Source organism: Myxine glutinosa, chromosome 4, assembly GCF_964187855.1.
Source record: "Myxine glutinosa chromosome 4, kmMyxGlut1.1, whole genome shotgun sequence".
Classification (NCBI taxonomy): domain Eukaryota; kingdom Metazoa; phylum Chordata; class Myxini; order Myxiniformes; family Myxinidae; genus Myxine; species Myxine glutinosa.
In genome coordinates, this window is record NC_136264.1 from 145450954 (window position 1) to 145595132 (window position 144179).

The following is a 144179-nucleotide window of genomic DNA, read 5'->3' on the forward strand; positions in this document are numbered from 1 at the left end:
CGAATGCTGGGAAACACCGTGAGCTGGAGAGAGCTGAGATCAAGATGTCTAACCTCTCACCATCCCCTCTGCCCTAACCTCTCACCATCTCCTCTGCCCTAACCTCTCACCATCCCCTCTGCCCTAACCTCTCACCATCCCCTCTGCCCTAACCTCTCACCATCCCCTCTGCCCTAACCTCTCACCATCACCTCTGCCCTAACCTCTCACCATCCCCTCTGCCCTAACCTCTCACCATCCCCTCTGCCCTAACCTCTCACCATCCCCTCTGCCCTAACTTCTCACCATCCCCTCTGCCCTAACCTCTCACCATCTCCTCTGCCCTAACCTGTCACCATCCCCTCTGCCCTAACCTCTCACCATCCCCTCTGCCCTAACCTCTCACCATCCCCTTTGCCCTAACCTGTCACCATCCCCTCTGCCCTAACCTCTCACCATCCCCTCTGCCCTAACCTCTCACCATTCTCTCTGCCCTAACCTCTCACCATCCCCTCTGCCCTATCCTCTCACCATCCCCTCTGCCCTAACCTCTCACCATCCCCTCTGCCCTATCCTCTCACCATCCCCTCTGCCCTAACCTCTCACCATCCCCTCTGCCCTATCCTCTCACCACCCCTCCCCCCTGCCCCTGCTACCTCTAACTCCCCCAATCCTTCACCATCCCCTCCACCCTAACCTCTCACAATCCCCTCTGCCCTAACCTCTCACCATCCCCTCTGCCCTAACCTGTCACCATCCCCTCTGCTCTAACCTCTCACCATCCCCTCTGCTCTAACCTCTCACCATCCCCCACTTATACCTCTAACTCCCCCAATACTTCACCATCCCCCCTCCACCCTATCCTCTCACCATCCTCGCTGCCCTAACCTCTCACCATCCCCTCTGCCCTAACCTCTCACCATCCCCTCTGCTCTAACCTCTCACCATCCCCTCTGCCCTAACCTCTCACTATCCCCCACTTCTACCTCTAACTCCCCCAATACTTCACCATCCCCCCTCCACCCTATCCTCTCACCATCCTCGCTGCCCTAACCTCTCACCATCCCCTCTGCTCTAACCTCTCACCATCCCCCACTTCTACCTCTAACTCCCCCAATACTTCACCATCCCCTCTGCTCTAACCTCTCACCATCCCCTCTGCCCTAACCTCTCACCATCCCCCACTTCTACCTCTAACTCCCCCAATACTTCACCATCCCCCCTCCACCCTATCCTCTCACCATCCTCGCTGCCCTAACCTCTCACCATCCTCGCTGCCCTAACCTCTCACCATCCTCGCTGCCCTAACCTCTCACCATCCCCTCTGCTCTAACCTCTCACCATCCTCGCTGCCCTAACCTCTCACCATCCTCGCTGCCCTATCCTCTCACCATCCTCGCTGCCCTAACCTCTCACCATCCCCTCTGCTCTAACCTCTCACCATCCTCGCTGCCCTAACCTCTCACCATCCCCTCTGCTCTCACCTCTCACCATCCTCGCTGCCCTAACCTCTCACCATCCCCTCTCCCATCTGTGTTTCTTTTATCTTATATTTTCTAAGTTTATGGAGGCATTTTTTTCACAGATTATCATATGAATAATATAATAGGCCTTTGCTTGCTCTTTCTTTGTCAGTGATCTGTGCGATATTCTTTCTTGAATATAATGGTCCACTCGTGTTCAAAAATATTGGCACCCTTGCACTTTTTTTCAAATAACACAGTTTTCTCGAAAAAATATGTTGAAATTGACGAAACTATTTGGTCTCCGCTATTATTTATTTAACTGTTAATATTACAGAACCTTTGTTTTTGATTCAGAACTTAATCTGTCGCTTTAAATCAGAAAATAGAAATTTTAGCACAGCCGTTGGACAAAATAACTGCAGTCAAGCGCTTCCTACACCTCTCTACTGGCAGTTTGTCCCACTATTCTTGTGCAAACTGCTCCAGTTCTCCCAGATTTGAAGGGTATCTTCTCCCAACTGTTGTTTTCAGATTTCCCCACAGGTGTTCAATGGGATTTAGACCTGGAGTCATTGCTGGCCACTTCAGAACAGTCCAGCGTTTTGTCTTGAACCATTCCTGGGTGCTGTTTGAAGTATTTTTGGGGGCATAGTCCTGCTGCAAGACCCATGACCTTCATTGGAGACCCAGCTTTCTGACAATGGGATGAACATTTTGCTCCAAAATGCCTTGGTAATCTCCTGATTTCATGATGCCATGCACACATTCAAGGCACCCAGTGCCAGAGGCAGCACAGCAACCCCAAAACATCACTGAACCTCCTCCATGTTTGACTGCAGGGAAGGTGTTGTTTTCTTTGAAAGCTTCATTTTGTTTTCTGTTAACACAGAGATGATGTGCTTTACCAGAAAGCTCTCATTTGATCTCATCTGTCCACATGACATTCTCCCAGAATGATTTAGGCTTGTTCAGGTTCGTTTTGGCAAACTCCAGTCGGGCTTTCTTCTGTCTATCTCTCAGCAGCAGTGGGGTCTTCATGGGTCTCCTTTCATTGAGTTGGTGATGAATGGTGCGAGTTGACACTGTCGTACCTTGTGTCTGAAGGTCAGTTTGAATCTGTTTGGCAGTTGATATAGGTGCTTTCTCCAACATTGAAACAATCCTTCGCTGCAATCTTCGATCAGGTTTTCTCTTGCGGTCACGTCCAGGGAGGTTGGCTACTCTATTCCTGATAACATTGTGTATGGTGGACAGTGACACAGGAACATCAAGGTCTCTGGAGATGGACTTGTAGCCTTGAGATTGTCCATGCTTGGCTACAATCTTGTGTCTGACCTGCTCAGACAATTTTCTGGTTTTTGTTCTTTTCTGGTTTTCGAGAAGCACCGAGTCTAACAACACCCCCCTCCCCCCCTTCCCCCAACGTGGTAAAGGCTCAATAAAGCTCCGAATGTTCCCTTCACGGTGCACATGAAAAACGCGACCGCCCGTCACGACGCCAGCACCAGACAGAGGGGGAGAGTGAGAGGGATTACGTCGGTGGTTGTGGCATAGGCTAAGCCCAATCGGCAAATGTGCTGGGTTCCGTCAGCTTGTCGGTGTTGTGGCTAATGGAGCCCATTGCACGGCCGGCTGAATGAATGTAAAAAAAAAAAAAAACACGGGAAAAATCACAAGGGTCAATTCCACACTGGGGAATTAATCTTAAGCCCTGTCTAGTTAACACAAGAACCACGCCCCTTATGGCGACATGCAAACACTCTTAACCTGACAGGTTCCCTACTTATGAGATCGAGGTTCTTCTTCTTCGCATCCATGCTCCATTCTAAAACCTATACGATCCTAATTCCATTATGGCAATTCGTCACCTACCCCCACGAACGTAACGGTATTCAACCCCCTGCGTCAATACTTTGTAGAAGCTCCACTGGCAGCGATTACAGGTTTGTGTCTTCTTGGGTATTTCTCTATCAGCTCTGCACATCAGTTCTGCACATCTCTGTTCTTAGTCTTTGTTCTCATTCGTTTATTCGTTCTTATTCGTTCGTTCGTTCTTCGACCATGTGTTTCTCCCCCAGTTCCCCAGATTGTTTTCACTGTTATTAACCTTAAGATGTTAACACTTTCCCCTCAAGTTCTGTATTCCGTCGTATATTATAACACCTTTTTCTTCTTCTTCTTTAACAGGCTGCTTTCGACTTGCTCACCAAATCTATTCATCCCAAAAAAAAAAATCCATCTCTAAAAGTGCCTCTTTCATACATTCCCAAAACTCTCCAGAACTCCACCCATCCTTCAGCGTCCTCAAACGTATTTTTGACTCGAAAGTCGCAAGAAACTCATTTTGCAAGAAATGTTAATTTCCCATTAATCGTACATTTTTCAAAATCCAATCTCACCCCTCCCCTCAAAATCTTCCCCATCACCCATCCCTTTCAAATCTTCCCCCTTACCCCTCCCCTCCAAATCTTCCCCATCACCCATCCCTTTCATATCTCCCCCCTTGCCCCTTCCCTCCTAAACTCCCCCCACACCCCTCCCCTCTGAGACCCTCCCTCACTCCTCCCCTCCTAGACTCCCCTCTCACCCCTCCTCCTCAAAGCGCCCTCCCCACTTCCTCCCCCTTCCAACTCTCACCTTCATCTCCCTCAACCTTCTGCCTCACTCTTCCCCCTCCTCAAATAACACCTCACTGCGCCTCACCCAATCACCATCAAACCTTTTGTCCGCCCCATTCTTCCCTTTCTCCAAGCTGTTCTGAAATCTCTGACACACCTTCAACAGCTCTCCCTACATCTTCCTCCTCTTCCACATCATACCCTACCGCTCCACCCCCCCCCCCCCCCATTCTGTATCCGATGCTCCCCCTTCCTCTTCTTTAACAGTATGGACCTCAAACATCCGGGGCCTTCGCTCAAACTTGACTGATCTCTCCATACAGGTTGCTTCTGACAAACCAGACGTGATCTGCTCAACAGAAACTTTCCTCCTTCATGATGTCTCTGATTCCTTGGTATCTCTCCCAGGTTACTCCCTCCTCCGGTATGATAGACCTGAGCCTCGTCCTGGAGGGGGGGTTGCTATCTTTATAAAAAAAACTCTCTTCCTCACTCGCCCTGCACTGCCCTCTCTCCACCTCACCCCCAGGAATACCTTTGGCTACGGCTTCCCCTTCGCTCCCACCTTTTGTTCATATGGGTGTTGTACCGTGCACCAAACAGTGATGACTCCATCTACATCTCGCTGTCTGAGAATATGGACCAACTTCTATCTACCCATCCCAACTCTCTCTTCCTCATATGTGGTGATTTCAATTGTCACCATGCCAGTTGGCTGGGTGTGGGTACCTCTCTCACCAGCCATGGCTCTTCAGCAAAAGACTTCTGTGACTCACTGGGACTGACACAATCTGTCAATTTCCCGACCCGGATCTCAATCAACGGAGCATCTTCTCTTCTGGACTTGGTTATGACTAACTTCCCTGAAAATGTCTGCTGCTCTTCTTCTGCTCCAATCGGCTCATCTGATCATGTGCTTGTTAAAGTGGACATCTCTCTGACCATTCTCAGAGAGCCTCCTCAGCGTCGACGAGTCTGGCATTTCACTCAGGCCAACTGGCATGGTCTTCAAGCAGCCATCAATCATCTGGACTGGTCTCCCATCTCTACCGCCTCTGACATCAACTCATCCTGGGAATTCTTCCAAAGTAAACTGCTCTCTCTCATGCACAGATTTATCCCATCTCGTCTTCAGTTGTCATACCCTTCCGCCCGTCCATGGTACACGAATCTTGTGGTGAGGCTATTGCCCAGAAACAACTTGCTTTCGTCTCCTGGAAAGCAAATCCAACGGAAGGAAATCTCATTTCCTTTCACAAAGCCCGAAACAAGTGTGTGTCCACCCTCAGGAGAGCCAGGAAACAATATCTCTCCGTTCTCAGGACAGAACTCTCTTCTCTGTCTCCCTCTTCCAAATCCTGGTGGCGTCTGGTCAAATCTGTTTCTGGTGTTTGTTCCCCCTCCATCCCCTCCCTCACCTCAAACGGCCACACGGCTGACTCCGCACGTGAAAAAGCTGAATGCCTCAACTCTGTGTTTGCCTCTAAATCTTGTGTCCCAAACCCATCCCTCTCTGTACCCACCGTACCCAGTCATACCCAGCTGCTCCTGGACTCTGTGTCCTTTCCTCCTGACAAGGTGGAAAAGTTTCTGTCAACCCTCGACTCTGATTCTGCAACTGGACCTGACGGCATCAGCCCACGGGTCCTAAAATCTTGTTCTTCCGCTCTTTCACTCCCTCTCTCTGTGCTCTTCTCACTCTCTTTTGCTCAAGGTCATCTGTCATCTGCTTGGAAATCTGCCAACATCACCGCTTTGCACAAAAAAGGTGCAAAAACAGATCCCAGCAACTACAGACCAATCAGCCTTCTCTCAATTATCAGTAAAGTCATGGAATCCATCATTGCTTCAGATATGAAATCTTTCCTCTTCTCCAATGGCTTGATCTCTGACCATCAATTTGGTTTCAGACCTGGTCACTCTACTCTGGACAAGCTGCTACTGCTTTTTCAGCAATGGATGGAGGTCCTCAATGCCAAACAGGAAATAGAGCTGTCTCCCTTGACATATCACGTGCCTTCGATACGGTCTGGCACCCTGCTCTGCTCACCAAACTCTCCTCTGTTGGTATCCATGGAAATCTCCACGCATGGGTGGCGGACTTCCTCTCTAGTCGTAGTCAACGTGTGGCCCTGAATGGGTTTCTCTCATCTCCTCTTCCTGTTCAGGCTGGAGTTCCCCAAGGCAGTGTTCTGGGCCTTGTGCTTTTTCTGGTCTTCATCAATGATCTCTCCGACTCTCTTGAAAATCCTCTCTATCTCTTTGCTGATGACTCTACTCTCTGTCGCTCCATTCTTCATCCCTCAGATCGGCAGTCTGCAGCGTCCTCACTCTCTGCAGACCTGGACAAAATCACAGACTGGGTAAACAAGTGGAACATGTCTTTCAATCCTGACAAATCTCACACTCTTACGATGTCTCTCCGAAAAGACCGACTGGACAACCCTCCCATCTACTTTCTGAATAATTCACTCCAAGAAGGTCTGTCACTCAAACTTTTGGGTCTCACGATCTGCCATGATGTTTCCTGGGAAAACCACATTTCAAATCTGGCCTCCAAAGCCAGTCGCCGACTGGGCATCCTCCGTCGTGCGAAGTCCTTCCTTGGCACACCTGAGCTCCTCACCACGTACATGGCTTTCATCCGCAGCTCAATGGAATACTGCTCTCCCCTCTGGGCTGGTGCTCCTGCCTCACACCTAGCTCGTCTTTACGCTGTTGAAAGCAAAGCATTCAGAATCATTGGAATCTCCCGCGATGAAGCTAACTCCAAGGGCCTCTCACTCACTCACCGCAGGCAGGTTGGTGGTCTTTCCGTCTTCTACCGACTCCTCTCTGGCCTTGCCACCCCAGCTCTCTCTGGGCTCTGTCCCGCAAATATTCCTACAGGTCGCACAAGATCTGCCTGCAACCCTCTTATGGTTAAACTGCTCTCTGCTCAAGACTCTCTTCAAGACTCTCTCAAGACTCTCTGACGAGAAATCAAGACTCTCTGCTCACCTTCACTCCTTCATTCCTCTTTTCTCCCGCCTCTGGAACAAACTCCCTCACTCTCTTCAATCCAACTCCACTCTCCAGGTCTTTAAAACAGCTGTTCACCACCATCTCTTATCTTCCCCCATCCAAAACCTTGATCTTTTCTATCCCTGATAATTTCACCCCAATTCCACTTTTTGAAATACCAACTTCTGTCCTGGAAGTCCTTGGTGTCCTTGTGTTTTATACTCCTCCTACCCCCCCCTCCCCCCTTCCCACGCCTCCTCCCCCCAAGCCCTCTCCCTCCCACACATCTCCCTGCTCTTAAATGTTGTGTGCTCTCAAGTGTTTGCGTGCTTCCCATTCTCTTGTCTTCCGCTCCCTCTTTTTATATATTTTGTTTGTCTGGATGATTTGTTTGTGAAGTAAATCTCAGCTCTTTCACGAGCCTCGATTCAGTATACAAAAAAACAAAAAAACAAACAAAAAAAACATCCACCAAACAAACACATGCGCCAAACTAAGACATCCGCCAAACAAACACATGCGCCAATATAAGACATCCGCCAAACAAACACATGCGCGAAACTAAGACATCCGCCAAACGAAGACATCCGCCAAACTAACACATCCGCCAAACACATGCGCAAAACTAACACATCTGCCAAACTAACAAATCCGCAAAACAAACACATGCGCCAAACTAAGACATCCGCCAAACAAACACATCCGCCAAACAAACACATGCACCAATCTAAGACATCCGCCAAACGAACACATCCGCCAAGCAAACAAATGCGCCAAACTAATACATCCGCCAAACAAACACATCCGCCAAACAAACACAAGCGCCAAACTAACACATCCCCTAAAGTAATACATCTGCCAAACAAACACATGCGCCAAACTAAGACATCAGCCAAACTAACACATCCGCCAAACAAACACATGCGCCAAACTAAGACATGCGCCAAACTATCTCAGCGCCAAACTAAGACATCCGTCAAACTAAGACATCCGCCAAACTAACACATCCGCCAAACAAACACATGCGCCAAACTACGACATCCGCCAAACTAACACATCCTCCAAACAAACACAAGCGCCAAACTAAGACATACGCAAAACAAACACATCCGCCAAACAAACACTTGCGCCAAACTAAGGCATCCACCAAACTAACACATCCACAAAACAAACACATGCGCCAAACTACGACATCCACCAAACTAACACATCTGCCAAACAAACACATGCGCCAAACTAAGACATCCGCCAAACTATCACATCGGCCAAACAAACACGTGGTCAAACTAAGACATCTGCCAAACTAACACATCTGCCAAACAAACACTTGCGCCAAACTAAGACATCCGCCAAACTAACACATCCGCCAAACAAACAAATGCGCCAAACTAAGACATCCGCCAAACTAACACATCCGATAAACAAACACATGCGCCAAACTAACACATCCACCAAACAAACACATCCGCCAAACAAACACAAGCGCCAAACTAACACATCCGCTAAACTAACACATCCGCCAAACAAACACATGCGCCAAACTAACACATCAGCTAAACTAACACATCCGCCAAACAAACACATGCACCAAACTAAGACGTCCACCAAACAAACACATGCGCCAAACAAACACATCCACCAAACAAACACATCCGCCAAACAAACACAAGCGCCAAACTAACACATCCGCTAAACTAACACATCCGCCAAACAAACACATGCGCCAAACTAAGACATCCGCCAAACTAACAAATCCGCCAATCAAACACAGGTGCCAAACTAAGACATCCACCAAACTAACACATCCGCCAAACAAACACATGCACCAATCTAAGACATCCGCCAAACAAACACATGCGCGAAACTAAGACATCCGCCAAACGAAGACATCCGCCAAACTAACACATCCGCCAAACACATGCGCCAAACTAAGACATCCGCCAAACTAACACATGCGCCAAACTAAGACATCCGCCAAACTAACACATCCGCCAAACAAACACATGCGCCAAAGTAAGACATCCGCCAGACTAACACATCCGCCAAACAAACACATGCACCAAACTAAGACATCCACCAAACTAACACATCCGCAAAACAAACACATGCGCAAAACTAACACATCTGCCAAACTAACAAATCCGCAAAACAAACACATGCGCCAAACTAAGACATCCGCCAAACAAACACATCCGCCAAACAAACACATGCGCCAAACTAAGACATCCGCCAAACAAACACATGCACCAATCTAAGACATCTGCCAAACGAACACATCCGCCAAACAAACAAATGCGCCAAACTAAGACATCCGCCAAACTAACACATCCGCCAAACAAACACATCCGCCAAACTAACACATCCGCCAAACAAACACATCTGCCAAACAAACACAAGCGCCAAACTAACACATCCCCTAAAGTAACACATCTGCCAAACAAACACATGTGCCAAACTAACACATCAGCTAAACTAAAACATCCGCCAAACAAACACATGCGCCAAACTAAGACATCAGCCAAACTAACACATCCGCCAAACAAACACATGCGCCAAACTAAGACATGCGCCAAACTATCTTAGCGCCCAACTAAGACATCCGCCAAACTAAGACATCTGCCAAACTAACACATCCGCCAAACAAACACATGCGCCAAACTACGACATCCGCCAAACTAACACATCCTCCAAACAAACACAAGCGCCAAACTAAGACATCCGCCAAACTAACACATCGGCCAAACAAACACGTGGTCAAACTAAGACATCTGCCAAACTAACACATCTGCCAAACAAACACATGCGCCAAACTAAGACATCCGCCAAACTAACACATCCGCCAAACAAACACATGCGCCAAACTACGACATCCGCCAAACAAACACATCCGCCAAACAAACACATGAGTAGGTGATAAATGTTGCTTCTGGGACACCTCCGTTTAACATGGGAAATCCCTATCTAATGTCATTTACCCCTTGTCTTTTTCAAAAATCATAAACACCTCTATTTCTCCCTCTATGAACCTATAATCCTTCTCACCTTATGAACCTATGATCCTTCTCGCCTTATGAACCTATGATTTTCTTCCTTTATGAACCTATAATCCTTCTAGCCTTATGAACCTATGATCATTCTCACTTCCATGTAATTTTTACCCTATTCCCCCCACTAGCCCCTTAATGTAGTTCCTTAGACCACTCTACTAATGAGCCTATAAATATATTATCTCTTTCTAACTTTTTTAAGAGTTCCATTCTCCTATAGAACTCATCCCCATCAAGTATATTTATAAAGTATACAGGTTCCTTAACCTTTTGTTGTGAAAGTATAAAGTGGTATGTTTCACGGAGGGTTCTTGTTTGACCTCCACCTCTCCCACATACCATTTTAAAATTATAATATTTATTATCCGATTGATAACCATTAATGTTCTCACTCCACTCTAATATATTTTTCTTCCCGCCCTCCATTACCCCACTTAACAAATGAATACGTTTATCCGTCTTGAGAACCTTCTGACCAGTGATTCGCTCAACCTCTTGAATCTGATATTTTTCACATTCGTTATGTTTTCCATTTATATACCAAGGTTGATTACACCTCCACTCTTTAGTCTGGTTGATACTTGGTTCTATCATTTATATAATAGTAAAAAAGGTGGCGGTAGCCCGTTAAAATCCCTAACCCCCCCCCCTTTTTAACTTATCACTTATATATATATCTTATCACTTATATATATCTTATCACTTATATATCTTATCACTTATATATCTTATCACTTATATCTTATCACTTATATATCTTATCACTTATATATCTTATCACTTATATACTTATATAACCATAAGGGAGACTATCAATTCCATTTTCTAAAATAAACCTCTTATCATCAAAAGCCCCCAATGCTTTCTTATTCACCTCTTCTGAATATAATTGATGTTTATAACTTCTTATTCCATTAATCTTTCTAAACTCTTCTTTCTTTGTTGTTAAACAGTTATAATAATCCTTAAAGTTTATTGTTTCTTTAATGACATTTTTCTTTACACCTTTTAACTTCTTATCAGTCTTTTCAACGTTATTCACAATGTATTTATAAGCATAAGCCTTCGACCTCAATCCCACAAATTCACTCATAACATTTCCCCCCAATTCATCCTTGAACTTTCCAATCACCTTTTTATTTTTAGAAGAGAACAACTCACTCTCTGGACTGTAATTACTTGTATCATAGATATTAATGTCCTTTTTCATGTCTGAATAAACATCATCAGTATTAATTTTCAAAATAAAACTATCAGTATCCATATACAACAATGACACATTATCCTTATACTTTGATTTTAGATTAATATAAAAGTAATCATACATTAATGACTTTGACAAGTCAAGAATTGATGTTCCAATGTAAATAGGTTTGTCCATTTCAATACTCTCTTTAACCAAATGGATCGCACAAAAGTTCTCAGTAAAGACCTCAGCTCTAGTAAAACTCGGTCTATTAATTAATTTTGATGCTTGTTCCCAAGATGTTGCTAGTTTGATATTTTGTCTTTTCCTCACATTCTCCATGGTCTTACCAAAGACCGCATTATTCATCAATTTATAAAAGTCTTTCTCAAAATCTGTTTTTGACTCTGTTCTTCTTTGTGTATTAAAATCAATGTACCCCTTTAACCAATGACTTTGATTGAACTTTAGAACCCTGTGGATCTTCTCTACTCTTAGACCTTTTGATAAATATTGTCGCAAATTTCTTTGGTGTAGTACATAATTTTTCTTGTTATATAATGTAGTAAGTAATTTTTCTGTTGATTCACCTATATCAAACGATCGTTGATAATCACTCAACCATTCTTTCTTTGGACTTTCTTTCTCACAAGCAAATGGAAGATCTTTATGTTTGATATGAAGTTCTTCAGGATATTTTAAATCGACCTCAAAATAATAACCAACCTTTGAATCATCCAATTCTTTTTGTGTAGAGATACATACATCTTGTAAAACCTTTGTGTAGTCTTTTTCCTTTACCCATCTTAGTTTCCCATAAGGAAGAGCTTGAGACATTGCCCAGCCATACAAGTTGTTTGCGTCATAGTACATCAAGTAAGAACTCTCTTTCGTTGAATCATAATTTGGAAGATATTTGTTATTTGCTTTTGCGTATCTGCTCGAGCATACTTGTGAAATTCCACCTCTTTTTGCCTTTTCAATCATCAAAAGCATATCGACATCGGTTATCAAATCCAAATCTTGTTTTGTCATTTTCAACATCGCGCTCCAAGCCAATCCAGGTGCTGTGTAGTAGTGAGCAGGATCCAATCCATATCCAGTGCGACAAACAGATCTAAAGGCTTCAAATACATCAGCCAATAAAAGCACATCAGTTTTGAGATACAAATCGTGATACTCACCAAGATTCTTGATGTTATATTTTTCCCAAACATTTTGTGCGTGTACATAATCTTTATCAGATATATGACTGTTGTTTAATTTGTTATCGAAATTTTCTTTTAAAGGAAGTTGTGTTTCATTGAATCTCTCAAATGAGTCCATATAGTCATAGGGGTAAATTCCCTTTTGTGTTAGAAAATCTTTATCTGAAAAATACTCTGAAAGACATGGAAACTCTTTTAGATTTTGAACCAAGTTAGCCAATGGACTTGCCATGAATTTAAATGTATCAAGAAATCTGATATGAGTAATAGGAGATGTGTGAATTGTTTTTGTGAATGAAATGTATTTCTGATCTGTGTTAGGAATTGCTGAAATGTGTCCAGATGTCTTTGAAAGTTCATTAATAAATAGATGCGTATCATAATGAGCGTTGTTATGAAGAAAGACAGGAATGAAAGAGGGGAGTTGATAATTAATATTACAACTTTGATGAGCTGGACCTCTATATTTACCAGTGAGATGACAATGATCTCTAACCTTTAGACCTTCACCAATTTTTTCCTCACAAATATGACAAACATTGTTTTTTCTAAATTCCCTTTTCTGTTCACTCGTCAAGGACATTGGTTTATTAGTTTCTCTCATTATCTTGGTTAATCGGACACAGTCTTTTTCTAGTCGTTTCACAAACTCCTCTGGGGTATTTGAGCCTCTATACTCCTCTAACTTGTTATATTTATCACCAACGGATGATTTGATATAATAACAAAAACCGCAAGGAGTATGTTTTTGATATTTATTTGTGTATGAATCTTTTGGATCTGGAGAAGCAGTATCTATTTTTTCTAGAATACTTTCAAAATCAGCATATATAACAAATGGATGTTTGATCTTTTTATTTTCATCTTTGAATGTGATATTTGAGCCTTCTATAGGCATATTGATTACCGTTGATTTATGTTCACCACAATAATTTGAATGTTTATCTAATCTTTCTTGTGTATGGAAGAAGTTAAGACAACGCAAACAAATATATATTTTATTTGTTCTTTTACATACTTGTGGTTTTATTAATTTAGCAATATCTTTAATGTATGTATAATGTGAATTTTCCTCTGAATTAAAATATAGAAGATTAATATGAGTTTGTTTACAATTGTCAGAAAGCTTTAAAACCTGAATGCTGTTTGTTTCTGTTAGACCATAAACATTAACTGATAAATTATTTATCTTTTCAAATTTAGGAATATCATTTAAAGCCATCGGAAACTTTAGATCTTTCGTATTTAATGTATTCTCATATTTTTTATAATGAGATACTCTTTCATCATGAAAATGTGGAGGATGTAAGTGTGCTAGAATAGACCAGAGAAAACATTTATTGTCTTTATTTTTGATATTGATAACTGCTTTTCTATTTTTGATAACACTGGGTAAATCAATGTAGGAAGAAGCTTTTAGAGGATCTGATTTAAGAATATGAATGTCTATGTAAATAATTTTTCCTATATTGAAGCCACTTCCTACGATTGAATTATCCACATCTTGCTCTTGTTTTATAAGTTCATCATAGACTCCTGATGTTTTAAAATCTTGATATGAAGATATAAAGTGTGGCTCAGTTCTCATGTATGGTGTATCTATAACTCCTTCGTCCTTTGTCATTTCTAATTTTACTCCCATATAAAATTTAAGTGGTTTCATTTCTTTTAGTGTTTTTTCAATCAACGTTTGAACAGCAGGTTTAACTATTTCTACAGCATCAACTATAGACTCTGGTTCAGGAGGTTTGAAGTTAAAGACTCTTATTTTAATATGTCCTTTGAATGCGCCATCAGAGTTTTTAGTTGTGATAAAATTTGATAAATGTAGAATTGTTTTAAGATGTATTTCGAAGCCTTTCTTGAGGATATTTTTATGACATGCAGAACAGTGTTTTGTTTCCTTCTGAATAGGAGATAGTAGGTGTAGTAGATTAAATGTGTGTTTGTTAGTTTTAAGGTGTCTTTTGTATTGTTTATATTCTTGTTCACAAACGTCGCAATACGTTGCTTTGATCATATTTATTTATATAGTAAAATTATACTTAAAACAAAGTGCCTTTTTTAGAGGCTTTTTTAAAGATGAAACTGTGCTTAAAGTAAAACACCTTTGAGCTTTTCAACTCGTTTTATGTATATAACTTTACTTAAAGTAAAACATCTTTGAGCTTTTCAACTCGTTTTATGTATATAACTTTACTTAAAGTAAAACCACCTTTGAGCTTTTCAACTCGTTTTATGTATATAACTTTACTTAAAGTAAAACACCTTTGAGCTTTTCAACTCGTTTTATGTATATAACTTTACTTAAAGTAAAGCGTCTTTGTATTAGCCAGAAAGTTTAGATACTCTAGTTCATCAATTTCAATTTCACTATCTGAGTCATCAATAAAGCTACTCTCATAACTATCATTTGAACACAAACTATTAGTATCATAACTATCTTCAGATCCTAGACTCTCAGTATAATAACTCTCAGAGTATTGACTGTTAATATCACTCATTTACATACCATTAAACTTCCATCAATATCTATATATTTTCTTTCATTAGAACTAATAACCACAATATTTTTTACATTAAATGTTATTTTCAAATAATCTCTAATAATCAGAGTACGGAATGATAGTTCACCACTAATATTCATATTATTAATTTCACCCACATCTTTGGGTCTATTAAAGAATATACAAATGTTTCCTCTAGAATCGTTGATGGTCTTATCATTCATTTTCAAAGCTTCTTTATCAATGACCTTTTCAAGCTTTGAGTAAATTGTTAGTAGTAGTGGAGAAACCTTTGTCAAATTTACTTTAATAGAGTTATTAATTAACATAGCTTGTCCCGTAAATTTAATAAAAGGACACATGTTATTCTCCATTATGGGTTTAATCCAAAAATTTCCATATTTATCTTTGTTCAATTTAACATCTTTGACATATTTTTCTATATCTTCCACCGAAGTAGAGATTGATTGAAATTTGTCTTTTGTGATTTGAAACATTGTATTTATTAGCTAATAAATTTGCGTTTAGTTTAAGTAAAGTTATATACATAAAACGAGTTGAAAAGCTCAAAGGTGTTTTACTTTAAGCACAGTTTCATCTTTAAAAAAGCCTCTAAAAAAGGCACTTTGTTTTAAGTATAATTTTACTTTATAAATATGATAAATTCTGAAGGATATTTAGAATTTCCAGACTCTCCATATGATAAATTAGAGAATTGTCCGGCTTGTGGTAGAGTGGGGCTTAATACAGAATCAGAAGCATATAAACAATGTATTTTCTGTGATTATCTTCTAATTAATGATAATAAAAAATATAGAAAAATATATAACTCTTTTAAATTAGAACCAAAAATGAATTACTTTACAAGATTAATAAGAGAGATGAATGTTAAGTATTATGGTGATAATACACCATTTCTTACAAGGGAAGAGACTATTTGTATAGAGGAAATGTATAAGGGTTTAATGATATTTATTATTCAAAATAATTTTAATGGAAATGTTAATACAAGATACTATATAAACAAAATAATGGATTATTTTGAAATTAAACCTGAACTCAGGATAAAATATAGAGTTTCTCAAAAAACTCAAAAAAAGTTGGATGACTTGTTTTCCAAATATATAAATGAATGATTTTTTACCCGTTTGGGAAAATAAGATAAAATTTAATAACCATAAAAATCTTCCAAAATCATTGAGATGTCTAATAGTCGGTTGAAGCGGATGTGGAAAAACCTGTTTACTTTTAAAGATGCTCCTTAGTCCTAATTTTTTAGATTATGATAATTTAATAATTTTTACAAAGTCAAGTTTTCAACCTGAGTATCAACTACTCTCACAGGGTTTTAATGCGGGTCTTAAAAAGGAAGACATTATCGGTTTATTTAAACTTCAAAACAAACTAAATGATTATAATATTGATGATATAATACAATTATTTTGTGATACACAGAAATCAAAATCAAAACTAAAACCCATAACTTGTATTCTCAGTGATAATATGGATGATATACCTTCACCTCAAGATTTAGATAAATCAAAAAAGAACCTCGTTATCTTTGATGATTGTGTTAATGAGAGAAACCAAACAGTAATGGATAGCTACTATACAAGAGGGAGACATTCTTCTTGTAATTGTATTTATCTTAGTCAGTCATATTTTCAACTCCCTCGGCGCTCAATAAGAAACAATGCTAATACTTTTATTTTATTTAAGTTAAATTCAATAGATACAAATAATTTTTGGAGAGATAAATAATTGTTCTACATTACGTAGTAAGAAGGAATTTGAAAATAATATGAAACACACGATCGGAAAATATAAATATATTGTTGTGAAACAAGATGAGATACTAAATGATATTTTTCAATAAATAAATATAGAAAATGAATACCGAAGAAAGAGTAAGAAAGTTTAAAGAACATCAAGAGTTGGTTTCAAAAGTTGTAAAGCAACAGGAAGACATAAAGAAGAAAAGGAGACAGAAACTAACTGGTGAAGAAGCCTTTGAAAGAAAACAAGAGAAATTTTTTAAACCACTTTTAAAAACTCAACAAACGATTTCACCTACAGTTCCCACGGTAGAATTTACTCCAAAAAAATTTCAAATGCTCAAAGATTTTAGTGAAATGACAGAGCAAGAACTTGGAGAATTAGAATATGATGATGAAGGATTATTTCGGCATCTTGAGAAGGTAAATAAACTTTCCAATTATATTGTAGAAGCTCTTCAAAACAATGAATATTTGAAGGGTTCAAAAACCAGAGCAGGTCTCATTCCAACAGAAGAACCAGCACAGTTCCATCTTGTGAAAGAAAAGTTATTGATATTTAATGATAAATTGGTGTTCTTAAGTTCTGACCAACCAAATGTTGAATTAACCCCAAGATTAATGTTTCTTCTAACAAAAGATGGACATTCTAATTCACCTTATTTTGATGAACCGCTTGATATGGAAAGAGAGGAAGATAGAGAGTATATTGAGTTGCTAAACGCACTTGATTATGGAGTTTCTGTTGCTGGTAAAAGTAAGAAGAATGAGAAGGAGAAACATATTATTGATGCTTTAAGTAAGCTTGGTTCGGGTGTTAGTTTTCTTCCAAATGACCCATCACAATTAGTTAATAGGTTATTATTGTTGTTAGGTAGTAAGAAGGCTGGAAACAACAATTGTTTTAATGAAGCATCCGCCATTTTAGATCAGTTGATGAATATGAAAATAATTAATAAATGTCAATACAAAGATATTTTATTAGATATTAAATAAGATGAGAAGCACAATTCTTAGTTTTAATTTCACAACGAGTGATTACACAGCTTCATTCCCTTACCCACTACAACTTGACCCCAAAAAAGAATATGAGGCTTCTTTGTTGTCAATGGAGACTTACAATACCCTTTTTAATATCACAGAGAAAAACAACAAGTTTAGTTATAATCCAGGAAGTGGATATAAAACTATAACCGTTTCACCCGGTGCTTACGAGATTTCTCAAATATCTTCAGAAGTCTCTCGCCTTATGAAAGAAAAAGGTGATGAACCAAAAAATATTGTAATAGATATTCAAAAACACACTTCAAAATCAACTATTAAACTTAAAAATAATTATAAAGTTGATTTCACGATTGAAAATTCGTTCAGAGAGCTATTGGGGTTCTCTTCTAAAAAGATTGAAACTAACGGGACGTCTTACAGTGATAATGTCATTCAAATATCCTCCGGTATAAATTCAGTATTAATTCATTGTGATTTGATTGATGGTGCTTATAACGATGGAATAAGAACAAATACAATATTTTCATTCAGCGCATACTCAACCCCGATTGGTTATAAATTTAATATGGAACCAAAAAACCTTGTCTATTTACCTGTGTCAGGAAAAACCATATACAGAGTAAATTTTAGGATAACCGACCAAGATAATCGTATGATATCCTTTAATGATGAAATTATATCCATCAGAATTCACCTACGTGAAGTTTTTCAATAAATAAATAATGGTTATTGTGAGAAAACACGAGTTGGGAAAATATAAAATAATTACAGGGGATGGGATGTTCCTTTCACCATACTATAAGGGTGAAGGTATGTTTCTTGGGAGAGGATACTATAAACCAAAGAGACAACGGGGTGTGGGACATCAGTTTAGAAATAAAGGAGATGGGATAATTGATACTCTAATGGGTATTGGTTCAACCATCCTTAAACATAAAGACCTAATTGGTTCAACTGCTTCAGCCGTGGGCTCAGTTGCGGGTGCTATAAAGAGTATAAAAGATGCTCAAAAGGAGTCTCATAAATTACAAGCAATCAAAGAAATTAAAAAAGGTAAAACTCAACTATCTTCACAAGAACGACAAAAAATCATTAAAATACTTGGGTCAGGGTTTCAACGATTTTAATGCTATATAAATACAAGTATGGAAGCGATTGATAGTATCTATGATTTGGATGATACGATTATCATTTCAAACTCTACTAAAAAGGAAGACTATTTTAAGGTAAATGCTATAACAGGAACAGACTGGAATTCAAACGGAACAAAAAGTTTTGAAATAAATAATCAACAAACTTACTTGAATATAGCTGATAGTTTCTTGCTGGGTAAATTTAAATTCACTAAGGCTGCGAATAATACTAATGCTACACTCGTAAATGATTTCTTCTGGAAAATGTTTGATAGTGTCCGCCTGTATATTGGAACACAAGAGGTTGAAGCGGTTGATTATGTCTCTGCTATATCTGAAATGATGAAATTTACACTATATTCGTTTAGTGATAGAATGGGTAAGGGAGCTGTTGAAGGTTTTATTCCTGATATGTCAACGGGAACAAATGCTGACCCTGGTTATAGTCAAAGGAAGTCAATGTATAATGATGATACAAAAGCAGAGAATAGTTTTACGGTAGCAGTACCTCTGAAAGGTATATTTGGATTTTGTGATTATGATAAAGTTTTGTATGGGCTTAAAATTAGATTCCAACTACAAAGGAATGATAATGTAAATAGGTTGCTTTTTGGGGATGAAAATGCTTTTGGAGAAAATAATAAATTTGTTATTAATGATTTGTGTTGGTATATCAGTGAATATACTCCTAATCTTAAAACGGAAGAGATGTTAAATAGAAGACTTAACTCAAAGAAACCGCTAAATGTATCATACCTTAAAAGAAGATGTCAACACGTTAAACTGGAACACACTACCTACACTTGGAATTTGGGTGTTCTTGAAGGAAAGCCACGATACCTCTGGCTCATTTTAAAAAAACCAGATGGAGAGGAGGGTACTAATAAGAATAATGCGCTGAGTGATAATGCTAAGGTGAAACAACTTCGGGTTTCTCTTGATGGAACATTTTATCCGCGAGATAGATTGGAAATTGATTGGGAAAAAAATGATTATGCGGAAGCCTACAAGTCCTACCAAAAGGTGTGTGAAAGTAATGGTAATAATGAACCTATTTTGGATATGGTTGCGTTTCAAAAACTTTATACAATCTACGCAATTGACCTGAGTTCTCAAAAGGAAACTATAAAGTCTAATAGAGTGGATACTTCTCTATACATTGAAAGAGGAGAGAATGAAGAAGTTGATGCTTATTGTTTGCTTTTGGAGGAAACAGAATTACAGATTAATACAGATAATGGTGTTATGATTAATATCACATAGGTTTTTTCTCATAAATAAATGGTAGGGGTATATGTTAATCAAATCAATCTTGATAAATTAACATCTTGTATTCAAAATCAAAAGCCTTGTATTATTAATGTTAATACATTTCAAAGAAAAGGAGCAGTAAGAATTGATGTTTTACTCACAAGAGAGCAGGTGAAAACACTAAATGATGCTGGATCACTTAAAATTAAAATGACAAAACCTATGTTAAAGAAATATTCAATAGACGAGTCAAGAGGAGGATTTCTCCCATTTCTAATTCCTTTATTTGCTGGTTTAAGTGCGGCGGGAGCATTGACTGGTGGTATTTCAGCAGCGATAAAAACTGCTAACGAAAGGAAGGCACAACTAAAAGCTCAAAAAGAATTGGAAAGACATAACAAGGAGTTGGAGAAACAAATTAGTGGAAGTGGTGTAATTGTAGATTTTGCTCAAAAACTTGAAAGTCTACCTGATAAAGCTAGATTGTTAGTTGGAGATATGCTTTCCTCTATCGCTCAAGCGGGTGTTAAACTAACTAAACGGGGTAATGGATTGTATCTTTCTCATAAATAAATGGATAAATGGTTTAAACAATTTGGAAAGAATACAACGTCAAATATAGAACTAGCTAAGTATTGTAAAACACTAAAAATTGATAATGTGGTTATTTGTATGAGAGATGAATTAATACATATAAATAAGAATACAAAGAATATTATTATGAATTTAGACACACAGAATGGTTCTCATTGGGTTTGTATTCATAATAGTCAGGATAAATATTATTTTGATAGTTATGGTATGCCACCACCTGTTGAAGTAATACAATTCTTACAGAATGGTGTTTATCAAACATTTCAAGTTCAAGAAATTAATTCTAAATGTTGTGGTCAATTATGTTTATATGTATTATTTCAACTCAACAATAATGAAAATTTTTATGATATCATTTTTAATCTAATATAAATGACTTATGTTGGAAAAGATGGTTCTATCTTTGGAAAATCCTCTCAGGATATTGATTTATCAAATTATTATACAAAGGCACAGGCTGAACGACAAAAATATAGTGTAAGTAAAAATATTAATATGAAGAATACTTATAAATTAATCAATTATCCAAACCCTACAGATGCGAATGACTTAATTAGATTAAGTGATTTATCACAATATATATTTTTAAAGAAAACAGCACGTTTTGTTAAACAAGTAAAATTTACAACCACAACACCTGGTTATACTGACCATACACCTTTCCTCATTGAATTTAACTACCTGCTTACAATTGAATTTTATAAAGAAGGACATTTAGTTAATATGCGAATTAATAAATGGGGGTATGATATGCCTGATTTAGGGTATAATTGGTCTTTTTCAATAAACATAGAAGACCTACATGATTTAAATCAGTCTCGTAAAGAAGAATATTATCCACTTGGTGAAGATAAGGATTTATGTGGAAGTACAATTAGTAAACAACAAATACGTGATTTTAAGAAAAGAAAAATATATGATAGTATAGCGATGGTTCGCATGACAAAGAAGGAAGGTAATGAGATAAGGATAGAAAGCCGAGGAATACAAACCGATTTGGTAGTGGGAAGATGGGGTGGTATTACCTGTCATAATATTAATCTCACATATATTTCTGATACATAAATGGCAGGAAGAAGACTACAAGAGAATTATAATTTTTGTATTCAAGGATACCTACAAGAAAAGGGTGCTCGGTATTACATACCTTATGATTTGGAGCATATACATGGGAATTTTGTCATTAAAAACTGGCCTTATACTGATATTGTTAAACCCACAAATAGAGACTTGTTTAAAATATTAAATAAAAATGAACTTCTCAAAGTTATGAAATATAAAACTCTTTTAGAAATCGTCAACAAATCTTATTGGTATCCTATTATGAGAAAAATAATTATAGATACAAGAATATCTCAAAATCCAGATGAGTATATGTATAATATTCTTTGGGGTTCAAACTCAAGGGTAGCAAGGGATGAGGAAGGAGTTGAAGAAGAGAAGGAGGAAAGAGAGAAAAAGGAGAAGGAGGAAAGGGAGAAAAAGGAGACGGAGGAAAGGGAGAAAAAGGAGAAGGAGGAGAGGGAGAAAAAGGAGAAGGATGAAAGGGAGAAAAAGGAGGAGGAGAAGGAGAAGGAGGAGAGGGAGGAAAGAGAGAGGGTGGAAAAATATAAAAATATGACCATTCCTGAGATTAATGAAAGATTGAAGGTATTACGGCAAATAAATAAATCTCAACGCACTGAAGAGGAAAATAAAGAATTAATGACTCTTACGAACATATTGGTTTTTAAATTTGCTATAATGAATTCAGAGCGCAGATATACAACATATAGTTGATGATGTTGGTGTTATTGACTTTAGTTAGTTTTATTTGTAAATAAATGGAGGAGAGAGTGAAGCCATTTCTAAGGATTCTTTATGTTTTAAAAATCAAGATAGAAATGTATATGTTGAAAACCAAAAAGGTTTTGGCACTATGTAGGACTTTTTCTCATAAATAAATATGAGTTATTGTCTCAAATGTAAAAAGAAAACTAAATCTAAAAATATCTCTTATGTTAAAGCTAAAAATAATAGAGTTTATCAAAAAGGAATATGTCAAGTGTGTGGCTCTAAAAAGTGTCAATTCATCTCTCCTAAAAGTGGAGGAGACATACAAAAGTTTTTGTCAGGTAGCAAATTTACAACAACTGGAATTCCAGGGGAATTACACCTTCCAGGGTATTCTTTCTGTGGCCCAGGAACAAACTTGGATAAAAGATTAGATGAGGCTGACAATCCTAAACCTTGGTCTAAACCTACAAATAGGGTTGATGAAGTGTGTATGAAGCATGATATTGCTTATGGGAAAACCACTACGTTGACTGAAAAACATAAAGCCGACAGAGAAATGTTGTATAATTTGTCTTTGATACAAAATCCAACGTTGAGAGAGAAAGTTGATAGGTTTATTGTGAGAAATTTGATAAATGCTAAATTGAAACTTGGCCTTGGTTATTCACCCTCAAAAAACTATTAGGCTCTCATGATGTCATCAAGACTGAGGAGCTTTTGGCTGATGAATTACATAAACCTATAATCACAAAGTTTAAAAGAAGGAAAGTTTATTCTAAATACACCGACCACATATGGTCCGCTGATTTAATTGAACTAAAAAATGATAAGGGATACAAGTATGCTTTAACCGTTATTGATTTGAGGAGTAGATTTGCTTGGGTTGTTCCTTTGAAAAACAAGAGAGGTTATACTCTGATGTTAGCCTTCCAACAGATATTTAATAAAAGTAAAAGAAAACCAAAGAAACTGTGGACCGATGAGGGAACAGAGTTCTATAACAAAATATTTATGAAATTTCTTAAGGGGGAGGGTATTAAATTATACAGCACCTTTAATGAAGGAAAAGCAGTTGTTATTGAGCGTTTTAATCGTACTTTGAAAGAGAGGCTTTATAAAAAATTCACACAACTCGGTTCTCAAAAATGGGTGTATTTAATTCAGGGTATTGTAGATAATTACAATAATACCGTTCATTCATCAACAAAATCAAAACCATCAGAATCATTTACAAAATTAGAATATGAAAAGGAGATTAATTTGAGAAAACCGAAGTTCAAAGTTGGTGATATTGTAAGAATATACAGATGGAAAAGCCATTTTGAGAAAGGTTATACAAAAAAATGGACTAATGAATTATTTAAAATCGTTGATGTAATGGATACAGTCCCTTGGACCTACAAATTATATGATTTAAATGGAGAAGAAATCTTAGGGTCATTTTATTCACAGGAATTACAAAAAACAAAGCTGATAACCCTTGAAAATAATAAATAAATAAAAAAATGTAATGGGGATACGTTTTTAAATCTGTGAACCCCAAACACAGAATCCCACAACTTTTTAGTTGGGGCTTAACTTTTGTGTGTATAACGGGGATACGTTTTTAAATCTGTGAACCCCAAACACAGAATCCCACAACTTTTTAGTTGGGGCTTAACTTTTGTGTGTATCATGGGGATACGTTTTTAAATCTGTGAACCCCAAACACAGAATCCCACAACTTTTTAGTTGGGGCTTAACTTTTGTGTGTGTGTGAGTGGGTCATAATAATGTACAAACCCTAACCCAACCCCCACATTAAAACACCATATTTGTTAGTCAAAACAACTGAATCCATTACATCAACCATTAAAAAAAGTTCTTAACTCCATCTCTTTGTATGACCTTCCAATTCTATTTATCTTTTCCCAACTTTTTAAAAACAATTCAATGATAATATAAGATAAATGAGTCTGTGAGGTTTGACATTCATTCAAAAATTCACCTCACATCCAGAACGCTAACCCAACCCAATCCCTAACCCATCCCCATCCCTTACCCAACCCATCCCTAACCCTCACATTCAAAATCCCAACCCTAACCCAACCCATCCCTAACCCATTAACCCAACCCCATCCCTAACCCTCACATTCAAAATCCCAACCCTAACCCTAGCATAATCTTTTTTTCCTTTTCTTTTTTTAATACGTATTTCAATATTTTTTTAAAATGTTTTTTAATACGTATTTCAATATATATATTTTTCCTCTTCCTCCAATTCTGTCTTTCAAGGCTTTCAAGTTGGAAAAAGTAGAAATGGGAAGAAAGTATTTTCCAGCATCTTCTTCCCCGAACTTTCTTGATATTGCTGAAATACATGTAAAAAAGAAATATATTACTTATCTAATATTGAATGAAATAACATATACTTTAATTGATTATTAATCAACTGAACTTACCTTAAATCAAACGTCATTAAAGAAAGAACATTGTTCATTGCTTTAGAATCCAAAGAGCCTCCAAGGTAAAACTCTTTCGTTGGATTATCAAGGTAAAACTCGTTCTCTTGGTCATGGTCTTTAAACAAATCGATCATTTCACCCCAGGTTGTGGCAAAAGTGGTATTTTCATTTTGAATCTCAGATACAATTTCCTGTGAGAGAAAATAACAACGTATTAATTAATTATTTTTTACATTTAATACACAATTATTATATGTATATTAAAATAAAATATTACCTTCATTGATGAGAAATTTGAATCGAGTTTATCAAGGTGAAGGTTTAGCTCCACACAGCTAGAGTCTCCAAAACGAAACCAGTTTTCAAAGTCTCCAAGGTAAAACTCTTTTCCTAATTTTATGAAATTTAGTGAGTCTCCAAGGTAGGCTCCACAGTTAGAACCATCTAGGCAGACCTCATAATTTGTTTTTCCCAAATTTAGTGAGTCTCCAAGGTAGGCTCCACAGTTAGAACCATCTAGGCAGACCTCATAATTTGTTTTTCCCAAATTTAGTGAGTCTCCACGGTATAACTCTTTGGCTGGGTCATCAAGGTAGAACTCGTTCTGTGGGTCTTGGTTGTTCAAAAGGTCTTCAAACAAATCAATCATCATTTCACCCCAGGTTGTGGCAAAAGTGGTATTTTCATTTTGTATCTCAGATACAATTTCCTGTGAGAGAAAATAACAACGTATTAATTTAATACAATATTATTATTTATATAAATCAAGCTCTATGAATATTAAAAGAAACTTTGCTGACTCTTGCACGAGTCTTATCTAAAAAAAAAAAAAAAAAAAAAAAAAAAAAAAAAATACAAAAAAAAAAATACCAAAAAAAAAAAAAAAAAAAAAATACAAAAAAAAAAATACAAAAACAAAATACAAAAAAAAAAAAAAAAAAAAATACAAAAAAAAAAAAAATATATACAAAAAAAAATATATACAAAAAAAAAAAAAAAAATTCCAAAAAAAAAAAAAAAAAAATACAAAAAAATATATATATATACAAAAAAAAAAAAATACAAAAAAAAAAATACAAAAAAAAAAAAAAAAAAATACAAAAAAATATATACAAAAAAAAAAATATATATATACAAAAAAAAAATATATATACAAAAAAAATAAATAAATAAATAAATAAATAAATAAACTTACCTCCATTGATAAGAGGTTCGAGTCCAGTTCATCAATCTGAAGGTTGAGCTCCACACAGGTAGTAGGACTCCAAGGAATGTCAAAGTTATCCAACTCCTTTTCAGCATAGTAGTCCATTCTCAAGTGAAGCAGAAAGTGTGTTTGAAAAGGCCTGTGTGGTTAGTGCCTTTTATAAGAAAGACTGGGTGTGTCATTTCCTGTGGAAATTCCCTTGGGCAAGTGTGGGCAAGTCTGGGCAAGTCTGGGCATGTCTTAACTGGAAATGATGTAATGTCTCAACAGAAAATGATGTAATGTTTCAACAGAAAATGATGTAATGTTTCAACAGAAAATGATGTAATGTTTCAACAGAAAATGATGTAATGTTTCAACAGAAAATGATGTAATGTTTCAACAGAAAATGATGTAATGTCTTAACTAAAAATAATGTAATGCTGGAGAGTTTATAAAGTGGGTGGGCTTTAGTAAAACGTGGGCGGGGCCTACCAAAACGGGGCGGGGATTAACAAAAAGTGGGCGGAGCTTAACAAAAAGTGGGCGGAGCTTAGCAAAAAGTGGCGCGGAGCTTAACAAAAAGTGTGTGGCACAGGACCCGAACATAATCAATCATCAATGAACAACAATGATCATTGATAGTAAGAGAAAAAGGCCCATAAGACCAAGGGGGTCAGGAATAGAGGTGTTAAGGGGAAATGAAGAAAAGTGATGGTGAGAGGGAAAATTACATGGAAGTGAGAATGATCATAGGTTCATAAGGCTAGAAGGATTATAGGTTCATAAAGGAAGAAAATCATAGGTTCATAAGGCGAGAAGGATCATAGGTTCATAAGGTGAGAAGGATTATAGGTTCATAGAGGGAGAAATAGAGGTGTTTATGATTTTTGAAAAAGACAAGGGGTAAATGACATTAGATAGGGATTTCCCATGTTAAACGGAGGTGTCCCAGAAGCAACATTTATCACCTACTCACATGTGCCAAACTAAGGCATCCGCCAAACTAACACATCCGCAAAACAAACACATGCGCCAAACTAAGACATCCACCAAACTAACACATCTGCCAAACAAACACATGCGCCAAACTAAGACATCCGCCAAACTAACACATCGGCCAAACAAACACGTGGTCAAACTAAGACATCTGCCAAACTAACACATCCGCCAAACAAACACTTGTGCCAAACTAAGACATCCGCCAAACTAACACATCCGCCAAACAAACAAATGCGCCAAACTAAGACATCCGCCAAACTAACACATCCGATAAACAAACACATGCGCCAAACTAACACATGCGCCAAACTAACACATCCGCCAAACAAACACATCCGCCAAACAAACACAAGCGCCAAACTAACACATCCGCTAAACTAAGACATCCGCCAAACAAACACATGCGCCAAACTAAGACGTCCACCAAACAAACACATGCGCCAAACTAAGACATCCGCCAAACTAACACATCCGCCAAACAAACACATGCGCCAAACAAAGACATCCGTCAAACTAATACATCCGCCAAACAAACACATGCGCCAAACTAAGACATCCGCCAAACTAACACATCCGCCAAACAAACACATGCGCCAAACTAAGACATCCGCCAAACTAACAAATCCGCCAATCAAACACAGGCGCCAAACTAAGACATCCACCAAACTAACACATCCGCCAAACAAACACATGCCCAAAACTAAGACATCCACCAAACTAACACATCGGCCAAACAAACACATGCGCCAAACTAAGACATCCGCCAAACTAACACATCCGCCAAACCAACACATGCGCCAAATAAGACATCCGCCAAACTAACACATCCGCCAAACAAACACATGCGCCAAACTAACACATCCGCTAAACTAACACATCCGCCAAACAAACACATGCGCCAAACTAAGATATCCGCCAAACAAACACCTGCGCTAAACTAAGACATCCGCCAAACTAACACATCCGCCAAACAAACACATGCGCCAAACTAAGACATCCGCCAAACTAACACATCCGCCAAACAAACACATGCGCCAAACTAAGCCATCCGTCAAACTAATACATCCGCCAAACAAACACATGCTCCAAACTAAGACATCCGCCAAACTAACACATCCGCCAAACAAACACATGCGCCAATCTAAGACATCCGCCAAACTAACACATCCGCCAAACAAACACATGCGCCAAACTAAGACATCCGCCAAACTAACACATCCGCCAAAGAAACACATGCGCCAAACTAAGATATCCACCAAACTAACACATCCGTGAAACAAACACATGCGCCAAACTAAGACATCCGCCAAACTAAGACATCCGCCAAACTAAGACATCCGCCAAACTAAGACATCCGCCAAACTAACACATCCGCCAAACAAACACATGCGCCAAAGTAAGACATCCGCCAAACTAACACATCCGCCAAACCAACACATGCGCCAAACTAAGACATCCGCCAAACTAACACATCCGCGAAACAAACACATGTGCCAAACTAAGACATCCGCCAAATTAAGACATCCGCCAAACTAACACATCCGCCAAACAAACACATGCGCCAAACTAAGACATCCGCCAAACTAACACATCCGCCAAACAAACACATGCGCCAAACGTAGACATCCGCCAAACCAACACATCCGCTAAACCAACACATCCGCTAAATGAACACATCCGCCAAGGCAACACATCCACCAAATCAACAAATGTGGCAAACCAACACATCCTCCAAAACAACACATCCGCCCATTCAACAACTCCGCCAAACCAACACATCCGCCAAACCAACACAACCACCAAACCATCACATCCTCCAAACTAACACATCCACCAAACCAACACATGCGCCAAACTAAGACATCCGCCAAACTAACACATCCGTGAAACAAACACATGTGCCAAACTAAGACATCCGCCAAATTAAGACATCCGCCAAACTAACACATCCGCCAAACAAACACATGCGCCAAACTAAGACATCCGCCAAACTAACATATCCGCCAAACAAACACATGCGCCAAACTAAGACATCCGCCAAACCAACACATCCGCTAAACCAACACATCCGCTAAATGAACACATCCGCCAAGGCAACACATCCACCAAATCAACAAATGTGGCAAACCAACACATCCGCCAAAACAACACATTCGCCCAATCAACAACTCCGCCAAACCAACACATCCGCCAAACCAACACAATCACCAAACCATCACATCCTCCAAACTAACACATCTACCAAACCAACACATGCGTAAAACCAACACATCCGCCAAACCAACACATCCGCCAAATCAACACATCCGCCAAACAAACACATGCACCAAACTAAGACATCCGCCAAACTAACACATCTGCAAAACAAACACATGCGCAAAACTAAGACATCCACCAAACTAACACATCGGCCAAACAAACACATGCGCCAAACTAAGACATCCGCCAAACTAACACATCCGCCAAACAAACAAATGCGCCAAACTAAGACATCCGCCAAACTAACACATCCGCCAAACAAACACATCCGCCAAACAAACACATGCGCCAAACTAAGACATCCACCAAACTAACACATCCGCCAAACAAACACATGCGCCAAACTAAGACATGCACCAAACCAATACATCCTCCAAAGGAATACATCCGCCAAATCAATACATCCACCCAATCAACAACTCCGCCAAACCAACACATGCGCCAAACTAAGACATCCGCCAAACGAACACATCCGCCAAACAAACACATGCGCCAAACTAAGACATCCGTCAAACTAATACATCCGCCAAACAAACACATGCTCCAAACTAAGACATCCGCCAAACTAACACATCCGCCAAACAAACACATGCGCCAATCTAAGACATCCGCCAAACTAACACATCCGCCAAACGAACACATGCGCCAAACTAAGACATCCGCCAAACTAACACATCCGTGAAACAAACACATGCGCCAAACTAAGACATCCGCCAAACTAAGACATCCGCCAAACTAAGACATCCGCCAAACTAACACATCTGCCAAACAAACAAATGCGCCAAACTAAGACATCCGCCAAACTAAGACATCCACCAAACTAACACATCCGCGAAACAAACACATGCGCCAAACTAAGACATCCGCCATATTAAGACATCCGCCAAACTAACACATCCACCAAACCATCACATCCTCCAAACCGAAATATCCACCAAATCAACACATCCGCCCAACCAACACATCCGCCACACCAACGCTTTCGCCAAACCAACATAACCGCCAAACCAGCACATCCGCCAAACTAAAACAACCGCCAAACCAACACAACCACCAATCCTATGCTTTCGCCAAACCAACACAACCGCGAAACCAACACATCCGCTAAACTAACACATCCGCCAAACCAATGCTTTTGCCAAACCAACACAACCGCCAAACCAACACATCCGCCAAACCAACACATCCGCCAAACCAACACATCCACCAAATCAACAAATGCGCCAATACAACACATCCGCTAAACCAACACATCCACCATTTCAACAAATGCGCCAAACCAACACATTCGTCAAACCAATACAACTGCAAAAACCAACACATATGCCAAACCAACACTTGCGCCAAACCAATACAACTGCAAAAACCAACACATATGCCAAACCAACACGTGCGCCAAACCAATGCATCTGCCAAACAGTATTTGATTAACTGCAGTATTTGATACAACGTGCACTATTCTGCAGTGTTTGAAATCACGTGCATTATTCTTCAGGATTTGATATCACGTGCATTAGTCTGCAGTATTTGATATCACGTGCACTATTCTGCAGTATTTGATATCACGTGCACTATTCTGCAGTATTTGATATAACGTGCACGATGATGCAGTATTTGATATAACGTGCACTATTCTGAAGTATTTGATAAAAAGTGCACTGTTCTGCAGTATTTGATATAACGTTTGATTCTGTAGTATAACGTGCAGTATTTGATCGCTTCTGACATCAAATCATTCCTCTTCTCCAATGGCTTGATCTCGGATTATCAATTTGGATTCAGACCAGGTCATTCTACTCTGGGCATGCTGCTTCTACTGTCTCACAATGGATGGAGATCCTCAATGCCAAACATGAAATCAGAGCTGTCTCCCTCAACATATCACGTGCCTTCGATACGTTCTGGCACCCCGCTCTGCTCACCAAACTCTCCTCTTCTGATACCCATGGAAATCTCCACGAATGGCTTGTGGACTTCCTCTCTGATCGTAGTCAACGTGTGGCCCTGAATTGATTTCTCTCATCTCCCCCTTCCTGTTCAGGCTGGAGTTCCCCAAGGCAATGTTCTGGGCCCTGTGCTTTTTCTAGTCTTCATCAATGATCTCTCCGACTCTCTGGAAAATCCCCTCTATCTCTTTGCTGATGACTCCACTCTCCAGGTCTTTAAAACAGCTGTTCACCAGCATCTCTTATCTTCCCTCATCCAAAACCTTGATCTTCTCTAATTCACTCGAGATCCACTTTTTTGAAATACTGACTTCTTTCCTGGAAGTCGTAGCAGTGTCTATGTGTTTTTTTTACCTCTCCCACCCCCCACCCCGTTCCCATGCCTCCTCCCCCCCACCCCAAGCCGTCTCCCTCCCACAGATCTCCCGATGTCCCTGCTCTTCATCTTGTCTCCCGCTCCCTTTATCATGTTTTATGTTTTATGTGTCAGTTTGTCTTTTTGTGATCAATGTGATCAATGTCAGCGCTTACACGAGCCTCGATCTTGAATACAAAAAAAATAAAAAAAATTAACGTGCATCATTCTGCAGTAAATTGATGTTGCTAAATGTCCAAGTAATTATTGACGGTAAAAATAAATGGTGATAAAATATGATATTCAACGTGTGGCTTTGTGACGTCACCAGTGACGTCATTGTCCTGTGACATCACAAAGTAGTTTCTTGTCCTGTTCTCGAAGCACAGGTTACTTGTCGCTCTGCACTTTCCGTGCTGATTGTTTTGTGATAGATTATCTGTCGTCTGTCTTTGTGATATACATTGATAGCAATGGCGTTGTCATTTGAATGGGAGGATCTTCAGGTTCGTATACCTGGTTTGTTTACCTGATAATTCGAGATTTTTGTTTCATCTTTGGCACAACTTCGCGTTTTATTAATTATTTCTTTAAACAATTTCTCATTTCTATATTTTGTTGTTGTAATCGTATTTTGTAATCGGCATTGTGATTGACTCGGCGTGTTTATGCATTTTCTTTATGGTCCCATTCCTGAAACGAAGATGAGCGAGTTGTTGGGTGAAGGAGCCTTTGGACAAGTTTTCCTTGCAAAGGAAGTCTCTTCTGGAATTAAGGTAAGGCTGAGCGTGGTGTTGGAGAGGTTTGGATGTTGCACAGTGAAATACTTTGATTTATTTGTCAAAAGGTGGAGAGGAAAGAGGAATGGGCAGTTTCACTCGTCTTCTATCTGCTTGCGCTCTTCATGATCTCAACCAAAGTGAACATTTTCAATTGAGATTAACACCGTTAAAACGTAACGTCGACCAACTGTATCCATGACAACGAAATATCGACAGAAGCTAATGTGACGAAACTCACCCCCACGAACTCTACCGTATTATTGCCACGACCTATGTTGAGTAAATGGTTTGTGACGGTGGCCTCACCTTTGCTTTTGTTTGAAACTGTAACCAAATATACATGCTTTCACGCTTCCATGTGGATTTCTTTGAAAAGATTATTTTTGTTTCTTTCAGGTTGCTGTGAAGATTCCCAAAGAGAAATGTCATTGGAACAAGGTGAGTTTGTGTGAATGAGCATGATGAACAGACCTAATTGTACATGTCTCGTCTTGGTTTGATTACTGAACCCGACGATATCGGTGATTCTCAGGCAGGGTGTTTCATTAGAAAGTTCGCCATCTTTAGGATGGACTTTAAACTGGTGTCTCAATGTCTGGTGAGTCAGTTCGTGAAAGACTTCAACCAAAATGGTTCCCTGGTTGACCCCACAAATGAGAATAGTAATCTAGATTTTAACAGAGCTATGGCGTATGTGTGTATGTATGTATCAATTACTACTCCGAGAGGAATTGCCCGAGGAAGCTGATACGTTCAGGGATCAACGACGTTGTGCCTGTGGAAGTTTCTTTGATTCCATCGGGTTGGGAAGAATATTTTTCGCCCATCATCATACTAAAATACGCCATTTCGTGTCTGTCTGTCTGTCTGATGAATTTTTGACGCCAATACATTCCGTCGTTACTTATCCAATCTCAACCAAACTTGACAGGATGACCAAGGGTTACATAATGAAGGTTGTAGCGCATTCATTTGCCCCCCTCCGCAAGGGGGGTTTTCCCCGCCATTGCCGCCAATGGGTTTGCATGTTGAGGTGTATATCAATGTTAAATTAGCTTTATCGTGGTGTTTTTCCAAACAAGAAGATAATTTTATCGTGGCGTTTTACCAAAGACGCTTTTAATAACAACATTAATGATAATTGCATATTGTTATGGTTATTACAAAAACAATATTAATATAATAATGTCCCACTTCCCCAAAGCGTTTTTCCTGCAGTGATAACGTATGCCGGTATAAATAGCTTCGAGTTATAATGGCGTTTGGGAGCAACAGCTTCTGCAGGAAGGAAAAATATTATAAACCACAAACACGTATGCTTAGCTTTTTAAACAGTCGCTAATGCTCTTTATAAACACTAAATGAAGAAATTTGGAGGAATCCCGACATCCGTGAAGTAAGGTTTACTTACAGAACTGAGCGAAGATCTACTGTACTCTATATAACCCACAAATATTGGATTAATAACATGGCCCTTTCTGCCAGTGGCATTTTTCGTACCGAACTTTTGAAACTCGCTCCTGCTGTTTCATACGAAACTGAAAGGTAGAAGGCGGGTTGTGCTCCTTTACCAAGCAGCTAGCTTGCGCTTGCCAAGCCAGCCGTTCTTTAACGGTTTTGAATGGAGTGCTTGCTCAAATGCTTAAACCATTGGCGATCTCTCCACAAGAAATTTGGTAAATGAACACACACCCAATGTTCTTGAGACCCACCCATAGATCGACTGTAATCTATATACCCCAGAGAGGAATGACCCTTCCTGACACTCCCGGCGTCTGCGGGTGCGGGTGCCGGTGCACGAGTGTCGGAAATTTCTTTCTTTGGGAGGAGGGAGACCGAGACGGGAGTGGGGTTGAAATTTGAATTACCCGAAGTATATAAGCGTGATGTATTTATTATACATGCACATAAGTAATACATATTATGTTTTTGCTTCGTGTACGTAACCTTGGTTGTTTTTTTCTATTTATTGGGAGCGATAAAGACAGCGGTGTGTTGCCTATACTATACACCGCCCAAATAAGGGGATGTGTCAGAAGAACGTGCAGCATGCTTGGGACAAGATCACTTGTCGGACAGGCACTCTGCTATGGTAGTAATAATCATAAAGTTAATAACATAACCCCTCCCCCACCCCCTAGCCGCTTCGGTAGGGATGGGGTTATCATATTTGAACTTTCAAAAAACGAGGACACGCTGGAGTGCGACACTCTGGAAACCGTTTATTTTGAGTTTTGAGGGGTTGAAAAGAGTTTCCTTTACATATTGAGCAATCGTATCCGAAGTCTCAATAAGATTAAGTGTCGCCCAGACCTCGATTTATTTTGACTGCCATCCACCGTTCTGTCAGTCAAAATACTGAATTATTACTGGAAATATTGTGCTTGTCCGAGTCTTTCCATCGATCATCGATGTTTCGATACGTGAACGCACCCGTTTGTTTGCGAACGGGTACGTTTTTCATGGAAGTCCTTCACGAACTTGCTGTCCATGTCTGACGTGCGACTGAAGGTGCCACAGGAATGTGGAATTTATTGGTTTCATGCTTTAGCGTTCGCCGTATCTGCATTGCCTGTTTGCTTCCGGCCTCCCACCCGTGCGTCGTATCCACACACACGGCACACACATGTAACATCCGTACACGTGATTGTGTGGATGTGTGGAATGTGGGACATTTGGTGAATTATAGTAAGATACTGTTTAGATTTTGATGATTTGCGTGTGATATGATTTAACGGATGTTTATATAAATCGTTTAAAATAAAAAAGCCTTCAATTTCTGATATTTTACCTTTTCATTTGGGCCTCCCAATTGAAGCCCCGCCCATAGGGCGGGTCCCGTTGCTGGTATAACAAATGCATGAAATATCCTCACTATGAAAGTCGGGAAGATGGTTGCTCTGTTGTTGACACATTTCTGTGCTGTTTGATTTCAGTTTTTGAAAGAAGCTCATTTGCTCAGTTCCCTAAGCCATCCGAATATCGGTAAGTGTGCATTTCATGGATTACAATACAAATAATCCATTTGGATTTGCCTTTTTTGACATTCGCATGTGACACACCATTCACAGTGCTGAAATCCCACATTCAAATCCCATATCGCCCATCAACCTCTACATTTCCTTGTAATATTCCTATAAAATCATTCCTCTGACAGGACCCAACTGTAAACTGTCAGATTAGTGCTTCGCAGGTTGAACGTTACATTACAAAGTGTGTCGTCCCTTGGATTGATGTTCAGCTGAGTGTCCCATCTGCAAGCATTAGTTGGTGGACATTATAGATCCCCTGATATATGTTGTGAAGTGAGCTTTCACCGGCACCCTGAACAAATTGCAAATGCCTGCGATAACCACCTTCTGTATCCGGTTTATAAAAGACTAAAGCAAATGCCATCTCAAAGGAACAAATTCCTCCTTTTACCAAGTCTTACCAGGTACGGTACCTACTACACCTACCAACTACCTAACCCACTGATGCCATCGTGATGGGTAAAATAGTGGCAAGAGGCTTTGGCTTCGCCGGCTCATTGCGGCTTTGCAGTCGGGTACTAGTAGTAGTAGTAGTAGTAGTAGTAGTAGTAGTCGTAGTAGTATGACATGATGTGGAGCCAAAGCCTAGCCTATGACATGACACTGAAGAGCCGAGCTCTTGCTTGAGACGGACGAAGTGACGGGCAAGACACAAACTCGTCCGAGAAGATGTTTATTGTAAAACCCAACTCAGGAACTCCGTCAAAGCCCATTTATCGGGCTGCATATATATCACAACCAGAAAGCACAACCGAAACCGAAAGCCACGCCTCTTAGGCGAGGCGTGTTTCGGTGGTCACGTGACCGACAGGTGCAAAGGATGGTAACCGCACGCACGGCACGCTTTGGTGGTCACGTGACCAGCCACCCCGGCGCCGAGGTTGTCCGCCGGTGACGTCACCGGCTGGAGCAAGGAGATTCTGCTGCTGGTCTCGCTTGGGGGACCCATGGGTCGCTACAACACAACATATATCAGGGGAGCTATAATGTCCACCAACTAATGCTTGCAGATGGGACAAAAGTTTACTCACCTGTATCAGTGTACAACGTAATGAACATGAGCATGAGGACTTCTGTAGATAATTAATTATATACCATTCATTGATTTGTTATCCATCATGTCATACTACGACGACTACTACTACTACTACTACGACTACTACTACTACTACTATTACTACTAGTACCCGACTGCAAAGCCGCAATGAGCCGGCGAAGCCAAAGCCTCTTGCCACTATTTTACCCATCACGATGGCATCAGTGGGTTAGGTAGTTGGTAGGTGTAGTAGGTACCGTACCTGGTAAGACTTGGCAAAAGAGAAGAGCAGACAGTCCTCCCCAATACCTACATACAATAAATGTCACAAGAAGCTTAAGGAAGTAACTATACGATGTGCTAGCTTAGGGCCTATTTTAAGAAATTTTAACTGGGCTTAATATACGTTTTCACAGCATGTGTGTAGTCTTCTAACTTCAGTCGCTGTCAGGACTGGTTCTCTCCGGGCACTGCGGCTTCCTCCACCAGAAGAAGTTAGCTTGCAGTAAGATCAGTGCCGACAGATCAGACGATAGCGCCGTTTCAATGGCAATGTGTGGCTGTCGTTAATCAAACCGTGTCGCTGGCGCTGATTGGCTGACCTAAGCTGATCGCTGATTGGTCAGCTCACAAAATTTCGCAAATTCAGACCTAAAATGACACCATTTGCATTCTGGATGAGATTAAAATTTATAAAATTTCCTTCTTGATTAATTCGGTGAATTCCGTCTCGACTTCGGATATTTCCGGCCGTGAAAAACTATCCCCTACTGCCGCGATATTTCTAAAAAATAATTCTTCGTCAATTTTAGAATATTTGACGCCGTTTTCAGCCTCCAAAACGCGTAATACGCTTCTTTGAAGTATTTTTTCAAATGCTCGAATCTCATTGGTTCCGGTGTTTGGTGACGATTTTCGTTGAAGACAACCAGGCCCGTGCGGGCCGAGGTTGGTCTTAAAGTATTTTAATTACAAATTAGAGGTGCATAAGATTGTGAATCAAACAAAGACGGGTGAAACAAACTCCTATGGAACTTTTTTTCAAATTTGTTATGCATACTTCCGCATCCGCAAGATGGCGGCCTCCATTGAGCAATTTGGTGTGTCAAATCTTCGAAATTCTCAAGCCAAGAGATCCAGCATAATCTGTTTTTTCAGCATAATACGTACGCGTTCATTGACAACACCGGCTTCGCCGGCTACTACTACTATTACTACAACTACTATTACTACTACTATTACTACAACTACTACTACTATTATTACTACTACTACTATTATGACTACTACTATTACTACTACTATTACTAATACTACTACTACTATTACTACTACTCTTATTACTACTACTACTACTCCTACAATTACTATTACTACTACTATTACTACTACAGCGCTTTTACAGTTGCTATTATTCTCACCATCCTGTGGGGTCAGCTCGGGAAAGTTTGTTGCCCAAGTCTGAAAAGACAGCTGCCCAGACTACGTAGTTGATCAACGGAGGTGGCAGGAATTTCCATTCCGTTCATGGTGGTGATGATTACTGACACACTCATGTTGTGGGAGTCCTCCAGCTTGATGCTGTGGGGTCTTTAACGTCCACCAACGCCGGCTACTACTACTATTACTACAACTACTATTACTACTACTATTACTACAACTACTACTACTATTATTACTACTACTACTATTATGACTACTACTATTACTACTACTATTACTACTACTACTACTACTATTACTACTACTCTTATTACTACTACTACTACTCCTACAATTACTATTACTACTACTATTACTACTACAGCGCTTTTACAGTTGCTATTATTCTCACCATCCTGTGGGGTCAGCTCGGGAAAGTTTGTTGCCCAAGTCTGAAAAGACAGCTGCCCAGACTACGTAGTTGATCAACGGAGGTGGCAGGAATTTCCATTCCGTTCATGGTGGTGATGATTACTGACACACTCATGTTGTGGGAGTCCTCCAGCTTGATGCTGTGGGGTCTTTAACGTCCACCAACGGCCAATGATGGCAGATGGGTCCTCTGGCCTGATGTGCTTCCGATGGATAGAACACCATGCATGTCCAAATACCAAGTTGCAGTTTATAGCTGGGCCAAGATTTGAACCCGAGCGACACATCTCAACGGCAACTGCGCATCCCTCTAATCCATCCTGCCAGCCCTCATCTTGAGATCTTCCCTTTTGGTTCATTGAACGTGCAAGCAGACGCGTGGTTTTTCTGTTCTCTGCTTGGTTTTTTAATCCATTTTGAAGTTTGTCGTTTTCTGTCATCACCATACTCTCCAGAATATTCGAGTTCATTTAAGGGCCTATTTTTGTATGCTTACTCGAGGCTTGTATAAGACCTAACACATATAACGTATAATAAAGGGAGCGGGAGACAAGAGGGGTAGGGAAGGAAGCACAACAACAATTGGGAAAAGGGACATCAGGAGATCTGTGGAAGAGAGATGGCAGGAGTGGGGTACACAGGATAAACAAGTTGGAACCTGCAGGGGATTTCAGGAAAGAAAACAGGGAATTTGAAGGAGGTGGATTTGAGATAGATTAAGGGGGGGGGGGGGGGGCGGGGGTAGAAAATATCAAGGTTTTGGATAGGGGAAGATATGAGATGGTGGTGAACAGCTGTTTTGAAGACCTGGAGGGAGGAGAGGGATTGAAGAGAGCGTGAGAGTTTGTTCGAGAGGCAGGAAAAAAGAGGAATGAAAGGGTGAAGGTGAGCAGTGATTCTTGATTTTGCAGTTTCACCAGATGTTACTAGCAGACCTTGTGTATCCTGCAGGGATATTTGGGGGACAGAGCACAGACAGCAGGGGGAAAAAGGCTTGAGAGGAGTCGGTGGAAGACAGAAACCACCTTGTAATTTTATCCAGGTCTGCAGAGAGTGAAAAGGCTGCAGACTGCCGATCTGAGGGATGAGGTATGGAGCAGCAGAGGGTGGAGTCATCAGCAAAGATGTAGAGAGGATTTTCCAGAGAGTCGGAGAGATCTTGGATGAAGATAAGAAAAAGCACAGGGCCCAGAACACTGCCTTGAGGAACTCCACCCTGGACAGGAAGAGATGAGAGAATTTCATTTAGTGTCCTTTTCATGCCTACTCTAAAATGAAAAGATTCAAGATTCTAAAAATTCAAGAGAAAAATTCTAAAAAGCCTGGTGTTGGCTCAGTGGTTAGGGTGCCGGCTTGGGATCCTACGATCCTGGGTTCGAATCCCGGTCGATCGCTGAATTAACGCCAGGGGGGTTGACTCAGCCTGTCATCCTTCCGAGGTCGGCAAATTGAGTACCAGCTTGCTGGGATGAATGATCACGGTGTGTACCCCGATTTAGAATAGGTACACCGTATCCCTGCGCATCGTAAGAGGCGACCAAGGGTTGGCGTCAGGAAGGGCATCCGGCCATAAAAACATTGCCTCAAACAGGGAACCATGATTGTCATGGGGCCCGCAAGGCCAACCCCCGCTCTAGCGGGGAAGATGGCCTTAAAACGATCATTCATTCATTCTAAAATGAACGCATCAGTTTATGATTGTGTTAGGAAATATGAAAACTTTAATTGAGAAACAACATTTCTGAAACACAGTTAAAGGCAAAACGGGGAAAGAGAACTTCGGAATGAGCTTTCTAATGTTTATCTTATTTCCACTCTGCTATTCCCACGTAGTTAAAGTGTTGGGTGTGAAGCAGTATGAAGATCACTGTTTCATGGTCACTGAGTTTGTATTAGCAGGTGAGTTTCCCTTTTTCATTGTTCTTTGTTGACATTGTTCTGCTGTTGTTTGAACCCATGTAATACTGCATGTGTAATCTTAAATCATTTTGACTTTCTTTGTTTCGTGGCTTCATTTGTACACCAATCTGCTCAATGCACAATAAATATAATATTGAATCCACCACACATCAGCTGATATAACTTAATGGAAAACATTATTAAGATGATATGGAAAACATTATTACCATTAATACAAGGCGGTTATGTTTTCACCCCTGCCCGATTGTCTATTTGTTTGTGAGCAGGATATTTCAAACAGTTGTAGATGGATTCGGACGAAATTTGGTTGACAGGTTTGGGTGTCTGACAAAGACGAATTGATTCAATTTTGGTGAAGATCCGGACCACAACTTTATCCCGGAGATCTTTTGAAAGCTCCTTGGTACTCATAGTTGAGTCTTTGCTGTGAAATGCACGACCCAGCAAAAAAACTACCAACAGGAAGAGCTGATTTTATTCTAAAATAATCAGAATCACTACAATTGAACACAGGTGGAGGCCATTTAACTTGGTGTATGATTTTGAACGTGATTGGTTTCACCTGAGCTAATTTACAATTGCTGTTATGAGGGGGGTGAACATTTATTCAAACAAGATATTCTCGTTTTGTATTTTAAATTAATTTTCTGAAATTTGCCGAATTTGTTTTTTATTTGGAAGTTGTGGGGTACGATGTAGGATTTCTAAATAAAGGTGGAAAAAGTCTGATTTAATGCATTTGCATTCCAGGCGACAAGGCAACAAAAGGTGAAAAATTTGAAAGGGGTGTAGATTTTCTACAGGCACTATATATTGCACAATATTTCAATAAGTTATGGACGGATTATAACAAAACAAGGTGGAAGGATTGGGTAGATGACAAGAAAAAGGTGATTAGATTTTGGTTCAGGTCTGGATCCAGATCCGGCCTATCAGTGGGTTACAAAACGTAAACTGTTTAGCCTGGTGAAGATATGCTTTGTATGAGTTTGTACAACTGCTGTGAGGTTTGGATTATTATCTTTTCTTACATCAGGCTACTTTTAATGTATGTGCTGATTAAATCCTGGGCTTTAGAACCTTTCACATGAAGCAACAGAAAAAAATGTGAATTTTCTTTTCAGTGAATTGTGTTATGTCCGGATAAATTAACATGCTCCGGATGTCGGGTAGGAACCATCATCATGTAGTAAGTTTTGTTTAGCCGGTTGTCACGTAAGAGTGAATAATTGTGGCCATACGAGGATGGCCCTTGTGTTAACTCGTTGTAGGGATTATGTTAATTCCCCTGTTCATCAAACCTCAGTGATCTATCCTTTATCCTTTTTGGCACCGCACCATAGACACCAGTTAGAATGGACATTAAACCACACTAAATAACAATAAAAACCACCAGGAAGCCAGGACATTGAGCACTGCCGCGAATTACACCATTGGGAAGCACACATCGAGGTCGAGCAGGCCGAAGACACGCCCCGAGGAGCCGTGATTGGCCAGGGCAGAGTAAGAAGGCACTCGCTGATTGGTAGAGAGAAGGGCGAGCAAGAAGCGATGCGCTGATTGGTGGAGAGCTGGACAATAGTGGTGGCCTGTGGTCATTGGAAGAGAAGCACCGATGATGTCATGACCCAACGTTAAAATAACTCTCGGACCGACATTTTCTCTCTTGCCTTTTACCCTTCACAGGGGAGGGGAGGGCGGAAGGGGTTGGAGGGGGGAAAAGCGGTTGGAGGTGGGGAAGGGGGAGGGATAGGGGGCAGGGGGAGGGAGGGGGGGAAGGGGCAGGGAGGTGGGGAAAGGGGAGGGAAGGGGGGGAGGGGGGAAGGAGGGAAGGGGGGGAGAGGGGAGGGAGGGGAAAGGAGGCAAGAGAGGAAGGGGGTTCATGTATATGCTGGTGGGTGAATGTGGCGTTCATCACATTTCTGCGTTTGAGTTAAGTGTTGCGGATCAGGAAGAAGAAGAAGCCGCACTACCAAATTCGCACACTTCCGGAATAGTTTGATTTATTTGTATTCAGATGTCTGGTGATTGTTTTGTATTTATTTATGCGAATGTGTACTTGTATATAACTGTCATTAATTTAAAAAGGCTTAGGTACTGTCGAGCGATTATTATTATTATTATTATTATTATTATTATTTTTTTATATATATTTTTAAATTTTTTGGCCGTAAACACCCCCAGGCACTCACTGATGAACCTCTGAAAGTTTGATGAAGATCCGTTCAGCCATCTCTGAATAAAACGCAGACACACAAAAACTGAACACACACACACACACACACACACACAGACGACTCGCGTTTATATATATATATATAGATTTGTCCGTTATGTCTGGTGTGAAGGATCCCATAGGAATTTAGTTTGACCATCGCGTTTCTCTTGTTATCGGTATTTTCTTTCAAAAAAATCCTTTTGTTAATTTCCTTGTACATTTTAAACCCGTTTTGTTTGAGTTTATTTTTCGCAGGTTCGGGAACTGTCGGCGAACAACAGGTCCGGCGGACAACCCTTCATCTTCCCCTCCCCTTTATTCCCCCGCATATATAAAGTCCACATTTGATCGTCGCCCCAGAGTTAAAGCTTGCCCCGCTAATCTGTTTCCTGGTAAAGATTTTAATCGCCAGGAACGCGACAATACGTAGGTTACAGCCTGCATGTTGTAAACAATTGTCTGTGACCACTGTCTTGTGTTGTGCACCATTTTATTTTTGTGTGGCATGAGGTTCAACCTTCTGTAGCCAATAACATTAATGCAGGTGGCCCCCAGGGTTCTGTGTTGCGGCCTAATCGGTGACATGAGGCCGCCTGAGATGAACTCCCAAAACACTGAGTGGAGGCATCCTGCACGCATCACTGCTTGGCTTTCCATAAAGTCCAACATCATGAAAATCGGAGGAAACTTATTCCAAGCTATGATCAAAAAGATTTGTTTTGTTAATTAGGTCACAATCTTAAAAAGTAGGTTGTGGACACTAATGAAATATCAGGTGCACAACTTCAATGCAGGTGCACTATTATGATGCAAGGACATTTTGGAAGGCCAAGTGGTCTTTGAGAATCCGCATTGGCAAAATTGCACGATGACGAAAAACATGTTTGTTTTTTTCAGACCGCCATTTGACGTTGACCTTTACTTCGGAGGGGTATGATGTAAATAAAGTGTAAATGCGTCTTGCTATAGGACATCTAGAGAGGGAAATTTCATTCTGATTGGACAAGCCTCTGTCGAGTTATGGTGAAAATGTTAAAATGACTATAATTAGGTCACGACCTTAAAATTAGGGCAAGGTCAAAAACAATTATCGAAAACCCACACACTTTGTATTGCCATCATCAATGCAAAATTTCATTCCACAAGTCCCAGCTCTGAGCTACAGTTCCGGAATTGGCAGAAAAAGGGAGAAAAACCTAAATGGTGGTTTGGTACTACTCAGGATGAAAGAAACTCTGGGGTACCATTACAATTAGAAGCACTAACTGTGGAAAGAAACCCTACAACAGGTATAGGCCTCCCCCTATCCTATGGGGGTGGGGGTGTTTAATAAATACCAAAATGGGAATGGGGCACAGTAAGTGAACAAAAGAGCAGCTGGAATAGAAATTACAAAACACTTTTGCGAACATTGTTCATGAAATACGTGATGAATTCCAGTTAGTAATCAATCCAGGTCATTTTTGTCACATTATTGTCTCCCTCAAGCAAGTTATACAGGAAGTGACCTCAACGCTGGCCAAATGTTGTGGGTAAAACTGAATTTTTGTCTCTGAAGGTTCATGTCTGGCTGTGCCGATGGACAAAATGCACAACGGCTTTTATCAACTAAAAAATGTTAGATTCGCGTTTATCTACCACCGTGGGACATGAGGGGCAACTGCCATTTTGAGCATTAGTCATTCCTTCGTCAGAGGCTCTTAGACACGTCATATTTGCACATACATTTCCACTTTTAAAGGGCTCGTCTTCCCTGTTGTGATGTGATGATGATGGCTTCCTTCCATGATTCTATTATTGTTTACAGATACACTCAGCAGCATGCTCAGGGCTCAAGTAAAATTTTCAGAAGAGCTCCTCAAGCCCATCATTCGTCAGGTGAGCATAATCACATGATGATTTACTTACTTTCCAAATAATTACCTCCGCCACCAAAGGTGGATGGAGGTTATGGTTTCACCCCTGTCTGTCTGTCCGTTTGTGAACAAAATATCTCAAAACGTTGTGGACGGATTCAGACGAAATTTGGCAGAGTGTATGCGACAAGGACGAAATGATTAGATTTTGGGGAAGATCCGGATTCAGATCCGGCTATAAGAATTTTTTAAGTGATTCTTCACCATTGGGAGATCGGGCCAAAAACGATACATAGCAGGATATCTCAAACGGTTGTGGACGGATTCGGACGAAATATGGTGGACCGGTTGGGTGTCTGACAAGGACGATTCGATTTTGGTGGAGATCTGAATATGGATTCGTATATGAGAATTATTTAATTTTTAAGCGATTCTTCACCATTGAGAGATAGGGCCAAAAACGATACATCGCGGGATATCTCAAAAGTTATAGATGGATTTGGACGAAAGTTGGTGAACAGGTTGTGTGTGTGACAATTAAGAAACAATTCAATTTGGGTGAAGATCCGGATCCGGATCCCGTTAGTATAATTTGTTAAGTGATTCCTCACCATTGGGAGATAGGGCCAGAAACGATACCAAGCAGGATATTTCAAAAAGTTGTGGACGGATTTGGACGAAACTTGGTAGACCGGTTGGGTGTCTGACAAGGACAAATATATATTTAATTTTGGTGAAGATCTGATGATAAATTCGGACATGAATATTATTTAATTTTAAAATGATTCTTCACCATTGGGAGATATGGCCAAAAACTATACATAGCAGGATATCTCAAAAAGTTGTGGACGGATTTGGACGAAACTTGAAAGACCGGTTGGGTGTCTGACAAGGACAAATATATTCAATTTTGGTGAAGATCTGAAAATAAATTCGGACATGAATATTATTTAATTTTAAAATGATTCTTCACCATTGGGAGATATGGCCAAAAACTATACATAGCAGGATATCTCAAAAAGTTGTGGACGGATTGGATGAAACTTGGTGCAGGTTGTGTGCGTGACATGGACGATTCGATTCGATTTTGGTAAAGATCCGGATCCGGATTCAGCTAGTAGAATTTTTAAAGTGATTCTTCACCATTGAGTGATATGGCCAACCATGTGGAGGTTTGCTCTCTACTGAGTGCCGTTATAGATTGCTTTGAAATTGGGTCTAGCAGATTGACCAACATGATTTTGAAAACTATCAAACGCTTGATTTATAAATCCATCCCATAACCTTTTGTATTTGCTTTTCTTCCAGGCTGCATCCGCGTTTGATTACATGCACAACATGAATGTTGCACATGGAGATATAAAGGTAAAAAAAAAACTGTGCTAATTACCATGGAAACCTAGAAGGATGTATTTAGTAACAAAGAAAGAGTTTCTTTTTTGTCACAAGGAACTGTATTTCAAACAATTTGAAGAATCTCATTTGCCACCACAACAGCATTTATGAAATAAATAAAATGTTTGTATAGATGTTTATGTTATGTGTGTGTTTGGATTTTGAAATTGGATTTGAAATTGGATGAAATTGGAAATATTGAAATTGGATTGAATTATAAGTTATAATTATAATTGTAAGTTAAGATTACAATTATAAGTAATCGTCATAAATTGTGGCAAGACTCGATTTTGCTTATGTATCGTGGAAGAATCGAATTATTCCTTAAAATCCGTTGGACTTGGGTTTATGAATCTGAAGGTGGGATGAGACCATTTTAAAGATAAGAGGTGATCACTGACGGGTAACATACTGGGTAACATTGAAGCTGAATATCATCAACACCACCCCATGATCCGATAAATGCTGACAAGTACTTTTGGGAGTGAAACAGTACATCACTTCGAATCCAAGGCCGACATTGATGGCCTCGACCTAGATGTACGCACACACCTTTCTAAGCTGTCCAGCCGAAGTTCGAATCCCGACCCAGCTCTAAACTGTCATTGTGGTGTTTCACAGGCAGGGTGATTCATAGGCAGTTATCATTGGGGAGAGGAACAAACTATGTGTACAATTTTTTTAAATCCCATATATGACTCAATTATTGCTGTTATGCTCTGTGTGAAACCACTAGTCCAGCAATTGATATGTTGCAAATCAAACCCAGACAAGAACACTCACAGTGAAGTACGCGCTACCTCTGCACCATCCTGTCAGACCATTTGTATTCATATACATCACTTGAAATTTGATGCGAGTGCAAAAAATAACTTAAATCTCATAGGATGTACATGTTATAATAAAAAATAGTTGGGATCAAATACTGCAGGTGTGAAACACAATTTCAGACTAACAATGGCTTCGTTGAATGTGTCCGTCCTGTTGAGTTATCTCATGTTTTAACTTTCAGCCTGTGTCCATCCCTTGACTAATACATTTTTCTGCATCTATTTTGTAGCTTGCAAACCTCCTCTATAGTGAAGCAGCGGTGCTGAAGGTCGTCGATTTTGGAACGGCCACTACATTTGAACGTTGAAAGTTGATACGATATCGAGGTGGAACAATATCCTATATGTCTCCTGAAATGGTCCAGCGAAAGAATTATTATGGTCCAGCAGCTGACGTGTGGGCCCTGGGTGTAACGTTGCACACCTTGTTAAATAGAGAGTACCCTTTCAAAAAAGATGAACTTAAGGTGAGCAATAAAATCGATGCCTTCATAATGATCATTATATATCCTTATTTTTGTGTAAGTGTGCTTCGTTTTTTGTTTTTTTGTATACTGAATCGAGGCTCGTGAAAGAGCTAACATTTATTTCACAAACAAATCAACCAGACAAACAAGATATATAAAAAGAGGGAGCGGAAGACAAGATGGGGAGAGAAGGGGAAGCACACAAACATAATGTTACAGACGTGGCTTGGATGTTATTTACCGAGCGGTTTTATGGTATGACCACGTCTGCACAAGTTACCCGATTGTGCCCGAACGTTGACTAATCGCGCTATGCTAGACCAATGAAGGAAAAAGAAGACACACGGCTGGAATTAATACGACACGACACCAGGGATACGGTTCTCAAAGGTTGTTATTACAATAATGCGGAAGGTTTAGATTACAGGGACAAGAGGGAAACATAGGAAGGTGGGCACTTAAACACAATCTTATATTATTCCCAACAGACGACAGATAAACGGGACAAGGCTCACTCACACGGGGTTTGATGCAAAGGACAGGCGGGTAGCGATCGCTCCAGGTGCACCTGGGCTCAGGGCAGGATCACGTACGGTCCAGTTTAAGAGATGCGGTGGAGGTATTGCAGCGCTCGAGGGGTGGCGACTTCTCTCTCCAGGCTGGGGGCGCATCTGACGTCACATCCGGCGCGGGGCCGCGTATATCCGGCGGGGAGTGACACGCCCTCGGCTCGTTAGCTCCGCCTCGTGGAATCGGCACGTTGCTTCTCATTGGGTGCGTGGGGGGGTTACTGGCTCCGCCCCTGACGAGGAGCTGACAGCCAGCCCCTTCGGGGTAACGCCGTGGAGCGTATGGTCATGGCGGGTAACCGAGCCGGTGTGAGGACGCACACTCCCCGCCCCTCTGTTGTTGTAGTCGTAGTTGTAGTTGTAATTGTTGTTGTAATTGTTGTTGTTGTTGTTGTTTGGGGAAGAAGATGGGAGGAGGTATGGGAAAGGTCCTAAACTCACTACTGATGCCATATAATCACATTCTGGTGCAACGAAGAGTCATAATTAATGGAAACGAGGCCTTAACTGACATAGATTAAGAATAACTAGGAAGATGTCCGAAAGTTGGCTACGTGTGGTGCGGTGGACCTGGGCACGACATTTAATGGGGGAATAAGGGGAAGGTCGGCTCTACTGATTGTTATTTACATGCAATGGGACTAGGGAATGGGGGATTGGGGAAAGTTGGGGAGTATTGGAGAAAATAGGGGAATATTTACAAGCGGATATGGAGGCCAAATTCCATATTCGCAACATTGCACCCTTCTCTACCCTCGGGGCGTCCCGACCCGATAAATTTTTACCTACTTTAGTGTGGCACGCAATGTAGTTCCCTCTACTATTAACTCTACCCTGAGTGCGACAGTTTTACAGATATTCACAAATGAGTAAATATGTCCCCCTGCGACGTTGCACCCTTCTCCTCACAGAAACACACCCACAGGATAACCGAATCCGGAAAGAATTCTCAAACTAAACATACAGCCGGTAGGGAGCATTATTTACACGACTACGCTGCTATTTACACTACGATCCAGGACCTGTTTTTGGAGGAACACATGCAGATGTTATGCATAGAGAGAGCGCGCTTGCCAACATCGATACACCAACCCACGAGTGCTCTGTGGCCGACGGCCTTTAATAACGTGCAGAGCACCCTGTCCCAGCATCAAAAGCACCACCCCACCGCCAATCGGTGCAGGTCACCATTGTTCATTGGAATAAAAATAAACTCGACAACCCCTAACCCTGCAGGTGTCTCTTGCTCTTCTTGTGGTGCACTTGGTGGTAACTAAAAGTGGTTCACCTGTATGGCATAGGTGCCACGTTGACCCATAGGTCCATCCCCGGGTGGTGCTTGGCCGCAAACGAACTGCGGTCCATTGTGGGTGGCCACAAACATTGCGGTCCATATGGTGTATCGATCCCGGCAGCAAACAGCGAAAGTGCAGGCCCACAACTGCGCAGCCAGCACCTCTCTCTCCTCTCTCTCTACCCCAAAGCCAGATCCTCGGAGGTGGGAGACAAAAGAAGAAACAAGTGAGTAAGGTGGTAAGGGCGCAAAAATGCACGCAATGTAAGGTGATGCACACTGGGGGCACATGGGAACCAGGTGAGACAGGTACGTTCCTATCGTACGCCCCCCCCCACCAGGTAACCTACATGGCCCCTCCCTTACCCCTTACTGCATCCACAAAACACAACACTACCCATAAACATCTACTTTACAAATCGACAAACATCCCTACTGTCTTCCCCGTTCCTCCCATAAACCAAATTCGTCTTCTCTCCCTCCTAACCAATCAAATTTGCCATTTTCAACTCTCATCAAAATTTGCCATCTCCAACTGCACATCAAAATTTGCCATCACCAATTCATCATCAGTCCCTCCTAAGGAGGGAGAGATGGAATCACCCCAATGTCTCATCCACGTCGTGATGCGTCTCACAAATCCACAGCAATCTCATTTCCTGCACACAGAACAAAGAAAACACAGGTGTGGAGTCATCATCATCACCACAGGTAAGTGGCTGCGTATGGTGCGACAGGTTCATCAATCCTAACTATTTCCTAAATGACTTTAACAACTTTACACTACCCGGGGTCTTTCTCCGGCCAAACCATTGGCCCTCTTACACTATTGGTTCTAAAAACCAATTCCCATTGGCCAAACTGTGGTGCTCTTCAATTTGGGGTCTCACTCCCCCGATTCATCTCCCGGTGCCCTCGTACAATTTCTGGGCTGCGACGTGTACCTCTCCCAGTGGGTCTACCCACCTGCACACCTCCACCACTGCAGTTGCCTCCGAGCTTACCTGCTCCTTACCCTAACCTAACTACCAGGGGAAGGCCCTCTGGCTCTCTCCCCACTCCGTGCCCCCTCTGGCACTGGGCTGCCCGATCCACACCCGGGATCCTCAGGCACCCACTCACAACTACCGGCTCCCAGAGCCCACCTGCGGCCTCACCTGGCCGACATCCTCACAGTGGTGGAGTGCCCAACCAACTACACACACTAACAGGCTACACGCCCAGCCATTTCCACAACACTAATGCACCCATTCACAACACCATTCTGCAACCGCACCACAAATGCCAATATCCAACCACAATTTACCTGCACCCTCTACCTAACACTTACACTACCCGCCCCGGGTGCTCGTGAAAGGGGTCCACTCTTCCCCCATCCACACCTTCGCACCACGCACACCACTCCATACCACTTACTCCAACTCTCTCCACACACCTGTACCTGCACACCTGTGCTCTCACACCTGGTGCCACCGGCACCCTTCTCTCCCCAAGCGCATTCGCGCTGATCCACACACTCACTACTCATACACTGCTCCACACACCTGTCCAGTTGCACACCTGTGCAATCACACCTGTTCAATTCTCACACACACGGCATCATCTCAGCTAACTACTCCCTTCTGAAACTTGCGCTTCCCAGTCGTCCCTTTAACTATTGCGCTCCCTCGTCATTATAATCCACACTAATCTACCTGCGTCCCCACTACAGGTATCAGTCACTAACTAAACTTAACGTCACCTAATGTCATCTTCTCTAGATCCCTACACACAATATCCTAACCCGCCCGGGCTAGTTTTCACTGCCATACACCCCATAAACCTAGTGCTCCTTTGCCCCCCATGGGAAGGATGGTGGATTTGCCATCCCACCACATCGGGGGTCTCTCACTACCAATTTTGCACATCAAATTTCAACAAATCAAAAATTTGCCAATCACTGCCCATCATCTGCCAATCACTACTGCCAATCCTTTGCCAATCATCAAATTTTGTTTTTCTCTAATTTTGGGTCCAAAACACTAACCTCATCACCCGTCTACTCACTAATACCTCTCGGTGCGCCAATTCCCGTCCAAAGCCCGGCTTCGTAAAGCCAAGCAATGGATGCTGGTTGTTCTGTGCCAGTGGCTGGCTGCATCCTGCCTTCGGTGCAGGGAAGGAGGTTTACCCGGCCCGAGATCCCACGCACCATCTCGGCACGGAGCCATCCAATGCCCCGATCTCGACCTGCCGGCACGTCTCACCAAAAAGTGGTCGCCATGACGACCCTTTCTATCGGGCTGCCAGCTCCGCCTAGTGGAGCCTGGACGCGGCCGTTCAAAGCGAGGCCCGGCACGCACCGAGGGCCTGCTTCGGCTAAAAGTCGCTCTAACCTCTAACCCGTGTAACGTCGATGCTTCACCTGGACGCTTACACCCCGCAGCCCGTTCCTTGCTCACACATCCAGCCGTGCCCATGCTCCTCGTACCTTTCCTTACACACCCAGGTACACCCATTCCACTCACAGCCTTGGTCACACACCTGACCACCGAACACTTTGGCACACATTCGTTGCTCGCACACCTCACCAATACACCGCTTCGCGCCCCCTCCGCGGTCACCTCCTCTGTGACAATCACAGGTGTGCCCTCATTCGCACACCCAATCACGTGCCTCACCACCAACTCCAGCGTGCATTCCCACTCACGCTCTACCATTCCAGGTGTGCATCCTTCCATCCCAGGTGTACATCCTCGCTCACCTGTCACAACTAACTCACGCTCCATGTCACTCTCACTACTCTCACCTCCATTCTTGACAGCGCACTCACCCTTACTCTTGACAGCGCACTCTTTCCTCGTGCACCTGTCCGTCACACACCTTTCTCGCGCACACTCTCCCGTTACACCCTCTGTAACACTCACCACAGGTGGACACTCTTCCTTACTTCTGACAGCGCACTCTTTCCCCATGCACCTGTCCGTCACACACCTTTCTCGCGCACACTCTCCCGTTACACCCTCTGTAACACTCACCACAGGTGGACACTCTTCCTTACTTCTGACAGCGCACTCTTTCCTCATGCACCTGTCCGTCACACACCTTTCTCGCGCACACTCTTGCGCACACTCTCCCGTCACACCCTCTGTAACACTCACCACCCCGCGCTTCCATGTGCTCCCTCGCACACACGCTACGACCGACTCACTCTCGCCAGCACACTCACTCCTTGGCACGCACTTTTTCCTCACACACCCCAGAGTCGGACTTTCTTGCACACCTCCATTTTCGCACACCAGACCTGTCGCACACTTCACCAACGGCCTCTCACGAACACCCGGGTCTATCTCGACCCCCAAGCCTCTTAAATCACCTGGCGCATCATACGCACGACCATATTGGTCGCCACTTACACCGGGTCCTCTTCCTCTTCGCTTCTCCTCCATCACCTGCGAATCCCTCATCCGGTTAACGAGCACATCACGATCCAAACACAGACTTTGGACCAATTCTTTTATCTCCTCTTTTATCTCTTTGTTATCCTCTCTCCGTCGCTTCTTAATTTCGCTCACCCCTTCTTCCACTTCTTCTAATTTTTGCTTCATCCCCTTCATCTCTTCGTGCGCCCCTTTAAGTTCTTCCTCTAACTCCACTTTATTTTTTTCTATGTGCTCCCGCACCTCCCGCTCTTTAACCTCCATTACCTCTACCACCTTGTCCATTTTCCTCGTCAGGTCCTCATGTACCGTCTGACACTCTTTTTTAATTACCCCTACGTCCTTTTTCATCTCCTTCTGTGTCGATTTTAAACCCTCTATTACCGCTGTGTTCTTCTTTACCTGGTCCCCCAACTCCTTTTGTCCCACTGTCAGTTGTTCTACTCCCAGCGTCAACTCCTCTATACCACCTTGCAATTTTACAGTCCCCTTTCTCACCTCTTTCTCCATGCGCTCCTTACAGTGCCTCACCTCCTCGCGCACTCCTCCGACCTCCTCACTCACTCCTCTTCTGATCTCCTCTCCCATCACTTGCATCTCCTGCCCAGATGCCACCCTCATCTGCTCCATTTCCTCCCTGTGAGCATCCAGTTTGGTTTCTACCCCCATTCTGACCCCCTCTATCTGCTGCCCCATTTGGTTAACTTCCCTTTCCGCTTGGTCCCTCATGTCCCTCAATTTGCCTTCCATACTGTTTTCTAACCCCTCTAACCCTTTTTTCATCCCTTCCATTTGATTCTCTTGAGCGGCCATTCTGTTTTCTACCCCCGTTAACCCATTCTTTACTTCTTTTATCCCGTTGTCTAACTCCTCAAAATTATTGTCTAACTTCCCAATTTTCTTGTCTAACTCCTCAAAATTATTGTCTAACTTCTCACTGGTACCCCTCGCTTCGTCCCTCATTACCCCCATTTGGTTTTCCAATCGCTCACTATTCTTTTCCATAAGGGCCGTCATTTGTATAAAAAAAAGTTCCAATCTTCCCAGCGGCGCTACTTCGGTCGCGGGCACGGTGACCAGCGAGGCGCCATTTTGCGCGCCCGCTTCTTCGTGCGTGACGGCGCTATTTTGCGAACCTGCCGCCCTCACTGCTTCGCTCTCCTCCTGTCCCTCATTTTGGTCCTGGATCGACCCTACCTCACTCTCCTTTACCGGACCCCAGCTGTCTTGATCCGCCATAGCGCGACTTTCAAAATTCGGTTTTTATTTTTTATTTTCGTAAAACAAATTGAAATTTCGCCGTTATAATTTCGCGCGGGAAACGCGCTCCGAATCGATTCGGTCGAGCGCCGTACGCGCTCCGGCTCGATTTTCCCTCCCAAAATTTGGGCCTAACTAATTTAGTCCCGGGTTCGAATTCCACTCCTCGCCACCAATTGTTACAGACGTGGCTTGGATGTTATTTACCGAGCGGTTTTATGGTATGACCACGTCTGCACAAGTTACCCGATTGTGCCCGAACGTTGACTAATCGCGCTATGCTAGACCAATGAAGGAAAAAGAAGACACACGGCTGGAATTAATACGACACGACACCAGGGATACGGTTCTCAAAGGTTGTTATTACAATAATGCGGAAGGTTTAGATTACAGGGACAAGAGGGAAACATAGGAAGGTGGGCACTTAAACACAATCTTATATTATTCCCAACAGACGACAGATAAACGGGACAAGGCTCACTCACACGGGGTTTGATGCAAAGGACAGGCGGGTAGCGATCGCTCCAGGTGCACCTGGGCTCAGGGCAGGATCACGTACGGTCCAGTTTAAGAGATGCGGTGGAGGTATTGCAGCGCTCGAGGGGTGGCGACTTCTCTCTCCAGGCTGGGGGCGCATCTGACGTCACATCCGGCGCGGGGCCGCGTATATCCGGCGGGGAGTGACACGCCCTCGGCTCGTTAGCTCCGCCTCGTGGAATCGGCACGTTGCTTCTCATTGGGTGCGTGGGGGGGTTACTGGCTCCGCCCCTGACGAGGAGCTGACAGCCAGCCCCTTCGGGGTAACGCCGTGGAGCGTATGGTCATGGCGGGTAACCGAGCCGGTGTGAGGACGCACACTCCCCGCCCCTCTGTTGTTGTAGTCGTAGTTGTAGTTGTAATTGTTGTTGTAATTGTTGTTGTTGTTGTTGTTTGGGGAAGAAGATGGGAGGAGGTATGGGAAAGGTCCTAAACTCACTACTGATGCCATATAATCACATTCTGGTGCAACGAAGAGTCATAATTAATGGAAACGAGGCCTTAACTGACATAGATTAAGAATAACTAGGAAGATGTCCGAAAGTTGGCTACGTGTGGTGCGGTGGACCTGGGCACGACATTTAATGGGGGAATAAGGGGAAGGTCGGCTCTACTGATTGTTATTTACATGCAATGGGACTAGGGAATGGGGGATTGGGGAAAGTTGGGGAGTATTGGAGAAAATAGGGGAATATTTACAAGCGGATATGGAGGCCAAATTCCATATTCGCAACAATAACATTTGAGAGCAGGGAGATGTGTGGGAGGGAGAGGGCTTGGAGGGAGGAAGCGTGGGAAAGGGGGGGGGGGGGGAGGTGGGAGAAGTATAAAACACAAGGACCCCAAGGACTTCCAGGACAGAAGTTGGTATTTCAAAAAAGTGGATTTGGGGTGAAATTAGCGGGGGTAGAAAAGATCAAGGTTTTGGATGAATATGAATGAATGAATGATCGTTTTAAGGCCATTTTCCCCGCTAGAGCGGGGGTTAGCCTTGCGGGCCCCATGACAATCATGGTTCCCTGTTTGAGGCAATGTTTTTATGGCCGGATGCCCTTCCTGGGGGAAGATAAGAGATGGTGGTGAACAGCTGTTTTAAAGACCTGGAGGGTGGAGTGGGATTGAAGAGAGTGAGGGAGTTTGTTCCAGAGGTGGGAGAAAAGAGGAATGAAGGAGTGAAGGTGAGCAGAGAGTCTTGATTTTGGCAGTTTAACCAGAAGAGGGTTGCAGGCAGATCTTGTGCGACCTGTAGGAATATTTGGGGGACAGAGCCCCGAGAGAGCTGGGGGGGCAAGGCCAGAGAGGAGTCGGTAGAAGACGGAAAGACCACCAAACTGCCTGCGGTGAGTGAGTGAAAGGCCCTTGGAGTTAGCTTCATCGCGGGAGATTCCAATGATTCTGAACGCTTTGGTTTCAACAGCGTGAAGACGAGCTAGGTGTGAGGCAGGAGCACCAGCCCAGAGGGGAGAGCAGTATTCCATTGAGCTGCGGATGAAAGCCTTGTATGTGGTGAGGAGCTCAGGTGTGCCAAGGAAAGACTTTGCACGACGGAGGATGCCCAGTCAGCGACTGGCTTTGGAGGCCAGATTTGAAATGTGGTTTTCCCAGGAAAGATCATGGCAGATAGTGAGACCCAAAAGCTTGAGTGACAGAACTTCTTGGAGAGGATTATTCAGAAAGTGGATGGGAGGGTTGTCCAGTCAGTCTTTTCGGAGAGACATCGTAAGAGTGTGAGATTTGTCAGAATTGAAGGACATGTTCCACTTGTTTGCCCTGTCTGTGATTTTATCCAGGTCTGCAGAGAGTGAGGAGGCTGCAGACTGCCGATCTGAGGGATGAGGAATGGAGCGACAGAGAGTAGAGTCATCAGCAAAGAGATAGAGAGGATTTTCGAGAGAGTCAGAGAGATCATTGATGAAGACCAGAAAAAGCACAGGGCCCAGAACACTGCCTTGGGGAACTCCAGCCTGAACAGGAAGAGGAGATGAGAGAAACCCATTCAGGGCCACACGTTGACTACAACTAGAGAGGAAGTCAGCCAGCCATGCGTGGAGATTTCCATGGATACCAAAGGAGGAGAGTTTGGTAAGCAGAGCAGGATGCCAGACCGTATCGAAGGCACGTGATATGTCAAGGGAGACAGCTCTAATTTCCTGTTTGGCATTGAGGACCTCCATCCATTGTTGAGAAAGCAGAAGCAGCATGTCCAGAGTAGAGTGACCAGGTCTGAAACCAAATTGATGATCAGAGATCAAGCCATTGGAGAAGAGGAAAGATTTCATATCTGAAGCAATGATGGATTCCATGACTTTGCTGATCATTGGGAGAAGGCTGATTGGTCTGTAGTTGCTAGGATTTGTTTTTGCACCTTTTTGTGCAAAGTGGTGAGGTTGGCTGATTTCCAAGCAGATGGAAGATGACCTTGAGCAAAAGAGAGGGTGAAGAGAACAGAGAGAGGGAGTGAAAGAGCGGAAGAACAGGATTTTAGGACCCGTGTTAACAATTCGTTATTATCTTAACAATAATGTCACTGACAAAATCATAAACTAGATGGTATTCATAGAATACTTACCCTGCGCAGTCAACATATTGCGAGCCAACTCTGTTTTTGAACATTTTTTGCTTTGATCCAATATGGCTTCCAGACCACGTGAGCGATGACATCATAAATTTATATTCTCTAATATAATTGCTGCATCGGTCATGCTCAATACATTTCAAACTGATCAGACTAAGCGTTGTCCCTGTCGAATTATGACATCATCGTTAACAACACCTATTCCCCACATGGAGTCCTTTACAATGAGCCATGTTGCACACCGCACCTTTCCTCTGCCATCTCCAGGCGCTGCATTACGTCATTGCCGGGCACCGAAGGGGGCTCGGCAATGACGCACGCTGAAAGGGAGTACTCAGTTTTCACTCTGGTTGTTTGTTTTCTTGCTTTCTTGTTGTACACTGCACCTTTCCGATGCCATCTCCAGGCGCTGCATAACGTCATTGCCGGGCACCGAAGGGGGCTCGGCAATGACGCACGCTGAAAGGGAGTACTCGGTTTTTAGTTTGTTTGCCCAGTTTGCCCAATTTTCAGCCCAGTTTGTTTTCTTTCTTTCTTTCTTTCTTGTTTGCCCGGGCTATATCTCAGCCATCCTTTGAGCTAGGAAGCTGAAATTTCGGCACAATAGTGAGCAAGTCCTTTGTCAAAAACGGTATTTTTTGTTTTTTGATTAATCAATTACTTGAGGAGTTATTTAATTATTAGCGATTAATTAAGTACTTATTTAAGTAATTAAATTTCCTTTCTCTTCTGACCATTATCTCAGGCACCTTTTGAGTTAAGAAGCTGATATTTGGACATGCCAATGACCAGGTGATTTGGCTGCAAAGGCTATTTTTGATTTATTGATTAATCAATTAAATGATTAATTATTGAATTATTCGATTAATGACTAAAAAATTTCCTCAAGTTTTGTTTGTCAACTTCATACAGTGGCAATGTTTTGCTGCTTTGGTCCAGCAAAAATAAATTTATGTTAAATTTACTTTTCAAATACAGTGCCTTCAGAAAGTATTCACACACCTTGACTGTTTTCACATTTTGTTGTGTTACAGTCTGAATTTAAAATGGATCAAATTTTAAGTTTTTGTGACTGATCTACACATGATACCATAATGTTGAAGTGGAATTTTTGTTTGAGAAATTTTTACAAAATAATTAAAATTGCAAAGCTGAAATGTCTTAAGTCAATAAGTATTCAACCCCTTTGCTATGACGCTCCAAACTGAGCTCAGGTGCATCCAATTTCCTTTGATCATCCTTGAGATGTCTCTACAACTTGATTGGAGTCCACCTGTGGCCAATTCCATTGCTTGGACCTGATTTAGAAAGAAACACACTTTTCTATTCCAGGTCCCACTGCAGACAGTGCATGTCAGAGCAGAAACTCCACCATTACGTCCAGGGAACTGTCCGTAGAACTCTGAGATATAATTGTGAGGAGGCATAGATCTGGGGAAGAGTATAAAACAATTTCTAGTGTTGAAAGTTCCTAAGAGCACAGTGAGCTCCATCATTAGGAAATGGAAAGAATATGGAACTACAAAGACTTTTCCTGGAGCTGGCTGTCTGACCAAACTGAGCAACTGGGCAAGAAGGACGTTGGTCAGGAAGGTGACCAAGAACCCAATGACCACTCTGACAGAACTACAGAGTTCATTGGCTGAGATGGGACAACCTGCCGGAAGCACAACAGTCTCTGCAGCACTTCAAAAATCTAGGCTTTATGGGAGAGTGGCCAGACGGAAGCCACTCCTATGAAAAAGGCACATGACAGCATGCATGGAGTTTGTGAAAAGGCACGAGAAAGACTGAGAGCATGAGGCAAAGATCCAGTGGTCTGATGAGGTGAAAATTGGACTCTTTGGCCTGAATGCAAAGCGCTATATCTGGCGGAAACCGAGCACGGCTCATCACCCATCTAACACCATCCCGACCGCAAAGCATGGTGGTGGCAACATCATGCTATGGGGATGCTTTTCAGCGGGAGGGGCAAGGAGACTCGTCAGGATAGAAGGAACAATGAATGGTGCCAAATACAGGAAAATCCTTAAGGAGAACGTACTTCAGAGTGCAAAAGACCTTAGACTGCAAAAGAGATTTACGTTCCAACAACACAATGACCCCAAGCATACAGCCAAGGCTACAATGGAACATGAAAGTTCTTGAGTGGCCCAGCCAAAGGCCAGAATTGAATCCCATTGAGAATCTGTGGAAAGACTTGAAGATTGCTGTTCACCAACACTCCCCATCCAACTTAACCGAGCTTGAGCAAATGTGCAAGGAAGAATGGGAGAAACTCCTCAAATCCAGATGTGCAAAGCTGATACAGACATGCCCAAGAAGATTCAAAGCCGTAATCGCTGCCAAAGGCGCTTCTATGAAGTATTGACTCAGGGGGGTAAATTATATATTTCTGTATTTCATTTTTAATTACTTTGTATGAATTTCTAAAAAAAAAAATTCCACTTTGACATCATGGGGTATTATGTGTCGATCAGCGACAAAAAAAAAAATTTCGTCCATTTTAAATTCAAGGTTTAACACAACATAATGTGAAAAAAAAATCAAGGGGTGTGAATGCTACCCTGGCACCAAGTCCTATGTCTGAGTCGCAAGTCAATTTCGACTCCAGTCTCAAGTGCGACTCAAGTCTGAGTTATCGACTCAAATTGCCAACTGTGCTTGTTCCCGACGACTCCAGATAAAAGAGGTTGTACTGTATTAAAATTGTTTTCTTAAATCAGTTTGTGTGGAGAGACGTTATTTTCCCAATATTGGCGTAACTTGAACAAAGGAGGAAAAATTCAGGAAAACCCATGCAGTAAATAGTATTTTTTAACTCATCTGATAATTGGGTGCTGTCGGTAAATTTAATCTTGTATAATATATATTGATCAAAACTTGTGTCCAGCTCGGTTGTATATAAAAACCGAGCTAAAAGTAGTTTGCAGCTGGTTTAATAGAAGCCAACATGCTGCAGGAAGTTTTTAGAGGGGAGGGGGGGGGGTCATAAACAACAACTGAAGGTGCTTTCCCTTCAAATAAACCTTTTAAAATATATTGGGAATAGATCAACTATTGAAAAATACTCATGCCAGGCGGCAATGAGTCTGGCATCTCAAGGCTGTCTTTCTTTGATGTCAGGCAGCGTGGGGGAGGCTTACAGAGGGAGAACTGCATGTTTACAGCTAATATCTGGGAAATTCAGCCATTGAGGAATGTTGTTGTCTCAGTAGCCAACTGGGGTCTCCTTATTGGCTGGATCACAGGGGCCCAACTTTGTGATGTCAATGTTGATATCTCCTCAAGGCCTCCCCCCCCCCCCCCCTTGCACCTCCTTCTCCTCCCCCCAGCCTCCTGCCTCGGCAATTTCAAACTCTCACAAGCTGAACGCTATATAAATGGTTTTTGTACAAGGACTCGTGGAGAAATATATGCTGATGACTCGTGGTCCTATATTTGTTCATTGTTTCTGAGTATCCGTGTATTTCTGCTGTAATTAAAGTCATACCATGCTTTCTCCCTCTTCTGAAAGAAATAAATGCTTCATATTAAACCACGACAACTGGAGGACAATTAATGTATTCTTCCACAGGGCATAGACCACATGGTTGTGGCCGTATAGTCCAAGTTACAATTTTGATGGCTTATTGTTGAGATAATTTCACGCAACTTTAGAAATGGTGACTGATTTTTTTTCTTTTCTGAATAGTTTTCTTCCCCTCCCACCCCTGTTTATGCCCTCCCCAGGAACTCCAGAACACTGGACATCTGAACTACAAGCCCCCACCAAGAATTGAACAATCCTGCACTTCTCTTTTGAAATGCATGTTTAGTGACGACCCATCCTTGCGGTTCTCAATGGAGGTGGGTGGCTGTTTCTCAACAAAGTTATTGATGATTTGGTTTGTATTAAAACACTTCTTCAAATTCACCAAATCCTGGTGTGGTGTACTTTGATGGTTTTGCACAGGGACTAACATGGGGGTGTTTAACTCGTTTAATTTCAGCTGGTACATGTACAGAATTTTGTTTTCCAGGATATTCTTCACCATCCGTGGACGACTGGGCATTCTGAAACAACAGTGCAGGAACTCACAGATAAAGGTTATAAAAAAGATCTCATCTTTCTCACTTTACCAATATATAACAATTTTATGTATTTCAGAAAATTCTGTCATTTCAGGTGTTGGGACAAGTTATAAAATCCATAGTATGGAATATTTCGATTCAGTAAAATTAGAGCAGCAGTAAAACCATCTATCCAGTTATTAAGCAGAATCATTCCACTGAACCTTCATTGTCTGGTTAGGATTGTTCCAGAGACTACATTGTAGTTTGGATGCTGGACTGTTCACCCAGTAGGCAAGCCTGAAATACATTCCTTCAATCTCTTGAGACAAGGAAATCTCACCGATTGGATAACCCTACAAACGCTCACTCTACTTGTTCAAACATATATGAAAACTATCCCAACAGGTCACAACATTTCTTCAACCTATTGGCAAATCAAATTCCCAGTATTGATTTGTTCATGTTTAAAACTCACAATGTACACTTTTGTGCGATTTTAAACATTTTTTTCAAGGAATCTGTTAATAGCTTAATTTCTGAGGAGAGGTGAGGTTTGACCCCCAAAATAGGTATTTGCTCTCCTCTCTGAAACGACACACGATTTAGATGAAACTTGACCACAACCTTCATCATCCATGATGTAGCAACGTTTGTTCACAGCATAACAAAAATGAAGGTCTAAGGTGGTTTCACGGTGTGTACCCTGGTTTAGAATAGGTACACCGTATCCCTGGGCATTGTAAGAGGCGACCAAAGGTTGGCGTCAGGAAGGGCATCCGGCCATAAAAAACATTGCCTCAAACAGGGAATCATGATTGTCATGGGGGCCGCAAGGCTAACCCCCGCTCTAGCGGGGAAAAATGGCCTTAAAACGATCATTCATTCATTCATTTTCAAGGTGGTTTGAGGGTGGTCTTAACCCCACAAGATAAGGTATGTGCATTATTTTCTGGGATGAAACTTGACCACAACCTTCATCTCCCACGATGTACTGAAGTTTGTTCACGACATTTAAAAAAATCAGGCGTTTGCCTCCCAAAATAGGTATTTCCTTTCCTTTCCATTACATATTTTGTACGCCATTCACACTTACCAGTGGTTTCCTGGTTCTACCAGGTGAGCCCAGGGTCATTGCCTTTATTTTTTTTTCAAGGAATCTGTTGATAGCTTAATTTCTGAGGGGTCCTCTTCCAACATATTTGGATGTTTAGATGATGAGATTCAAGAAGATAAGGAGGATGTTTCTTTGAGTTCTTCACCTGAAGAACTAGAGAGAAAGAGAATGAAGGGAAATGGTGAACAAAAGTTGGAAAAACAGGAGGAAATAAAAATTGACGATGACAGTCAAAGTGTCCGGCTGTCTGTGGTGAGTAGACAATTCTGGTTTGTTGTTGTGATGATGAAGTGCAACTTATTCATTAAAAACAACCTTCATGAATGTTGCTATGAAAATGGGGTCGTTGGCCAGGATAAATTTGATGTTTGGGTAAATATCTAAGAGGTTTATTGTATCACATGGTGTAATTGTAGAACTTTCAAAGGAGATTGAAGAATCGAGAAGAGTTTGAGAGAGAGAGGGGGATCGGAAGAAATTGAGTTTTAGAAGCATTAAACTTTACTCGATTACATGTGCCCCACTGGGAAATCTTGCCCACATCCGAATTTAAACAGGTGGCTGTGATGAAACGAGATGTAGATCGAGTGAGGGAAGATGGGGCAGATGGGGAAAAACATGGAGGAATGTCATGTCGAGTCATCAGCACACAAGTGCATTTGGTTATTTCTAGAAGAAAAAGGTCAATGATAAAAAGACAAAAGAGTGTGGGAGAAAGGACGGAACCCTGAGGGACGCCGCTGTTGATAAGGAGGGAGGGAGATGTTGAACCATCAACCATTACAGAGATAGAGCGGTCGGAGACAAAGCTCAATACGACAGAGCAGAGTGAAGGAGGAAACCCGAAACAAGGAAGCTTGGATATCAGACCTCAATGCCAAACTCTGTCAAACGCTTTTGAGATATCAAGGCCTACAATGAAGGATTCCCCAAAGTCTCAGAAAAGAGGCCCAGACATTCGTTATGTAAGAAAGGTATCACCGGTAGATCTTGCCTTGTGAAAGCCTAATTGATGGTCAGATGGAAGACTGAGATCCAAGATGGTTGAGAAAATGGTTATTGAGAAGACATTCAAAGACTTTGGAAATAGTAGCAGTCAGAGCAGTGGGATGGTAGTTGGGAGGGTTTGAATGATCACCCTTCTTTAAGATAAACTGTACTAAGGCATGTTTCCAGGAAAGAGGAAAAGTTTGGGTTTTTCAACAAAAACGGAAAATGAGCAAGCACAAGAGCAAGTTCTGAAGCACACACCTTTGAGACACGAAGTGGAGTGCCGTCTTGTTTGTATGCCTTGCATGTGTCCAGAAAGAGGGATACTTTTATGACTCCAGGAAAAGAGATTACAGGGAGTGGCATTGGATTGGTAAGGGGTGCTTCAAAGGGAGATGGAATGTTAAAAAGTCATCCATTGTGAAATTAGATGAGAAAAGAGAACCAAAAATAGATGCTTTATCAGTCTGAGAGACAGCGATAGTACCATCGGAACGGAAAAGCAAAGGAAAGGCAGAGCAACAGAAGTTGTTGGAGATACTTTTGCTTAAGACCAGAAAGATCTATTTGTGGAAAAAGATGAGAGGTTGTCACAATTCTTTTGGAAAAAGGCATGTTTCGCCTCACAAGTTACATGTTTGCAATGATTTCTGGCAGATATGAAAGCTGAATGTGAGTCAGAGGAAGAAGAGTTTTTCCATCTCCGACATGCCGCATCCTTTGCACGAATGGCTGCAGAGCAGGAATTGTTGAACCATCAATTGGGAGGAGAAATTGACTAGAAAGAGAAGGGGATTCAAGCCTCCATTCCTGCAACAATAACTTCAGCTATACGTTCAGCAGAGATAGAGGCATCGCCTCAGGAAAAGCAGTAGTCTTTCCAGGGAATTTTTAATTTTAATTTTTTTAAATTTGATATGTCTTTGTATGTATGATATGATATATGTCTTTGGGGTGTATGATATGTCAAAGGAAATTTGAATTTATGCTTCTTTGAGTAATGGAAAAATTTTCTTTCCATGCTTTCTGACTTTCATGAAATTACTTGCCATAATTGGAGGAATGCGCCATTGCAGAGGTTATCAGATTTGAGCAAAATTCATAGCAACCTCTTGGATACTCTACTGTCACCATATCAAACGCCTTGATCAATTTATCAATTCCATATGCAATGCCTTCATAAGGTGCTTGGCATCATCTGGCGAGACAGAATACCGGACACCTCAATCCTAGACCACTGTCGAATCCAAGGGATTGAGTATTTCCTGATGCAAGCCCAGTTCTGCTGGTCAGGACACCAGACACGCATGGAAGACCATAGAATCCCGAGCGCTTTTCTATGGACAACTTATATTTGGTAAATGGTCACTTGGTGGACAAAGGAAGTTAGGGTGTCCTTAAGTTGACAGTCAAGTCTTGCGCCATTGCAGTTATCACCTGGTAACATCAGGCCACAAACAAGTCAGCTTGGCGCAACATCTGCCACAAAGGGCTGGACCACTTTGAATGTGAGAGACTTGCTATCGAGAAACAGCGGAGGCAAGAAAGGAAAACCTGCCAACGTCCATCTCTGCAAGGACCAGTCTATACTTGCGATGTTTGCGGTACCCTCTGTGGGCCCCGCATTGGACTATAAATACAGCCATTGCACGACACACAATGCTTCGGATCACACGAACGAAGGGAAGACATTCCTCCAAAACGATGACTCACACCATCATTGTTTTCAAAACAAGCTAAGGTTAAGGTGATGTTACGGGTCTTTGTGAAGGTATAATCTCTGAAGTTAATGATGTGTTTAAATACTTCGTTTAAATAAATACTTAGTTGTTTTTGTATTACTTATCTATCAGATGTTGATTTTTATTTTGTATTACTTTGTGAGACTTTCCTTCAGGTGTTGTTAGATGTTAGCATATAAAAGTTTGACTATTCTTCAAGTTTTACTGCATTAACAGTTCATTATGTCGTGTGAACACATTATTGTGATGCGACTTGTCACTCCTTGACAGTAACATTCACTTTTATTATTCCAAGGGGCATCATTGCTGAAGGTTGAAACCCCTTCCAAAGAAAGTAGATATATTATCTATTCTTTGGTGAAATAGCCTTTTTTTCAAACTTTCGATGAGAGCAGGATTTTAAGATTATTTTACCACTGTCAGACTTGGTCAAATAGTCAGTGTCACTCCATAGCACGTATTTCATTTCATGACTGTTGGAATACATGACAATGTGTATGAATTTCCTTAACTGCTGATCAGAGCCACGGGTGAAGTGTACACCATAATCAATAGAAAGTAAAAAAAAAATTTTTGAAATGAAAAAAGGGGAATTTTTTGACTCAATTGTCACTCCATAATGATGTGGAATGCCCCCTCTCCTCTTCCCCTGTTCGTTCATTCCCTGTTGTTTGTACCACTGTCAGTTCTACTTTGCTCTCACATGAGCCACGCTCCTGTAAATAAAAAAAGTCAGAGTACTGGATTAATTTGTGCTGATAATTCGTGTACATATTTTGGTGTTTTCGCTTTTTAATTGTTTAAACCTGGAGGTTTATTGTTCTTTGTGTGCTGTGTGTTTGATGTTTAAGTTTGTACATTGTTGAATGGAATTTAGATATTATTATTCATGACAGCATGATTAACAGATTCCGTGCTTAGTGTATACCAAGCGATGTGCCGACCAGAGCTACTCACATTCATACAATACAGTGATTCTGTGATCCTTTCCTGCAGGCAGAAGGAAAGAAGAAGAATTTATTTACATGTATTCGCCATTTTCTACAAAGATGTTGCAAACCAAGTTGTCTCAAACGTCAAGGTAGGAAGATAAGCATTAAGAAGAGCAAAAACCCATTTGGTACATGCTTGTCATCAATAAATTTTCATTGGACAGTTGAGCAACTGCTTTGTTAAATGTTTGGCTTTCCTAAAATATTATTCAGCTTTGCTAAATTATTGTTTGGCTTTGCTAAAATTATTTAGGCTTTGCTAAAATTATTGTTAGGCTTTGCAAATGTATTTTTCAGCTTTGCAAAAATATTGTTCGGCTTTCCTGAAATATTGTTCGGCATTGCTAAAATATTGTTCTGCTTTCCTGAAATATTGTTCAGCTTAGCTTAAATATTGTTCTGCTTTGCGAAAACATTGTTCGGCTTTGCTAAAATATTGTTCTGCTTTGCTAAAATATTGTTTGGCGTTGCTAAATTATTGTTCTGCTTTGCTAAAATATTGTTCGGCTTTGCTAAAATATTGTTCTGCTTTGCCAAAATATTGTTTTGCTTTGCTAAAATATTGTTTTGATTTGCTAAAATATTGTTTTGCTTTGATAAAATATCATCCGGCTTACCTGAAATATTGTTCGGCTTTGCTAAAATATTGTTTTGCTTTGCAAAAAGATTGTTTTGCTTTGTAAAAATATTGTTCGGCTTTCCTGAAATATTGTTCGGCTTTGCTAAAATATTGTTCGGCTTTCCTGCAATATTGTTCGGCTTTGCTAAAATATTGTTCTGTTTTGCTAAAACATTGTTCGGCTTTGCTAAAATATTGTTCAGCGTTGCTAAAATATTGTTCTGCTTTGCTAAAATATTGTTCGGCTTTGCTAAAATTTTCTGCTTTGCTAAAATATTGTCCGGCTTTGCCAAAATATTGTTTTGCTTTGCTAAAATATTGTTTTGCTTTGTTAAAATATTGTTCAGCTTTGCTTAAATATTGTTCGGCTTTGCTAAAATATTGTTTTGCTTTGCTAAAATATTGTTTTGCTTTGCTAAAATATTGTTCTGCTTTGCTAAAATATTGTTCGGCTTTGCTAAAATATTGTTCGGCTTTGCTAAAATATTGTTTTGATTTGCTAAAATATTGTTTTGCTTTGCTAAAATATCATCCGGCTTTGCTAAAATATTGTTCTGCTTTGCTAAAATATTGTTTTCATTTGCTTAAATATTGTTCTGATTTGCTAAAATATCATTCGGCTTTGCTAAAATATTGTTCTGCCATTCACACTTGCCAATGGTTTCCTGGTTCTACCAGGTGAGCCCAGGGACATTGCCTTTATTTTTTTTCAAGGCATCTGTTGATAACCTAATTTCTGAGGGGTATTCGTCTGACATATTTTGATGTTTAGATGATGAGATTCAAGAAGATAAGGAGGATGTTTCTTTGAGTTCTTCACCTGAAGAACTAGAGAGAAAGAGAATGAAGGGAAATGGTGAACAAAAGTTGGAAAAACAGGAGGAAATAAAAATTGACGATGACAGTCAAAGTGTCCGGCTGTCTGTGGTGAGTAGACAATTCTGGTTTGTTGTTGTGATGATGAAGTGCAACTTATTCATTAAAAACAACCTTCATGAATGTTGCTATGAAAATGGGGTCGTTGGCCAGGATAAATTTGATGTTTGGGTAAATATCTAAGAGGTTTATTGTATCACATGGTGTAATTGTAGAACTTTCAAAGGAGATTGAAGAATTGAGAAGAGTTTGAGAGAGAGAGGGGGATCGGAAGAAATTGAGTTTTAGAAGCATTAAACTTTACTCGATTACATGTGCCCCACTGGGAAATCTTGCCCACATCCGAATTTAAACAGGTGGCTGTGATGAAACGAGATGTAGATCGAGTGAGGGAAGATGGGGCAGATGGGGAAAAACATGGAGGAATGTCATGTCGAGTCATCAGCACACAAGTGCATTTGGTTATTTCTAGAAGAAAAAAGTCATTGCTAAAAATAAGGAAGAGTGTGGGAGAAAGGATGGAACCCTGAGGGACACCGCTGTTGATAAGGAAGGAGGGAGATGTTGAACCATCAACCATTACAGAGATCGAGCAGTCGGAGACAAAGCTCAATACGACAGAGCAGAGTGAAGGAGGAAACCCGAAACAAGGAAGCTTGGATATCAGACCTCAATTGCAAACTCTGTCAAACACTTTTGAGATATCAAGGCCGACAATAAAGGATTCCCCAAAGTCTCTCAGAAAAGAGGCCCAGACATTCGTTATGTAAGAAAGGTATCACCGGTAGATCTTGCCTTGCGAAAGCCTAATTGATGGTCAGATGGAAGACTGAGATCCAAGATGGTTGAGAAAATGGTTATTGAGAAGACATTCAAAGACTTTGGAAATAGTAGCAGTCAGAGCAGTGGGATGGTAGTTGGGAGGGTTTGAATGATCACCCTTCTTTAAGATAAACTGTACTAAGGCATGTTTCCAGGAAAGAGGAAAAGTTTGGGTTTTTCAACAAAAACGGAAAATGAGCAAGCACAAGAGCAAGTTCTGAAGCACACACCTTCGAGGCACGAAGTGGAGTGCCATCTTGTTTGTATGCCTTGCATGTGTCCAGAAAGAGGGATACTTTTATGACTCCATGAAAAGAGATTACAGGGAGTGGCATTGGATTGGTAAGGGGTGCTTCAAAGGGAGATGGAATGTTAAAAAGTCATCCATTGTGAAATTAGATGAGAAAAGAGAACCAAAAATAGATGCTTTATCAGTCGGAGAGACAGCGATAGTACCATCGGAACGGAAAAGCAAAGGAAAGGCAGAGCAACAGAAGTTGTTGGAGATACTTTTGCTTAAGACCAGAAAGATCTATTTGTGGAAAAAGATGAGAGGTTGTCACAATTCTTTTGGAAAAAGGCATGTTTCGCCTCACTAGTAACATGTTTGCAATAATTTCTGGCAGATATGAAAGCTGAATGTGAGTCAGAGGAAGAAGAGTTTTTCCATCTCCGACATGCCACATCCTTTGCACGAATGGCTGCATAGCAGGAATTGTTGAACCATCAATTGGTAGGAGAAATTGACTAGAAAGAGAAGGGGATTCAAGCCTCCATTCCTGCAACAATAACTTCAGCTATACGTTCAGCAGAGATAGAGGCATCGCCTCAGGAAAAGCAGTAGTCTTTCCAGGGAATTTTAAATTTTAATTTTTTTAATTTGATATGTCTTTGTATGTATGATATGATATATGTCTTTGGGGTGTATGATATGTCAAAGGAAATTTGAATTTATGCTTCTTTGAGTAATGGAAAAATTTTCTTTCCATGCTTTCTGACTTTCATGAAATTACTTGCCATAATTGGAGGAATGCGCCATTGCAGAGGTTATCAGATTTGAGCAAAATTCATAGCAACCTCTTGGATACTCTACTGTCACCATATCAAACGCCTTGATCAATTTATCAATTCCATATGCAATGCCTTCATAAGGTGCTTGGCATCATCTGGCGAGACAGAATACCGAACACCTCAATCCTAGACCACTGTCGAATCCAAGGGATTGAGTATTTCCTGATGCAAGCCCAGTGCTGCTGGTCAGGACACCACACACGCATGGAAGACCATAGAATCCCGAGCGCTTTTCTATGGACAACTTATATTTGGTAAATGGTCACTTGGTGGACAAAGGAAGTTAGGGTGTCCTTAAGTTGACACTCAAGTCTTGCGCCATTGCAGTTATCACCTGGTAACATCAGGCCACAAACAAGTCAGCTTGGCGTAACATCTGCCACAAAGGGCTGGACCACTTTGAATGTGAGAGACTTGCTATCGAGAAACAGCAGAGGCAAGAAAGGAAAACCTGCCAACGTCCATCTCTGCAAGGACCAGTCTATACTTGCGATGTTTGCGGTACCCTCTGTGGGCCCCGCATTGGACTATAAATACAGCCATTGCACGACACACAATGCTTCGGATCGCACGAACGAAGGGAAGACATTCCTCCAAAACGATGACTCACACCATCATTGTTTTCAAAACAAGCTAAGGTTAAGGTGATGTTACGGGTCTTTGTGAAGGTATAATCTCTGAAGTTAATGATGTGTTTAAATACTTCGTTTAAATAAATACTTAGTTGTTTTTGTATTACTTATCTATCAGATGTTGATTTTTATTTTGTATTACTTTGTGAGACTTTCCTTCAGGTGTTGTTAGATGTTAGCATATAAAAGTTTGACTATTCTTCAAGTTTTACTGCATTAACAGTTCATTATGTCGTGTCTAGTGTTGGGCTAGCGGCTAGGGTGCCGGCTTAGGATCCTAGGATCCTGGGTTCGAATCCCGGTCGATTGCCGAATTAACGCCAGGGGGGTTGACTCAGCCTGTCATCCTTCCGAGGTCGGCTAATTGAGTACCAGTTCACTGGTAATTCCCTGTTTGTCGTTAAAGGCGGCAAAAAGGGTTGGCGTCAGGAAGGGCATCCGGCCGTAAAACATTGCTTCAAAAAGGGGACCGAAAAACAACAACAACCACGGTTCCCGAAAAAGGCCAACCCCCGCTTTGCGGGGAAAAATGGCCTCTAAAGGTGGTTATTTTTTTTTTGATGTCGTGTGAACACATTATTGTGATGCGACTTGTCACTCCTTGACAGTAACATTCACTTTTATTATTCCAAGGGGCATCATTGCTGAAGGTTGAAACCCCTTCCAAAGAAAGTAGATATATTATCTATTCTTTGGTGAAATAGCCTTTTTTTCAAACTTTCGATGAGAGCAGGATTTTAAGATTATTTTACCACTGTCAGACTTGGTCAAATAGTCAGTGTCACTCCATAGCACGTATTTCATTTCATGACTGTTGGAATACATGACAATGTGTATGAATTTCCTTAACTGCTGATCAGAGCCACGGGTGAAGTGTACACCATAATCAATAGAAAGTAAAAAAAAAATTTTTGAAATGAAAAAAGGGGAATTTTTTGACTCAATTGTCACTCCATAATGATGTGGAATGCCCCCTCTCCTCTTCCCCTGTTCGTTCATTCCCTGTTGTTTGTACCACTGTCAGTTCTACTTTGCTCTCACATGAGCCACGCTCCTGTAAATAAAAAAAGTCAGAGTACTGGATTAATTTGTGCTGATAATTCGTGTACATATTTTGGTGTTTTCGCTTTTTAATTGTTTAAACCTGGAGGTTTATTGTTCTTTGTGTGCTGTGTGTTTGATGTTTAAGTTTGTACATTGTTGAATGGAATTTAGATATTATTATTCATGACAGCATGATTAACAGATTCCGTGCTTAGTGTATACCAAGCGATGTGCCGACCAGAGCTACTCACATTCATACGATACAGTGATTCTGTGATCCTTTCCTGCAGGCAGAAGGAAAGAAGAAGAATTCATTTACATGTATTCGCCATTTTCTACAAAGATGTTGCAAACCAAGTTGTCTCAAACGTCAAGGTAGGAAGATCAGCATTAAGAAGAGCAAAAACCCATTTGGTACATGCTTGTCATCAATAAATTTTCATTGGACAGTTGAGCAACTGCTTTGTTAAATGTTTGGCTTTCCTAAAATATTATTCAGCTTTGCTAAATTATTGTTTGGCTTTGCTAAAATTATTTAGGCTTTGCTAAAATTATTGTTAGGCTTTGCAAATGTATTTTTCAGCTTTGCAAAGATATTGTTCGGCTTTCCTGAAATATTGTTCGGCATTGCTAAAATATTGTTCTGCTTTCCTGAAATATTGTTCAGCTTAGCTTAAATATTGTTCTGCTTTGCGAAAACATTGTTCGGCTTTGCTAAAATATTGTTCTGCTTTGCTAAAATATTGTTTGGCGTTGCTAAATTATTGTTCTGCTTTGCTAAAATATTGTTCGGCTTTGCTAAAATATTGTTCTGCTTTGCCAAAATATTGTTTTGCTTTGCTAAAATATTGTTTTGATTTGCTAAAATATTGTTTTGCTTTGATAAAATATCATCCGGCTTACCTGAAATATTGTTCGGCTTTGCTAAAATATTGTTTTGCTTTGCAAAAAGATTGTTTTGCTTTGTAAAAATATTGTTCGGCTTTCCTGAAATATTGTTCGGCTTTGCTAAAATATTGTTCGGCTTTCCTGCAATATTGTTCGGCTTTGCTAAAATATTGTTCTGCTTTGCTAAAATATTGTTCGGCTTTGCTAAAATATTGTTCTGTTTTGCTAAAACATTGTTCGGCTTTGCTAAAATATTGTTCTGCTTTGCTAAAATATTGTTCGGCTTTGCCAAAATATTGTTTTGCTTTGCTAAAATATTGTTCAGCTTTGCTTAAATATTGTTCGGCTTTGCTAAAATATTGTTTTGCTTTGCTAAAATATTGTTCAGCTTTGCTTAAATATTGTTCGGCTTTGCTAAAATATTGTTTTGCTTTGCTAAAATATTCTTTTGCTTTGCTAAAATATTGTTCTGCTTTGCTAAAATATTGTTCGGCTTTGCTAAAATATTGTTCGGCTTTGCTAAAATATTGTTTTCATTTGCTTAAATATCGTTCTGCTTTGCTAAAATATCATTCGGCTTTGCTAAAATATTGTTCTGCCATTCACACTTGCCAATGGTTTCCTGGTTCTACCAGGTGAGCCCAGGGACATTGCCTTTATTTTTTTTCAAGGAATCTGTTGATAACCTAATTTCTGAGGGGTCCTCGTCTGACATATTTTGATGTTTAGATGATGAGATTCAAGAAGATAAGGAGGATGTTTCTTTGAGTTCTTCACCTGAAGAACTAGAGAGAAAGAGAATGAAGGGAAATGGTGAACAAAAGTTGGAAAAACAGGAGGAAATAAAAATTGACGATGACAGTCAAAGTGTCCGGCTGTCTGTGGTGAGTAGACAATTCTGGTTTGTTGTTGTGATGATGAAGTGCAACTTATTCATTAAAAAAAAACCTTCATGAATGTTGCTATGAAAATGGGGTCGTTGGCCAGGATAAATTTGATATTTGGGTAAATATCTAAGAGGTTTATTGTATCACATGGTGTAATTGTAGAACTTTCAAAGGAGATTGAAGAATTGAGAAGAGTTTGAGAGAGAGAGGGGGATCGGAAGAAATTGAGTTTTAGAAGCATTAAACTTTACTCGATTACATGTGCCCCACTGGGAAATCTTGCCCACATCCGAATTTAAACAGGTGGCTGTGATGAAACGAGATGTAGATCGAGTGAGGGAAGATGGGGCAGATGGGGAAAAACATGGAGGAATGTCATGTCGAGTCATCAGCATACGAGTGCATTTGGTTATTTCTAGAAGAAAAAAGTCATTGCTAAAAATAAGGAAGAGTGTGGGAGAAAGGATGGAACCCTGAGGGACACCGCTGTTGATAAGGAAGGAGGGAGATGTTGAACCATCAACCATTACAGAGATCGAGCAGTCGGAGACAAAGCTCAATACGACAGAGCAGAGTGAAGGAGGAAACCCGAAACAAGGAAGCTTGGATATCAGACCTCAATTGCAAACTCTGTCAAACACTTTTGAGATATCAAGGCCGACAATAAAGGATTCCCCAAAGTCTCTCAGAAAAGAGGCCCAGTCATTCGTTATGTAAGAAAGGTATCACCGGTAGATCTTGCCTTGTGAAACCCTAATTGATGGTCAGATGGAACACTGAGATTCAAGATGGTTGAGGAAATGGGAATTTAGAAGACATTCAAAGACTTTGGAAATAGTAGAAGTCAGAGCAGTAGGATGGTAGTTGGGAGGGTTTGAACGATCACCCTTCTTTAAGATAGATTTTACTGAGGCATGTTTCCAGGAAAGAGGAAAAGTTTGAGTTTTTCAACTAAAACGGAAAATGAGAAAGCACAAGAGCAAGTTCTGAGGCACACACCTTCGAGACACGAGGAGTGCCATCTTGTTTGTATGCCTTGCATGTGTCCAGAAAGAGGGATACTTTTATGACTGCATGAAAAGAGATTACAGGGAGTGGCATTGGATTGGCAAGGGGTGCTTCAAAGGGAGATGGAATGTTAAAAAGTCATCCATTGCGAAATTAGATGAGAAAAGAGAACCAAAAAGAGTTGCTTTATCAGTCGGATAGACAGCGATAGTACCATCGGAACGGAAAACCAAAGGAAAGGCAGAGCAACCGAAGTTGTTGGAGATACTTTCAGCTTATGACCAGAAAGATCTACTAGTGGAAAAAGATGAGAGGTTGTCACATTTCTTTTGGATAAAGGAATGTTTCGCCTCACAAGTTACATGTTTGCAATGATTTCTGGCAGATATGAAAGCTGAATGTGAGTCGGAGGAAGAAGAGTTTTTCCATCTCCGATATGCCGCATCCTTTGCAAGAATGGCTGCAGAGCAGGAATTATTGAACCATCAATTGGTAGGAGAAATTGACTCGAAAGAGAAGGGGATTCAAGCCTCCATTCCTGCAACAATAACTTCGGCTATACGTTCAGCAGAGATAGAGGCATCGCCTCAGGAAAAGCAGTAGGCTGTCCAGGCAATTTTAAATTTTAACTTTTTTTAATTTGATATGTCTTTGTATGTATGATATGATATATGTCTTTGAGGTGTATGATATGTCAAAGGAAATTTTAATTTATGCTTCTTTGAGTAATGGAAAAATTTTCTTTCCATGCTTTCTGACTTTCATGAAATTACTTGCCATAATAAGGTTAACAGATTTGAGCAAAATTCATGGCAACCTCTTGGATACTCTACTGTCGCCATATCAAACGCCTTGATCAATTCATCAATTCCATATGCGATGCCTTCATGAGGTGCTTGGCATCATCTGGCGAGACAGAATACCTAATAGTCTGCAAGCCACCCTAGTAAACCTAGAAATGTTGAGTACCATGAGGTTTTATGGTAGAAATGTAATCTATGGGTCTTGAGGACTCAGAAACGTCCGGATGCTATTTTGCATCTGTGTAGCATTTTGCATAATTGCCCTAATTAGCATATTAATTAGGTCAAATCACTAAATACGGAATATCTTGATAAATAAGCATCATGGAGACTTTGGACCTATGTTTTCGACCCCAAGGAATCCAAATAACACGGTTTTAATCTCCTAAAATCCCTCCAACTATCCAAAATGCAATATAGCCATCATGCATAACAATATAAATCTTAAAATCACCTAAACTCAGAAATTGTTAAAGATACGGATTTCATTTTGATGAGCACACCCATGTTTTTTACCTCAAGGAACTCATATAACACTATTTAAAAACCCCTATCTCCCATCTGTTTACCTGAAAGAACATAAATTTCACATATCTATTTGTATATCTATATGTCGACATACAGACTTGGCATTTAATATGGAATTTTTTTTTCTTGACTTGGGTTTACTTTCTGAACTCGGTATATCAATCTGGTGAGTTTCTTTTATGCTTCGGTGATTTCTTTGTTAAAAGAACCATGTCACTGATTGTCTGTCGCAGCAAGAAGTCAATAACAGGATTATATCACAGGTGGCGTGACAAAATGTACGGACAGGTACATTTGACGATTGGCTTCACAATCGGGTATATAAGGGTTGTTGCGTTCTGTATTAGTGGAAAACAACTGCTGCACGTCTACAAATGTTATTCCCGCTTCCTCTGGAGATGGTCCGTCAACTCGACAATGCTATTTGTCATGGAGTGGTGGCTTTACGAAATTCTGGCATGAAACAGCATGCTATTGCTTCGCAGTATGGCATCACTCAAGGTCAGGTGTCAAAGATCCTGAAACGAAATGCTCAGAGGGGTGTCCCGACTCCAATACCTAGGCCAGGACGTCCCCGCAGAACCACAAGGATCGCCAGCTGCACCGGATAGTTCGCAATGGCCGTACCAAGTCAGCTAATCGGCTTAGGGCTGAGTGGCAGCAACTGACAAATGTGCCTGTATCCAGAAGGCTAGTCAACCAACGACTGGTTCAAGCAGGCTATCGTGCCAGGCGTCCCCTGAGAAAGCCACGTCTGACCAGACAACACCGCCAGCGCCGATTGCAGTGGGCCAGAGAGCACCGTCAATGGCAGCCAGGACACTGGAATCACGTGATCTTCAGTGACGAGTCTAGATTTCTGGTCTATTGTCAAGATGGTCGCGTCCGAGTGTGCAGACAAGTGCATGAAGCCTACAACGAAGATTGTATAGTGCCAAGAGTCCAAGCTGGAGGTGGTGGGGTGACCGTTTGGGCTGCTTTTCATGCAGGGGGCAAAACTGACCTGGTTGTTCTGAATGGAAACCTGAACCAGTTCAAGCACAGGGCCATTCTGGAAGAAACATTGCTTACATTTGTTCGTGCAGCCTTTCGAGGAAACTTTGTCTTCCAAGATGACAATGCACTGCCTCATCGTGCTCGCATGATCCAACACTTTCTTGCTGACCGTGGTGTAGAGCATATGGAGTGGCCTGCCATGTCCCCGGATATGAATCCGAAAGAGAACTTGTGGGCAGAATTAACGCGTCAAATCGACAACTTGGACCAGCAGCCTGCCTCTGTGCGTGAATTGCAGCAGGCTATTGCAACTGCATGGCAAGCGATTCCTGTCCAAACCTTGGCAAATCTCATGAACAGCATGCCTCAACGTGTACGTGCTCTCCTGAATGCTCGTGGGGGTTACACGAAGTACTGAACTGTAATTTTACTGTCCGTAATCCCAGTCGTAATTTAACTTTTGTTTTCGTTCAAAAAATGTTTGACTAATGTGCAAAATAAAGAGATACTTCTGGAAAACGAACAGAAGATTAACACAGTACTGTCCGTGAATTGAGTTCGATATCAGTTTACATCACTTTCAAGGATCAATTTATTTGCTTCGAAATGTCAAATGTGGTTTTTGTTTCTTTTAATGGTCACATTAACAAAATCTAGAATAATTTCAACATAATTCCAATGAACTTTTCGTTCTAAGTCATCTTGAAAAGTAAGTTCACCCCCACAAAAAAAACATTCCATATTAAATGCCAAGTCTGTGTATATATATATATATATATATATATATATATATATATATATATATATATATATATATATATATATATATATATATATATATACATATATATATATATATATATATATATATATATATATATATGCATACTGTATATATATAATATATATATTTGGATATATATACATATAGGCGAAGATGGATATATAGGCTAAGCCTGTTGTTGGCTTAGCGGTTAGGGTGCCGGCTTGGGATCCTACGATCCTGAGTTCGAATCCCGATCGATCGCTGAATTAACGCCAGGGGGGTTGACTCAGCCTGTCATCCTTCCGAGGTCGGAAAATTGAGTACCAGCTTGCTGGGATGAATGATCCCGGTGTGTACCCCGATTTAGAATAGGTACACCGTATCCCTGCGCATCGTAAGAGGCGACTAAGGGTTGGCGTCAGGAAGGGCATGCGGCCATAAAAACATTGCCTCAAACAGGGAACCATGATTGTCATGTGGCCCGCAAGGCTAACCCCCGCTCCAGCGGGGAAAATGGCCTTAAAACGATCATTCATATATATAATATATATATATCATTTATTGATACCCCATGTGTTTCATTTATTTTTAACCTCATGTATTAAACTAACTCCTATATTTGTACTAATTGTGCCATTTCCTCTTTTTCAGATCCTGAATAATGGCCAAGCACTGCTTGTTTGAACCTTGTTTTGGAAAAGGCAAAGACTGGAAAACTATCGGCAGGAGCTCCAACTGTGCAAATCCTTTGTGGTGACACTGATGTATTCTTGCTACTCGTACTGTCACGTGAAAATGTAAGTACACCCCATGTAAAGTTTTGACTTTTTCAACATATTTCAGCATACAGCTATTTGATCATTTCAACAATATTGATAGATAAAGATGAAATAATATAACAAATATCATGAAACATTTACATTTTGTAGTCCATTGTATAATTTAAATAAACATTAATGCAAATTTCGCATGTGGAAAAAGTAAGTACACCCCTATATTTATCACTACTTCAAATACCTAAAATTAGAATCAGGTGCACCAGCTCAGGTGCACCAGCTCAGGTGCAAATTATTAGAACATCGTTAGAGAGGATCTTGGAGGAACCTGTCTTATTTAAACCTCAGACATTTAGTTTGGTTTGCTCTTTGTTGTTGAAGTGTGCGGCGTCACCATGCTGAGATCAAAAGAGCTCTCTGAGGCCTTCAGAAAGAAGGTTATGGATGCCTACGAGTCTGGGAAGGGATTTAAAAAGATCTCCAAACAATTTGAAATCAATCATTCGACTGTCCGGAAGATCATGTACAAGTGGAGAAGATTGCAAACAACTGCCAACTTGTTCAGGCCAGGCCGCCCCAGCAAGTTCAGCCGAGAGCAGATCGCAAGATGCTGAAAGAAGTCTCTAAGAACCCCAGAATGTCATCACGGGACCTACAGGTAGCTCCTGCCACTGTTGATGTCAAAGTGCATGAGTCTACCATTGGAAAGAGGCTGCACAAATTTGATCTACATGGGAGGTGTGCCAGGAGGAAACCTTTGCTGTCCAGAAAGAACATCAGGGCAAGACTAAAGTTTGCCAATGAACACCGAGGCAAAGACCAGCACTTCTGGAACAATGTGCTCTGGACAGATGAGTCAAAGGGAGAGCTATTTGGCCACAGCACCAGAAGACATGTTTGGCAAAAACCAAAGACAGCATTTGACCACAAGAACCTGATACCAACTGTAAAGCATGGTGGTGGAAATATTATGGTTTGGGGCAGCTTTGCTGCATCAGGGCCTGGGCAGCTCACCATCATAGAATCCACTATGAATTATTCATTGTACCAGAGGTTGCTTGAGGATAATGTGAGGCCATCTGTTGGAAAGTTCAAGCTCAACTGAAGGTGGACCTTGCAACATGACAATGACCCTAAACATACCAGTAAATCCACCAAGGAATGGCTGAAAAGAAAGAAATGGAGGGTTCTGGAATGGCCAAGTCAAAGCCCGGATCTAAATCCCATCGAGATGTTGTGGGGGTATTTGAAACGAGCTGTGCATGCAAGAAACCCCTCATGCAAGAAACACACTTACTGTCCCATCTGGGTTCCAAAGGGAGAGGGCCCGTTTTCCCCTCCTGTGGATATACCCTGTTTCGTTAAAATGGTCTCCCAAGTTTACCTTGGGAAAGATGGACCCTAGATAACAAGTCCCTCCCCAATTTTCAGGCAGGTATGGGTATGCCTTGTTACCGCAGATAAACATTACTCCATGGGGTGCTATAAGGGCCGAGGCCATACATTTACTAATTTTGGGAAGGGTGGAGTTTGGTGTTCCCCAGGACACCGTTAAGCTCGTTACATTATGCTGGGCCTGGTCATTCACCGTTAATCTAAGGGTTCCTCCCTTTTGTCGCTCTTTGCACATGGGGACGTCTCGTTCATCTTCCTCCCGCTCTCGGCCCACCATGACCTGCTCACCTGTACCTGCATTGCAAGTTTTACTGATACTCACTGATCAAAATCCTAGCCCCCCCTCCCCCCAATCGTTGCCAATTGGCATTACCTCATCTCTCAGATGGTTGGCTATTTATAGCCGCATTCCCTGCGTCGTGTCTGGAAATTCAAATGCCATATTTACTTTCACCAATTTCCAAAAATACCTCCCTGTAATCATCTTCCCTACATCTAATAATACATGATTTACCAAGCATTATCCTCCCAACCATAATCGGTCAATGGAGAAACTCACCACATTTCCCCATCTGAAGCTTCCTCTGTGCACACCTTACCCTTGAATGTGGCTGCCATACTGGTTAATGACCGTCTCTAACCACTACATTTTCGATGTATCTATAAATATAAACCCAGAGTCAACCATGCAAAGTAACACATTTCCTTACACATTTTCCCAGGGGAAGTGCCCTATCACCTCCCCTTATGAGCAATAATTTAATTGATGTGATCCCAACGTACCTGGTGGAGTTCTGTTCACCTGGTCTGCAGAGCCGTGATCCGATCTGCACCAGCACCCAACCACCTCTTCAATTGGGGTCAACCTGCGTGTAGCAATCTAGCACAATTTTGTTAAATAAAATTCACAACTTTCCATTCGTTGGCGCACTCTCCCCCAGTGCAAGCTAACCACTTTTATCACTTTATCACAAAAACAAACATTCCATAACCACTTTCCCTTATTCCCTGCCTTTACCATCAACTTTTTACAACCCTTTCCCCTACTTTCTCAGCAAATCCTGCAAAGTCACCTGTCATTGACAAATAATCCATCTGATTCGACTTTCCTTTGTCATCTCCGCACTTTCCCAAAACATTATTCACACTTCCTCCAAAACCATGTCGTCAAACACAGCCCACACGAGTTGTAGATACCATTTCCCGTTACAGGCGCATCTGTCTAGCCATTCACGGATTGTCCCCAAGACGACGTCCCCATCTTTCACACTTCAGCCCCCGAGAGCTCAATTTTGGCCCATGAGCTCGCTCCATGGACCTCTTGAACACACATCCGACAGGCAGACAGGGGGTTGGGTGGCCTCAACCACAACCACCGCTACCTTCTGCCAAGCAAGAGGCAAGAGCAGTATCACTCTACCTGCCTTCTGTCCAAGTCCAGTTCAATTCTCTGAGTTTCCAGTCACAGACAGACAGACAGACAGACAATCGAGGCCATACACAAGGCTTCAATTTCCATCCGACGGACATTACTTTATTAGAGTGGTGTAGTCTCTTGGTCCGCTCGCTTTCACGAACTACATGCAAACAACTAGCTTGTCAACAAAATCATTTGTCCCTCGAAGGCCAATTCTGCCATCCTCATGCAGACATCAGTATCTCACTTCCCCCGTTACCTTTTGGCATTGGGCGGCATCGCAATGCTCTCAAACAAACAGATTCAACAACATTCAAACAGTGAATTCATTTCCCCAGAACTCATTCCCCTGCTCAGGAGCCACCATTCTGTTAAAATCATTCACATGCCCAATGGCAATCCACTCTGCTCAGGATTGTAAACTACTGGGTTCTACCCCTTCAACCCAGCCACAGCCCCAACCGCACCAGGCTGCGAGATCAAAGCGCCATCAGTACTTTCTTTTTTTCTCCCACCCAAACCAGTGTAAGCCAGCCACCACAATCAAAGAGAGGTGACCTTTGCCCCTCTTCAACAGGCCAGCATTTCCAAAGCAAACCATTTTGTCTCTTCTTTTCCAGTCATACAAACCGAAGCACACTTTTGTCTGTACACCCCCCAACCATAATCACATGAAACCCAACACTCGGACCGCAAAGCAGTCCCACCTCATCCGATCACATCTTACTCAACCGATATTAAGGAAACGATTATTTTCATACCCTATGAGACATCTTGTTTGCAGACAGACTAACAGGTGAAACCATACCCCTACTTCACATTTGGTGGGGATTAAACCCACTGCCTCCCATAAAGGCAATCAATTAATATATTGTCAACATTCCTCGCATATCACTCTCTCATCCCCCTTCACGCGGCCCCATCTACAGGGTCACCATGACCCAACGGCCAGAACTATCGCGACTGATTCAACTCCAGTCAACACATCCAGGGAAAAGGGGGGCGGGAGTAATTGGAGGGGGGCGGGGGGTTGGGCAGTATGACAGGGCACACGCTCACCAATAGGCCGGATCCAAATCCAGACCTTGCCAGCACTACAAGCCAATGCGTCCCACAACAGGGGACCACAACAACTCATCCACCTGGTACCTGCTCGACCAACGGGTGACCCGATAAACACACAGACAGACAGATAAACGAACCCCCCAACGTACGAACAGGAAGGTCTCACAGAGGTCCATTCAATCCAACCTGTAGGCTGCCACGATTCTGCCCGCAGGGACACACCACTCCATCATAGTCACACTCGGTCACGTCTGCAGACACAGTGGATGACATTCGACACCATAACATACACCGCAGACACCGCTCCTCCTCCTTGATCCATACCTGCACACGCAGTCAGACACACCCAGACGGACACAGGGGTGAACCCATAACCCCTATTCCTCCTCAGTGGTGAGGTCATGACTCCCAGCACCACATGTCATTCTTGGCAGATCACCCACACTATGAGCAATCAAAACGTCATTTCAGAGATACCGGAAAACCAAGGTTCATACTTCCAAATAAGTCACCATCACCTAATGACCTATATCTCCGTCGGAATGCTGAATGACACGCTGTCCAACTCTGGCATCCCACAACCCTTCTTGGAGGCATACTTCACACTGCGGCACTCAGCCGCCACTCAGCGCACAACGTACATGTGCTCACTCAACACGTCACTCCAACTCGGCCCCCCACATGTCACACGACCAAAACCCTCAACCTCCGACATTGTCCACAACGCAGGCATATCATCAAGCCAGATGCTTCGAGTTCGCCCGTGTCTCCGCTCCGACGCATCTCCGAGATGCATCACGCACCCCATCCACTCATCATTCCCATGGTGTGAGCCACATCACATACCGACAGTTGAAAACCCGACCATTTTTATCCCTCGGATGAGCGTTCACCCCACATTTCTTCTCAAATTATCAAATTTCCAATACTCTCCCCTTCTCCGCCTGTGGGGCAACTTGACCTGCATTATCTGCCTTCAGAACCACATGCATTTTCATAACTATACCATACCACCATTGCTCGCCCGCAAGGCCGTTGTCAGGCGCATCAATCAACACAGGCGCACCGACGCATCTTGTGTCTCCCAGCTGCCACCGCATCACTTTCGTACCTTGAGGTTGCAATTGTTATTATCATTTCATCCGCTCCTGAGCACTAAACCAGCGCTCAATCGTATTCCCGGCACAGCGAGAGACCTCGTTCACACTGTACATCATTTACTGTAAGATAGGGTTTCCGGTTGGTACCGGAAATTCATTACTTTCTTGAAATACTCCATTTGCCACAACAATTGCCTATCACTTAATCATTTTATATACTACGCAGTTTATTCAACTTTTCGTCATAATCCCATCATAAACAACGTATTTCTCATGACATTGCATGGCAGGAATCACATTGCATGAACCACCTTGCTGGCAAGGCACGAACGACTCACGTGTAGGAAAGTTGAAGTGGCCCACAATGCATTTGGGCACACATCCTCCAAGCAACCTCATAGCAGGGTTCTCCCCCGTACTCACGCATCTTTCTGTTCCATAATGCGCCTTTCTCTCCAGACGGCTCTCCCACACTCGTTCGTTTCAATCTCGACTGCACCTGTCCGCAGGATTTGGGTCTCTCCCAATCTTCTGCCTATCACGCCGGTCTCCATGCCAGCCGGCCTGCATCCTTACGCGGCAGCTCCGCGCGTTATTTTTTCCTCATTCTGAGCCCTTAACTTCAGTTGTTCACAAAGGTGCAACCACCCGACGCGGCTAGTTGCATCATTCCTTTCCATATCTCACTCGTTTTAATCATTGTACCTGGCTCATTATAATCCTCTTTTCGCCTGCCTCGGCCACCCGAATGCGTTCAATGCCGTGCACGGCATTGAATACACGCACTCCGTCGTCCCACCTCGCGAGCTGTTGCTGCGCTATTTTATCTCGCACCAACATTTGCAGCATTTCCTCCTTAATTTCCTTTTTCTCCTCCGAAGAGGAACCTGGGCATTGTTCGAGTTTTGCACATAATTCATTGGTTCCCATCCCCTTCCAGCCGAAAAGGACGGTCTGCACTTGTTTCCTTTGTGCTGGCCGAAGCCCCTCCACTAGGTAATTGTTCACCAGGGGAGGGGGTAGATCTGTGATTTGGATTTGCCCTAGTCCTCCCCATCGAGCTATAGCTTTCTCTATTCTCTCCCGAAAGTCGCCAACCGTTTCTCCTGCCTTTTGTTTTACCGCGCCGATCTTTCCCCAGTCTGGTCCTCCCGAGGGCGCTAGCTCGTGGTCAATGCTTGTCAATAACATGGCCTTTGCGAGGGTTCATGCAGCCGGAGTGATTGGGTTTGGCCCTCCCTGGGGATCGTTGACCGGCCAAGCCACTCGAATTTTGGCCCGTTCCGATATTTTAGGTGGCAGCACTGACACTCCCAAATGGCATATATCTCTCCAATCTGCTCTCCCTTGGATAATCCACTGAGATATCAGCGGGACTATCCCAGAGGGTTGGTCAAGTAACAAGTCCTTAACCCTATGTTGCATTGCCGTTAAATCCGTTTCTTTCCATGGCACCTGGGCCATCACTGGGCCTTGCGCATCGATTCCTACGCATCGCATGGGAAACGCTCCTTCTGTTTCTGCCTTGCTTACTGCCTGATGTTCCGCTAGTGAGGGGTATAATCCTAATTTCCAACCTGGGTCTAGCGGGGGCGGAAAGCCCAGGGTGTCTGTGCCGCTATCTCCTTCGTCCTCTACCTGGGGAGCCGATGGTGTTCGGGGTTCCCGGGTCCTCGGGTGTTGCCTATTTGTTCCCCCTGTGGCGCCCTGGTGTCGGGATGCTCGTGCCTTTGATCCTGGGACTGGACAAAGGCCTTGGGAGGGGTGGGGATCTGGATCTTCACCTCCCTCATCCTGCTCTTCCTCATCGGAGTTCATCTGAGCTACCATCAGCTTCTGACTTGATTGCGCCATAAGCGCCTTCATTTGTCTGTCCTGCTTTCGTTCATCCTGGTATTTTCCCAACTCCCCTCGCAAACTCGCTTGCTTAGAGGCTGCCTGTCGTTTCAAGGCTTCTTCCTTCCACCACCCATATACCTTCCATGAGTCAGGTGGAAGCCTTTTCTTTTTCTTTTCCAAGGTGTCTAACGCCCCATATAGCGCTTCTAACTTCTCGAATGCAAATGACCCTTCTTCCGGCCAAGGATTACTCACATCCTTGGTCAACTCAGCCCATGCTTTCCCCGGTTGCACGGCAGCATATCCATGCTCCCTTTTCATATAATATGCCGGGGTATTCTTTAGGGGTTCTCCCTCTTTTCCTAGTTTATTTCCCATCTTCCTTTCTTAGGCTGATCCCTCCTGGGTAGTTCTTGGATCAGGGTGCCACCCGATCCTCACTACCCCTTTCTTCCGGAAACTTATTACCCCTGTCCCCCTGGGCGCCCTCTCTTGCTTGGTTCGTTAATCCACTGGTGCTTCGCTTAAATTTGGTTCGGGATACACGCTCAGGCACAGTCGACGGAGGTCCGCCACATCCAAGGGAGGGGAAGAGGCTTTTCAATTTAGGTGTGCAAATATTCTTACTTCAGCCAATTGTTGCTGGCGCCAGCCTCCCCTTCCCGTCCCGAGGAGCCCTCCTCGAACCTGTGGCTGGATGTATCCCACTTCTGACACCAGTTGTCGGTCTTCACTTTATAGGAAAGAAGAGGCAAGTTGAAGCAACAGTAGTTTAATAAGAATCAAACAATTGTGGAGCGTGACCGAAATGCAGAGCTTTATCACGTAAAGCAGTGCAAGTCCGTGCCACACTAAAGAAACTCAGCAAAGGTGTGTCTTATATACTGCCAAAGCAAGATAGCAATCTCCGCTAATTCTGCAAACCAAGCAATTTTCAAAGGAATAGAGGGGGAAAGTTGACCAGTGGCCCCGACCCTTGTCCTATCCTTTTGGAGTGCTGTGCCAGGGAAAAGTGTAGGAGAAGACACACATACTGTTATTGCAACATTCTTTAAGTTCTTATCTCCCCTTCGCAGATGTTTACCAGGCCCTGGCTCTTACAAGGACAGCGATTGTGAAAGTTATCTCCAAGGGCAGCTTGACCAAAGCATGAACTTTGCAAATGTAATCATCAGTATTTTCTGAAGCATAAAGCATAAATGAATTTAGCTGTTAAAGCAAACATTAATTGGACGAGTCAAGAAAAGCACAATTAAATGCATGATCCCCACATACACATATACGTAGCAAGCAGGTGACCTGAGTCACATGGTGTATGAGGCGTTTAAAGCCTTATCCCCCACAATACCACCTATTAGAGCCAAGGGTGTACTTACTTTTTCCACATGCGAAATTTGCATTTATGTTTATTTAAATTATACAATGTACGACAAAATGTAAATGTTTCATGATATTTGTTATATTATATCACCTTTATCTATCAATATTATTGAAATGAAGATCAAATAGCTGTATGTTGAAATATGTTGAAAAAGTCAAAACTTTACATGGGGTGTCCTTACTTTTTCACGTGACTGTATATTGGTGCTGGAAAAGTAGTGTATCTTGTCGTGATCAGATGGAGAAATGGGAGGGATCAGGCCTTGACATTAATTCCACTGTTGCCAAACTCGGAGAGAAATGCAAGGTAATCTTGGAAATGCATGCACTTTCAGGCTGTGACACGGTATCTTACCCTAATGGAAAAGGTAAACTGTCTGCCTTGAATGTGCTCAACCAGACTGATATTGCTGGTCGAGACTGTTCTGGGAGAGAACAATGCTACCTACAATGACCTGATAGCAACTGGGAAAACCTTCTTCCTACATCTATATGGGCAGAAGAAGAGCAAGTCAATGAATGCTGCCCGTTATGAGACTTATCGAAAACGAAAAAATCCTCCTGCTCTGAAGTCCCTTCCGCCAACAGACAAACCTAGCCCTCTATATCCATAGAGCACATCTGCAAATGATGCTTTGGAAGGCTGCAGACAAGGATGAACCTCCAACTGTCGAAATAACGAACTATGGGTGGGAGATCACTCGATGATCACAATACGACAGAGCGACAGAGCAGGTGGGAGATGCTAAAATATTGTTCTGCTTTGCTAAAATATTGTTCTGCTTTGCTAAAATATTGTTTTGCTTTGCTAAAATATTGTTCGGCTTTGCTAAAATATTGTTTTGCTTTGCTAAAATATTGTTTTGCTTTGCTAAAAGATTGTTCTGCTTTGCTAAAACATTGTCCGGCTTTGCTAAAATATTGTTTTGCTTTGCTAAAATATTGTTCAGCTTTGCTGAAATATTGTTTCACTTTGCTAAAATATTGTTCGGCTTTCCTGAAATATTGTTCGGCTTTGCTAAAACATTGTTCTGTTTTCTAAAAATATTGTTTTGCCCATTGTTTGGAATGATTGGGGAGGGAAATGGCGTTGTTTCTCGTGTTTCATGACCTGATTAATGTCCCCCGAGCCCGACTTTCCAACTTTTAGTCGAACAATCCATCATTCAATCCGTCTTTAATCCCTCCATCTTTCAATCCATCTATTGACACTTCTTGAATTCCAGCTACCCATCCATCGTCGGTCCCTCGCCCTTTCACTTCCAAATAGTAACTCCTCACGATCCTGCCCGTTTTGCCTTTCAAACCCCGTAACTCCCATGGGATACTTTCCTCATCTGAAGCCACCCTTTGGTTCCTCCATCTCAAACCCCGTAACTCCCAAGGGAAACTTCTCTCACCCAGAGAGAGGGATTGAACTTCCCTCACCTGAATCCACCCGTTCGGTCCTCCATCTCAAAGCTCTCCCCTCGTCCTTTTGCCTCCTAACCCCCGCTTCATATGTCCTTCAAACTCCCTGCCAACCCCCCCTTTTCATTCCAAATCCTAAACCATCTGCTACCACCGCATGACCACATCACCCTATTAGAGCATTACTATTAGCTTAGTACAATTGACCCAAATTACCCCGTTAACTCATGACCTATAATATTGTCGTGTGTCTACCCTGTAGTGAACAGGGCAACAGATGACCAAACGAGCTTTAACTCTGAGGCGTTCAATCCAATGGTGGACCTTCTTTATACGCGAGGGCAAGGAGTGGGGGAAGGGCCGTTGGCGCTTACCTGCACGGGTCCACCGGACGTCTTCGAACCTGTGATAATTAACTCAAACCAACACGGAATTAAAATGTACAAAAATACCGGCTTTATGGAAGAAATGACTTTTGAAGACTGTTGAAGAATGACACAGACTCGTATACAACACAAGGGGAAATATGAAAGAACAACAACAAAAACAACAACAGGCATTTTAAGGCCATTTTCCCTGCTGGAGCGGGGGTTAGCCTTGCGGTCCCCATGACATTCTCCATTTTGCCCTATTTTCTGCATCTCCCCTTGTTAACCCCCTTGCCCGCATTTCTTCTTCGACCATCTTTTGCCAAGTCTTTCTCGGTCTTCCCTGTCGTCTACTTCCTTCGACATTCATTTCCATCACTCTTCTCAACTAGTCACTTTCATCCTTCCTCAACACATGACCAAACCATCTCAAACTGTTTCTCTTCACAGCATCTATCACAGGCTCTATTCCCATCATCTTTCGCAATTCATCATTTGTCTTCCTCTCTAAAATGAAAAAATATAAAATATATAAAAGAACAAAAGTAAAAGTTGTGTGTGTGTGTGGGCACTTAGCTCCGAGCGGCTCTTGAACCCCGTCGGGAATCGTCCAGGCCCTGAGCGCGCAATCCGGGCGCGGCACAGGCCCGGGCAGGAAGTAGGCCTCAGCGCGCCCTCGTTCACTCAGCCGCGCTTGTCCTCGTCATCCACCTCACCAGCACACACATTTCCCAGTGCAAGAGCGCTATGAACTGTGGCTGCACGGCACCAATTTTCCAAAACAAGAGCTTATCGGCGATCGTTCACCTCTCGTCCACAAGCCCGGAGAAAGCCTGAAAGAAAGCCACAAGCGCTCGTGAACTTCGACCGTTCGTTGTGAAATCCCAAAGCAGATAGAGATATAAAATCGTGACCGTTCTCAATGAATGTCCCTCGCTCAACAGCGCACCGCATATGTGACTTCGCTATGGAGGCGAGCCCACAGAGAGCGATCGAACCAAAGAGACAAAATGTTGGGAACATGACCGTTCGTCACCAAACCCAGAAAAAGAGAGAAAATGTCGGCCCTCCAATTCCTTTTTACTCAAGGCTCTGACGTCCAGGCCCTGAGCCATGTACAATGTGCGTTGTATAGAGAATGACAGAGATCTGTAATCTGGCGGTGAAAGAAGGCCGCATTCCAGTGGATTGGGAACTGAGTACCCTCGTCCCTCTATACAAGGGGAAAGGTGACCCTCTGGAGTGTGGCTCGTACCGAGCGATAAAGGTATTGGAGAATGGAATGAAGGTATTGGAAAGGGTGTTGGAGAGGAGGATAAGGAAGAAAGTGAAGATCGACAAAATGCAGTTTGGATTTATGCCAGGAAGAGGAACGACAGACGTGCTTTTTATTGTGAGGCAGTTGCAGGAGAAGTATATGGAGAAGAGGAAGAAGTTGTTTCTTGGGTTTGTTGATCTGCAGAAAACATTCGATAGGGTTCCATGCAAAGTATTGACAGGGGCAATGAGGAAGTTAGGAGTGGAGGAATGGTTGATCAGAGTAGTGATGGCAATGTACAAAAGAGTGCGCACAGCTGCAAGGACGAAGGACGGGAACAGTGGTGAGTTTGAGGTGAAGGTGGGAGTGCATCAGGGGTCGGTACTAAGTCCACTACTATTTGTAGCTGTGATGGAGATGCTGGCTCAGAACGTAAAGGAGGGTTTACCGTGGGAGTTGTTGTATGCAGATGATCTGGTGTTGATTGCGGAAAGTATGGATGGACTGAAGGAAAAGATGAACAAGTGGAAGGAATGTATGGAGACAAAAGGTCTGAAGGTGAATATCGGAAAGACGAAGGTGATGGCAAGTGGTAAAGCATGTGGTGAGGTGAAAAGAACTGGGAAGTGGCCCTGTGCTCTGTGCAGGAAGGGTGTCGGAGTGAACTCCATACAATGTGCGCTGAGTGGGTTCATCAAAAATGTAGTGGTCTGAAAGGGTCATTAACCAGTGTGGCAGCTACATTCAAATGTAAGGTGTGCACAGAGGGAGCTGCAGATGGAGGAAATGTTGAGTTGGATCTTGGAAATGGCGTGAAGCTGGAAGGTGTGAAAACATTTTGCTACCTCGGAGACATGCTGAATGGAGAAGGTGGATCAGGCTTGGCAACGGTTGCTCGAGTGAGATGTGCATGGAAGAAGTTTTGGGAACTGAGTGGCGTGCTGATGAGGTGGGGAGTGTCGTTGAAGCTGAAGGGAAAGGTGTATGCTGCATGTGTGAGAAGTGTGATGATTTATGGGAGTAGTACAGCAGATAAGCTCTCATATTTTAACAAATTGTGCATTTTTTGAGAAAAGCATGAAATTTCTAGCATAGTTAGTATATACCATAAGGTTTATTTTCAGATGTGGAGGGAAGTCAGATTTGACCTCTGAGGACCGTGAGAGGTCAAATCCAAAATGGCCACCAGTCCACCGGGTCTAATGTTCAAACGCGCTTGTAGGTGTCATTTCCAACTAAATTGGGGATGCCCATTCATTTGGTGATACTTTTGAGATCGCCAGAACTCAAGGACATGCATTTAGGTCACGGTCAAGGTCAAATTACGTTAAATATCTATTTTTATGATACTGCAGTTGGAACTGCTGTTGGAAAAAGTTCATTTGACCTTTTCAAACGTTATTTTTTCAGGTATAGGGATAGGTACAGAGCACCCAAAGACCAGAAATGATGGAAAAAAAGTGTTTACACTGCAAGGAATGATGCAATAACCTCTGAACAAATAACTGTAGTTAACCAAGTATGTCCACCAAAGCTTACATTAAATCAAGTGCAACGATGAAAATTGGTAATGATCTAAATCTAACAGTCTCCAGAACAGAAGCACAGTGCAGTGCACTTGAATGCAGCTTTGGCATACTTGCAGCGTCCAGTGCACCCTTTCTTGCAGCCACAGTCGATCAATTCATGGCACGATTTTGATGCTTCAGGAAGAGTGGTCCAAAGAGGCTGCCACCCAGTTGTCTCCTTTGTCCAGCCCCAGTCAGGTGGGTCTGGCATCTCTGGATCCATGACCAATGCCTGGTTACAACAGTTGGCCTGGTAGCAAGTGTGCTTGATGTGCTGCTTGAGTGTTGCCTGGGTTGGAGGAATGTTCTCTCGAGTTCTACACTTCTGTGTGAAGAGCTGTTTCCTGGCATCATTCACTTCCGTGCTCTCACTGGTTCTATCATACATCAGCACCACAAATCGCTCTAGCAGTAACATTGAGCCTTCACTGACCTCACTTGGCATGCCTAGGAGTTCATTGAAAGCATCATTCACCTCTGGGCACCCCCAATTTAGTTGGAAATGACACCTATGTTTTTCTACACTATTTGGTTCCAAAATTAAGCGCGTTTGAACATTAGACTCGGTGGACTGGTGGCCATTTTGGATTTGACCTCTCACGGTTCTCAGAGGTCAAATCTGACTTCCCTCCACATCTGAAAATATACCTTATGGTATGCACTATGTTAAAAATTTCATGCTTTTCTCATAAAATGCACAGTTTTTGTGTTTATCTGCTGCACTAGAGCGAGACATGGGTAATGAACGTAGAGCAGCAACGAAGGTTGGAAAGGGTGGAAATGCGAATGGTTCGATGGATGTGCGGAGTATCGTTGAGAGAGAGGAAGACAAATGATGAATTGCGAAAAATGATGGGAATAGAGCCTGTGATTGATGCTGTGAAGAGGAACAGGTTGAGATGGTTTGGTCATGTGTTGAGGAAGGATGAAAGTGACTGGTTGAGAATAGTGATGGAAATGAATGTAGAAGGAAGTAGAGGACGGGGAAGACCGAGAAAGACTTGGCTAAAGATGGTGGAAGAAGAAATGCGGGCAAGGGGGTTAACAAGGAGAGATGCAGAAAATAGGGCAAGATGGAGAAGATTGTCATGGGGACCGCAAGGCTAACCCCCGCTCTCGCAGGGAAAATGGCCTTAAAATGCATGTTGTTGTTGTTGTTTGTTGTCAAGGCTCTGACGTCATTCGACGGAGTCTGCGTCCCCACTCCGATCAGTTTGTGCCATCTCATCACTCTTAGTGTCCTGACCAATCGCTGCTCTTCGGGGCATGGTGATACGGGCCTGCCTGCTTGATGTGGTGATGTGACTGCTGGCAGCGCCATTGTTATTCTTCAATGCCTTGTTCCGGTCACTTTTATTTCGTGTTTTTAATGCGCAATTTCTTAGCTTGTGTGTGTGCTGCTGATCATAAGGAACAGAGGAAAAACAACAGAGGCCATTACATACAGGGGATTAATTACCCATAATCCCTAACCAATTAACATAACCCCACCCCTCTCAAGGGGACACTTACACGCACGTACACGACATCCGGTCTAAACGAATTTTCTACTTACTAGGGAGATACCCGTGCTATGCACGGATGGGAGGCCAGAAGCAAACATGCAATGCAGATACGGCGAATGCTAAAGCATGAAACCAATAAATTCCACATTCCTGCAGCACCTTCAGTCGCACGTCAGACATGGACAGCAAGTTCGTGAAGGACTTCCATCAAAAACGTACCCGTTCGCAAACAAACGGGTACGTTCACGTATAGAAACATCGATCGTGGGACCGTGGCGAATCTGCATTTGGCGATCCGCGAAGTTCACGTTCAGAAAGTAGAAACCATCACAGCATGTCGTCATTCACTTGAACTCAATATCTCTTTTTTTCATTCGAAACAACATAACTCCAATTAATCACAAAATAAACTTTTAACAACATTGTTAATGTTTCCTTCATTGTAAAAACTACCAAATTAACAGTTAAAAGGATTTTGAGCCGATAGCTGTTACGGCCTTGGCAAGATCGATGGAGACAGCGATCTGTTAGCGTATTCACCGCCCAAATAGCTATGTGGAATTCTCTCATGCAGAGATTAAATGTCGTTTGAACTTTGGCCGAGGTCATTATTTACTTTTAATGATGTTTATATACGAATGATGTTTAATGATGTTTATATTGGTTTTGGGTCGTCCTTTCCGCATATCTCGTGGGATTGTAAGTTGGAGAGACGGCCGTGATGGTGCCAAGGGGGTTAGAATTCTCTCAAGCAGGGATTCAACCCGTGTCCTTATAAAATGTCTTTGGCCGAGGTCACCGAGTCCGATCGGTGCAGCTGTGCAGCGATCGGTGCAGCCGTTTGTGCGGCACCCAGGAAAACAACATCCTCACAATGAGAACATCGTCACAATGAATGTTATGCAAACACGAATGTTATGCGGGAGTCCAAACCTGAGAATGCTGGAGACTGAAGCTGAAATTGGGAAAACTAAATAGCCTATTTTACTCCTGGAAATCCCAGGATTATCCACCCAAAATATCGTTGCGATCGGTTCAGCAGTTTTTACGGTACCTTCAAATGGACAGACAGACGGACGGACATAGTAAGATGATGGAAATGGGGCTTTTTGCTGTTAGAAAATGGGTTCTTACTCCCCACAAGTCATTGTGCTGTCGTAGCTGACCCCAATTGCACAAGTTCACCTGGACGTTGCCATCGTAGTTGCTTGTTTGTTCCATCTTCATTCCCTGAGCAGTTGGCAACTTTCCCACCTGGATGTGGCTCTACCCCATTAGTCTACAGACTGGTTCCACCCTCTAACCCCAAATACACCCCAAGTCCTCACCCTCCCCCTCCCAACCCTAAGGTGTTAGTTAATCCTCTCCCGACACCAAGCCTTCAAACCCCCTCCCCACCCACCATGGACGCTTGTCCAACTCACAATCCCGCGAGATATGTGGAAAAGATACATGTCCATGAACAGGTCATGGTCACCTGTCCAACTCCAATCCCATGAGATATGCAGAAAATAACTGCAGCTTTGGCATACTTGCAGCGTCCAGTGCACCCTTTCTTGCAGCCACAGTCGATCAATTCATGGCACGACATGGTGACAATAAATGACCCAAAACCAATTATCTTTCTTCCTGATAGATATATACGAGTACATACACCGTTAAAAGTAAATAATGATACCACACAAAGGCCTTCAATAAGAACATGGGTTTAAGCCCTGCTTAAGAGAATCTCAATCCTCTTTCAATGATCAATTCAAGAGAATTGCGTGCGGACTTCCTCTCTAGTCGTAGTCAACATGTGGCCCTGAATAGATTTCTCTCATCTCCCCTTCCTGTTCAGGCTGGAGTTCCCCAAGGCAGTGTTCTGGGCCCTGTGCTTTTTCTGGTCTTTATCAATGATCTCTCCGACTCTCTGGAAAATCCTCTCTATCTCTTCGCTGATGACTCCAATCTCTGCCGCTCCATACCCCATCCCTCAGATTGGCAGTCTGCAGCCTCCTCACTCTCTGCAGACCTGCACAAAATCACAGACTGGTCATACAAGTGGGAACATGTCTTTCAATCCTTTCTTTCAAATCTTTCAATCAAGAACATGTCTTTCACACTCTTACTATGTCTCTCCGAAAAGACCGACTGGACAACTCTCCCATCTACTTTCTCAACAATCCTCTCCAAGAAGTTCTGTCTCTCAAGCTTTTGGGTCTCACTTTCTGCCATGATCTTTCTTGGGAAAACCACATTTCCAAGCTGGCCTCCAAAGCCAATCGCCAACTGGGCATCCTCTGTCGTGCGAAGTCCTTCCTTGGCACACCTGAGCTCCTCACCACATACAAGGCTTTCATCCGCAGCTCAATGGAATACTGTTCCCCTCTCTGGGCCGGTGCTCCTGCCTCACACCTAGCTCGTCTTCACGCTGTTGAAACCAAAGCGTTCAGAATCATTGGAATCTCCCACGATTAATCTAACTCCGAGGACCTTTCTCTCACTCACCGCAGGCAGGTTGGTGGTCTTTCTGTCTTCTACCGACTCCTCTCCGGCCTTGCTCCCCCAGCTCTCTCTGTGCTCTGTCCCCCAAATATTCCTACAGGTCGCACAAGATCTGCCAGCAACCCTCTTATGGTTATACTGCCAAAATCAAGACTCTCTGTTCACTTTCACTCCTTAATTCCTCTTTTCTCCCTCCTCTGGAACAAAATCCCCCACTCCCTTCAATCCCACTCCTCCCTCCAGGTCTTTAAAACAGCTGTTCACCACCATCTCTTATCTTCCCCCATCCAAAACCTTGATCTTTTCTACGCCCGCTAATTTCACCCCAGATCCACTTTTGTGAAATTCCAACTTATTTCCTGGAAGTCCTTGCAGTGTCCATGTGTTTTCTACTTCTCCCACCTCCCCCCAAGCCCTCTCCCTTCCACAGATCTCCCGTTATCCCTGCTGTCAAATGTTGTACTTGTGTGCTTACCCCTCTCTCCTCATCTTGTCTACCGCTCCCCTTATTATATGTTTTATGTGTCTGTTTGCTTTTTTATGTGATTAATGTTAGCTCTTTCACGAGCCTCGATATTGTATACAAAAAAAAAATAACCCCCTCCCCACTTCAAACCATCTCCAGCTTTATTGAAAATGAAACCAAGGAGAATATTCTCACCAACAAAGCCTCGCTCCTTGTAGACAATGCCCCTGCCAATCCTGCACAGATGCAAGACTCGTGCGATTTTACAGTAAGTATGTTTTGCCAACCCTTAGACCACCCTCCCTGCATAAATTCATTGCATAGTCCTGGCACACCGACCCAGTCACCCAAGCCTTAGGATTTGATCTCCATTTGACAGGATGCTGTGGCTTGAGGTAGCCATGCGCTCGCTCATGTGTTTTCGGAGTGGTACAGTAGGAGCTTCATTTTTCGGAGAAATTTTAACAATCAAATCCAGAGTAAATGCAGAGATTCCATGAACACGTCCAATTTGTGTTGTCCCTTCATCACGCTGTCTTTTAATAATGTCATACTGCACTGCTGAAGTTACAATCTGTCGCTGCTTTGCGAAGCACTCGCGAATTTCTTATTTAACTTTCACAGGTAATCCTCACAGCTCGGTTTATAAAGCAATATGCAATGGAAATTGTGCACGTACCGCTTTACATAATGGCCGCTCTCATTCAAGTGGTTGCGGTGGGATACTGCACATGCGCATTGGAGTGAAAACGCGCCTGTTACTCAGCCTCTGTTAAAAGCCAGAAGTATTTTGCACACGAGATTTAAATGGTTTTCTTACGGTAGTATTTTGGCTTTGCAAAAACCCGAATATTTTGAATTGAAAATGTGAAAAAGTAAATAATGGCCTTGGCAAAGTTTCTAATGGCATGGGTTTAATCTCTCCTTAAGGGAATGCCACATAGTTATTTGGGCGGTGAATATGCTAACAGATCGCTGTCTCCATCGATCTGGCCAAGGCCGCAACACCTATCAGTTCAAAATCCTTTTAACTGTTGATTTGGTACAGTTACACGTATCGGGAATTTGGTACACGTATTGGGAGTACATACGACATAGTGAATGTGACAGCTCTGAGGCGTCTTTCGCTTTGCATCGCAGTGACGGCGAGCACCAATATGGTGGCTGTACGATTAAAATCTGGCTTCAAGCCCCCTCACCACCCAAAGCCTTCAACAAGACATATTAACACGCTCCTCCCCCTTCATTCCCGTTCTTCAAAGCAAAGCGGTAAAAATTGTTGTATCGCTATTATATATGACGAGCAACGGTACCCTCCCTGAGGGCTTCAATTGGGAGACGCGATTTATTTTAACATCCGTTAAATATCACACGCAAATTATCAAAATCTAAACAGTATTTTTAGAATTTCAATTTTAAAAACCACATCACTGTGATTTGATTATTTGCGTGTGATATGATTTAACGGATGTTTATATGAATCGTTTAAAATAAAAAAGCCTTCAATTTCTGATATTTTGCCTTTTCATTTGGGCCTCCCAACTGAAGCCCCGCCCATAGGGCAGGTACCGTTGCTGGTTAGTATGAATGTTGTTTTGCAATAGCATTAGTATTATGCTATTCTCTTTAATTTGGGCCTCCCAACTGAAGCCCCGCCCATAGGGCAGGTACCGTTGCTCGTTAGTATGAATGTTGTTTTGCAATAGCATTAGTGTTATGTTATTCTCTTTAATGTTGTTATTACTTTTGTTATAAGAAGCAGCCTTGGAAAAACTCCAAGATAAGCTATCTTAACACAGATATACACCTCAACAAGGAGTTTGTCCAAGGCACAAATCCCCTTTGGGGAGGGGAAGAAGTTAAATCGCTCCAACCTCCTGACTTTTAGGCCCCGTGTCAAGTTTTGTTTTGTTTGGATAGGTAACAACCGAATGTATTGCTGTCAAATAAATCAGTCAGACAGACAGACATCAAATTGCGTATTTTAGTATAATAGAGATTAATTGCGTATCATAGAGATTCTACATGTAAAATTGTTTTGTTAAATCAGTGCGGGTGGAGACACCTGCTTTTCCTGCTGTTGGGGTAACTTGAACAAAGGAGAGGAAATCAGTAAAACCCGTGCAGTATAGTACGCTTACACTCATCTGATAATTGGGGCCTAGCCCACATTAGTTGGTGCTCTCTACCAGTGTATGTGCCAATTTTGATGGCTCCTTGTTGAGATAATTTCACGCAGGTTTAGAAATGGTGGCCGATTGTGTTCCGAATCCTTTCTTCCCCTCACACCACCTGTTATGCTTTCCCCCGATACCACAGTATGATGGACATCTGATTTACAAGTCTCCAGGAAACATTAAACAATCCTGCACTTCCCTGCATATTTTGTGCCGACCCATACTTGCGGCTCTCAATGGAGGTGGGTGGCTGTTTTTCAACAAAGTTATTGATGATTTGGTTTGTATTAAAACACACTTCTTCAAATTCAACAAATCCTGGTGTGGTGTACTTTGAGGGTTTTGCACATGTACTAAGTGGGGGTGTTTAACTCGTTTAATTCCAGCTGGTACATGTAGAGAATTTTGTTTTCCAGGATATTGTTAACCATCCATAGATTGCCGATGATTCTGAAATGGTGCTGGTGTAGGAGGATAGAATCACTCCCCAGGATAAAATCACTCTAGAGTGGTTTTATCCTCGGATGAAATCACTCCCCCTAGGATTTTAACACTCCCCCTTGCAGGATCAAATGACTCCCCAGGATTATAACACTCCCCCTATATATTTTGTGATTTCAACAAGATTTATTGCATGGTAATGACATACAACCATGACAAAGTTAATGAATATGAACATAAAATGATAAATGAATTGATAAACAGGGCAGAATGATGTCCTTTGTAAACGTCTCTCCCTAAAAATAAAAATACAATGTTTTTCGCATCCCTGTATTAAACTGTGTAAATCAAATAAAGAAAAGTATAAATTTAACATTCAAATAACTATATATTTTGATATTAGAGCATTCGCAGTAATCATTACGATACATTTACGATGTTTTATACTGAAAGGATATTTTCATTTCAACATATAATATGTCATTTTAAGTTACGTTCTATAACTTTACTGCACTTTTAAGAAATATTAAATACAGGTTTTAAAATGTTACTCAAATGTTTGTATATTGGCAAAGGTGTGTTCACGTACCGATAACCAGGAAACGAGCGCTTCTGAGCAGTTCCGAGAACTGGACATAGGCGCTATATAAATGTATAGTATAATAATATTCACATATTTCACAAAATAAAGTCTAATCTAATAGATTTAAGCGATGTTAAATGACTATGTCTTAACTCAACACCTACAATATTTATTGCATTTCCATACTGTAAACGTCCCAATGTTTTAGTGCTCATTCCATTCATATGTACTTCATTGACATGTTTGCACTGTACATTTGTGGAAATAAATATTGTTTAAATCATTTCGATAAGAATCCAAGAATCGAACTAAGTATATTGTCAAGAGCATATATAGTGTTCCCATGGGTGTACAAAAGAAATCATATGTAGATCCGAAGATATGTAAATATTACCCACATCACACTGAATACACTCGGCAGGGTGTACAAAGGTATACATATAGATATGAAATGTAGTACACTGCATGATATTTTTAAAACCATAACAAAGTATAATAACTCTCATGTGAATATAAATGAACGGGAGTATTGATTTAATATACGGGGAAAACGGGACTCATGTCTTCTTTTGTTGTATTAAAATAATGATGGGCTCAAATATAGTACATGTATTCAACAATTGAATATTAAGGTCCGACAATATGATGCACATGCTCACACGGTATACACTAAAATACATAGTGAAAGCTCTGTTGATCATTGCAACGATAACTAACATCTTGTGAGTTATATTTCCAAAGTAACTAAATACATCTTTCCATTCTTTCTGGGGGATTGACTTTATCCTAAAGGGGAGTGCTTTGATCCTGGAGGGAGTGTGTTGATCCTAACAGGGGAGTGATTCTGTCCGAGGATAATTACACTCTAGAGTGTGCCAGTCCGAGGATTAGTTCACTCGAGAGTTATTTTATCCGAGGACAGAATCACTCCAGAGTGAGATTTTAGGGGAGTGAGAGAATCCTGCTACACCGGAACTCACAGATGAAGGTAAAATTTTAAAAATAATCTGAAGTTTCTCACTTTACCAATATGTGTATAACAATTTGATGTAATGCAGAAAATTCTGTCATTTCAGATGTAGGGACAAGTTATAATATTCATAATATGGCAGCTATCTCTTGACAAGGAAACATCACCGCTTGGACAGCCATACAAATGCTCACTCGACTTGTTCAAACGTAGATGAAAACCACCCCAACATGTCGCAGCGTTTCTTCTGGCTATAAGCAAATCCGATTCCCAGGATTGAATTGTTCATGTTTATAACTCACAATGTATACGTTTCTGCTATTTTAACCTTTTTTTTTTTAACTCACCGGGTTGGGGGGGGGGGGGCAGGGGGAGGGGAGAGGATTTTGGACTTTGTTGGTGAACGATCGCATTTTGATCTCTCTCAGCATCGACGTCCTTTTGGTCCTTCTTGTTGTGAATCTCATCGTGCACGTGCACGGTCGTGTGCCGACATCTTCTCGTCCCTTCTGATTTTGGACACCATCGCGAATGGCCGTGAGGAGCTGCGGGCCGGGAATCCGCGCAGAGATCGTGAAGACGAAGACGACGTGGAAGAGCAAGCTGCACGCCTGCTCGTTTGCTTGGCGCATGGGGCCTAGTTCGCACCAACTCGTCTGCGGTTTCCCGCACAGGGACACGGGCCAGAGACCTTTCCTGACAAGATATCGGGAGCCGCTCGCAGATAAATGCCAACCACACCTTTTATTTTTGCTATCATTATTTTATCCTTTGTCTGTTTACCGAGTCTGTGTGGGAGCGTTCCAATTTATGAATTGATTGTTATTTTGCCGTGTTATATTTTGTTGCCGGCATTTTCTTTAATAAAATCGATATTTTTGTACAGTTTACTTTCGCGTTGTTTGAGTTAATTTATCCCGGTGTGAAGACTGCCGGTGGGATCCGTGAAGGTAAGCGCTCCGGCTTCTCCCCCACTTTCCCCCACGCATATTCTCCGCTATATCTTGACTGAACGCCTCGGAGTGTTGAGCTCGTTTGGTCCTCCATGTCACCCTGCGGTGTTCACCATACAGGGTAGTCGCACAACAATATTTTTATGTTTAGATGATGAGATTGAAGAAGATGAGGAGGATGTTTCTTTGAATTGTTCACCTAAATAACAAGAGAGAGAAATGACAGGGTTCCTACAGATCATGAAAATCCAGGAAAGTTAGGGTTCCTTTTAGTTCTATGTTCTTTGAAGATGACCCATACCTGAAAAGACGGTGCCAGCACGTCAAATTAAACAGCACCAGCTACACATGGAATCTTGGAGTACTTGAAGGAAAGCCCCAATATTTATGGCTCATTTGAAGAAAACAAATGGAGATACTTACCACAATGGATAAGAATAATGCGTTGAATGATAATGCGAACGGGAGTTTCTTTTGATGGAGCATTTTACCCACCAGGCAGATTGAAGATAGATTGGGGTGGTGGGGAAGGGTAGATTGGCGGCCATTTTAGTTGTTAAAAAAACCCTGATATTGAGCATGTCTTCAACCATTTTTCGGAAATGCATTTACCGATCTTGTTCAATCTTGGCACACAGATAATGAATATGGCTTACATATGCACGTCATTCTTTTTTCGAGATCAAATCCAAGATGGACGACTGGCAGCCATTTTGTTACTTAAATGTGTCCCCATCCATTTCTCAGACATGCACAGACTGACTTTCTTCAAACTTGGCACAAAGACAATACAATACATGTGTACATATGCAGATTTTGTTTTATCATCCGACCAAAGATGGCCGACTGACAGCCTTTAACTCCGTACACCAAAATTACTAAAACCACAGCAGTGGCTATGGACATTTTGTCTTTTTCTTCTTGTTTTCTATCACTCACACAATGTGAGTCTCCACTTGTCCTTCTCTTCTGTCGTGTTTTCTTCTTCTGCATCCTTCATTCCTTTCGCTCTGCTCACATTATTTATTTCATTAATCGTTCAGGTTTTGACGGTTGTGTACCGTGTGCGGTTTATCTTCTGCAATTGCTATTTCCTGCATCTTTCAGATCCGCCCTTTCTTCCTGAAATCTTCTCCCGTCCTCGCACACCGCTTTCACGTTCCCACACCCGATAACACCGTCGCTGAACCCCTTGATCCATCTACGAAACTCAGACATCCTGTCAGGATACACAGTCGCTACGTGCTGCAAGGGCACAGCACCATACCTGCACAGGGAACCTCCAACACCCTATCAGGAGGCACATTCCCATACATACCCTGAGTGACATCACAGCGCCGTGGGGAAGCACCCAGGCTGCGGCTGTGTGAGGTACAAGAAGGAAGCGAGCTCGGATAATCCCAGCTTCAGTCAGGACATAGGAGCCAGAGTCAGCAAGTGTAAGGTGTGCATTGGGTCTGTCCTTTACCCCATCTATTTATCAGCTCATCTTCATCACCAATCATTCACCCTGAAGGAGCTGCGCTCCAACGCGAGTCGAAAGAATTGACGCGACCAAAGACGGAATTCGTCCGAGTTGCTTTATTGAAACAAAACAGCTCAGGTATTCTGACAAAGCCCGTTTATCGGGCAGCAATATATTGTTGCGGATATGGGATTTGCATCCATCCATATCCGTTTGTAAATATTCCCCTATTTCCTCAATACTTCCCAACTATCCCCAATCCCCCATTCCCTAGTCCCATTTTCTGTAAACAACACTCTGTTGACCCGACCTCCCTCTATTTCCCCTATTAAATGTCGTGCCCAGGTTCACCGCATCTCATGTAAGACAACTATAGGACATCTTGCTAGTTATTCTTAGTCTATGTCAGTGAAGGACTCGTTTCCATTAATTCTGACCCTTCGTTGCACCAGAATGTGATTGTATGGCACCGTTAGGAAGTTTAGGACCTCCCAATACCTCCCCGCAGCTCTTCCTCACAGTTCAACAACAACAACAACAACAACGAGGGGAGGAAGTGCGCGTCCTCACTCCGGCTTGGTTGGTAGGGGGGTGTTGGGAGGGCACCAGGCCTTCCCAACGAGCCGCCATCAAACATGTGCTCGACAGGGTTACCAAATAGGGGCTCCCTGTCAGCTCCTCGTCAAGGGCGGTGCCCGGTAACCCCCGCACCCAATGGAAGTGGCGGACCGGCCCCAGTGGGGCGGAACCAACCAGCCGAGGGCGTGTCACTCCCCGCTGAGCATGCGCAGTGAAGGGGAGGTGACGTCAGATGCGCGCTGAGCTTGGAGAAAGAAAGACGTCCCCTCCGAGCGCTGTGAGGCCTCCCCGCATCTTCTGGACCGTGCTTTATCCTGTCCCCGAGCCAAGGTGCACCTTGTGCTATCGACCTACCTGTCCCTTCCTGCCATCAATCCCTGTGTAAGTCTGCCTTGTTCCGTTTGTCTGTGGTCTGTCTGGGATAAGATAAGACGGTAATTAAGTGCCCATCTCTTCTGTCTTTACCTCACTGCCTTGTAATCTACCCCTTTTCTCCACCACTGTAATTATACCCTCCTCCGGAGGTCTTGAGAACTGTACCCCTTGCGTCGTTTCCTCTTTCCCAGTCGTCGTGTCCTTTCTATCATTGATTTGGCATAGCGCGATTTGGCCAACGTCTGGGTGAATCGGGTGAGTTGGGGAAGAATCGGGGGAACTGTTCGGTCGCGGTAATACCAACCGCTCGGTAAATAACATCTTTAACCGCGTCCGCAACAATTGGTGTCAGGGAGTGAGATACGGACCCGAAGCGCACTTAACGCGCTCAAAATTACAAGTCACCGAAATTTGATTTTGTTTTACAAAAAAACCCGAATTTTGAAAGTCGCGCTATGGGAGATCAAGACGGCTGGGTTCCAGTAGAGGAGAGTGAGGCAGGGTCGATCCAGGACCAAATTGAGGGACATGAGGAGAGCGAAGCAGTGAGGGCAGCAGGTTCGCAAAATGGCGTCCTCGCGCACGAGGTTACGGGCGCGCAAAATGGCGCCTCGCAGATGGCTACGGCGACCGCGCCCGTGACCGTAGCAGCGCCGCTGGTGAATTTGAACCTTTTTTTAAATACAAATGAAGGCCCTTATGGACAAGAATGGCGAAGAAATGGAAAGCAGAATGATGGGAGTAATGAGGGACGGTGCGAGGGCTGATAGTGAGCGATTGGGGAGCGAAATGGGGGGCAAAATGGGAGAAATGGGGGAACGGCTAGAAGCTAAATTAGAGGGGTTAGACAATGGGATAGAAGGGGTGAAACGTGGGTTAAAGGGGGTAGAAAACAGAATGGCCGCTCAAGAGAATCAAATAGAAGGGGTGAAACATGGGTTAACGGGGGTAGAAAACAGAATGGCCGCTCAAGAGAATCAAATGGAAGGGATGAAAAAGGGGTTAGAGGGGTTAGAAAACAGTATGGAAGGCAAATTGAGGGACATGAGGGACCAAGCGGAAAGGGAAGTTAAACAAATGGGGCAGCAGATAGAGGGGGTCAGAATGGGGGTAGAAACTAAATTGGATGCTCACAGGGAGGAAATGGAGCAGATGAGGGTGGCATCTGGGCAGGAGATGCAAGTGATGGGAGAGGAGATCAGAAGAGGTGTGAGTGAGGAGGTCGGAGGAGTGCGCGAGGAGGTGAGGCACTGTGAGGAGCGCATGGAGAAGGAGGTGAGAAAGGGGACTGTAAAATTGCAAGGTGGTATAGAGGAGTTGACGCTGGGAGTGGAACAGCTGACGTAGGGACAAAAAGAACTAACGGAGCAGGTTCAAAGGAACACTGCGGTACTAGGAGGGTTAAAAGCGACACAAAACGACATAAAAAATGACTTGATAGCGACACAGAGGCAATGTCAGATGGTACGTGAGGGACTGACAACGAGGTTGGACGAGGTGACACAGGTAATGGAGACGAAGGACCAGCAGGTGAGGACGCACATAGAAACGGTCAAGGTAGCCTTAGAGGACGAACTTGAGGAGACGCACCAGGAAATAAAAGAGGTGAAGCAGAAATTAGAAGAAGTGGAAGAAGGGGTGAGCGAAATTAAGAAGCGACGGAGAGGGGATAAGAAAGAGATAAAAGAGGAAGTAAAAGAATTGGTCCAAAGTCTGTGTTCGGATCGTGATGATGTGCTCATTAACCGGATGAGGGATTCGCAGGTGATGGAGGAGAAGCGAAGAGAAAGAGGACCCGGTGTAAGTGGTGACCAATATGGTCGTGCGTATGATGCGCCAGGTGATTTAATGAGCTTGGGGGTCGAGATGGACCCGGGTGTTCGTGAGAGGCCGTTGGTGAAGTGTGCGACAGGTCTGGTGTGCGAAAAAAGAGGTGTGCGAGAAAGTCCGACTCTGGGGTGTGTGAGGAAAAAGTGCGCGCCAAGGAGTGAGGGTGCTGTCGAGAGTGAGTCGGTCGTAGCGCGTGTGCGAGGGAGCACATGGAAGCGCGGTGTGATGAGTGTTACGGAGGAAGTAACGAGAGAGTGTGCGCAAGAGGATGCGCGAGAAAGGTGTGTAACGGACGGGTGCATGAGGAAAGAGTGCGCTGTCAAAAGTAAGGAAGAATGCACACCTGTGGTGAGTGTTACAGAGGGTGTAACGGGAGAGTGTGCGCGAGAAAGGTGTGTAACGGACAGGTGCATGGGGAAAGAGTGCGCTGTCAAAAGTAAGGAAGAATGCACGCCTGTGGTGAGTGTTACAGAGGGTGTAACGGGAGAGTGTGCGCAAGAGTGTGCACGAGAAAGGTGTGTAACGGACAGGCGCATGAGGAAAGAGTGCGCTGTCGAGAGTAAGGGTGAGTGCGCTGTCCAGAGTGGAGGTGAGAGTAGTAAGAGTGACACGGAGCGTGAGTTGGTTGTGGCAGGTGAGAGAGGATGTACACCTGGAATGGAAGGAAGCACACCTGGAATGGTAGAGCGTGTGTGGGAATGCACGCTGGAATTGGTCGTGAGGCACGTGGTTGGGTGTGCGAGTGAGAGCACACCTGTGATTGTCACAGAGGAGGTGACCGAGGAGGGGGCGCGAAGAGGTGTGTTGGTGAGGTGTGCGAGCGACGAATGTGTGCCAAGGTGTTCGGTGGTCAGGTGTGTGACCAAGGCTGTGAGCGAAAGAACGAATGCAATGACGAAGTATGCGGGGTGTACGGGTGGCGTTGGAACACCGAGCTCGGTGAGGGTGAAAGGGGTAGCGTATGCGTGTAAGCATGCAGGTGAGGCATCGACGGTAACCGGGTTAGCGGTTAGAGCGACTTATAGCCGAATCGGGCCCTCGGTGCGTGCCGGGCTTCGCGTGCCGCGAGAACCAGCGGGGATCCGAAGCATGGCGGGTTCGAAAGGACCGCCGTACGTGATCCACGCTGGGCCGCGCTGGGAACGGCCGCGTCCGTGCTCCGCTAGGCGGAATGGGCAGCCCGATAGGAAGGGTCGTCATGGCGACCCCTTTTTGTTAAGGCATTCCGGCAGGTCGAGATCGGGCCATGGGATGGCTCCGTGCCGAGATGGTGCGTGGGACCTCGGCCCGGGTAAACCTCCTTCCCTGCACCGAATGCGGGACGTATCCAGCCGCTGGCACCAAACAACCCGCATTCATTGCTTGGCTGTACGAAGCCGAGCTTTAGAAGTGAATTGGCGCACCGAGAGGCATTAGTAAGTAGACTGTAATGACGAGGATAGTGTTTTGGCCCCGAAATTAGAAAAACAAAATTTGATGATTGGCAAAGGATTGGCAGTAATGATTGGCAGATGATGGGTAGCGATTGGCAAATTTTTGATTTGTTGAAATTTGATGTGCAAAATTGGTAGTGCGAGATGCCCGATGTGGTGGGATGGCAACTCTGTCATCCCTCACAAATAGGGGGCAGATGCGCGATAGTTTATGGGGTGGCTATGACAACCGAGCCAGGGAGGGCTTGGTTATATTGATAGGGACTAGAGGTGACTATAGGTGACAAGATTTAAGTAAGAGACTTGGTACCTGTAGTGGGGACGTAGTAGCTTAGTGTTTGATAATGACGTGGGAGCGCTGAGTGTAAGGGAAGACGGAGGCGCGCGAGTTTTAGAAGGGAGTAGACAGAGCAGATGATGCAGTGTGAATGGAAGTGCTGGTGAGCAGCTTCAAATGAGGCATCGGTGAGGCAATGCTCCGAGGTGTGTGTGAGTGTACAAGTGATGAATGAGAGAGCATTGCGGATGAGTGTCATGGTGAGTAGTGAGTGTTGTGGATCAGCGCGAATGCGCTTGGGGGAGAGAAGGGTGCAGGCGGCACCAAGTATGAGAGCACAGGTGTGCAAGTACAGGTGTGTGGAATATATGGAGCAGAGAATGAGTGGTGTGGAGAGAGTTGGAGTAAGTGGTACGGAGTGGTGTGCGTGGTGCGAAGGTGTGGATGGGGGAATAGTGGACCCCCATCACGGATACCCGGGGCGGGTAGTGTAAGTGTTAGGTAGAGGGTATAGGTAAATTGTGGTTGGATATTGGCATCTGTGGTGCGGGTGGAAGAATGATGATTGGATGGGTGCATTAGTGTTGTGGAAATGGCTGGGCGTGTAGCCTGTTAGTGTGTGTAGTTGGTTTGGGCACTCCACCACTGTGAGGATGTCGGCCAGGTGAGGCCGCAGGTGGGCTCTGGGAGCCGGTAGTAGTTGTTGTGGATGGGGCCCGAGGATCCGGAGGACGGACCCGGGTAGCCCAGTGCCAGAGGGCACCGAGGGGTGACAGAGCCAGGAGGGGCCTTCCCCAGTTAGTTAGGTTAGGGTGAGGAGCTAGGTAAGCTCGGGTGGCAACTGCAGTGGTGGAGGTGTGCAGGTGGGTAGACCTGCTGGGAGAGCTACACGTCGCAGCCCAGAAATTGTGCAAGGGCACCGGGAGATGAATCGGGGGGGGAGTGAGACCCCAAATTGAGAAGCACCACAGTTTGGTCAATGGGAATTGGTTTTTAGAACCCATAGTGTAAGTTGGCCAATGGATTGGCAGGGAAAGACCCCGGGTAATGTAAAGTTGTTAAAGTCATTTAGGAAATAGTTAGGATTGATGAACCTGTCGCACCATACGCAGCCACTTACCTGAGGTGATGCTGATGACTCCACACCTGTGTTTTCTTTGTTTTGTGTTGCAGGAAAGGAGAATTGCTGTTTGGATTTGTGAGACGCATCACGACGTGGATGAGACATTGGGGTGATTCCATCTCTCCCTCCTTAGGAGGGACTGATGATGAATTGGGGATGGCAGATTTTGATGAGAGTTGGAAATGGCAAATTTGATTGGTTAGGAGGGAGAGAAGACGAATTTGGTTTATGGGAGGAACGGGGAAGACAGTAGGGACGTTGTTGATGTGTAAAGTAGATGTTTATGGGTAGTGTTGTGTTTTGTGGATACAGTAAGGGGTAAGGGAGGGGCAATGTAGGTTATCTGGTGGGGGGGGGGGGGGGGGTGTACGGTAGGAACGTACCTGCCTCACCTGGTTCCCATGTGCCCCCAGTGTGCATTACCTTGTATTGCGTGCACTTTTGCGCCCTTACCACCTTACTCACTTGTCTTCTTTTGTCTCCCACCTCCGAGGATCTGGCTTTGGGGCAGAGAGAGAGGAGAGAGAGGTGCTGGCTCCGCAGTTGTGGGCCTGTACTTCCGCTGCTTGCTGCCTGGATCGATACACCATATGGACCGCAATTTTTGTGGCCACCCACAATGGACCGCAGTTCTTTTGCGGTCAAGCACCACCCGTGGATGGACCGCTGGGTCAACGTGGCACCTATGCCATACAGGTGAACCACTTTTAGTTGGCCCCCCTGACGGCCACAATTCAGAAATGGACGCGGTTGGCGCCTTTCTTTATTTCTAAAGAAGCCAGAAGGCCAAGTGCACTCCATGAAAGCAAGACCAGCGGCAGAACATCGGCCGGCTGCGACACCACCGGTGACCATGGACACTTGATTGTGCATTTTTATGAACACTTTATTGGTGCACCGGATGGTGCTGACTGTGCATAATGGGGTGGTGCTTTTGGTGCTTGGAAGGGGTGCTCTGCACATTATTAAAGGCCGTAGGGCCACAGGGCACTCGTGGGTTGGTGTATCGATGCTGGCATGCGTGCTCTCCCTATGCATAACATCTGCATGTGTTCCTCAAAGAACAGGTCCTGGATCGTAGTGTAAATATCAGTGTTGTATAAATAATGCTCCCTACCGGCTGTATGTTTAGTTTGAGGATGCTTTCCGTGATTCGGTTATCCTGTGGGTGTGTTTCTGTTAGGAGAAGGGTGCAACGCCGCAGGGGGACATATTTACTCATTTGTGAACATCTGTAAAACTGTCGCACTCAGGGTTGAGTTAATAGTAGAGGGAACTACATCTGAGTGCCACACTAAAGTAGGTAAAAATTTATCGGGTCGGGACGCCCCGAGGTAGAAAAGGGTGCAGTGTTGCGGATATGGGATTTGCATCCATCCATATCCGCTTGTAAATATTCCCCTATTTCCTCAATACTTCCCAACTATCCCCAATCCCCCATTCCCTAGTCCCATTTTCTGTAAACAACACTCTGTAGACCCGACCTCCCCCTATTTCCCCCATTAAATGTCGTGCCCAGGTTCACCGCATCTCATGTAAGACAACTATAGGACATCTTGCTAGTTATTCTTAGTCTATGTCAGTGAAGGACTCGTTTCCATTAATTCTGACCCTTCGTTGCACCAGAATGTGATTGTATGGCACCGTTAGGAAGTTTAGGACCTCCCAATACCTCCCTGCAGCTCTTCCTCACAGTTCAACAACAACAACAACAACGAGCGCAGGAAGTGTGCGTCCTCACTCCGGCTTGGTTGGTAGGGGGTGTTGGGAGGGCACCAGGCCTTCCCAACGAGCCGCCATCAAACATGTGCTCGACGGGGTTACCAAATAGGGGCTCCCTGTCAGCTCCTCGTCAAGGGCGGAGCCCGGTAACCCCCGCACCCAATGGAAGCGGCGGACCGGCCCCAGTGGGGCGGAACCAACCAGCCGAGGGCGTGTCACTCCCCGCTGAGCATGCGCAGTGAGGGGGAGGTGACGTCAGATGCGCGCTGAGCTTGGGGAAAGAAAGACGTCCCCTCCGAGCGCTGTGAGGCCTCCCCGCATCTTCTGGACCGTGCTTTATCCTGTCCCCGAGCCAAGGTGCATCTTGTGCTATCGACCTACCTGTCCCTTCCTACCATCAATCCCTGTGTAAGTCTGCCTTGTTCCGTTTGTCTGTGGTCTGTCTGGGATAAGATAAGACGTTAATTAAGTGCCCATCTCTTCTGTGTCTTTACCTCACTGCCTTGTAATCTACCCCTTTTCTCCACCACTGTAATTATACCCTCCTCCGGAGGTCTTGGGAACTGTACCCCTTGCGTCGTTTCCTCTTTCCCAGTCGTCGTGTCCTTTCTCTCATTGATTTGGCATAGCGCGATTTGGCCAACGTCTGGGTGAATTGGGTGAGTTGGGGAAGAATCGGGGGAACTGTTCGGTCGCGGTAATACCAACCGCTCGGTAAATAACATCTTTAACCGCGTCCGCAACAATATATACACATTTATGCCCGGGCGTTTGCCCGGGAAAACCGAGACCGGGCATGCCCGGGTGTCAAGGGCGAGTCCTGGAAAGGCGAGTCTGGACATGCCTGGGCGTCCTGGACGCGGCCTGGCAAGTCGAGGCTGGGCATGCCCGAGCGCTCTGGGCGAGCCCTGGAAAGGCGAGAGCGGGCATGCCCGGACGCTCTGGGCGAGCCCTGGAAAGGCGAGTCTGGACATGCCCGGGCGGCCTGGCAAGTCGAGGCTGGGCGTGCCCGGGCGCTCTGGGCGAGCCCTGGAAAGGCGAGAGCGGGCATGCCCGTGAAAGACGAGACCGGGCGTGCCCGGGAGGTTCGGGCGTGCCCGGGAACAGCGAGTCCGGGCATGCCCAGGAGAGGCGCGTCTGGGCCCGTCCGGACGAGCCCGGCATGGCGATCGCGCCCTGGCCGCGTCCTGGCAGGTGCAAGGCGATTGTGTACATTCAGCGGGAACCGCTACAACCCCATCATTCTTTGCCAATCACCAATCTCCTTTCCAGATCGGATGCATGATGCCAGCATATGTACTGTAAAGTGTTAAACCATTGCAGATAAGGATCTGAGGTGGGAATGTTCACGTATGGGGTAAGGAGAACTAGAACGCCACTTAGTAGAGCGTATACTTCCGCCGTGGGTTTAGTTGGAATAATACGTTTTGTTTAACATCCCCTCTCCCCAAAACAATAAATGAAAAAGAAAGTAAGCCCTAACTGTCAGAGAATTAATTTTGATATATCTCGGAATTAGATGAGAAAAACATCATTTAAGAATAAGAATAAAAGCTTTAATGCAGTAAAACAGAAAAAAATATTTCCCAAAAAAATTCCTGGATCGGGAATAATATCCTGAGCTTCACGAAAAACGAATCAATGCTTCCTTATCCCAAGGGCAATCATCCCACCAACTTTCATCCAAATCCGTTCAGAACTTTTTTCCAGATATCTTGTTCACAAACACATGAACACACACACACACACACACACACACACACACACACACACACACACACACACACACACACACACACACACACACACGGATGGACACGATTGAATGCGTTACTCCCTGGCGGGAGTAATAAACCTGAAAATCGCAGAGGCAGAACCAGAATTCTTTATTTGGTTTGGGAAGCCCATGCGAGGTTTCTTCTTCTTCAACGGCACAACCCTGGGTGAATATGTGATCTTTTTTTTTTAAAGTTGGAATTTTGCCAAATCTGTTTTCGTTTGTTAATATACCTCAGCCATTGACAAATCTGGAACCAAGTCTTTATAAGTTCATCAAATACTGACACCGCGAATGACATTCGCTGAGCTAAATGTTGATATCTCTTCTGAGGTTTGAAAAAAAAAAAAAAAAAGTTTTAAAGCATTATACGTATCAAACGATACATTTTATGAAACGGGGAAACTTAATACACACTTTAGTGGTTTTAAAATGACAGAATATGTCTTTATTAGAAGAAAAAAAATGAACATTGAAGACGACGCTGCTAAAAAAATACACTGCTCTAACGCATAACCACGAGTTTAAACTACATTTACAACAAATATGAAAACTATTTTCATATCACAATGTTAAATATAGAATATATAGAAGATAATGTTTTTAAAAAAATGATCCCTATCTTCCAATGGTAAAATAAATCCTTCAAAGAATTCCGGGATCGGGAATAATATCCTTAGCTTCACTAAAAACTAATCAATTCTTCCTTACCCCAAGGGCAATCATCCCACCAACTTTCATCCAAATCCGTTCAGAACTTTTCCATATATCTTGTCCACACACACACACACACACACACACACACACACACACACACGGACACACACACACACACACACGGACACACACACACACGGACACACACACACACACACACACACATACACACGGACACACACACACACACACACACACGGACACACACACACACACACACACACACGGACACACACGGACACACACACACACACCCATGGACACACACGGACACACACAAACACACACACACACACGGACACACACACACACACACACACACACACACACACACACACACACACGGACACACACACACACAAACACACACACACACGGACACGAGTGAATGCATTACTCCTTGGCGGGAGTAATGAATGAGTGCTGTAATCACTGTACAGTTTAATCTCCCTGTAAATACCTGCTTAGCCTGCTGTTGTAAATACTTTTTAACTCAACTCGAACATGGTTCCAGAGAGCTTATGGGATGGTGCGTTCAGTCCGTCAGTCTGAAAACACTTGCAGCAACTTCTCCAAAAACTGCTGATGGGATTGTGACCAAACTAGGCTAAAAATGATACTTGGTAGGAAGCAACTCAAGTTTGTTCATGGCATTTTAAAAATCGTGTTCTACGGGGGTCTACGTGGGTCCAGGTTTGACCCTTCCCCAAAATAGGTATTTGCTTTTTTTTTCTCTGAAACGACACAATTTCGATGAAACTTGACCACAACCTTTATCTTTAGTGTAGCAGCATAGCAAACCTGTTGTGCATTTTGTGATACAAGCACCAAATTTGGCACAAATGTACATTAATATGTTGCGAACATTTTCAGATATTGGGCCACTTGAAATTCCGTAATTTTTTTTTTCAAATTTTTTCAAATTTCGTAATTTCAAATTTTTCGGGTGACACCGTCACAATTTCGGTCTTCGAGGCCGGCCGATATAGTGGGGCGGCTTAGCCCAAATATTCAAAAGAATTGTGCATTTTGTGATACAAGCACCAAATTTGGCACAAATGTACATTAATATGTTGCGAACATTGTGTGGTCAGCAATGAAGACGAGAGTCTGAATTACATGTATGCAAAAGACCTTGTGAACCAGTGAAGCAAATACACGGGTAAGCATGAATTAAATCTAGGGCATGATATAATTTCCATGATGTTTACCTCTACACTCAATGGTGGAAGGAGGTAATGTTTTGATCCCAGCTTGTCTGTATGTCTGTTTGTCTGTTAGTCCACAAAATTCCAGACAAAGCTTGTAGTAGTGGTAGTTGTAGTGGTAGTGGTGATAACAGAAATTGTTATATAGAACTGAACTTATATTATTATTATATGCAGAAAATAACTTCATTTCTATATGCCCTGCAGTGGACAGGTTAATTGGTTTATGCACTGAAGGGGTCACCCTGGTGTGCACTGCTGTGTTCTGCCTCACTGAGTTGTTCAGGTATGATGTACTCAGCACAAGCTTCCGGTCGGCCCGGAGGTGGGGGTGCGGGGCCTGTCACGGAACGTCAAAACAAACGGCCTGCCGGGGCCGCCCAAAAGTCGGGCGTGAGGGGCGCGTCCACTAATGGAACGCCTCTCGCTTCCCAGATCGAGGGCCACGTGGTCAGGAGAACCTCGTCCCTTCCGGTCACACTTTGCCTATCGGCCGGCCTCGAAGACCGAAATTGTGACGGTGTCACCCGAAAAATTTGAAATTACGAAATTTGAAAAAATTTGAAAAAAAAAATTACGGAATTTCAAGTGGCCCAATATCTGAAAATGTTCGCAACATATTAATGTACATTTGTGCCAAATTTGGTGCTTGTATCACAAAATGCACAATTCTTTTGAATATTTGGGCTAAGCCGCCCCACTACTTGGGGTCTGTCAAGTAACCGCTGGGAATTTGCCTCGCGAAGTTCAAAGGTACGGTAAACCGACTTTGGGCGGGAGAATCCAGCCAGAGTTAATGATTGCACACGGCGTCCGGAGTCTAGTAGATACGCATCCTCTGCGTTATCCAGGGGTGACACCCAAAAACGGAAAACAGGAGATCCATACCATTCTGGTGTCAGGAGTAGGACCTTTTAAACCCCCTGAACACCATCGAGTTTATCCGTAACATTGTGACAGTGAACCGGAGATGGACACTTGGCCCAAACCTGCCACCCAGACAGTCACAATTTTAGCGATAGGTCGATAGAGGCCTTGCACTGTTTGCTGGGAAAGCCAACTAAATCTTTACGTTGGGACAGTGTACAGTATCTAACAAGTTTCTGCAGCCTACAATGAGATTTCCCCATTCCCCCATTGTATGATGTCAGGCTGAGCAGGTCCCAGGGCAATCATGCACCACGATTTGCAAAACCCCTTATGAGGTGTTTAACTGCTATTTACCCACAGTGTGCAAACTTACTACGTGCTTGGGGTGGGGATGGGTTTTGAAGCCCAAAGGAATGAAACCACAAATCTCTCAGATGAGAATAACTTCGGTTTATTGCACAGCAATACCCAAATGAGAGAGAACAGGGAAAATAACATTTATACAGTATAGAACGATTTACACAATGCCCTTCTAATCTCAACACAGCTTGAGCATAGTAACTTATCCCATTCACACACAATTAGAAGGCCAAATAGTTCACAATAAGATGGCGGGTTCACAATAAACCTTTCCCAGCGTGATGTCTGCACAGAGTGTGCATTGGAGCCAGCGAGATGCGAGACCAGAGAGATGTTGCAGGCAGTAAGATCCCCGCAACCAGCGAGATGCGAGACCAGAGAGATGTTGCAGGCAGTAAGATTCCCGCAACCAGCGAGATGCGAGACCAGAGAGATGTTGCAGGCAGTAAAATTCCCGCAACCAGCGAGATGCGAGGCCAGAGAGATGTTGCAGGCAGTAAGATTCCCGCAACCAGCGAGATGTGAGGCCAGCGAGATGTTGCAGGCAGTAAGATTCCCGCAACCAGCGAGATGCAAGGCCAGAGAGATGTTGCAGGCAGTAAGATTCCCGCAACCAGTGAGATGTGAGGCCAGAGAGATGTTGCAGGCAGTAAGATTCCCGCAACCAGCGAGATGCGAGACCAGAGAGATGTTGCAGGCAGTAAAATTCCCGCAACCAGCGAGATGCGAGGCCAGAGAGATGTTGCAGGCAGTAAGATTCCCGCAACCAGCGAGATGCGAGGCCAGAGAGATGTTGCAGGCAGTAAGATTCCCGCAACCAGTGAGATGTGAGGCCAGAGAGATGTTGCAGGCAGGAAGATTCCCGCAACCAGTGAGATGTGGCAGCCCGGGCCTCTCGGGTCTACGAGTTGCTCCACAGCTTTACTGGACCTCAATCGCCCTGATCCCACCAACAGCTTATGACCAATGGAGATAGCAACCAACAACCACAACCACAAAGTCCGACAACTCAACGTGTGCCTTTATATATCCCGCTCCCCAGTGTGTCCATGTCACCCTCTCGCACATTCTTTTTGCCAAGTCATCCGGCCTTCGAGTGACGTCATCTGTGGCTTTGGGGACCTTTCACCCAAATTCAACCCGGTTTATGGCTTGGCTCCGTCTTTCCATGCTGTTTTGTACCTGTTCTCACGGGCGGCAAACAGATCAAAAGGAAAAGGATGGCATGGGGTTAATTAGATAGTTAATCGGTGGGATAGATGGCTGGGAGATTAGATATACACATAATGAAGGGGGGACAATTAACCCTCTCTAACACATTGACACAGCTTGATCTCTGCTTACATAGTGAAATGAACAATGTCATCGAACAAATTTGAATTTTAAGTACATGTATATTACCGTCTATAACATACCATGTGAAAATTGTGAGGCCAAACATCCAAACGCTTAGCCACATGGCTAACTGAACACCAACGCGCTGTAAAGGTGACAGGACAGGTTGGGTTGCGAAACTCTCTCTCTCCCTCTCTCTCTCTCTCTCTCTCTCTCTCTCTGAATCAGACAACTATCCTTGGCACACGATCATTAAGGGTGAACCGCAAGATTATCGAGGCCTGGTACTCCATCAATCGACAACGACTTGCATCCCACAGAAAAACAGCAGGCATTTGAATGCAGGGAAGCCCTGTGATTGGTCAGGACCTGGACTGATCCACGACGCAAACCTTCCTAAATGGAACTTAATGGTGTCACCATCACACCACTCTCAACACCTCTGAGGAAGAGAACTAGTTTGTTCTCAAAAGGTCAGGCTTTTAATAAGAATTTTGTCCACCGCTCCTTTCCTATGCCATCTCCAGGTGCTGCATAACGTCATTGCCGGGCACCGAAGGGGGCTCGGCAATGACGCACGCTGAAAGGGAGTACTCGGTTTTCACTCTGGTTGTTTTCTTCTTTTCTTGTTTGTCCGGGCGATATCTCAGCCATCCTTTGAGCTCGGAAGCTGAAATTTCGGCACAATAGTGAGCAAGTCCTTTGGCAAAAACTGTACTTTTTCTTTTTGGATTAATCAATTAATTCATGAGTTATTTCATTATTACCGACAAATTAAGCACTTATTTATTTCCATTTTCTTCTTGCCATTATCTCAGGCACCTTTTGAGTTAGGAAGCTGATATTTGGACATGCCAATGACCAAGTGATTTGGCTGTAAAGGATATTTTTGATTTATTGATAAATCAATTAATCGATTAATTATTTATTTATTCGATTAAAGACTTGTTTAATTAATTAGTTTTTTAAATCACAGATTCAGGTGAAACGGTGGTGGTTTAGGTATTCTATTAACCCCCATTAATAGATTAATAGATTAATTATTTAATTTTTATATGATTATTATTTATTTATTTTCATTATTGATCATTTATTTACTTTCTTTCTCATCTGGGCAATATCTCAGGCACCTTTTGAGCTAGGAAGCTGATATTTGGACATGACAGTGACCAAGTGATGTGGCTCTAAAGGATTTTTTTGATTTATTGATTAATCCAAAAAAAAATTCCTGATTAATGGCTCATTTAATTAATTTTCAAAAAGTTACAGCTTCGGATGAAGCACTGGTAGTTTAGTTATGCTATTAGCCAATTGATTAAGAAAATATTTTATGATAATCTTTTCTTGATTTTAATTATGCAATTAATCAATCAATTATTGTACACCTCTCCCTCCCAATGCAGTCTCTATGATCTGCACGGCGGTATTGCTGGGCACCAAATGTGCCCCGGCAATGCCGCGCTGGAGGATAGTTAATTATCTGGCATGGGGGCGGTGTACTTTGAATGCATCTGTACTTGGTTTTTTGGCGGGGGGTTTTACTGCTCAGTGTGCTATTTCTTTTACCAGTATGAATACTCAGATGCAAATATTCCAACATGTACGTATAATACGGGCACGAAGCGCTTCACCAAGTGCGCCGTTGGGAACTATTCGCTCTTCATGGCACAACGACTATCCAACACCTCGTCTTTCTTCACGAGTGACGCCGGAGTGACCTGCACCCTGCAAGCTTACACTACAAACCACCAGTCAATTTCGACATCGCCAAGGACGTCGCTGCACGCTTCAGCAAACAAATGCCACGTGCACTGATCAAAGACGTGCACTGATCAAAGACGTGCATATCAGATGGTCTCATTACAAAACGGAGACCATTTCCTACAAGATCAATTGCCTGACGATCCTTGATAACGACATAATCAAGCAAATTGAGAAAGCCATTCAAAAGAAATCTCAACTACGCCATGATCAGAAAAGAACACGACTTTTGAAATCGGATTAAGCACAAGACTAACAACAGAAAAACGCTGCACAAACTTTCCGACAGACGTCTACCCATAACAGAAGTCCATTTACTCAAACGCAGCCTCAACTTCAAGACAGGCGAGGCTGCTTCAAGACGAATAATCATGCCCCCCACCCCCCAGGAGCACCCATTTACAATCTTGCCGAGTGTCTTTTCCGCCAACTAAAACACTTAACAACCCATTCAGCACACAATGTAAAGAACACCAAAGACTTTATCGACCGAATCAGAAATGTCTGTCTCGAGAGTTATGAAATTATGGTGTCGTTTGACGTCATTTCATGATTCACGACCATACCCATTGAATTGGCAACACAGACCTGAGAACAATAAATCACCAACGACCAAGAGCTGGCGAGCAACAGCCACCTCAGCTCTGGTCATCTCATGGCACTCATTGAACTCTGCCTCAAATCAACATACTTTGTATTCGACAGCACCATACATCATCAACATGAAGAAACCCTGATGGGCTCACCCATCTCAGGGCTCATCGCCAAATTGGTGATGCAACGCTTTGAAGAACAAACACTGCACGGTGATCCTTCTCCGAGGTTGTGGCTGCGGTACGTTGATGACTCATTCGTGATCATAAAGAAGGCGGATGTTGACCGTTTCCACACAAAGATCAACTCAACAACAACAACAACAACAACATGCATTTTAAGGCCATTTTCCCTGCTAGAGCGGGGGTTAGCCTTGCGGTCCCCATGACAATCTTCTCCATCTTGCCCTATTTTCTGCATCTCTCCTTGCTAACCCCCTTGCCCGCATTTCTTCTTCCACCATCTTTGGCCAAGTCTTTCTCGGTCTTCCCCGTCCTCTACTTCCTTCCACATTCATTTCCATCACTCTTCTCAACCAGTCACTTTCATCCTTCCTCAACACATGACCAAACCATCTCAACCTGTTCCTCTTCACAACATCAATCACAGGCTCTATTCCCATCATTTTTCGCAATTCATCATTTGTCTTCCTCTCTCTCAACGATACTCCGCACATCTATCGAACCATTCGCATTTCCACCCTTTCCAACCTTCGTTGCTGCTCTATGTTCATTACCCATGTCTCGCTCCCATAAATCATAACACTTCTCACACATGCAGCATACACCTTTCCCTTCAGCTTCAACGACACTCCCCTCCTCATCAGCACGCCACCCAGTTCCCGAAACTTCTTCCATACACATCTCACTCTTGCAACCGTTGCCGAGTCTGATCCACCTTCTCCATTCAGCATGTCTCCGAGGTAGCAAAATGTTTTCACACCTTCCAGCTTCACGCCATCTCCAAGATCCAACTCAACATTTCCTCCATCTGCAGCTCCCTCTGTGCACACCTTACATTTGAATGTAGCTGCCACACTGGTTAATGACCCTCTCAGACCACTACATTTTTGATGAACCCACTCAGCGCACATTGTACATTGAATGGAGTTCACTCCGACACCCTTCCTGCACACAGCACAGGGCCACTTCCCAGTTTTTTCCACCTCACCACATGCTTTACCACTTGCCATCACCTTCGTCTTTCCTATATTCACTTTCAGACCTTTTGTCTCCATACATTCCTTCCACTTGTTCATCTTTTCCTTCAGTCCATCCATACTTTCCGCAATCAACACCAGATCATCTGCATACAACAATTCCCATGGTAAACCCTCCTTTACGTTCTGAGCCAGCACCTCCATCACAGCTACAAATAGTAGTGACTTAGTACCGACCCCTGATGCACTCCCACCTTCACCTCAAACTCACCACTGTTCCCATCCTTCGTCCTTACAGTTGTGCGTGTTCTTTTGTGCATTGCCATAACCACTCTGATCAACCATTCCTCCACTCCGAACTTCCTCAATGCCCATATCAATACTTCGCATGGAACCCTATCGAATGCTTTCTGCAGATCAACAAACCCAAGAAACAACTTCTTCCTCTGCTCCATGTACTTCTCCTGCAACTGCCTCACAATAAAGAGCGCGTCTGTCATTCCTCTTCCTGGCATAAATCCAAACTGCATTTCGTCGATCTTCACCTTCTTCCTTATCCTCCTCTCCAACACCCTTTCTAATACCTTCATCGCTCGGTACGAGCCACACTACAGAGGGTCACCTTTCCCCTTGTATAGAGGGACGAGGGTACTCAGTTCCCAATCCACTGGAATGTGGCCTTCTTTCACCACAAGATTACAGATCTCTGTCATTCTCTTCACACCCCAACTTCCTGCTGCCTTCAGCATATCTCCCACAACTCCCGTCGGCCCTCCCGCTTTTCTACTCTTCATTGCTTTTATCGCTTCCTCAACTTCCTTCTCAGTTATCTTCTCTGCCGGTCCTAAAACTGGGTTACTCTCTATGTTGCAATCCCATTCATTCTCTGTATTCAACAGCATTTCCATATATCTTTTCCATCTTCGTTTAATTCCATCTGGGTCCACAACGATTTGTCCCACTTCATCCTTCAAGCAACTCACCCCCATCACATCACACCTCTCTTTTGCTATCTGCTTTGCAATCCTGAATACCGCTCTCTGACCCTCTTCCAAATCCAAGCGTTCTCCGAACATTTTCCTACATGCCTCCTGCGCCTTTGATACCTCTTTATTTGCAGCCCTCTTGGCTGCCTTATAACTTTCATGCTCTGCTTTTTCTGCTCCCGTACCCTTCGCCTTCTGCCACTCCTTGAACTTCTTCCTCTTCTCGTCAATCCTCTTTCCAACTTCATCATCCCACCACCATGTTTCCGAATGCCTCGGTGGTCCTTTTGTCCATCCACATACTTCACCAACGGCTCCCAACAGACTATCTTTCATTGACATCCAACCACGTTCAAGCTCAACCACATCATCCTCTACATTAATGCCTCCCTTACTGTCACCTGTTTCAACCTCCACACCTTCATTCTCGGTTGGTACTTCACCCGCCGAGCTCTCCTCGCACCTTTCACCCTTATGTCGCAGACAACCAAGTGGTGCTGTGAAACAGCCTCCTCCCCCGGGATCACCTTTGTGTCTCGGAGGTGCCCCCTATCTCGCCAACGCACCATCAGGTAGTCAACAGTTGTCGTTGACCCACCTGACGTGTATGTAACAAGCTTATTATCCCCTTTCTGGAACTGAGTGTTACAAATCAACAAATCAGCTCCATCAGCAAACTCCAAAATCCTTTCACCTTCTCCATTTCTCACACCATATCCGTAACCCCCATGAACTCCCACAAAACCGTCCATACCCCTTCCCACATGTCCATTTAGGTCTCCTCCTACCACAACAACTTCCTCATCTTTCACGTTTTCCATCAGCTTCTCTATCGCACACCATAACTTGTCCTTCTCTTCATCGCTCCGACCAACCTGCGGAGCATATCCCGAGATGACGTTCACCAAGAGCTTTCCAATCATCATTTTCACCATCATCAACCTATCACTCACTCTAGTCACACTCACCACACTGTCTACAAACTCCTCAGAAAACAGGACGCCAACACCATTCACGCCCTCCGGGCACCCTTGCCACACAAACTTGTATTTCTGTCCCTGCCTACCCTTCACCATTCTCACACCACTTCCCTTCCATCTCGTCTCTTGCACACAACTTATGTCCACTCTTCTTCTGACCAATACTTCCACCACTTCTCCTGATCTCCCTGTCATTGTCCCTTCATTCCATGTCCCAAACCTCAGAAACCGATCTCCACTTTGGGCTGTACCCTGCCCATATGTTGTTGTAATTGTCATGGTTCTCTTTTTGAGGCAATGTTTTTATGGCCGGATGCCCTTCATGATGCCAACCGTCTTTGTCGCCTCTTACGACATGCAGGGATACGGTGTACCTATTCTAACCAGGGTACACACCGGGAGATTCCTACATTATTAGTATTAACGATATTATCTATATAATAATAGCGTAAGGACTCGACTTTGTTATCCCTTTTACGCTGCACCCAGTGACCCGATGCCCACGGCACTAATGGATTTACGATCTCCGAACCGCGCTCTTTGTTTATCACGTACAGGCATACTCGAAAAATCTGAATTAGCCGACGTTGGGACCCAAAAGCATCCGATTAACTGCCAATACGACGCCATCTTACGACGCCATCGTATTGGCGTCTGCTGGGTGAAGGCGAAGCAAGCCGTCCGCTGATTGGACAGGCGAAGGCGACAGCATGCCGTCCACTGAGTGGACAATCCCAGAGTGGTGCTATGCCGATTCCTATTACGAATCCATTCATTTTTCAAAAGTATATCGTAGCGTTGTCATTTAAGTAGATTGCAATAAATACGTTGTTCATATACGCACTCTTCATTCTCATCTTTCTTCCTAACTCTTACTCGGACAAGCAAATCCCCTATGCCATCCATAATGGTACACTCTATCCATACACCACATCCTCCCTTCCGTGGATGTTCCACGGGTTTCGGCTAGTTATTATGATTACGAAAACAATACTACTGTATTAAGAAACCTGGGCTAATTTGTTCTCTTTCTGACCTGAGGTGAGGCATGAAGGCATGAAGCCTAAGGCCGATACGTAGTGTCATTGGAAGATCCGTAACGTCTATGCTTTTGATATTTGATAATCATTTTAACAATCGCTTTGTTTGTTTCACACTGAATGAAAACCGTAAAGGTAGAGCATGGCGATTGTGATATATGGCAGGTTCGACTATATGTTCGGCCTGAACGACATTGGAATCAGACGTAATCACATCACCCTGTCACGTGACCAGATCCTCAGCTCTGATTGGTATACGTTTGAGGGGACATACATACGGACGGACGGACAAACACTGTTCTAGACTGCTTTAAACACTGTTCTAGACTGCTTTAAACACTGTTCTAGACTGCTTTGCCCTATGGGCTACGCCATAAAAAGGGTGTGTGTGGTGTTGTGGTGTGTGCGGTGTGCCATTACTCGTCATCTCCATAATTTGGTTTTTCGAAGGTGGAACGGAGTCCTCGCAGGACTCAAAGTATCCACCACCGCTTCGGTGAAGGTTTGCAATTCATGAGCTAAGTTGTGAGGTTGTGTTGTTCTCAGGGTTTTGTTCCAAGGGCTCTTTTCAGGATCGTAACTGAGCCCTGTACAGCCTCCAACGGTGTAGTTTGTTTTTGGTAATGATCAAAGTGATGGTTTGGAGAATCTTTGTGAGGTTCTTCTTTATCATTGTCGTTGCTCCAATTATCACTGGTACAATTTTGACACGCTCTTCAGCTTCCAGGATCTATTCACGTCATTCTTGAGATTTGGCCATTTTCTTCATTTCTGCATTATTTAGACCAACATCACTGGCTATTGAAACCTCAATTAACAACAGGCATTTTAAGGCCATTTTCCCTGCTAGAGCGGGGGTTAGCCTCAATTAACAATGCTCTATTTTCCTTTTTGGCTCTGAGTACTATGTCCGGTTGCAATGCTTCTTTTTCGATGTTCACGCTGGGTAGGATCATCAGGTCATACGCAAGCATTTTTGGTTCGTGTCCATGAGTTTTGTGGAACTGGGATATTGAAATTTCTGCAGATGTGGCAGTGGATTATTCGACAGTTCTTGTTGTGCCATTAGGTGAACACCAGTTCTGACATGAGGTTGTTTTTAGCCGCGTCGCAGACGCTGCTCATAGAGTGCCCTCTGCTGTTGTTGTTGTTCTTCTTCTTGTTCTTCTTCTTCTTGTTGTTCTTGCAGAGAAGACAAAACCTCAAAGCCCCACCCATTCTGGGAACCATAGCTCCACCCATTGTGGGAGAGGCTTCATATAAACAAATATCCACCATTTTATTAACTTGCATAGCTTTGAGGCCTGTTTTGTAGGCCCGTGGTGTCTTGCTCTCTCACACAGTTTTCTTTCAAATCAAATTCGATATATCATTTCATTTTTCACAGTCGCTAACATAGTTTTAGACTCGGTTGAAAAAAAACGTGAAGAAAATCCAATGAAAGTTGCCCTTTATAGAACGAAATGAATTCTCAAAGGCCTGTAACTTCAAGTCCATTGAGATTTTTTTTTTTTAAATCGCGGCATGGTCAGTCATACACCGCCCGAAATAACAGACGGGAAAATGCCGAGATATATTAAAAATTCGTCCATTTGATGACAATCGTCACGATGAAATATTTCATTTATATGTCGTCACAATAATGTGGAGAGAGGAGCATAGCTTCGTTCACGTGTCGCTACACACGAGAAATTGCCGAGATATTTTTTTTTTACAATCACGGCATGGTTAGTCATACACCGCCTGAAATAACAGACGGGAAAATGCCGAGATATATTAAAAATTCGTCCATTTGATGACAATCGTCACGATGAAATATTTAATTTATACGTCGTCACAATAATGTGGAGAGAGGAGCATAGCTTCGTTCACGTGTCGCCACACACGGAAAATTGCCGATATATATATATTTTAAATCGCGGCATGGTCAGTCATACACCGCCTGAAATAACAGACGGGAAAATGCCGAGATATATTAAAACTTCGTCGCCACACACGGGAAATTGCCGAGATATATTTTCACTTTGCACAAAAATAACATCAAGTAATCGAATCAATAGGAATGTCCTGTGCCTATAACATCGACGTTATAGGCACAGCTGCATCTAGGCATTGTGTAACATCGACGCAGCTTTTGTTTTAAGTAAAACTTTTTGTACTTGTTTTTTAAATCGCGGCATGGTCAGTCATACACCGCCTGAAATAACAGACGGGAAAATGCCGAGATATCTATCTATAATTCCAGCAATCTCTGTGTGTATGTTTGTATGTTTGTATGTTTGTATGTTTGTATGTTTGTATGTATGTTTGTCTGTGACCGCTGTTTCTCGACAACTACCGGTCCGATATACTTGAAACTTGCCAGGTATATTGCTGGGGACCCGAGGATGTGCCTTTTCAAGGTTTTAAATTAATCGCAGAAGTACTTACCGAGCTATGTCCAAAAAACGATTCAACCAATCAGAGAGCAGCGAGCTATCACGTGTGCCGAACGTGGCGAACAGACTCTGCCTCGGATGGCACATTTGAGAGCGTATTCATTTATTTCCCGTCGGCAAACTATGTTGCCGTTAAACTATGTTTTAAAACGAATTAAAACTAATTTGCGATTCATCGTAACTGCGATTTGCGACCTTCCGGACAGTGAGGACTGCACTTCCGGCAGCCAATCACAGAACGCGTTATTGCGTAGGCGTGGCCGATGTGAGAGCGAGCTGAGCCCAGCGCGTGCGCCATTACGGTACGTAATTCGATTTCTTCCGGAGAAAATAATAATTTCTCGATTTCTTATGCGCATTATTTCTCCCAATTCAGTCAGAGCGAAGGGCGGAAGCGAAGAGCGTTGTTTTTTTTGTTTACGGGCGTACGGGCGGGGTAGAGCGTACGGGTAGCGTTTTTTTTTTTTTTGGCAAGGAACGGGCACCCACGTACGGGCATGCCCTAGTATTAAAAATTCGTCCATTTGATGATAATCGTCACGATGAAATATTTAATTTATACGTCGTCACAATAATGTGGAGAGAGGAGATAGCTTCGTTCACGTGTCGCCACATACGGGAAATTGCCGAGATATATTTTCACTTTGCACAAAAATAACATCAAGTAATCGAATGAATAGGAATGTCCTGTGCCTATAACATCGACGTTATAGGCACTGCTGCATCTAGGCATTGTGTAACATCGACGTGGCTTTTGTTTTAATTAAAACCTTTTGTACTTGTTTTTTTTACATCCACATAGGAGGTGACTCATGCTTTCTGTTTCTAACTTGCAAATCCTACACTTGTCTGATTGACTCAGGCTTGCCATCTTCTTAAAGCCATTCATGTGGTGTCCTTGGTCTTGGGCATTAATAATGATTCGTTCTCCATTCCAGTCGAGCTGGCCTCTTCTTAGCCATTCCAGTGAACCTTTGTCTATCCCCAATCTGTCCAACTATATTTTTTGTATATTCTCTGCTCTTTTGTCTTTCTCCCAGTTGTCACGATATATCTGCTGGTATTCCATCTTGTATTTTTCTTTTGTCTTTTTTGCAATCGTTGAGGCTGTATTTGTTGCTGTACCGGGTTGGTGCGTGACATCTTTTAATCACACCTGTTTTTGGAAGTCTTTTGCAAGTTGAGTGAGAGATACCTTTTCTTGTTTGTTGTGTTCATGCTTGTACACAACTTGTATTCAGTAATCTGTTGAGCTTTTCACGTACTCTGATAATCCTAGTCATCGCTCTGTGTACTTGATCGAGTTCCATCAGGCCGTCACCTCCTTTCCTCGGCAGGTGCATTCTTTGGTTGCATTGATTTTTGTAAAACATTTTGTGGATAGTGAGGAGTTTCCTCGTTTAAATAAATAAATAAATAAAAAATAAAAATAAACGCTCGATAGTGCTAAAGCCTTTTTAAATTAATGACAGTTATACACAAGTACACATTCACATACATAAATACGAAACAATTACCAGACATTTGAATACAAATAAATCAAACAATTCCGGAAGTGCACAAATTTGGTAGTACGGCTTCTTCTTCTTCTTGATCGGCATCACACAACTCAGAAACATGAGCCACATTCACTCAGAAACGTGAGCCACTCCACCTCCCCTCCCCCCCTTCTCCGCCTCCCCCCATTCGCCCCCTCCTCCTCCCCTTCCCCCCTCCACCTCCTTCTCCTCCTCCCATTACCCCTCCCCCCCCACCCTCCCTCTCCTCTTCTCCCTCCCTCCCCCCATCCCCCATCCCCTCCCCTCCCCTTCCCTTCCCTCCCCCCCTGCCCTCCCCTCGCCTCCCATCCCCTCTCCTCTCCTCTCCTCTCCTCCCCTCCCCTCCCCTTCCGTCCCCTTCCCCCGCCCGGCAACGCCGGGTACTTCTGCTAGTATACTATGTCTCTGAGTACTATGTCCAGTCACAGTGCTTTGTTTTCTATGCTCATGCTGGATGGGAGCATCAGGTCATAGGTGAGCATTATGTCCTTATTATTGTTACGGCTTCCGCGCGACCCTCCTGCCCTTACCAAGGGGAGATTAAGCCCTTTGTTCTTTTTTGGGTCGTTGCAACCGAGAGACTTGAATCGCCACTTCCGGTCGGACGCGAGACAGGGTTTCGGGACGATGTTCACATGTAGCTAAGTACTCACGCCGCCGTGGAAGCGGGGATCAAGTCTCGCACGAAACACGCGTAATTTGAGTACGTCCGAGCGGATGGCGTACCACGTGGTCCGTGCAGTTATCTTATATTGGAATCCGATTAGAGCGATAATTCGTACCACGCTAAGTCAATGATGGAAAACACAAAAGCGGTGGAATCAAAGGAAGAACACTTTTAATTATTATTTACACTATTATGTACAATTGGTTCGGTAGAAAAGAGAGAGACACAGGGCAGGCACTTAAGCAGTCTTAGCATATCCAGACACGGGCCCATTCACACTCACAGGGGGAAATGAAGAAAGGAAATGTTCATGTGCTGAACGCGCCAACTCCGTTGTTCAGGAACAGCTTCGCCCGGCGTGGCCCTCCGCAGTCACAGCACGTCCCTCGATGAAGCAGGCAGGCAGGTGGGAGGGATCCTTGCAGCACGTCTCTCGACAAAGGCAGGATGGCGAATATTCGCGTCTCTCGCCCGGCTCGGCGGTTTCTCACAGCACTATTAATCAACGGCGCGCTTTCACTCGCGTAACTCAATAAGGGATTTGCCTCAAGCTCAACCGAGCAATTAACTTGTTCAAGCGCCTCTCCCCTCGAAACTGCTTGACTTCTATCAACACACCTCTCCTCAGAACTTGTTCAACTCTCAAGCGCCTCTCCCCTCAAAACCGAGGTGGGGGCTTTTTACAAAGGGTTTTATTGCCATGCCCTTAACCACTTTTCGCACTTGTGTTTGTGTTGCAAAACCAATTTCGACACTTGTGTTAGTATTGCTAAACCACTTTCCGCACTTGTGCTGGGGTAAAAAACCACTTTTCGCACTTGTGCTCGTGTTGATAACCACTTTTTGCGCTCTTGTTATTGTTCAAAACCACTTTTAGCACTTCTCTTAGTGGTGCAAAACCACTTTTCGCACTTGTGTTAGTGTTGCCATACCATTTTCTGCACTTGTGCTGGCGTTGAAAACCACTTTTCGCACATGTGTTGGTGTTGCAAAACCACTTTTTGCACTTGTGTTAGCGTTGAAAACCACTTTTCGCACATGTGTTAGTGTTGAAAAACCATTTTCCGCACTCGGGCTGGTGTTGATAACCACATTTCGCGCTCTTGTTCGTGTTCAAAACAACTTTTCACACATGTGTTAGTGTTGAAAAACCATTTTCCGCACTCGTGCTCGTGTTGATAACCACTTTTCGCGCTCTTGTTCATGTTCAAAACCACTTTCCACACTTGTGCTGGCGTTGAAAACAACTTTTCTCACATTTGCAAGTGTTGCAAAACCACTTTTCATAACTGTGTTGGCATTGAAAACCACTTTTTGCACTTGTGTTGGTGTTGCAAAACCACTTTTCGCACTTGTGCGAGCATTGAAAACGACTTTTTGCACTTGTGCTTGTGTTGCAAAACCACTTTCCGCACTTGTGTTGGCATTGAAAACTACTTTTTGCACTTGTTTTGGTGTTGCAAAACCACTTTTCGCACTTGTGCTAGCATTGAAAGCGACTTTTTGCACTTGTGCTTGTGTTACAAAACCACTTTTTGCACTTGTGTTAGCGTTGCAAAACCACTTTTCCCACTTGTGTTGGCGTTACTAATCCACTTTCCACACCTGCGCTCATGTTGCAAATTCACTTTTCACACTTGTGTTGGCGTTGAAAACCACTTTTTGCACTTGTTTTGGTGTTGCAAAACCATTTTTCGCACTTGTGCTAGCATTGAAAGCGACTTTTTGCACTTGTGCTTGTGTTGCAAAACCACTTTTCGCACTTGTGTTAGTGTTGCAAAACCAATTTCGACACTTGTGTTAGTATTGCTAAACCACTTTCCGCACTTGTGCTGGGGTAGAAAACCACTTTTCGCACAAGTGCTCGTGTTGATAACCACTTTTTGCGCTCTTGTTATTTTTCAAAACCACTTTTAGCACTTGAGTTAGTGTTGCCATACCATTTTCTGCACTTGTGCTGGCGTTGAAAACCACTTTTCGCACATGTGTTGGTGTTGCAAAACCACTATTTGCACTTGTGTTAGCGTTGAAAACCACTTTTCGCACATGTGTTAGTGTTGAAAAACCATTTTCCGCACTCGGGCTGGTGTTGATAACCACTTTTCGCGCTCTTGTTCGTGCTCAAAACAACTTTTCGCACATGTCTTAGAGTTGAAAAACCATTTTCCGCACTCGTGCTCGTGTTGATAACCACTTTTCGCGCTCTTGTTCATGTTCAAAACCACTTCCACACTTGTGCTGGCGTTGAAAACAACTTTTCTCACTTTTGCAAGTGTTGCAAAACCACTTTTCATACCTGTGTTGGCATTGAAAACCACTTTTCGCACATGTGTTGGTGTTGCAAAACCACTATTTGCACTTGTGTTAGCGTTGAAAACCACTTTTCGCACATGTGTTAGTGTTGAAAAACCATTTTCCGCACTCGGGCTGGTGTTGATAACCACTTTTCGCGCTCTTGTTCGTGCTCAAAACAACTTTTCGCACATGTCTTAGTGTTGAAAAACCATTTTCCGCACTCGTGCTCGTGTTGATAACCACTTTTCGCGCTCTTGTTCATGTTCATAACCACTTCCACACTTGTGCTGGCATTGAAAACCACTTTTTGAACTTGTGCTTGTGTTTCAAAACCACTTTTCGCACTTGTGTTGGCGTTGAAAACCACTTTTTGCACTTGTGCTTGTGTTGCAAAACCACTTTTTGCACTTGTGTTGGTGCTAATAAGCCACTTTCCACACCTGCGCTCGTGTTGCAAATCCACTTTTCACACTTGTGCTGGCGTTGAAAGCCACTTTTCGCACTTTTGCAAGTGTTGCAAAACCACTTTCCACAATTGTGCTGGCATTGAAAACCACTTATCGCACTTGTGTTAGTGTTGCAAAACCACTTTTCGCACTTGTGTTGGTATTGATAAACCACTTTTCACACTTGTGTTGGTGTTGTAAAATCACTTTCTGCACCTGCGCTCGTGTTGCAAAGCAACTCTTCGCACTTGTGTTGGAGATGCAAAACCTCTTTCCGCACCTGTGCTGGCATTGAAAACCACTTTTCGCACTTGTGTTAGTGTTGCAAAACCAATTTCGACACTTGGATTAGTATTGCTAAACCACTTTCCACACTTTTGCTGGCGTTGAAAACAACTTTTCGCACTTTTGCAAGTGTTGCAAAACCACTTTTCACACCTGTGTTGGCATTGAAAACCACTTTTTGCACTTGTGTTGGTGATGCAAAACGACTTTCGCACTTGTGCTAGCATTGAAAACGACTTTTTGCACTTGTGCTTGTGTTGCAAAACCACTTTTCGCACTTGTGTTCGCGTTCAAAACCACTTTTAGCACATGTGTTAGTGTTGAAAAACCATTTTCCGCACTCGGGCTGGTGTTGATAACCACTTTTCGCGCTCTTGTTCGTGTTCAAAACAACTTTTCGCACATGTGTTAGTGTTGAAAAACCATTTTCCGCACTCGTGCTCGTGTTGATAACCACTTTTCGCGCTCTTGTTCGTGTTCAAAACCTCTTTCCGCACCCGTGCTGGCATTGAAAACCACTTTTCGCACTTGTGTTAGTGTTGCAAAACCAATTTCGACACTTGTGTTAGTATTGCTAAACCACTTTCCGCACTTGTGCTGGGGTAGAAAACCACTTTTCGCAATTGTGCTCGTGTTGAAAAACACTTTTTGCACTCCTGTTGGTGTTGCAAATCCACTTTTCGCACTGTGTTAGTGTTGCAAAACCACTTTTCGCACTTGTGTGAGTGTTGCAAAACCATTTTCCGCACTCGTGCTGGTGTTGATAACCACTTTTTGCGCTCTTGTTATTGTTCAAAACCACTTTTAGCACTTCTCTTAGTGTTGCAAAACCACTTTTCGCACTTGTGTTAGTGTTGCCATGCCATTTTCTGCACTTGTGCTGGAGTTGAAAACCACTTTTTGCACATGTGTTGGTGTTGCAAAACCACTTTTTGCACTTGTGTTAGCGTTGAAAACCACTTTTCGCACATGTGTTAGTGTTGAAAAACCATTTTCCGCACTCGGGCTGGTGTTGATAACCACTTTTCGCGCTCTTGTTCGTGTTCAAAACCACTTTTCGCACTTGTGTTAGTGTTGAAAAACCATTTTCCGCACTCGTGCTCGTGTTGATAACCACTTTTCGCGCTCTTGTTCACGTTCAAAACCACTTTCCACACTTGTGCTGGCGTTGAAAACAACTTTTCTCACTTTTGCAAGTGTTGCAAAACCACTTTTCATACCTGTGTTGGCATTGAAAACCACTTTTTGCACTTGTGTTGGTGTTGCAAAACCACTTTTCGCACTTGTTTTGGCGTTGAAAACCACTTTTTGCACTTGTTTTGGTGTTGCAAAACCACTTTTCGCACTTGTGCTAGCATTGAAAGCGACTTTTTGCACTTGTGCTTGTGTTGCAAAACCACTTTTTGCACTTGTGTTAGCGTTGCAAAACCACTTTTCCCACTTGTGTTGGCATTGAAAACCACTTTTCGCACTTTTGCAAGTGTTGCAAAACCACTTTCTACAATTGTGCTGGCGTTGAAAACCACTTATCGCAATTGTGTGAGTGTTGCAAAACCACTTTTCGCACTTGTGTTAGTGTTGCCATACCATTTTCTGCACTTGTGCTGGCGTTGAAAACCAATTTTCGCATATGTGTTGGTGTTGCAAAACCACTTTTTGCACTTGTGTTAGCATTGAAAACCACTTTTCGCACATGTGTTAGTGTTGAAAAACCATTTTGCACACTCGGGCTGTTGTTGATAACCACTTTTCGCGCTCTTGTTCGTGTTCAAAACAACTTTTCGCACATGTGTTAGTGTTGAAAAACCATTTTCCGCACTCGTGCTCGTGTTGATAACCACTTTTCGCGCTCTTGTTCATGTTCAAAACCACTTCCACACTTGTGCTGGCGTTGAAAACAACTTTTCTCACTTTTGCAAGTGTTGCAAAACCACTTTTCATACCTGTGTTGGCATTGAAAACCACTTTTTGCACTTGTGTTGGTGTTGCAAAACCACTTTTCGCACTTGTGCGAGCATTGAAAACGATTTTTTGCACTTGTGCTTGTGTTGCAAAACCACTTTTCGCACTTGTGTTAGTGTTGCAAAACCAATTTCGACACTTGTGTTAGTATTGCTAAACCACTTTCCGCACTTGTGCTGGGGTAGAAAACCACTTTTCGCACTTGTGCTCGTGTTGATAACCACTTTTTGCGCTCTTGTTATTGTTCAAAACCACTTTTAGCACTTCTCTTAGTGGTGCAAAACCACTTTTCGCACTTGAGTTAGTGTTGCCATACCATTTTCTGCACTTGTGCTGGCGTTGAAAACCACTTTTCGCACATGTGTTGGTTTTGCAAAACCACTTTTTGCACTTGTGTTAGCGTTGAAAACCTCTTTTCGCACATGTGTTAGTGTTGAAAAACCATTTTCCGCACACGGTCTGGTGTTGATAACCACTTTTCGCGCTCTTGTTCGTGTTCAAAACAACTTTTCGCACATGTCTTAGTGTTGAAAAACCATTTTCCGCACTCATGCTCGTGTTGATAACCACTTTTCGCGCTCTTGTTCATGTTCAAAACCACTTCCACACTTGTGCTGGCGTTGAAAACAACTTTTCTCACTTTTGCAAGTGTTGCAAAACCACTTTTCATACCTGTGTTGGCATTGAAAACCACTTTTTGAACTTGTGTTGGTGTTGCAAAACCACTTTTCGCACTTGTGCGAGCATTGAAAACGACTTTCTGCACTTGTGCTTGTGTTGCAAAACCACTTTTCGCACTTGTGTTGGCGTTGAAAACCACTTTTTGCACTTGTGCTTGTGTTGCAAAACCACTTTTTGCACTTGTGTTAGCGTTGCAAAACCACTTTTCCCACTTGTGTTGGTGCTAATAATCCACTTTCCACACCTGCGCTCGTGTTGCAAATCCACTTTTCACACTTGTGCTGGCGTTGAAAACCACTTTTCGCACTTTTGCAAGTGTTGCAAAACCACTTTCCACAATTGTGCTGGCATTGAAAACCACTTTTCGCACTTTTGCAAGTGTTGCAAAACCACTTTTCGCACTTGCGCTGGCATTGAAAGCGACTTTTTGCACTTGTGCTTGTGTTGCAAAACCACTTTTTGCACTTGTGTTAGCGTTGCAAAACCACTTTTCCCACTTGTGTTGGTGCTAATAATCCACTTTCCACACCTGCGCTCGTGTTGCAAATCCACTTTTCACACTTGTGCTGGCGTTGAAAACCACTTTTCGCACTTCTGCAAGTGTTGCAAAACCACTTTCCACAATTGTGCTGGCATTGAAAACCACTTATCGCACTTGTGTTAGTGTTACAAAACCACTTTTCGCACTTGTGTTGGTATTGACAAACCACTTTTCACACTTGTGTTGGTGTTGTAGAATCACTTTCTGCACCTGCGCTCGTGTTGCAAAGCAACTCTTCGCACTTGTGTTGGAGATGCAAAACCTCTTTCCGCACCTGTGCTGGCATTGAAAACCACTTTTCGCACTTGTCTTAGTGTTGCAAAACCAATTTCGACACTTGTGTTAGTACTGCTAAACCACTTTCCACACTTGTGCTGGCGTTGAAAACAACTTTTCACACTTTTGCAAGTGTTGCAAAACCACTTTTCATACCTGTGTTGGCATTGAAAACCACTTTTTGCACTTGTGTTGGTGTTGCAAAACCACTTTTCGCACTTGTGCGAGCATTGAAAACGATTTTTTGCACTTGTGCTTGTGTTGCAAAAGCACTTTTCGCACTTGTGTTGGTGTTGAAAACCACTTTTTGCACTTGTTTTGGTGTTGCAAAACCACTTTTCGCACTTGTGCTAGCATTGAAAGTGACTTTTTGCACTTGTGCTTGTGTTGCAAAACCACTTTTTGAACTTGTGTTGGCATTGAAAACCACTTTTCCCAATTGTGTTGATGTTACTAATCCACTTTCCACACCTGCGCTCGTTTTGCAAATCCACTTTTCACACTTGTGTTGGCGTTGAAAACCACTTTTTGCACTTGTTTTGGTGTTGCAAAACCATTTTTCGCACTTGTGCTAACATTGAAAGTGACTTTTTGCACTTGTGCTTGTGTTGCAAAACCACTTTTCGCACTTGTGTTAGTGTTGCAAAACCAATTTCGACACTTGTGTTAGTATTGCTAAACCACTTTCCGCACTTGTGCTGGGGTAAAAAAAAAAACACTTTTCGCACTTGTGCTCGTGTTGATAACCACTTTTTGCGCTCTTGTTATTGTTCAAAACCACTTTTAGCACTTCTCTTAGTGGTGCAAAACCACTTTTTGCACTTGTGTTAATGTTGCCATACCATTTTCTGCACTTGTGCTGGCGTTGAAAACCACTTTTCGCACATGTGTTGGTGTTGCAAAACCACTTTTTGCACTTGTGTTAGCATTGAAAACCACTTTTCGCACATGTGTTAGTGTTGAAAAACCATTTTCCGCACTCGTGCTCGTGTTGATAACCACTTTTCGCGCTCTTGTTCATGTTCAAAACCACTTTCCACACTTGTGCTGGCGTTGAAAACAACTTTTTCTCACATTTGCAAGTGTTGCAAAACCACTTTTCATACCTGTGTTGGCATTGAAAACCACTTTTTGCACTTGTGTTGGTGTTGCAAAACCACTTTTCGCACTTGTGCGAGCATTGAAAACGACTTTTTGCACTTGTGCTTGTGTTGCAAAACCAATTTTCGCACTTGTGTTGGCGTGAAAACCACTTTTTGCACTTGTTTTGGTGTTGCAAAACCACTTTTCGCACTTGTGCTAGCATTGAAAGCGACTTTTTGCACTTGTGCTTGTGTTGCAAAACCACTTTTTGCACTTGTGTTAGCGTTGCAAAACCACTTTTCCCACCTGTGTTGGTGTTACTAATCCACTTTCCACACCTGCGCTCGTGTTGCAAATCCACTTTTCACACTTGTGTTGGCGTTGAAAACCAATTTTCGCACTTGTGTTAGTGTTGCCATACCATTTTCTGCACTTGTGCTGGCGTTGAAAACCACTTTTCGCACATGTGTTGGTGTTGCAAAACCACTTTTTGCACTTGTGTTAGCGTTGAAAACCACTTTTCGCACATGTGTTAGTGTTGAAAAACCATTTTGCACACTCGGGCTGGTGTTGATAACCACTTTTCGCGCTCTTGTTCGTGTTCAAAACAACTTTTCGCACATGTGTTAGTGTTGAAAAACCATTTTCCGCACTCGTGCTCGTGTTGATAACCACTTTTCGCGCTCTTGTTCATGTTCAAAACCACTTCCACACTTGTGCTGGCGTTGAAAACAACTTTTCTCACTTTTGCAAGTGTTGCAAAACCACTTTTCATACCGGTGTTGGCATTGAAAACCACTTTTTGAACTTGTGCTTGTGTTGCAAAACCACTTTTCGCACTTGTGTTGGCGTTGAAAACCACTTTTTGCACTTGTGCTTGTGTTGCAAAACCACTTTTTGCACTTGTGTTAGCGTTGCAAAACAACTTTTCCCACTTGTGTTGGTGCTAATAATCCACTTTCCACACCTGCGCTCGTGTTGCAAATCCACTTTTCACACTTGTGCTGGCGTTGAAAGCCACTTTTCGCACTTTTGCAAGTGTTGCAAAACCACTTTCCACAATTGTGCTGGCATTGAAAACCACTTATCGCACTTGTGTTAGTGTTGCAAAACCACTTTTCGCACTTGTGTTGGTATTGATAAACCACTTTTCACACTTGTGTTGGTGTTGTAAAATCACTTTCTGCACCTGCGCTCGTGTTACAAAGCAACTCTTCGCACTTGTGTTGGAGATGCAAAACCTCTTTCCGCACCTGTGCTGGCATTGAAAACCACTTTTCGCCCTTGTGTTAGTGTTGCAAAACCAATTTCGACACTTGGGTTAGTATTGCTAAACCACTTTCCACACTTGTGCTGGCGTTGAAAACAACTTTTCGCACTTTTGCAAGTGTTGCAAAACCACTTTTCACACCTGTGTTGGCATTGAAAACCACTTTTTGCACTTGTGTTGGTGATGCAAAACGACTTTCGCACTTGTGCTAGCATTGAAAACGACTTTTTGCACTTGTGCTTGTGTTGCAAAACCACTTTTCGCACTTGTGTTCGCGTTCAAAACCACTTTTAGCACATGTGTTAGTGTTGAAAAACCATTTTCCGCACTCGGGCTGGTTTTGATAACCACTTTTCGCGCTCTTGTTCGTGTTCAAAACAACATTTCGCACATGTGTTAGTGTTGAAAAACCATTTTCCGCACTCGTGCTCGTGTTGATAACCACTTTTCGCGCTCTTGTTCGTGTTCAAAACCTCTTTCCGCACCCGTGCTGGCATTGAAAACCACTTTTCGCACTTGTGTTAGTGTTGCAAAACCAATTTCGACACTTGTGTTAGTATTGCTAAACCACTTTCCGCACTTGTGCTGGGGGTAGAAAACCACTTTTCGCAATTGTGCTCGTGTTGAAAAACACTTTTTGCACTCCTGTTAGTGTTGCAAATCCACTTTTCGCACTGTGTTAGTGTTGCAAAACCACTTTTCGCACTTGTGTGAGTGTTGCAAAACCATTTTCCGCACTCGTGCTGGTGTTGATAACCACTTTTTGCGCTCTTGTTATTGTTCAAAACCACTTTTAGCACTTCTCTCAGTGTTGCAAAACCACTTTTCGCACTTGTGTTAGTGTTGCCATGCCATTTTCTGCACTTGTGCTGGAGTTGAAAACCACTTTTTGCACATGTGTTGGTGTTGCAAAACCACTTTTTGCACTTGTGTTAGCGTTGAAAACCACTTTTCGCACATGTGTTAGTGTTGAAAAACCATTTTCCGCACTCGGGCTGGTGTTGATAACCACTTTTCGCGCTCTTGTTCGTGTTCAAAACCACTTTTCGCACTTGTGTTAGTGTTGAAAAACCATTTTCCGCACTCGTGCTCGTGTTGATAACCACTTTTCGCGCTCTTGTTCACGTTCAAAACCACTTTCCACACTTGTGCTGGCGTTGAAAACAACTTTTCTCACTTTTGCAAGTGTTGCAAAACCACTTTTCATACCTGTGTTGGCATTGAAAACCACTTTTTGCAATTGTGTTGGTGTTGCAAAACCACTTTTCGCACTTGTTTTGGCGTTGAAAACCACTTTTTGCACTTGTTTTGGTGTTGCAAAACCACTTTTCGCACTTGTGCTAGCATTGAAAGCGACTTTTTGCACTTGTGCTTGTGTTGCAAAACCACTTTTTGCACTTGTGTTAGCGTTGCAAAACCACTTTTCCCACTTGTGTTGGCATTGAGAACCACTTTTCGCACTTTTGCAAGTGTTGCAAAACCACTTTCTACAATTGTGCTGGCGTTGAAAACCACTTATCGCAATTGTGTGAGTGTTGCAAAACCACTTTTCGCACTTGTGTTAGTGTTGCCATACCATTTTCTGCACTTGTGCTGGCGTTGAAAACCACTTTTCGCATATGTGTTGGTGTTGCAAAACCACTTTTTGCACTTGTGTTAGCATTGAAAACCACTTTTCGCACATGTGTTAGTGTTGAAAAACCATTTTGCACACTCGGGCTGTTGTTGATAACCACTTTTCGCGCTCTTGTTCGTGTTCAAAACAACTTTTCGCACATGTGTTAGTGTTGAAAAACCATTTTCCGCACTCGTGCTCGTGTTGATAACCACTTTTCGCGCTCTTGTTCATGTTCAAAACCACTTCCACACTTGTGCTGGCGTTGAAAACAACTTTTCTCACTTTTGCAAGTGTTGCAAAACCACTTTTCATACCTGTGTTGGCATTGAAAACCACTTTTTGCACTTGTGTTGGTGTTGCAAAACCACTTTTCGCACTTGTGCGAGCATTGAAAACGATTTTTTGCACTTGTGCTTGTGTTGCAAAACCACTTTTCGCACTTGTGTTAGTGTTGCAAAACCAATTTCGACACTTGTGTTAGTATTGCTAAACCACTTTCCGCACTTGTGCTGGGGTAGAAAACCACTTTTCGCACTTGTGCTCGTGTTGATAACCACTTTTTGCGCTCTTGTTATTGTTCAAAACCACTTTTAGCACTTCTCTTAGTGGTGCAAAACCACTTTTCGCACTTGAGTTAGTGTTGCCATACCATTTTCTGCACTTGTGCTGGCGTTGAAAACCACTTTTCGCACATGTGTTGGTTTTGCAAAACCACTTTTTGCACTTGTGTTAGCGTTGAAAACCTCTTTTCGCACATGTGTTAGTGTTGAAAAACCATTTTCCGCACACGGTCTGGTGTTGATAACCACTTTTCGCGCTCTTGTTCGTGTTCAAAACAACTTTTCACACATGTCTTAGTGTTGAAAAACCATTTTCCGCACTCGTGCTCGTGTTGATAACCACTTTTCGCGCTCTTGTTCATGTTCAAAACCACTTTCCACACTTGTGCTGGCGTTGAAAACAACTTTTTCTCACATTTGCAAGTGTTGCAAAACCACTTTTCATCCCTGTGTTGGCATTGAAAACCACTTTTTGCACTTGTGTTGGTGTTGCAAAACCACTTTTCGCACTTGTGCGAGCATTGAAAACGACTTTTTGCACTTGTGCTTGTGTTGCAAAACCACTTTTCGCACTTGTGTTGGCGTTGAAAACCACTTTTTGCACTTGTTTTGGTGTTGCAAAACCACTTTTCGCACTTGTGCTAGCATTGAAAGCGACTTTTTGCACTTCTGCTTGTGTTGCAAAACCACTTTTTGCACTTGTGTTAGCGTTGCAAAACCACTTTTCCCACCTGTGTTGGTGTTACTAATCCACTTTCCACACCTGCGCTCGTGTTGCAAATCCACTTTTCACACTTGTGTTGGCGTTGAAAACCAATTTTCGCACTTGTGTTAGTGTTGCCATACCATTTTCTGCACTTGTGCTGGCGTTGCAAAGCAACTCTTCGCACTTGTGTTGGAGATGCAAAACCTCTTTCCGCACCTGTGCTGGCATTGAAAACCACTTTTCGCACTTGTGTTAGTGTTGCAAAACCAATTTCGACACTTGGGTTAGTATTGCTAAACCACTTTCCACACTTGTGCTGGCATTGAAAACCACTTATCGCACTTGTGTTAGTGTTACAAAACCACTTTTCGCACTTGTGTTGGTATTGACAAACCACTTTTCACACTTGTGTTGGTGTTGTAGAATCACTTTCTGCACCTGCGCTCGTGTTGCAAAGCAACTCTTCGCACTTGTGCTGGCGTTGAAAGCCACTTTTCGCACTTTTGCAAGTGTTGCAAAACCACTTTCCACAATTGTGCTGGCATTGAAAACCACTTATCGCACTTGTGTTAGTGTTGCAAAACCACTTTTCGCACTTGTGTTGGTATTGATAAACCACTTTTCACACTTGTGTTGGTGTTGTAAAATCACTTTCTGCACCTGCGCTCGTGTTGCAAAGCAACTCTTCGCACTTGTGTTGGAGATGCAAAACCTCTTTCCGCACCTGTGCTGGCATTGAAAACCACTTTTCGCACTTGTGTTAGTGTTGCAAAACCAATTTCGACACTTGGGTTAGTATTGCTAAACCACTTTCCACACTTGTGCTGGCGTTGAAAACAACTTTTCGCACTTTTGCAAGTGTTGCAAAACCACTTTTCACACCTGTGTTGGCATTGAAAACCACTTTTTGCACTTGTGTTGGTGATGCAAAACGACTTTCGCACTTGTGCTAGCATTGAAAACGACTTTTTGCACTTGTGCTTGTGTTGCAAAACCACTTTTCGCACTTGTGTTCGCGTTCAAAACCACTTTTAGCACATGTGTTAGTGTTGAAAAACCATTTTCCGCACTCGGGCTGGTTTTGATAACCACTTTTCGCGCTCTTGTTCGTGTTCAAAACAACATTTCGCACATGTGTTAGTGTTGAAAAACCATTTTCCGCACTCGTGCTCGTGTTGATAACCACTTTTCGCGCTCTTGTTCGTGTTCAAAACCTCTTTCCGCACCCGTGCTGGCATTGAAAACCACTTTTCGCACTTGTGTTAGTGTTGCAAAACCAATTTCGACACTTGTGTTAGTATTGCTAAACCACTTTCCGCACTTGTGCTGGGGGTAGAAAACCACTTTTCGCAATTGTGCTCGTGTTGAAAAACACTTTTTGCACTCCTGTTAGTGTTGCAAATCCACTTTTCGCACTGTGTTAGTGTTGCAAAACCACTTTTCGCACTTGTGTGAGTGTTGCAAAACCATTTTCCGCACTCGTGCTGGTGTTGATAACCACTTTTTGCGCTCTTGTTATTGTTCAAAACCACTTTTAGCACTTCTCTCAGTGTTGCAAAACCACTTTTCGCACTTGTGTTAGTGTTGCCATGCCATTTTCTGCACTTGTGCTGGAGTTGAAAACCACTTTTTGCACATGTGTTGGTGTTGCAAAACCACTTTTTGCACTTGTGTTAGCGTTGAAAACCACTTTTCGCACATGTGTTAGTGTTGAAAAACCATTTTCCGCACTCGGGCTGGTGTTGATAACCACTTTTCGCGCTCTTGTTCGTGTTCAAAACCACTTTTCGCACTTGTGTTAGTGTTGAAAAACCATTTTCCGCACTCGTGCTCGTGTTGATAACCACTTTTCGCGCTCTTGTTCACGTTCAAAACCACTTTCCACACTTGTGCTGGCGTTGAAAACAACTTTTCTCACTTTTGCAAGTGTTGCAAAACCACTTTTCATACCTGTGTTGGCATTGAAAACCACTTTTTGCACTTGTGTTGGTGTTGCAAAACCACTTTTCGCACTTGTTTTGGCGTTGAAAACCACTTTTTGCACTTGTTTTGGTGTTGCAAAACCACTTTTCGCACTTGTGCTAGCATTGAAAGCGACTTTTTGCACTTGTGCTTGTGTTGCAAAACCACTTTTTGCACTTGTGTTAGCGTTGCAAAACCACTTTTCCCACTTGTGTTGGCATTGAAAACCACTTTTCGCACTTTTGCAAGTGTTGCAAAACCACTTTCTACAATTGTGCTGGCGTTGAAAACCACTTATCGCAATTGTGTGAGTGTTGCCATACCATTTTCTGCACTTGTGCTGGCGTTGAAAACCACTTTTCGCATATGTGTTGGTGTTGCAAAACCACTTTTTGCACTTGTGTTAGCATTGAAAACCACTTTTCGCACATGTGTTAGTGTTGAAAAACCATTTTGCACACTCGGGCTGTTGTTGATAACCACTTTTCGCGCTCTTGTTCGTGTTCAAAACAACTTTTCGCACATGTGTTAGTGTTGAAAAACCATTTTCCGCACTCGTGCTCGTGTTGATAACCACTTTTCGCGCTCTTGTTCATGTTCAAAACCACTTCCACACTTGTGCTGGCGTTGAAAACAACTTTTCTCACTTTTGCAAGTGTTGCAAAACCACTTTTCATACCTGTGTTGGCATTGAAAACCACTTTTTGCACTTGTGTTGGTGTTGCAAAACCACTTTTCGCACTTGTGCGAGCATTGAAAACGATTTTTTGCACTTGTGCTTGTGTTGCAAAACCACTTTTCGCACTTGTGTTAGTGTTGCAAAACCAATTTCGACACTTGTGTTAGTATTGCTAAACCACTTTCCGCACTTGTGCTGGGGTAGAAAACCACTTTTCGCACTTGTGCTCGTGTTGATAACCACTTTTTGCGCTCTTGTTATTGTTCAAAACCACTTTTAGCACTTCTCTTAGTGGTGCAAAACCACTTTTCGCACTTGAGTTAGTGTTGCAATACCATTTTCTGCACTTGTGCTGGCGTTGAAAACCACTTTTCGCACATGTGTTGGTTTTGCAAAACCACTTTTTGCACTTGTGTTAGCGTTGAAAACCTCTTTTCGCACATGTGTTAGTGTTGAAAAACCATTTTCCGCACACGGTCTGGTGTTGATAACCACTTTTCGCGCTCTTGTTCGTGTTCAAAACAACTTTTCACACATGTCTTAGTGTTGAAAAACCATTTTCCGCACTCGTGCTCGTGTTGATAACCACTTTTCGCGCTCTTGTTCATGTTCAAAACCACTTTCCACACTTGTGCTGGCGTTGAAAACAACTTTTTCTCACATTTGCAAGTGTTGCAAAACCACTTTTCATCCCTGTGTTGGCATTGAAAACCACTTTTTGCACTTGTGTTGGTGTTGCAAAACCACTTTTCGCACTTGTGCGAGCATTGAAAACGACTTTTTGCACTTGTGCTTGTGTTGCAAAACCACTTTCCGCACTTGTGTTGGCGTTGAAAACCACTTTTTGCACTTGTTTTGGTGTTGCAAAACCACTTTTCGCACTTTTGCAAGTGTTGCAAAACCACTTTCTACAATTGTGCTGGCGTTGAAAACCACTTATCGCAATTGTGTGAGTGTTGCAAAACCACTTTTCGCACTTGTGTTAGTGTTGCCATACCATTTTCTGCACTTGTGCTGGCGTTGAAAACCACTTTTCGCATATGTGTTGGTGTTGCAAAACCACTTTTTGCACTTGTGTTAGCATTGAAAACCACTTTTCGCACATGTGTTAGTGTTGAAAAACCATTTTGCACACTCGGGCTGTTGTTGATAACCACTTTTCGCGCTCTTGTTCGTGTTCAAAACAACTTTTCGCACATGTGTTAGTGTTGAAAAACCATTTTCCGCACTCGTGCTCGTGTTGATAACCACTTTTCGCGCTCTTGTTCATGTTCAAAACCACTTCCACACTTGTGCTGGCGTTGAAAACAACTTTTCTCACTTTTGCAAGTGTTGCAAAACCACTTTTCATACCTGTGTTGGCATTGAAAACCACTTTTTGCACTTGTGTTGGTGTTGCAAAACCACTTTTCGCACTTGTGCGAGCATTGAAAACGATTTTTTGCACTTGTGCTTGTGTTGCAAAACCACTTTTCGCACTTGTGTTAGTGTTGCAAAACCAATTTCGACACTTGTGTTAGTATTGCTAAACCACTTTCCGCACTTGTGCTGGGGTAGAAAACCACTTTTCGCACTTGTGCTCGTGTTGATAACCACTTTTTGCGCTCTTGTTATTGTTCAAAACCACTTTTAGCACTTCTCTTAGTGGTGCAAAACCACTTTTCGCACTTGAGTTAGTGTTGCCATACCATTTTCTGCACTTGTGCTGGCGTTGAAAACCACTTTTCGCACATGTGTTGGTTTTGCAAAACCACTTTTTGCACTTGTGTTAGCGTTGAAAACCTCTTTTCGCACATGTGTTAGTGTTGAAAAACCATTTTCCGCACACGGTCTGGTGTTGATAACCACTTTTCGCGCTCTTGTTCGTGTTCAAAACAACTTTTCACACATGTCTTAGTGTTGAAAAACCATTTTCCGCACTCGTGCTCGTGTTGATAACCACTTTTCGCGCTCTTGTTCATGTTCAAAACCACTTTCCACACTTGTGCTGGCGTTGAAAACAACTTTTTCTCACATTTGCAAGTGTTGCAAAACCACTTTTCATCCCTGTGTTGGCATTGAAAACCACTTTTTGCACTTGTGTTGGTGTTGCAAAACCACTTTTCGCACTTGTGCGAGCATTGAAAACGACTTTTTGCACTTGTGCTTGTGTTGCAAAACCACTTTTTGCACTTGTGTTGGCGTTGAAAACCACTTTTTGCACTTGTTTTGGTGTTGCAAAACCACTTTTCGCACTTGTGCTAGCATTGAAAGCGACTTTTTGCACTTCTGCTTGTGTTGCAAAACCACTTTTTGCACTTGTGTTAGCGTTGCAAAACCACTTTTCCCACCTGTGTTGGTGTTACTAATCCACTTTCCACACCTGCGCTCGTGTTGCAAATCCACTTTTCACACTTGTGTTGGCGTTGAAAACCAATTTTCGCACTTGTGTTAGTGTTGCCATACCATTTTCTGCACTTGTGCTGGCGTTGCAAAGCAACTCTTCGCACTTGTGTTGGAGATGCAAAACCTCTTTCCGCACCTGTGCTGGCATTGAAAACCACTTTTCGCACTTGTGTTAGTGTTGCAAAACCAATTTCGACACTTGGGTTAGTATTGCTAAACCAATTTCCACACTTGTGCTGGCATTGAAAACCACTTATCGCACTTGTGTTAGTGTTACAAAACCACTTTTCGCACTTGTGTTGGTATTGACAAACCACTTTTCACACTTGTGTTGGTGTTGTAGAATCACTTTCTGCACCTGCGCTCGTGTTGCAAAGCAACTCTTCGCACTTGTGCTGGCGTTGAAAGCCACTTTTCGCACTTTTGCAAGTGTTGCAAAACCACTTTCCACAATTGTGCTGGCATTGAAAACCACTTATCGCACTTGTGTTAGTGTTGCAAAACCACTTTTCGCACTTGTGTTGGTATTGATAAACCACTTTTCACACTTGTGTTGGTGTTGTAAAATCACTTTCTGCACCTGCGCTCGTGTTGCAAAGCAACTCTTCGCACTTGTGTTGGAGATGCAAAACCTCTTTCCGCACCTGTGCTGGCATTGAAAACCACTTTTCGCACTTGTGTTAGTGTTGCAAAACCAATTTCGACACTTGGGTTAGTATTGCTAAACCACTTTCCACACTTGTGCTGGCGTTGAAAACAACTTTTCGCACTTTTGCAAGTGTTGCAAAACCACTTTTCACACCTGTGTTGGCATTGAAAACCACTTTTTGCACTTGTGTTGGTGATGCAAAACGACTTTCGCACTTGTGCTAGCATTGAAAACGACTTTTTGCACTTGTGCTTGTGTTGCAAAACCACTTTTCGCACTTGTGTTCGCGTTCAAAACCACTTTTAGCACATGTGTTAGTGTTGAAAAACCATTTTCCGCACTCGGGCTGGTTTTGATAACCACTTTTCGCGCTCTTGTTCGTGTTCAAAACAACATTTCGCACATGTGTTAGTGTTGAAAAACCATTTTCCGCACTCGTGCTCGTGTTGATAACCACTTTTCGCGCTCTTGTTCGTGTTCAAAACCTTTTTCCGCACCCGTGCTGGCATTGAAAACCACTTTTCGCACTTGTGTTAGTGTTGCAAAACCAATTTCGACACTTGTGTTAGTATTGCTAAACCACTTTCCGCACTTGTGCTGGGGGTAGAAAACCACTTTTCGCAATTGTGCTCGTGTTGAAAAACACTTTTTGCACTCCTGTTAGTGTTGCAAATCCACTTTTCGCACTGTGTTAGTGTTGCAAAACCACTTTTCGCACTTGTGTGAGTGTTGCAAAACCATTTTCCGCACTCGTGCTGGTGTTGATAACCA

The 144179-nt window shown here is 43.0% G+C and overlaps 3 protein-coding genes and 1 long non-coding RNA gene across 7 annotated transcripts; 3 read left to right on the forward strand and 1 right to left on the reverse strand.

Annotated features, from left to right (window-relative positions):
• Positions 1-24681: 24681 nt before the first annotated feature.
• On the reverse strand, positions 24682-26381 carry LOC144891653 (uncharacterized). The gene is made up of 4 exons (XM_078775318.1): positions 26188-26381; positions 25270-25701; positions 24990-25183; positions 24682-24898 (listed from the first exon to the last, which is right to left on the reverse strand). Exons 1-4 carry the CDS (start codon positions 26302-26304, stop codon positions 24682-24684), a joined length of 960 nt encoding a protein of 319 aa, XP_078631444.1. The 5' UTR covers positions 26305-26381.
• Positions 26382-35408: 9027 nt separating this feature from the next.
• LOC144891562 (uncharacterized) lies at positions 35409-46966 on the forward strand. The gene is made up of 5 exons (XR_013622992.1): positions 35409-35507; positions 40278-40343; positions 44390-44460; positions 45747-45803; positions 46894-46966. It is a non-coding gene; the product is annotated as an uncharacterized LOC144891562 (long non-coding RNA).
• A 41-nt stretch (positions 46967-47007) lies between these two features.
• Positions 47008-77302, forward strand: LOC144891654 (uncharacterized). The gene is made up of 7 exons (XM_078775319.1): positions 47008-47130; positions 60517-60633; positions 60807-60873; positions 62052-62206; positions 69394-69502; positions 72360-72514; positions 77270-77302. Exons 1-7 carry the CDS (start codon positions 47008-47010, stop codon positions 77300-77302), a joined length of 759 nt encoding a protein of 252 aa, XP_078631445.1.
• Positions 77303-82388: 5086 nt separating this feature from the next.
• On the forward strand, positions 82389-99711 carry LOC144891827 (uncharacterized). Of its 4 annotated transcripts, XM_078776569.1 has the most exons (4): positions 82389-85897; positions 85991-86325; positions 96972-97071; positions 99252-99711. In XM_078776569.1, exon 1 carries the CDS (start codon positions 83820-83822, stop codon positions 84225-84227), a length of 408 nt encoding a protein of 135 aa, XP_078632695.1. In that variant the 5' UTR covers positions 82389-83819; the 3' UTR covers positions 84228-85897; positions 85991-86325; positions 96972-97071; positions 99252-99711. The 4 variants fall into 4 exon arrangements, with proteins under 4 accessions (XP_078632695.1, XP_078632693.1, XP_078632694.1 ...); XM_078776567.1 differs by having other exon boundaries at positions 82389-86325; XM_078776568.1 differs by lacking the exon at positions 99252-99711 and adding an exon at positions 98930-99164 and having other exon boundaries at positions 82389-86325.
• Positions 99712-144179: the final 44468 nt, after the last annotated feature.

Coding starts and splice junctions, on each gene's coding strand:
- LOC144891653 (XM_078775318.1), bottom strand. CDS start 26,304: ATGGACTACTATGCTGAAAAGGAGTTGGATAACTTTGACATTCCTTGG. Junction 25,184..25,269: donor CAAATTTCTCATCAATGAAG/GTAATATTTTAT, acceptor TTTCTCTCACAG/GAAATTGTATCTGAGATTCA. Junction 24,899..24,989: donor TTAATGACGTTTGATTTAAG/GTAAGTTCAGTT, acceptor CATGTATTTCAG/CAATATCAAGAAAGTTCGGG.
- LOC144891654 (XM_078775319.1), top strand. CDS start 47,008: ATGTCTCCTGAAATGGTCCAGCGAAAGAATTATTATGGTCCAGCAGCT. Junction 47,131..60,516: donor TCAAAAAAGATGAACTTAAG/GTGAGCAATAAA, acceptor TGCCCTCCCCAG/GAACTCCAGAACACTGGACA. Junction 69,503..72,359: donor GCTATCGAGAAACAGCAGAG/GCAAGAAAGGAA, acceptor TTTGATGTTTAG/ATGATGAGATTCAAGAAGAT.
- LOC144891827 (XM_078776567.1), top strand. CDS start 83,820: ATGGCACCTGGGCCATCACTGGGCCTTGCGCATCGATTCCTACGCATC.